We start from the raw sequence: 144,179 nt of genomic DNA, 5'->3' as shown, positions 1-144,179 counted from the left end.
TGGAGCCCTAGTGATGCAGTGGTTAAGAGTTCACCTGTTATCCAAATCCATAAGTTGCTCCTTGGAAACCCTGTGGGGATTCTACTCTGTCCTATAGCGTTACTATGAGTTGGAATCCACTCAACGGCAACCGGTTAGATGAGTTTCATTCAGACATGAGTTACAGTGCTGTTGGATGTGAGTTCAATGTTAATGAATCAACAATGTATATTAAATAAGAAGTCTTTAAACAGAAACACACGTGCAACAAGGTTATATATTGATCGGATGATGAAAACATTGTGACCAGAGGCTCACAGCTACCTAATCCTGTACTTCTCCTTTATCAGTGGTTCAGTACTTGCTAATTTAGTGTTCATGATGACTTTATAGGAAATAACTTCTGCGAATAATGAGACTTAACTACACTAAATCAGGAGGACATTTTTGAAACAAATATTTTTCGTGTGCTTATTTCTATAGCTAAGTATTTTTTTGGTTGTTTTGGTCAATATTGATACACATGTTTTCAGGTCTCAATGTGTACCCAGAGGGGCTTAACAGAGTGTTTTTCCAAGGGGAGGGGAGACATTTTTTTCCCCCTAAGAGACTTCCTCGGTAGGCTGATAAAAAAAAATGCAGTTCCCCCAGTCAGATTTTTAATTGTTTTGTCTTGGGAGATGCCCCCATTGTTCATTGGAATGATTCAGTTAAAAGTGAACAGCTGGTCTGAAGGCAAGTTCTTCCACTAAAGTTCAGGAGCATTGTCATAAAATGCCAGTCCGTCACTGTGCAAGTCCATGTTTAGGCACTCAGGCCAGCTGGAAGTCAAATGTTGACAGTTCTGACTATGTAGTCCCCTTAAGGCCTTGCCTGCTGCTGGGACTTTTTATCACAGACTATTTCATTCCTGCTTGTTTTATGTTTTTAGTTGGGAACAAAGTATTTTTTGTCATTGTTGTCAGTTGCCATCGAGTCGGTCCCATCCTCATAGGAAGCTGATACATATTGGAGCAAAACGCTGCTCAGTCCTGTGCCATCCTCATCATGATCAGCTGTGGATAGGGCCTTGTGATCCATAGGATTTTCACTGACTGGTTTTAAGAAGTAGATCTCCAGGCCTTTCTTCCTAGCCCATTGTCGTCTGGAAGCTATACCATTCAGGATCCTGTTCAGCATCCTAGCAACACTTGAGCCTCCACTAACAGATGGGTGGTGGCTGCATGCGAAGTGCATCAGTTAAGAATTGAAATTGGGTCTCCCATTCAGAAGATGAAAATTCCACCACTGAGCCAAGAGTGCCCCCATAGCAAAGGAGTCCACAGAGAGATTACACATGACTGACCGCCCCTATAGGTGACTCCACATATTCCAGGAACCATTCTGGAAACTGGTTTCTGACTTTGTGATCCTAACCATTGTAATATGTATGGTGAGAAACATTCATTACCTTCAGAAATGCAGGATTACCAGTAAACCCCAGCATAGCTAAGGAAAGAAAAATTGTAAACTCTTCCAGAAAGCATTTCTCCTTTAACTCGAAGGAGTGAAATTAAACTTGGGGCAGGGTCACATCCCTAAATCCATGAGTATGAGGGGTTAAAGTGTTCATAAAATTACCCCCTACATCTTTGAAGGGAGCAGGGAACATGCCCCCACCATTCATTCCCCATTGGAGAGTGAGACTTTGGCTCTCAAGAGAATGACCCTCCCCACATTCCCTGCCCCTCGCTACAAGCCAGCTCTGAGCCAAGTTCCTGTCACCAGACAAGTCCTCCCATTCCAGTCCCAGGGTTCCTTTTAGCCTTGACCACAGTTCAGTCTGCAAAAAAGCTATGTCTAATGACCCGTCTAAAATCCTGGTGGTGTAGTGGTTAAGAGCTACAGCTGCTAAACAAAAAGGTCGGCAGTTCGAATCTACCAGGGGCTCCTTGGAAACCCTAGGAGATGGTTCTACTCTGTCCTATAGGGTTGCCATGAGTCAGAATTGACTTGACAGCAATGGGTTTGGTTTTTGGTTTTTTAATGACCCGTCACTGTCCGAGAATGCCTCATAATTTGCCTTTGCGAAGACTGCTTTGGTTAAGAATGGACCTTAAGATATTGATAGACAAACTTCACAGTGAAATGGGAGACAGAGTCATTTTGTGGCTACAGGAAGTTTGTACTGGTGATGTAAATGAGAGCAGTTCCTACAGTCCATGTCTATGTAGAAGTCATGCAGTGGGGAATTCACCTCTGCAGACCAACTGATTCTTGAATGGCCTGTTACAAGGGTAAGAGAAAGAAAAGGCATGATTAAAGGGTCATTGTTTTTTTTGGGGCCATTGAGTTGGCTCTGACTCATAGCCACCCTGTGTACAACAGAATGAAATACTACCTGGTCCTGGGCTATCCTCACAATCATTGCTATGCTTGAGCCCGTTGTTGTGTCCACTGTGTCAGTCCACCTTATTGAAGGTCTTCCTCTTTTTTTGCTGACCCTCTACCTTACCAAGCATGATGTCCTTCTCCAGGGACTGGTCCTTCTTGACAACATGCCCAAAGTATGTGAGAAGAAGGCTCGCCATCCTCTCTTCTAAGGAGCATTCTGGCTGTAATTCTTCCAAGAGATACAAGGGTAGAAAGGCTCAAGGTGAAAAACTGCAGTCTGCATTGAAATGTAACTGGGATCATGACCCACCTTGGCAGATTATTTTATTTTTCTAAAAGGGAATTTATATTGTACAGACTCAGAAAATTACTGTTTTTCTGCAGAGATGTGTGAATTCTTGTCCAAAACCAGGGGTAGAAACCCAGCTTCAGCTGCAAGTTCTTGGGGGCACTCTTTTGGATCATGGGGAAGACCCCTTAGAAGGATCTGGAACATATTGTCTAAGTGCAACCTAGATTGACTGAATCACAGGAATGATATTGAAAGTGAAGAATGCAGGCTTTGAGAAATGTGCTGAGAGTTATTTTTTCCTAAGAGATCTTGCCAGGGCTGGGGTGACACCCCAGAAGTGTGGTCAGGGATGGCCTTTTTCCCTGAAGGACATAGAGTATCCTCCCCTCAGCCATGCTGGGCAGAAGCCAATTCTGGAGCCAAAAATGCGGATTCTGGGTAGTTCAAAGAGCTTGCTTTCTCGGGTGAATTAGTGCCAAACTCTGAGGAGGCGGAGCAGGTCCAAGACCTCTTCTTGGGAGGAGGTGATTGGTACCCGCAACATGGTGCAGGCTGGGCCCAATGGGTGGCTTTGTGGCAAGTACTGCTGCAAAGACCTTGAGCCTGTTTTTCTGGGAGCAGCCCTGCTGCATCCAGCTCTGCTGTGCTGGATGGTGTTTCCTCATGTCACCCCAAAGTCTTCAGCAAGTTCTCATAGAGTGAGACCCCCATTGCAGCCATCCTTGTGGGGGAATATAGGCAAGTGTGCACCCGAGCTTGCAGCAAAGCAGGAGAGGAGAACACTTGCCCTAGAGAGCCTCCCCTAGTGAGAGAAGGGGTGAAGTGAGGGAGGCAGTGGGCTGAGGGGCAGCAGGGAAGGCTTTAGAGGGCAATAACATTTCCTGGAGCTTTCTAGACTCACCTGGGAGGGCACACCGGGCTAAAAGTGGGACTTCCCTTCTTGAGTCTGAGAAAACTTATGGCCATTGGCTATGGAAATTAAATGTGATTTTATTACTAAGTCATAAGCTGGTAAGTTTCACAGCATCTGAACCACACAGAAAGGCCGTTGTTTTGTTCTCTGCCTTTTGAAGGCTCTTCCTCCTCTTCTCTGCTGTTGCAGTTCCAAATACTAGCCCTTCTGAGGTGTTTCCTGTTTCTAAGTTGGAGACAGACCCTCCTCTTGGTAGATGTCTCTATCATATAGATCACGTAACCATCTCCAGGATAGTCTACCTGATAGTGGAAATGGCTTTGGTCTCCAAGAGTTTCTGAAGTGCAGGATTGCATTTTACAAGTTTACACTCGTAGAGATGTTTTACCAAATATCTTGCACAAAATAAATGCTTAATATGTGTTTATTCTATCACTTGTCTATCAGTTTTTTCTATCATGGTGACTTGCAATTTCTGTGATCCTGGAAGCTATGCCACCAGCATAGAGTGGAAGGTACTCAAAATACACAGTGGATGCAACAATGGACTCAAGCACATCAATGATTGTGAAGGTGGTGCAGGACCGGGCAACATTTTATTCTGTTTTACATGGTGTCTCCATGAGCTAGAGCTCACTCAGTGGTAACTAACAGCAATGTGTGTTTATTAAATAAATAGTAGTTCTTGAAAGGCTGGCGGTTCTAACCCACCCAGAGAAGCCTCTGAAGATAGGCCTGATGATTTGCTTCTGAAAAGTCACAACCTTGGAAACACTTTCGAGCAGTTTACTCTGCACACATGGGGTTGCCACGGGTTGGAATCAACAACAACAACGTGAAAATAGTTATTCCCATGGTAATATAAACTGAGGGTAGTTAGTCCTTTTTAACTTTGTTTTTAGGAACAAGATCTGTTTTCAGCAGACTCATTGATGTTTCTGGTCCCCATTATTTTTCCTTTAAAAAAATTAATTTGCCTTTTTTTTAATAGAATAATTGATAGTTACATTAATTTGTCCCAGATCATCACCGGAGTTTGGAAATTAAGAGAAGACTAACCTAAGGTATCGTTTTTTGTGCTCATTGCAACAATGTTCCATGTTGGTTTTTGAACATTGAACCCAAGTTGCTTTTACGTAATTGAGCTTGTAACATAATCAATGGATATCCCTGAATGATTTTAGAATATCAGTCTATGTTGTTGTTGTTAGGTTCTGTTGAGTCAGTTCTGATTCATAGTGACTTTCTGTACAACAGAATGAAACACTATCTGGTTCTGTGCCATCCTTACAGTTGTTGTTATGCTTGAGCCCATTGTCGCGGCCAGTGTGTCAGTTCATCTTGTTGAGGGTCTTCCTCTTTTTCGCTGACCCCCTATTTTACCAGCATGGTGTCTTGCTCCAGAGACTGGTCCCTCCTGATACCATGTCCAAAGTATGTGAGATGTAGTCTCACCATCCTTGCTTTTAAGGAACATTCTGGTTATACTTTCTCCAAGACAGATTCGTTCCTTCTTTTGGCAGTCCATGATATATTCAGTATTCTTCACCAATACCACAATTCCAAGGAGTCAATTCTTCTTCAGTCTTCCTTAGTCATCATCCAGCTTTTGCATGCCTAGGAGAATATTGAAAACATCGTTGCTTGGGTCAGCTCACCCTAGTCTTCAAGGTGATATCTTTGCTTTTCAACTTTTTAAGGAGGTCTTTTGAAGTGTATTTGGCTAGGGCAATGTGTCTTTTGATTTCTCACCTGCTGCTTCCATGGGTCTTGATTGTGGATCCAAGTAAAATGAAATCCTTGACAACTTCAATCTTTTCTCTGTTTATTGTGATGTTGCTTATTGGTTCAGATGTGAGGATTTTTTTTTTTTTTTTTTATGTTGAGGTGTAATCCATACTGACCAAAGGCTGTGGTCTTTGATCTTCATCAATAAGTGCTTCAAGTCCTCTTCGCTTTCAGAGCTTTCAGCAAGTAACGTTGTGTCATGGCATATTGCAGGTTGTTAATGAATCTTCCTCCAATTCTTCTTCATATAGTCCAGCTTCTCTGCTTATCTGCTCAGCATATAGCTTGAATCAGTATGGTTAAACTATACAATGCTTACACACACCTTTTCTGATCTGAAACCATGAAATATCCCCTTGTTCTATTCAAACGACTGCCTCTTGGTCTATGTACAGGTTCCTCATGAGCACAATTAAGTGTTCTGGAATTCCCATTCTTTGAAATGTTATCCGTAATTTGTTAGGATCCACACAGTCGATTGCCTTTGCTTAGCCAATAAAACACAAGTAAACATCTTTCTGTTATTCTCTGTTTTCAGCCAGGATCCATCTGACATCAACAATGATATCCCTCATTCCATGTCCTTTTCTGAATCTGGCTTGGATTTCTGGCAGTTTCCTGTCAATATACTGCTGCGGCTGTTTTTGAATGATCTTCAACAACATTTTACTTACATGTGATATTAAATGATATTGTTTGTCAATTCAAGACTCCAAGAATTGACAGAATACAATTGAGAAGTTTCAACAAATGGATATAGCTCTGGAAGTGCTCATTTGTCTTTTTCAAGAAAACTTGAAAGACCAGCTACCTGGACAACTGACTGCAAGAGATCCATATTTATGCCTATTCCAAAGAAAGGTGATCCAACCAAATGCGGAAATTATTGAACAAAATCATTAATATCACACAAAAGTAAAATTTTGCTGACGATCTCACAGTTTAGGGCCTAGAAATCTGAATTCAGGGCATTGACTCTAGGGGAAGGCTCTCTCTCCCTTTGGGCTCTGGGGAAAGGTCCTTGTCTCTTTTCAGCTTTTGTTCCTCATCTCTTTGGCTATCTTCATGTGATATGCTATCTATTTTCTCCCATCCATGCTTCCTTGGCTCTGTGCCTAATCTACTCCTTTTATATCTCAAAACTGATTGATTTACGACAACCATACACTGATATGGCTTCATTAACATAACAAAGTAACACCTATACTGGGTAGAATTCCAACACATATTTGGGCAGGGGGCATAATTCAACCCATAATAAACATCCTCATGGGCAGAAGCACCCCTCTCCCTGGAGACCCACACCAATGCAGAGCATCAACTTTGTGCTACTCAGAACAGCCAGCGTGTTAGAAAGGAACTTGTCCTAATATCAATTTACTTACTAACGTGGCTTTACCTACTGAGATCCTAACAGTGAGAGCCTCATTATTGAGCCCTTTCCTTAAGGAAATTGGAAAATGCCAACCGTTTCCCTTAGGTTATCAAAGATTTCCTGGAATTGTTCGTTTTGGAAGATGATCCATTTTAGTTAGTAAATGACTTTGGAAAGAATCATGAGAAAATGGTGCCCATGAAAGTTGTAACTATTAATTAAACCAAAACTTCTGATTGTTAGGATAGGGGAGTGGTCTGTGTGGGCTCATTACCCAGAATTTTGGAATCCCTTAAATTCAGTATGCCAAGATGGTGCTCCAATCAATCAAAAAAGATTACCAATTGATTAATTTATCAGAGTGTGAATCAACTCAGTGGCAACAGGCTTGGTTTTGTTTGTCTTGAGGAGTATTTTAGTGATTTTTGGATTCAGTTCTTTAGAAGATTTTAACCTTTTCATTTATTTTTGTTTTCAAAATGGTAGATTACTATTATCTGTAAATGTTTGTCATTTTTCATTTTATCTCAATAACGGCTCAATGAGTATTCCCTAGAAGACAGGTACTGTTAGATATGCTGGTGATAACAAAACGAAGGGGGTAGATCTCTGCTCTCCAAGCTGCATCAGATCTTCATTTTAAGCTACACATCATTTTCAAAATGCCCATTTGTTTATGCATTAATTTATTTGTCCATTTTTACTGTGATGCTCCAACATCTTTAGTGGCATCCAGGCTCCTCAATGCAAGCCCTCCAAGCCTGCCACAAGACCCTAAAAACAGGCTGTCTGCTCATGTCCACTCAAGCACCTGTCTTGGGCAGCGTTTAACTTCCCTGACTCTCATCCATCTCTCAAAGTGAGCACAGTTACACACACCAGATATGTGTGTTGGAAGGGGGACCCAACACAGTACATGTTAAGAAAATCTTTGCTGCTTTCCTCAAATTCCCCTTCTGGGCCTTAGCTCACAGCTCTCCCTTTATAGGAGGGAAAATCCTCATCCAAAGAATCACCCTGAATCCTACGCATTGTTACCTCCTGTGCTTCTCTCTCTCTAGCTGTCTTAATTCTTCCATTAGAGAGTGTCATGGATCACTCACCATGTGCAGAGCATTGTGTTAGGTACAACTTGTGCATCCATGAGCCACACAGGTTCTATTTCCAAGGGGTTTCCCATGTAATAAAAGGGGATAGAAATGTAAATAAGTAAGTTCAATACTGTGTGATTGTCTCCATATTAGAGCTATGTGCTGGGTACATCTAGAATCACAGAAGAGAAAATGATTGATTCTTCTGGACATGTGAGGTCAGGGAAGACGCTGCACAGAGAGTAATGGAGGAGTTGCGTCTTCAAGGATAACCCTGCTCCAAAGACATTTGAGTATTCCCTAGAATACGTCCAAAGACAGGGCATGTGGAGAAAGGCATGTCCAGATGAGAGGTGATCCAGGTGCTGAGCAACGTAGCATCTTTGGAGGCTGAGTGGCTTATCGCTGCAACATAGGGGAGGCAGGTGCACCGCAGAAGGGCAGGACTCCCAAGTAAGCATGGTCTCTCCTTTAAATACTCCCCAGAGAGGTTCTGAGGCTTGGGTATTTAGTTTATTCAGTTTAACTGACTTATGTAATATGGTTCTAAATGCTTCTTAGGCATCAGATGAAATTGTTATCAGGTACTTTTCCAATTCTTTAAACCAAATCAGGAAAAAATAAAATAAAATCTATTACTTGGAATTGTGTTACCTAAAGACAAAGTTTGCTTGACATTGTTTTTTTTTTTAACTTCATTCAATGTACATTCATTGGAGTATCAAGTTTGACCCTGCAAGTGGGTTCCAACTCATAGCGACCCTATGTACAACAGAATGAAACACTTCCAGGTCCTGTGCCAACCCCACAATTATTGCTATGTTTGAGCCTGTTGTTGCAGCCACTGTACCAACACATCTTCTTGAGGGTCTTCCTCTTTTTCACTGACCCTCTAATTTATCTCCACTCTAGGAGCTGGTCCCTCCTGATAACATGTCCAAAGTACTTGAGATGAAGTCTCATCATCCTTGATTCTAAGGGACATTCTGGCTTTACTTTTTCCAAGACGGATTTGTTCATTCTTCTGACAGTCTTTCTGGCAGCCCAGGGTATATTCGATATTCGTTTCCAATACTGTAACTCAAAGACGTCAATTCTTCTTCAGTCTTCCTTATTCCTTGTCCAGCTTTTGCATGCATGTGAGGTAATTGAAAATACCATGGTGTTGATCAGGTGCACCTTAAAGGTATAGTAACACAGTAAAAACTACTTTACTTTTTAAATAATTTATTTTATTTTTTATTGTTGAGAATATACACAGCAAAGACATACATCAGCTTCAGTTTCTACATGTACAATTCAGTGACATTGATCACACAATTCTTCAAATAGTGCAACCATTCTCACCACTTTTTTCTGAGTTTTTCCTCCCCAATTAACATAAACTCTTTGTTCCCACCTATTCGTTAGAGTTGCTGTTGTCAATTTGCTCCCACATAGATATTTCTTTAAAAAGCATAATGCTCAAGGCAGGCATTCTTGACAGTTATGCTTTTTATTGCTTGATTTTTGGAAGACCTTAGCGAGTATTCTTGTTTTAAGGTTTAAAGATTATCTTAGGGCAATAGTTTCGAGGGTTCATCCAGACTCCAATGCTCCAAGAAATCTGGATTCCATGGGAATTTGAAAATCTGGGTTCCATGAGAATTTGAAAATCTGGATTCCCTGAGAATTTGAAATTCTGTTCTTAATTTCCCCCCTTTTGATCTCTTTTATAGAATCTTTGATCAAAATGTTTAGTAATGGTAGCCAGGCCCCTTCAGTTCTTGTGATCTCATGGCAAAGAAGGCAGTTGTTCATGGAGGCAATTAACCGCATATTTCATTTTCTCCTCCTATTCGTAAAAACTGCTTATGTGCAACCAAACACCTCATGGGATTGGATTCCTTGGTTTGGATGTTTAAGTTCATGGTTTCATGGGACAGCCCGGTTAATTGGTTCAATAACTCATTTAGTGCTTCTGTTGTATATCCTAGTTCATTCTGTAGCTCCTGAGGTCTTAAAAGCTTGTAAGCGGCCACCCAAGTCACAATGGGTCTCTATTCACCTGGAGCAACAGAGGAAGAAGAGGAGTCAGAAATAGGTGGAGAAAACTGAATCTGTGTCTAATTGCCAGTGTGAACAACTGCCTCTTTTGCCATGTGGCTAAATACTACTTTTGACATCTTATGGAATCTGACATTTAAGTCTTAAACCCACATTTTCAATACACTGTTTTATCAACCTTGAGTGGCACATATTTTAGAAGCAAAAGCATGACATTCTTAAGACTTTTTCATGCTTCCATTTGGAGTCACATCAACATGTTGCCCCAGTCCTGGGAAGGTGTGTCCCACATTGGTGTGGACAGGTCTCGGGTGCTTTCTCTGTTTTGTGAAGCCGATACAGACTTCTGACCTCATGGCTGAGCACAAGGTAGAAACAGAAAAGGTGGAAGGGGCTCCTTCCATTCCGTCTTCCCTCTCCTCTCCCTCCTTCACCCCTCCCTTTTATTTCCCAAACAAGCTAAGAGTTTTTATAATTCATCACCTGGCTGACAGATGAGTTCTGCTGGAGAATATTAGAAAATGTCTCAAATCTCATATATATGCTAATGGTATGCCGAGACTGGTCGGTGGTATGCTGGAGTTTTTAATCTGTCTTGGCCAGTGTGGAAAGTGGAGGAGACAAGTCACTGCGCTCGACAATTTATGATCAAACGACTGAATTGTAAAGGAAGAAGGACATGCAGAAAGGGAGAGTAATTTTCAGATTTAACAGCGTTGTTACTACAAATAAAGAAATCTTGATTTTGACTGTACTCGACTTTAAATGAGTTTCCTGTGCCCTGTGCTGAATTTTTCATTTTCAGATTCGTATAAAGTGCCCTGCTTAGATACAAGTGACAGAAAAGGAAACGATTGCATATGGAAATCAAATGTGTATAATAAAGCCATCTTCTGTTTATTAAATAAACACATGTAGATTACTTCTGTGGAGGATGCACTGATAATTCTTCATTGTGTTTCCCTTTTTTTGCAAGTCACAAAGAGTCTTATTTAACAACCAAGAACGGTGAGGTGGAAGCTCTCTGTTCATTACCTTCCCACTACCCAGGGGGTTCGGGCTCTGGGATTTATAGCTAACTCCTTCCTCTGGCTTTCTGGTCCCTGCTTCCTCTGTGTTATTTCAGTATATCATCATGAGCACCACAGTAATTTTGGAGGATGTATCATTAAGTTGTGTTTTGCTAATATTGGTCAACAGGGAAGGGGTGGGACATGATTCTAAAAAGCCAGTAGTGTGAAGCAAAGCCTCAGGGTGGTATCTCCACTTTTTTAGAAAGGCAGTGATCAGAAAAGTTTATGTCCAGTGATACCTGGGATCCTCAAGGTGGGTCTGTTCTGGGTTCCTCTTTGGGCCAGGGGCTGGCCAAGGAGGTACCACCATAATTGAAGGCGGGGTGGTAAGGGCCATACCTGGAGAGTGTGCTGTGGATTCAGCTTTCAGTTAAGAAGGAAACCCCTTACACTGGAATCTTAGATGACCTGTGTGGTATCCTCCAATGACATGGCATGGAACATCTATTGTGTTGGTATCTTACTTGGTTTGTGAATCCTTTGAGTGGTACAAACTAGAATGAAGGCACCATTAAAAAGAACACCTTCATGAAGCAGCTGGTGGTGGTCACAGCACAAAATTAACAGCCCAGCAATGTGACGATGAGATGTCACAGGTCGTCTTGACCAATGCCAGAATCTGTGTCATTGCAAAGGGTGGGAGAGAGTGCAATTTGGCTGCAAAATCAGAAAAAGAAGGTCTTTTGGAGAATTGAAGAATTGAGCTGACACTGAAGAAGGGAAAGCAGTGCGTTAGTACAAGTTCTTTGCTCTTCTTAGAGATTCCGTGTTAGTAAAAAAGTGCTGACTTCCTGTATTCCTGGATTGTCTAAATGACATTTTTCTAGAAGTTCTAAGCTTCCTGGAAATCAGTTTACAGATCAGTGCCAAAAGGGGGCATGAAAAGCCCAAGGTCTTTCGATGTTCTTCAAGTCACAATATGAATCTAAATTCCCAAGTGTATAAAGGGAGTAATAGAAAGAAATTTTCGTTCTTTTTGGATTGTTACAAGCTCTAATTTTTTAAAAATTTATTTATTTGCTTACTTTATTTTTCTTTCATATCCAGAACCTACACTACCTAGATTTTATTTTAAAAATTTGATAAAGAAAACATAGTTATATATTTAAATATTTATAGACATCATAATCTCTTCTGCTATAACAAGTTTAGCCCCAGGAGTCCCTGGGTGGCTCAGACGGTTAAGCACTGGACTGCCGATGGAAAGTTGGCTGTTCAAATACATGCAGAGGTATCTCCTGGTGATCTGCTTCTGAAAGTTCATAGCCTTGAAAACCCTACGAAGCACAGTTTTGCTCTGCACCCTTAGGGTCACCATGAGTCAGAATCAACTCTGCAGCAACTAGTATGTATAAATATATTTTTAGTCCTAGATTAAATTTGTATGATAACATGGCTCTCAAGGTCCTCAACCTTCCCCATGGGGACAGTTGGCAATGTACAAGGACATGAAGACAGTTGCCTTCCATGTTGGAGATTAGGTTTGATTTCCAGCCAAGGCACATCACGCACGGCCAACCAACATCCCGCCTGTGGAGGCCTGGGTATGGCTATCAGGGCTTCGAACTGGTTCATTCTGGTTTGTAGCCCCGGTGCGAATTTGCATTCCCATCCCAGATACACCTTTTAACAAGGTCCCCAGGTGATTCTTAAGTATAATATATTTTGAGGATCACTGCTCTACTAGAGATTCCCAGAACTGGTCCCTAACCAGCAGGATTACCATTACCTGGGATCTTGTTAGAAATGCAAATTCTCAGCAGGCATTCAAACCCCAAGGAACCAGTCTGAAGCACTGCCCTGAGTACATAAAACTGAGAAACCAAACCCATAACCATGGAATCGCTCCTAACTCATAGCAACCCTACAAGACAGAGTAAAATTGCCCCATAGGGTTTCCAACAGTGGGTGGTGGATTTGAACTGCCAGTCTTTTGGTTAGCAGCTGAGCTCTTAACCACTACACCACCAGGGCTCCATAGCTGCTCCCCCCTCCCTTTCTTTTCGTTACCTTCCTGTTAACCTGGGGTATTGCAGAGGTGAGTGGGTAGGTAGGCTGTGCCTCCTTAGGTCTAGCCACTGGCTGAGCATCTGATCACAATCTGCCCACATACATTTGACCTTTCCAACCCCTCTTCATCTGTGTCCTTCTCTCAATGTTTCCCTTGATGGGAGACTTGTGGAGTCAGGTCTCAACACCCTGAAAAATGGCCTTAGCTTCCATTTCTCCAAATCACTAGAGCCAAAGAACATCACAGAAAACCTGAAAATGTTGTTGCCAAGAACTTCTGCACCTTGACTGTGCTCTCATTAAATTTGCATGGACCATTTTTTCTCTATTAGCAAAGTGATTCTTCCAAGAATCCAGAACTGAACCTTCTTTATAAGGTTGCTGTAGTGAAGGAATGTCAACAACAGGCCTGGGTACGGAAAAGCCACTCCCCCACTGTCTTAGTTGCCTAGTGCTGCTGTAACAGCAATACCATAAGTGAGTGACTTTAACAGCCAGAAATTTATCTTCTCTCAGGAGGGTAGAATCCAAATGTAGGGCGCAGGCTCTAGGGAGAGACTTTCTGTCTCTGTTGGCCCAGGGAAGGTCCTTGTCTCTTTTCAGCTTCTGTTCCTGGGTTCCTTGGTGATCTTCATGTGTTGTATATCTTCCCCTCCATTTGTGCTTGCTTCTCTGTGCCTCACCTGCTCTTTTTAATATCTCAAAGGTGATTAGGTTAAAACATACCCTACACTGATATGGTCTCATTAACATAACAAAGAAAGTCCTAATCTCAAGCACTTGTCTGATAAAAAGGTCTGCTGTTTGAGCCCATCAGCTCTTTGGAAGAAAGACTGGTGAGCTGCTTCCATAAAGATTATGGCCTAGAATAGCCTACAGGGCAGATGACTCTGTCCTGTAGGGTCATTGTGAGTCAGAATCAATTGAACAGCAGGGTTTGTTTTTTAAAATAGGGGTTAGGATTTACAATACATAATTTTTGGGAACACAATTCAATCTGCAACATTGAACCGTAAACACCCAGAAGGAACTGGAGTCCTCTTTTAGGCACATGTAATCACACACTAAAACCAATCCAAACCTGTTGCTATGGAGTTGATTCTGATTCTTGGTGATATCATATTTGTCAGAGTAGAACTGCGTTCCATAGGGGTTTCAATGACTGTAATCTTACAGAGGGGAGCTATGGAGACGCAGTGGTTAAGCACTCAGCTGCTAACCAAAGGTTGGCCGTTTGAACTGCCACCAGCCACTCCTCAGAAGAAAGATGTGGCAGTCTGCTTCTGTAAAGATTACAGCCTTGGAAACCCTATTGGACAGTTCTACTCTGTCCTGTAGGGTTAATATGAGTTGAATTGGTTCAACAGCATTGGGTTTGGTTTGTTTAATCTTACAGAAGTGTAGGTTGCCAGGCTTTTCTTCCATGATGCCACTGGCTGGATTCAAATCACCATCTTGCCATTTGTAGTGGAGTGCAAACCCTTTGTGCCACCCAAGGAACCTGATCACACACTACTAAATCCATTGCTTTTCCTTTCTTTCCTACCATTGATTAATCTTCATGTAGGGCTGTGAAGCTCACAGGCAGTGGGAGTGAGTTATGGTCTGCCAGAAGAAAAACCATTGAAATTTTGGAGGCCACTGGATGAAAGCAGTTGGTTTATAGACACAAAATTACCCCTCCCACCCTGGCCTGTAGCACCAATGAAGGGCCTCCCTTCATTGCTCTGCACACAGCATTTCCAAACCACACCCCTGGGCACCCAAGAGAAGAGTCACTGCTCTCTGCTCCTCGCTGAGGTGGCCCCACCATTTCTTCTATTGCTATCTCTCAGCCCCTTGTCCTTCTGACACGTCCGAACTCCTTGCTGAACTGTGGGACGAATCAGTTCCCAGTGAGGGGAGGAGCCTCTCCTGTGGTATACGTATGCAGGACTATGAAAATATTTTCAATAATATATTATGGTCACAGGCAATTCTGTTTCAAACCAATATAAGCCATTCTGATCATTCACATTTATTAGGGTTATGGAGGCATGCACTTTGGCCTCTGAGAGTTGGCGGTAGGGGAACCTAGCGGTCTCCTCTCCAACATCATTAGTATTAAGTGGAATGTTTCAATAAAAGTAAGCTCCAGTCAGAATTCAGCCACTACCCTAATGCTGATTAGCAAATAGGCACCGAAACAATCATACAAAGTCGTATACCCATTCTGGCAAACTCAAAGGAGCCCCTTAAGAAACCCCAGCAAGCACCTTGAATGGAAGCCTTGCTCGAGGCAGAGACAGTGGTCAGAACGCAGCTCACTCCCCAGCTGGACTGGGCGACTGGATCCTCTGTTGATATTTGCACAGAAGAATGGACAAAACCAGGACTATTTCCCATACTTTAACCCCAGCTGAATGGTATAGGCTGCTGTGCTCATTGAGTTCTCACGTCCTGTTCAAAGGAGGGCAGAGCTACCGGAATGATTCTCTGGCCAGGCCACATGTCTTTAACACCACTCATTTTACCAGTGAAAACAACCTTCAGACCAACAGGTAAATACACTAATAACAAAGCTTCTTATGAGGATCTGAGGTAAGGTGGGTCCTTGTGCTCTAGTTGCTTCCTCTGCACTGTGAACTTCTGCCAGTGTCCTCAACCCTGGCTGCACACCAGAACCAACTGGAACTTTCTACAAGTTCAGAAACCTGGATCCACGTCCAGGAATTCTCAGGTAATTGGTCCAACTGAGGCCTGGACTTCTGTCCATGTATTACCAGTATGTTTCTAAGTCTGAAAGGGGCTACCTGACTTGGCCCTTTCAGGAATAACTCACTGGACCTGTCACGGTGTGTAGGTTAGAAATGTCACACCTGTATCACTGAGCGTTACAGGTGGTGTTGATAAAAGCAGTTGCACAGTGGCTGTTACAATCGGAGTATGGTTGTTGGGACGGGACCCCAGAAATTGGAACCAGAGGATTGTACCAGATCGTAAAATAATCTGTGCTTTGTAATTCAATTACTTTGATTTCCATTCTTGGATTTACCAGAGTTTGCCCTTCCACAGTTTTTTTTTTTTCCCTTTAAAGTCTGATTTTTTTTTTTTTTTTTTTTACTGAAGTAAGAGGTCTGGCATTCTGCTTCTGTAAAGATTATCACCAAGAAAACCCAAAGGAGCAGTTCTACTCTGGGTCTACATGGAGTTACCTTGAGTCAGAACTGACTTGATGGCAACAGGTTTGTTTCGTTTTATGTTTATTTGTTTTGTTTTTTGGGAAGAGAGGAAAGCCCCTGCTTGATACAGTGTTGTAAAGTGGTAGTTGTCCCTCCTCCTAACACAGTTTGGAAAATGAAAACAGATTTTCCCACTGGGCTGGTTCCATGTCCCATGTGAATTGCCATTTTCTTCGATGGGGTGGCTGCTGTGTGGCCAGTGCATCAGGGTCTCACAGGAGAAGCCACAGAAGGTGGGACACTTCTGAACCACTGCTTGAGGGGCTGAGATGCGTTGGGTTAAATGTTATTGACTTTAGAGCAGCAGGGTTATTTCTTGGCAGCAAGATGGAGCTTCAAGCTAGTTCCCATTGAATTAATTTTTGTGTTCAGTGTTTGAGGTTCAGATGGGAATAATTGGCTGAGGAAGGATGCTTTGCATTCTCGCCATGTAATGAAGCTGGAGACAGGCATCCCTCATCTCTCTGGGGGCAGGTTTGATTGTGGGGTCTTTGTGTGGTTACCAGGAGACCATTTTGACTCTCTGCCCATAGCAGCAGTAGGCAAGGTAGCAGATGAGCAGGTGGGCAGCGTGTTTGTGATCTCTAGCTGTTTGTTGCTGTAGGTGAGAAGGCAGGCTTGCTGAAACCTCAAGCAGGAGTGGTTTTCCTCCTTTGGCTCCCAGTAATGAGAGCCAGAGCCTTCGGGTTTGTAACATGAGCTTCTGGGGAGAGATCAGACCCAACGCATCATGAAATTCCACTCTTCAAACCCTGCAACCCTCCTCGGTCTGCAGCGTACCAGCGTTATCTGCATGGTATGTGTCAAAGGAGCAAGCTCATTCAACCCTTCAGTTCTTGTTTATTCATTGTTTGCTTTTTCTATACTAGGTGTTGCTTGTAGTGCAAGTATTCTCCCTCCTTTGTGTGCAAACTTACCTCACATTAAATGGGGATTCAGGAATTGGGAGGAAGGCCTCATAGGGACCAGAAATCCCTGGGTGGTGTAAATAGCTAAATGCGCTCAGGTACTAATCAAGAGGTTGGAGGTTCAAGTTTACCCAGAGGTGCCTTGTAGAGAGGCCTGGCAATCTACTTCCAAAAAATCAATCATTAAAAACCCAAGAAGCATAGTTCTACTCTGACACACCTGGGGTGACCATGAATTGCAGTAAACTCAAAGGCAAGTGGTTGCTGGTTCTTAGTGGTCAACCCTTAACTAAGCTCAGGGGATACAGAACTACCCGGCTATCAAGAAAACAGCCGATGGTGGAACATGGTGGTAAATACTACAGTTAATAGTTTTGTGACTATAATACAATCTGCCTCACAAGGGTGTTGGGAGAATAAAATGAGCTAATGTGCATGAAAGTTCTTCCCCCTGGAGGGATGGACGATGTTAATTGCCATCATTGTTAGTAAAGTGTCTACCATTGATAATAAGTGTTTCCTTCTACAATGTGTCTGCTTTCTAACCAAGTTCAAAACACCAAGTTCGCAACTTAGTAGAAAGCCAAATAAAACTTTACAAAGTATGTTCATTTGCTTATCCATGCAACAACCACTTCAAAAGATGCACTGAGCTAGTTGTTTAGGTATTGATGGTCTCTTAATTGAAAATGGAGTAATATCTCTAAAGGAGAGGCCTTCCCAGGTATAAGTCTGATGTGATACCACTATTTTTGTGCCCTGAATTTTAAATCAACCATCCCCTTGCTGGTGCATAACTCAGTTTCTTGTTATTTGTTGCATCAAGTTGGCCCCAACTCATGGTGACCCCACATACAATGGAACAAAGTATCCCCAAGTTCTTCTCCATCTTCACAATCATTGGTGTGCTTGGGTCCATCGCTGGGGCCACTTGTATTTTGGGTGCCTTCCAACCTGTAGGCTCATCTTTCATCACCATATCAATGTTCTGTTGTGATTCACAGGGTTTTCTTTAGCCAATTTTTAGAAGTAGATTACCAGGCCTTTCTTCCTAGTCTTGAAGCACTGAGGTAAACTGTCCACCATGGGTGACCCTGCTGGTATTTGAAATACTAGTGGCATAGCTTCCAGCATCACAACAACACTCAAACCACCACAGTACCATGGACTGATAGACTGGTAGTGGTGATATGAAATCATAGGAAGGCAAGCCTTCTCAGCAAGGGCAGTGGGGCAGGGGAGAGAGGAGAATTCATGTTACACCCTCCACAATATACTAATGAAAGGCCCAAGTAAGCTCTTGACAGGTGTCTTGTTGAGATGATGAAAATAAAACCAGGGAAATATCAAAGTAGGAGACACAAAGTTACGTGCCTGAAGTCTGGGCTCGAGGGAATAGACTGCCACGCTGGTGCACTATTTCCTAAATGGCTAGAGGAGGAGGGTTAGCAGATGTGTTGCTCACTCAGGCTTTCAGTGTCCATAAATCTTGTTCATTTTGGTAACTGTGTTTTCTGGAACTTTCATTCACTGTAAATGTCTACTTGTACACCTCTTTTGCTGTTTTTTTCTTCTTCCCAGTTATTCCCTAAACATTCCTGCAGTTAACCTTGCCCTCCTCACCCAGGTCCCTTCATTTTTATGAAAATCAGGTGAAGATACTTCTAGCAACCCGCCCCCAAACAAACAAGAATACAAAACAAAAAATGAATTTTGGCTTCAAGAATAAAAAAAAAAACAAAAACAAAGCAAATGGGAATTAGCGGTACACTAACCTTCCTGCTTTCTGAATGTCCATATGCCTGAGTGCTGCCTCACATAGATGAGGAAAGAGAAACTCCAATGAAATACTTAAGTCCCCCCAATACTTGTCCCTGTCCCCTAACCTTGGATTTGGAGCGGAAGCCAAAGGTCCTGCTGCCAAAATGAAAGAGGGTGACATCTAGTGATTGTCACTTCGAACTGTAGACACACGTTTCCTGGGCCCCAGAACTAGAGATTCACTAACTTACTCAGTCAACAGATGCTGTTCCAGGACCTTGAACCTAGAGAAATAAACAATTATTTCATATTTGTCATTACTAATCCCTTAGACTAGAGATTTTCAAGTGTTTCAGAAAGAAACTTTGAGCTTATGGATGAACCAACCCCCCACCCAGTCTCTGACCCAGAATTTGAATCTTGGTTGTAGACTTCCCATTGGGCTGTGGGCCCATTCCTCTCTGGACTCCACCAGTGGCATAAAGCTCACAAACTCCTAAATCAGTTCATTCCCATTTCACAGAATCTCGTGGAGGCTGGTAAGCATCTTAGAGATCATTTAATATAACACCCTCATTTTACACGTGGGGAGACTGAAGAATAGAAAGGAATAGAGATTTAAGAACGCTCAGACAGTGAATTGGTGGCTAAATGATACTGAACCTGAGTTCTACTTCCTGTTAAGTCACAGTTCTTTCTTCTAGAGGTATTTACTAGAATTTCCATTTCTTTTCTTTCCTTCCTTCCTTTTTTCCTCTCTCCCTCCTTTCTTTCTTCTCTCAAAAATTTTTTCTCCCTGCCCATTTTATGTACCAGATACCATGTGGAATGAACATGAGCCATCCTAGGGGTTTGGGAGCTGACGTTCTTGCGGGAAACAATTAACAGGCAGTTACAGCGTCTTGCAAAAAAAGAAGGCAGGCAGTAAGGAAGGTGGAATAATCACCATTACACACGTGGTGAGTAGGGAAAGTACCCAACATAAACTGGTTGAAACAAGCAAACATAAAAGAATGAATTTGCTCATATCCTGGAAAATCCAGGATAGTGGATCCATGGACCCTTTTTCTCCATCTCTCAGCTCTGCCTCTGTCTTTGTGTCAGCCACTTTCTCTTCCACTGAGGTTGACTCCCTGCAAGGGGAAGAGTGAGTGCTACCCTGGGTATGCATGCCTCCAGACAGCTCTAAGCTGCCATTATCCCACCAACTGACCTAGAGGAATCAGAGCTCATCTCTTCTGAATATGCATATCAAATCCCTGGAAAGGACCAGCAAAACCTGGCTGGTGTTACAGGTTTATACCCAGTTAAGACTGCAGAAGGAGTTTCAAGATGGGTCTTGGTCATCGCTCATCTCTGCAGTCAGGAGGAATGGATGCTGTGCCTGGCAGTCCTACCAGAGCACCATGGATGGAATGGAGAGGGCAAGTTCATTGGAAGTGAGGATTCTGGGTAAATGCAAAGACTGATCCAGTCTGGACATCATCAGATACTTCCCAGACTAAAGTCCAATCCAAGGCCTGAATGAGTTTGATTCAGTCAAGGGAAATGGTTGAGAACTACAACCAGGAAATCAGAAAGGACTGATGACACAGAACATTTTGAACATCGAGAGGGGTCTAGTAGAACTGGCACACTCAGCCAAAGCTATCGGTTTCCTAGTGTAAAATAAAATACTTACAATTGATAACTCCAGAGTCTTTCTCTTCTAAATTTATATGTTTTATACTAAAACCCATACCAGACCTGTTGCTATCGAGTTGATACCAACTCAAAGCAGCCCTATAGGACAGAGTAGAACTTCCCCATAGGGTTTCCAAGGCTGTAATCTTTACAGAAGCAGATTGCCACATCTTTTTCCTGAGGAGCAGTTGGTGGGTTTGAACTGTTGACCTTTTGTTTAGAAGACAAGGGCTTAACTGCTGTGCCACCAGGCTCCTTATATTTTGTAGGGGAACACTAAAAATAGGCAACAACTGTTCCTATATCCAGAAAGAAGATAGAAGTGGACATGTGCTTATTTTCTTACCTATAGGCAAGACTCTTCTGATCTCTCTGGAGAACGTGCTAAAACACTGACTTAATAACACTAGCTTCACATCAATTCATTTGGACTGACATATTGTAAATATAATCAGCATGCGAGTATAACTGCACTCCTCAAAGCAACTCCAAAAGGAAACATCCAAACGGGTTGACCCCCACATCCCTGGACCTCCTCACACATTTGGTTTGAAGATGCTCTCCAAGGTCCTGCTCTCTCTCCAAGACCTCAATTACTGTTAAGCTAATGCCGTTTGCCCAGAGTAAAATGGTTGCCAGCAGTTAAAGTCAATATTTGCCCAGCACTAGAATATGCAATGGCTGACACGCACCCTCTATTTAAGAGGCAAATGGCAAACGAATAATTTTGAGTGGGTGAAGATGGAAGCAGTCACTTTTCTCTGATCCACATTTGCTTGAGAGCTTGGCAAGTTCAAGATGTATATTCTGAGTTCTAACTTCCTAGATTAAATGTTGTCATTTTAAATCAAATGTAAGCAAAACCTATGTAATATGCCTGACATATATTTATTACAATGTTTTTTAGAAACAATTTCCATCCTGATATGACATTGCCTGACTTATTATTAGAGTTAAGAAAAATGGAGACAAGAGGATCAAGATTAGATTTTTCAGAAATGGAACTACAAAATGAATGGTGCATTATAGGAATATTAGAAAAATAATAGAATTTAAACTATTAGACAGATAGATGTCAATTTATACATGCTGGCTAGTTTGTTTCTCTTTTAATACTCCCCTTATCAAAACTGTAAAGCTGGGGTCTTACAGACAGTTATTTTTAGCACATTTGTATGGGAAGCTTTGTTACACTGTGGTGGCTTGCATGTTGCTGTGATGCTGGAAGCCATGCCACCAGTATTTCAAATACCAGCAGAGTCGCCCATGGTGAATGGATTTCTGCAGTTCCCAGACTAGGAAGAAGAATCTGATGATCTATCTCTTAAAAACTGACAAGTGAAAACCTTATAAATACCTGTGGAACATTGTCTGATGTAGTGCCTGAAGATGAGCCCTTCAGGTTGGAGAGCACTCAAAATATGACTGGGGAAAATCTGCCTCAAAGAAGAGTCACCTTAATGATGTGGGTGGAGTAAAACTTTTGGGACTTTAATTTATTGATGGACCATGACTCAAAATGAGAAGAAACAGCTGCAAACATCCATTAATAGCCAGAACTGGAATGTAAGAAGTATGAATCTAGGAAAGTTGGAAGTGGCCAAAAATGAAATGGAATGCAAAAACATCAATATCCTAGGCATTAATGAGCTGAAATGGAATGGTACTGGCCATTTTGAATCAGACCATCACATGGTCTACTGTGCCAGAATGACAAATTGAACAGGAATTGCATAGCATTCATTGTCAAAAAATCATTTCAATATCTATCTTGAAGTACAACGCTGTCAGTGATAGGGTAATGTCCATACACCTACAAGGAAGACCATTTAATAAGACTATTATTCAAATTTTGTGCACCTACCACTAATGCCAAAGATGAAGAAATTGAAGATTTTTACCAACTTCTGCAGTCTGAAATTGATCAAACAAGCAATCAAGATGAATAGATAATTACTGGTGATTAGAATGCAAAAGTTGGAAACAAAGAATTGGTAGTTGGAAAATATGGCCCTGGTGATAGAAACAACACTAGAGATTGAAGGATAGGTTTTTGCAAGACCAATGACTTTTTCATTGCAAATATTTTTTTTTCAATAACATAAATGATGGCTATATACATGGACCTCTCCTGATGCAAAGCACAGGAATCAAATTGATTACATCTGTGGAAAGAAACAACTGAGACTCTCAATAACATCAGTTAGAGTAAAATCAGGGGCCAACTGCAGACATTAATTACCCATATGCAAGTTCAAGTTGAAGCTGAAGAAAATTAAAACTAGACCGTGAGAACCAAAGTGCAACCTTGAGTATATCTCACCTGAATTTAGAGGTCATCTCAAAAATGGTTTTGATAAGTTGAACCCTGATGACTGAAGACCAGACAAGTTGTGGGATGACATCAAGGACATAGTATATGAAGAAAGCAAAAGGTCATCAAAAAGACAAGAAAGAAAGAAAAGACCTAAATGGAGGTCAGAAGAGACTCTGAAACTTGCTCTTGAACATAGAATAGCTAAAGCTAGTGGAAGAGATGATGAAGTAAAAGAGCTAAACAGAAGATTTCAAAGGGCTGCTTGAGAAGACAAAGTAAAATATAATGAAATGTGCAAAGACCTGTAGTTAGAAAACCAAAAAGGAAAAACACAGCAGCATTTCTCGAGATAAGAGAACTGAAGAAAGAAAAATCAAGCCTTGAGTTGCAATATTGAAAGATTCTACAGGGAAAACATTAATCGACACAGGAAGAATCAAAAGCCCATGGAAGGAATACACAGTCACTGTACCAAAAAAATTGGCCGAAGTTCAGCCGTTTCAGGAGGTAGCATATGACCAAGAACCGATGTTACTGAAGGAAGTAGTCCAAGCTGCACTAAAGGTATTGGTGAAAAACAAGGCTCCAGGAATTGACAGGATACCAACTGAAATGTTTCAACAAAAGGATACAGCACTGAAAGGTCTCACTCGTCTAGACCAAGAAATTTGGAGGAGAGCTACCTGGCCAACCGACTGGTAGAGATCCATATTTGCGTCCATTTCAAACAAAGGTGGTCCAACAGATGAGGAAATTACTGAATAAGGTCATTAATGTAATCATCAAGTAAAATTTTACTGAATATAATTTGGAAATGGTTGCAACAGTACATCAGCAGGGAACTGCCAGAAATTCAAGCTGGATTCAGATGAGGGCATGGAATAAGGGATATCATTGCTGATGTCAGATGGATCCTAATAAAGAATACCAGACAGATGTTTACCTGTGTTTTATTGACTAGGCAAAAGCATTCAACTATGTAGATAATAACACATTTTGAATACCATTGTGAAGAATGAAAATTCCAGAACACTTACTTGTGCTTGTGCCAAACCTGTATATAGATCAGGAAGCAGCCGTTCAAACAGAATAAGAGGATGCTGTGTGGTTGAAAATCAGGAAAATTGTGTATCAGTGTTGTACCCTTTCACAGTATTTATTCAATCTCCATGCTGAGCAAATAACCCAAGAACCTAGAAACATGAAAAAGAATGTGGCATCAGGATTGGGGGATGCTAATTAATAACCTGCAATATGCACATGGCACAAGCTTACTTGTTGAAAGTGAAGAGTACTTGAAGCACTTACTGATGAAGACTAAAGATTACAACCTTCAATATGGATTACACATCAACATAAAAAAACAAAAATTCCTCAAAACTGGACCAATAAGCAACATCATGATAAATGAAGAAAATATTGAAGTTGTCGAGGATTTCATTTTACTTGATTCCACAATCAACACCCTGGAAACAGTGGTCAAGAAATGAAAGGAAGTATTGCATTGGGCCAATTTGCAGCAAGAGACCTCTTTAAAATGTTCAAAAGCAAATATGCTATTTTGAGGACTAAGGTGTGCCTGAAAAGCCTTGGTATTCTCAATTGCCTCATGTACATGGCAGAGCTGGACAATGAATAAGGAAGAATGAAGAATTGATGCCTTTGAATTATGGTGTTGGCAAGGAATACTAAATATACCATGGACTGCCAGAATAGCGAACAAATCTGTCTTCGAAGAAGTACAGCCAGTATGCCCTGTAGAAGCAAGGATGGCAAGCTTTTTCTCGTATACTTTGGACATGTAATCAGGAGGGACCAGTCACTGGAGAAGGATATCATGGTTGCTAAAGTAGCAGCCAGTGACAAGAGGAAGGCCTGTAATGAGATGGGTTCACACAGTGGCTACAACAATGATCTCAGACAGCAAGTGCTGTGAGGATGGTGCAGGGCTGTGTATTGTTTTGTTCTATTGTACACAGGGTTGCTGTGAGTTGGAACTGACTGGATGGTACTAACAGCAACAGGAAAAGGGGACAATTTGGAAGTGTCGTGTATCTTTTTTATTATTTATTCTTACTTTTCTAACTTGAAAAAATAGAAATAGAATAAAATCAGAGGGCGATACAGTACACAACCATGAGTTTTCCAGCATAAATAAGCAAATGTAAACATTTGCAGTGGGCTTTTAGAACTCATATACGGAAGTGAAACATTACAGATGGACAGATACCCTGGTTCTCCCCAGTGCCTCTGCTCTCCAATCCCCCTTTGGCAGCACTCCCTTGGATAGAGTGTGTGTAGAGTCATATACTCAAGCTTTTATCATACACATGTTAAAAGTACATGCATGCTTTTACTCTGCATATATATTATTGGTTTTTACAATTTGTATACTTCAACACAAATATGTTCCGGTGTTCACTTTTTCTTCAACTTTGATGAAGCATAAAGAACAAAAGAAAATACTCAAATACTTTTAGCAATCCTCATACTGGTGAACTTTAGGGAGGTTTCTAATTTTTGATCTGACAATAGTGGGATGGAGACCACCATTGATAGGATTCCTTGTAGACAAGAGGAAGAGTTTCCCTTGGGGGAATTACCTGAACTTGGAAATGCTGAGTCAAAGGATGGGCACTGCTGGGATCTTGTTACAGACTGAATCGTGTTCTCCCAAAATATGTGTTGTAAATCTTAACTCCAACACCTGTGGATGTAACACCATTTAGGAACAGGGTTTTCTTGATTATGTTAATAAGGTCATAGCAGTATAGGCTGTGTTTTAAGTTAATCGCTTTTGAGATGTAAAAGGAGCAAATTAGTCACAGAAGCAAGCAAGCACAGATGGGGGAAGATAGCTGCCATGCTACATGAAGACCACCAGGGAATCGAGGAACAGAAGCTGAAAAGAGAGTTCCCCCAGAACAGACTGAGAGAGAAAGCCTCCCCTAGAGCCAGCACCCTGAATTCAGACTTTTAGCTTCCTAAACTGTGAGAAAATAAATTTTGGTTCATTAATGCAATGCACCTACAGTATTTCTGTTACAGTAGCACTAAATAACTAAGATAGTACCCCACCTGCAACAACCACCCACAGCAATTTAAAAGCCCCCTCCCGTTTTCCCACATTCTCACCCACATTGGGTTGCCAAACTTGTAAGTTGTTTATCCATTAAAAAAAATTATCAGGGTTCAAATAGCAATTTGTTTGTAAAATGATTTCTTTTGATTTCCGCTAACATTCAGTGTGTTTTCCTGTTTGGGGCTATGTTATTTACACTTTCCTTATTCATTTGTAGAGAACTCTTTATATACTCTGGGTATTAATCAGTTTTTCTATTATCTATAATGTAAACAGCTTCTCCTAGGATATCACTTCTTTGTTTACCTGCGTTTTATTTATTTATTTATTTAAATTGTGATCTAGATGAAAGTTGACATAGCAAATCAGTTTCTTATTAAAGAGTTAACGCACAAATTGTTTTGTGACATTGGCTACCAACCCACAATGTGTCAATACTCTCCCCTCCTCCACCCCAGGTTCCTTGTTTTCATTTGTACAGTCTTCCTGTCTCTTCCTGCCTTCTCGTCTTTACTTTTGGGGTGATGTGCCCATTAGCCTTCTATACATGATTGAACTATGAAGCAAGCATGTCCCTCAGGTGTGTTATTGTTGGCCGTATGTTGTTGTTAGGTGCCATCGAGTTGATTCTGACTGGTAGGCACCCCATGTATAACAGAATGAAACGCTGCAGTCCTGCACCACCTTCACAGTCGTTGCAATGTGTGAGTCCACTGTGGCAGCCACTGTGTCAATCCATCTGGCTGGGGGTCTTCCTCTTTTTTACTGAACCTCTACTTTAGCGAGAATGACGTCCTTCTTCAGGGACTGGTCCCTCCTGATAACATGTCCAAAGTAAGTGAGACGAAGTCTTGCCACCCTTGCTTCTAAGGAGCATTCTGGGTGTATCTTTTCCAAGACAGATTTGTTCCTTCTCCTGGTAGTCCATAGCATATTCAATATTATTTGTCAACACCATAATTCAAAGGCATCAATTCTTCTTCTGTCTTCCTTATTCACCGTCCAGCTTTCAAGTGACTATGAGGTGATTGAAAACACCATGGCTTAGGTCAGGAGCACCTTAGTCCTTAAAGAGACATCTCTACTTTCAACACTTCAAAGTGATCTCTTGCAGCAGTTTTGGACAATGCAATGCATCCTCTGATTTCTTGACTGCTACTACCATGGGCGCTGATTGTGAATCCAAGCAAAATGAAATCCTTGACAGCTTCAATCTTTTCTCTGTTTATCGTGATGTTACTTATTGGTCCTGTCGTGAAGATTTTTGTTTTCCCTCTGTTAAGTTTTAACCCATACTGAAGGCTGTGATCTTTGATCTTCATCAATAAGTGCTTCAAGTCCTCTTCACTTTCAGCAAGCAAGGTTGTGTCATGTACATCTCACAGGTTGTTAATGATTTTTCTTCCAATCCTGATGCCACATTCTTCTTCATGTAGTACAGCTTCCCAGATTATTTGCTCAGCGTACAGATTGAATAAGCATGATGAAGTAATACAACCCTGAAGCACAGCTTCCCTTACTTTCAACCACACAGTATCCCCTTGTTTTGTTCAAATGACTGCCTCTTTGACTAAGCACAGGTTCCTCATTAGCACAATTAAATGTTCTGGAATTTCCATTCTTCACAACGTTATACATAACATGTTATGATCCACACAGTCGAATGCCTTTGCATAGTCAATAAAACACAAGTAAACATCTTTCTGGTATTCTCTGCTTTTAGCCATGATCCACCTGACACCAGCAATGATATCCCTTGTTCCACATCCATTTCTGAACCTGGCTTGAATTTCTGGCAGTTCTCTATTGATGTACTGTTGTACCCACTTTTGAACGATCTTCTGAAAAATTTTACTTGCATGTAATATTGATATTGTTCAGTAATTTCTGAATTCTGTTGAATCTCCTTTATTTGGAATGGGTACAAATATGGATCTCTTCCAGTTGATTGGTTAGGTAGCTGTCTTCCAAATTTCTTGGCATAGACAAGTGAGCACTTCCAGTACTGCATCCGTTTGTTGAAACATCTCAAATGGTATTCTGTCAATGCCTGGCTCCAGGAATTGTTGGCCCTATAGACCTGTCTAATCTTTGGCCAAAGGGTGAGCCTCAGGAATGACTTCAGTATTGAGTTAAAAGGATACCTGGGGATGATACTCTGGAGGTTTCTCCAGTCCCTGTCAGACCAGCAAAACTTTTTTTTTTTTTGTGAATTTGAATTTTGTTCTACATTTGTCTCCTACTGTGTTGTCCAGGACGCTCTATTGTGATCCTTGCCAGAGCAGTCCATGGTGGTAACTGGGCACCATCTAGTTATTCTGGGCTCAGTCTGGTGGAGGTTGTGGTACTTGTGGTCCATTAGTCCTCTGGACTAATATTTCCTTTGTGTCTTTGGAGTTCTTCATTCTCCTTTGCTCCAGCCACAATGGGACCAGTAGATGTATCTTAGATGGCCACTCGCAGGGTTTTAAGACTCCAGTCACTACTCACCACAGTTGGATGTATAGCATTTTCTTTATAGATTATATTATGCCAATTGAGCTAGATGTCCCCCAAGACCATGACCCCCATCGTTTAGCTTAGTAGCTTGGTCTCTTACGGAGTTTGGATGTGTCTGTGAAGATTTAAAATTTTTGTTTAAATGTGTCTTACATAATTGTGAAGTTTTAAAATTTAAAGAAGTCAATTTTATCCTTCTTTTCCTTCCCTATATTTGTAGTTTGCATTTTGTTTGAGAAATCGTTCATTAATACCTTCATTTTTTCTCCACATTTGGTTTAAATCTATCTGGCATATGTGCTTGTGTACAGTGTAATGTAGAGATATAATTTTACTTAATTTTTCATATGAAGGGATTTTTTTAATTGACCATCTGTTCCTCATTGTTTTACAACATTTTCTCTAATTTTTAACAATATTTTAAAAATATTATTGTATCTATTTATGGACTCCCCCCATTCATTAACATATTTCCTTCTAAGCACCAATATTGTTGTTTTTAGATGCCATGGAGTCAGCTCTGACTCATAGTGAATCTTTGTACAACAGAATGAAACACTGCCCTGTCCCGTGTCATCTTCATAATCATTGCTATGTTGGAGCCCAATGTTGCAGCCACCTGTGTCAGTCTATCTAGTTGGGGTCCTCTTTTTTGCTGGCCCTCTACCTAGCATGATGTCCTTCTCCCTCTTGATAGCATGCCGATAAGTGAATCACTATAAATTTAAAATAAGTTTTGATGGCTGATAGTGAAAATTTTTCACTCTTGTGCTTTTCCTTTAAAAAAATTCTTTGACTATTCTTTTATCTTTCTTTTTTTATTTGAAATTTGAAATTAGGTTTTGAATTTCTACTTGTTTATCCTTTCTTTTCTTTAGTTTGTTGACTTGCATTAGATTGAAAGCCAGATTTAGGGACCACCGGGCATCTCAAGGTATCCTTAGATGGTTCAAATAGTTAACACAGTTGGCTGCTAAGCGGAAGTTTGGTGGTTTGAATCCACCCAGAGACACCTCAGAATAAAGGCCTAGAGATCTGCTTCTGAAAGATCAGCCATTGAAAACATTACAGAACACACTTATACTCTGACTCTGGGGTGGCTGTGAGTCCGAGTCTGGCAGTTTTGTTTTTTTAATTTAAATTAATTAATTTATTTTGCATTTCAGTTGTGTTGACTCCTCCATTTCGTGCACCTTGTATATCTAGCTATTTGTTGTTGCCTTTTTTAGTTCTTCAACAACGTTGTTTACATTTCTCCACAGTGGTGCTTTATATATTTTGTTACTTTACTCTGATACATTATAGTTTTAGATTTTCTCTTAGTTATCTAGTGCTGCTATAACATAAATACCATAAGTCTGAGCCAGTGATTAAAACAATAGACTGTAAAAAAAGGCTTATCATTGTTGCTGCTGTTAGGTGCCATCTAGTCGGTTCCAACTCATAGCAACCGTATAGGACATAGTAGAACTGTCCATAGGGTTTTCTAGGTTGTAATCTTTACTGGAGGAGATCTCCAGGTCTTTCTCCCACAGAGCCGCTGGTGGGTTCTAATCTTTGATCTTTCAGCTAGCAGCCGAACACTTAACCATTGCACACTAAGTTTCCTTGGCTTACCAGCAAGTTCTCACAAACAAATTCACTCCCAAATTCATCCTTTTCTTTTGTGTCTCCTCCTCACCTGTGCCCCCCATTTTTATGAACCTCTCATAACTACACAGCTAGACAAATGCTTTTCTGAAGTTAACAAAACACTTAAAAATGTCCAACACCTCAGGAAAGGGAGGACAGTAGCTCCTCTAAGAAACTATTTAGGTGACTCAATACAGTGGTTTACTGAGCTTTCTGATTAGTCTTCATTCCCATTCTAGGTGAAAAGCTTTCTCAACCACCCTAAAAAACCACCTTAATGTGTAGTATTTCCTTATTTTCTTTGCTACTTAGCAATGATGCTCAGATAGCTCATGGTTCTATCCTCAGTAATTACTCAAAGGATACCTGATACAGAACAGGCTGATACAGTCTGAAGCTGGAGCACAGAAGGAAGTAGGTAATTCCTGAAATATGTGAGAACCTTGCAAGGTAATTCTAAGATCCCCCATTTTTTTTTTTTTTTAAGAATAATTGCCTAGTTAGTAGCATTAATAGGGGTGACAAGTAATGAAAATCTGGCAGGTGTAGTTTATAAATGGCGGCTCAGTTCTGGAAACATCGAATGGTACTCTGGTGTTCTTCTCCCTCTACAGACTCCAAGCATATCACAACTTCAGTTTGAGCCTGGTCAATAAAGTTATCATGTAATTATCATCAACTGGTCTTTAATTATTAATTGTCACCTCTAGGGCTATCTGTGGACTGAGCTCTGTATTTCATCTGAAAAAGGAGCCCAGATTTGACAGATGGGAGGGAAGGGCAGAGAAAATAATCAGTGCCACTATGAATAATTGAGCTTTAATAATTTTGGCTGCATTTAGAAATCATTTCCCACACTTGTTACATGACCAAAGTGCCTGAAGCTGAAAAGTTGATCAGACTCATCTCATACTTGGTGGAACTCTGCAGCCTGAATGAGAGCACTGTGTAGATTTTCTGGAAGGAAGCTCATGAAGAAGGGGTCCAGGTGAGGAGTGTTTGGGTGACCACTGTCCCCCAGTGGGCTATTAGACACACAGTCCCGCTCAATAGGAAGTCCTTCCTACGCTAGGATTGTGAGTGAGCCGAGGACAGGGCTGTTAGTTTTAGATCTGTTCTATCATTTATTCTTTTAACTCTAAGAAAGTATTTATTCGTTACGGAACGATGCAACAAGAAGAGTAAATACCCTCCTTCCTTCTTTCGCCTCTTTAGGAGTGACTGCTGTTAATAGTTTCCTTAGTACATGTCCACATATTTTCTATGTATACATTAAAAAGCAAAGATACCAGGTTAAGGACTAAGATCCACCTGACCCAAGCTGTGGTGTTTTCAATAGTCTCATATGCATGCAAAAGCTGAACAATGAATAAAGAATACTGAAGTAGAATTGACGGCTTCGAACTGTGGTATTGGTGAAGAATATTGAATATGCCATGGACTGCCAGAAGAATGAACAAGTCTGTCTTGGAAGAAGTACAGCCAGACTGCTCCTTAGAAGCAAGGATGGCAAGACTTCATCTCACATACTTTGTACATGTTGTCAGGAGGGATCAGTCCCTGGAGAAGGACAACATGCATGGTAAAGTAGAGGGTCAGTAAAAAAGAGGAAGACCCTCAGTGAGGTAGATTGACACAGTGGCTGCGACAATGGGCTCAACAATAACAATTGTGAGGATGGCTTCAGGACTGGGCAGTGTTTCATTCTGTTGTACATAGAGTCACTATGCGTTGGAACCTGCTCAACAGCGCCTAATAACAACAGCAGCAACACAAAAATATAGCTTCACGTGATCTGTATTTCTACCTATCCACCTATCCATCCATGGTAGGCTGAGGAATGACTCAACCCAAAATATCTTCCCCAAATCTCTGGAGCTTGTGAATGCTACCACGTTTGGAAAACAGGTCTTTGCCGATGAGATTAAGTATGTTGAAATGAGATAATCACGGATTATCCAAGTGGGCCCTAAATCCAATGACTAGTGCTCTAAGAAAGCAGAGGGAGATTTGAGTCAGATAGAAGAGAAGGCACATACAGAATAGGTGGTCATGTGAAGACAGAGATTGGAGTGATGTGGCCACAAGTTCAGGAATGCCAACAGCCACCAGAATGTGGAAGAGGCAAGAAAGGGCTCTATGGCCATCTTAATTTTAGACTTCTTGTCTCTGTAACTGTGAGATAATAAATTTCAGTTGTTTTAATCCATCTAGTTTGTAGTGATTTGTGAATACAACCCTTGGAAATTAATGTATCTTCCATCCTCTTTTAATGTACAACTGGGTTACATTACATATGCTGTTGTTGGGTCATGGTATTGAGTAGATTCAGACTCATAGCTACCCTGTGTGACAGAGTAGAATTGCCCCATAGGGTTTTCTTGGTTGTAACCTTTATGGGGACAGATCATTAGGTTTTTCTCCCACAGAGTTGCTGGGTGGGTTCAAACCACCAACATTTGGTTAGCAGCTGAGAACTTAACCATTGAGCAACAGAGCCTCTTCCCATTACATGTGCTATTCCACCTTTGTTTTTCTATGGAACAATGGATCTTGGAGGGAGATGTTTCTGGAGCTGTACCTCATTTTCCTGATGGTCTCACAGTATTCCCAGCCTCTAATTGCAGCCATTCAGAGTGACTCCGTTTTGTCCCATCACACATGTCCCTGTACTCCTGTGCCTGTGCAAGTAGGCTGGTGGAATAAGCACATGAGCGTGTGATTGCTAGGTTGAAGGGCACGAGCTATATAAGTTTTGATGATGAATACTGTCAAACTGTCTTTCAAAACTCTGCTCTAGAACATCCTATGACAAGCAGGGTATCGGAGTCTCTGCTTTCTATTACCTGTGTCAACCAGGAGTAGGGTGGGGGAGGTATTAAAAACACAATTGCCAATTTGAAATGTAAGAAAATGTTATAGCATCAGTTTGCATTTCTTTTCAAATATTCCCTTTCTATTTCTTATTTTTCTGAACTGCTGGTTTTTCTTGAGTCACTCATTCTCATTAATTTGTAAGAGATCCTTTTTGCAACATATGTTGTAAATATGCTTCCCAGTTTTTAACTTGCCACTTGACTTTGTTTATGGGATTTTTAGCTCTGAAGAACTTTTTTCACTATGGTGGAGTCAAAATTAACAGTTTCTTGTTTATTTTGTTATACTTATGAACTCCTTCTCTAATGAAACATTAGTTGTTTCAATTACCTGTGATTTTGTTCTAACATTTTTTAATTAGTATACAGGTAAATCCTTGACTTCCGACATGTGTGAGTTTTGGCGAATCACACCACCGTACATTTTTTTTTTTTGGTACATCTTATCATTAGTAGTATGTACTACAGAAAATATTGTAGCACGTAATTTGCTGATGTTATCATACTCAGATGCTCACGCACAGATGTTTCCAACCCCCAAAGACAAATAAAGGTGGGATTTATAAAAATGGTGATAATAAAAGGAAATAATAATGAAAACTAAAAAAAAAAAAAGGAAGTATTCTACTTCAAAACTGACTTATGATGGAGTTGTTGGAACGGAACCCTGTTGTAAGTCAGGGACTGTTGTTTGTTGTTGTTAAATGCCATTTGGTTGATTCTGACTCATAGGGACCCTATGTACAACAGAACAAAACACTGCCAAATCCTGTGCCATCCTCACAATTATTGCCACTGTGTCAGTCCATCTCGTTGAAGGTCTTCCTCATTTTTGATGGCCAGCTACTTTACTAAGCATGATGTCATTCTCCAGGGACTGATCTCTCCTGATAACATGTCCATTGTTAGGGACTACCTGTACTTAAATTGATGCTCTACCAGGAATTTCTTTTGTTGTAAGGCATAAGGTAAATTTCCTAGCTTTATCTTAACTAATTAGCTAGCTGATTGCCTCAATGACATTTAAAAAATAATCTTTGACTCAGTGATTTGAAATGCTTCTTTTATCATAATAAATGGGGAAAATTAAATTGTCAAAGATTTTAGTTTACTTGGATCCTCAATCAGCACCTATGGAAGCAGCAGTCCAGAAATCAAAGTATGTATTGCATTGGGCAAATCTGCTGCAAAAGACCTCTTTAAAAAGCAAAGATGTCACTTTGAGGACCAACGTGTGCTTGACCCAAGCCATGGTATTTTCAATTGCCTCATATGCGTGCCAAAACTGGGCAATGAATAAGGAAGATGGAAGAAGTATTGATGCATTTGAATTATGGTTTTGGCGAATAGTACTGAATATACCATGGACTGCCAGAAGAACAAAGAAAAATGTCTCGGAAGAAGTGCAGCCAGAATGCTCCTTAGAAGCAAGAATGGCGAGGCTATGTCTCACATAACTTGGACATGTTATCTGGAGGGACGGGTCCCTGGAGAAGGACATAATGCTTGGGAAAGTAGAGAGTTAGTGAAAATGATGAAGACACTTAACAAGATGGACTGACTCACTGGTTGTGATAATGGGCTCAAACATAGCAACGATTGTGAGGATGGCAGGGGACAGGGCAGGGTTTCGTTCTGTTGAACATAGGGTCACTATGAGTAGGAACAAACTCGACAGCACCAAACAAGGAAAACAACTTTAATGATATAGTTTTGCATTTTATTTCATTTCTGGTTTGCATATTTTTTTTTATTGTTCTACATATTTTTTTTTATTGTTCTACAGGCTGATTTCTCTCCTGTATTGCATAGTTTCCCCCACGTGTCTGTCAGTTTGTCATACTGTGGGGGCTTGCGTGTTGCTGTGATGCTGGAAGCTATGCCACCGGTATTCAGATACCAGCAGGGTCACCCATGGAGGACAGGTTTCAGCTGAGCTTCTACACTAAGACAGACTAGGAAGAAGGACCTGGCAGTCTACTTCCGAAAAGCATTAGCCAGTGAAAACCTTATGAATAGCAGTGGAACATTGTCTGATATAGTGCTGGAAGATGAAACCCCCAGGTTGGAAGGCACTCAAAAGATGACTGGGGAAGAGCTGCCTCCTCAAAGTAGAGTCGACCTTAACGACGTGGATGGAGTAAAGCTTTTGGGACCTTCATTCACTGATGTGGCATGACTCAAAATGAGAAGAAACAGCTGCAGACATCCATTAATAATCAGAACCTGGAATGTACGAAGTATGAATCTAAGAAAATTGGAAATAGTAAAAAATGAAATGGAATGCATAAACATAAATGTCCTAGGTATTAGTGAAATAAAACAGGCTGGTATTGGCCTTTTTGAATCGGACAATCATATAGTCTACTATGCTGGGAATGACAACTTGAAGAGGAATGGTGTTGCATTCATTGTCTAAAAGAATGTTTCAAGATGTGTACTGAAATACAACACTGTCAGTGATAGGATAATATCCATATGCCTACAAGGAAGACCAGTTAATACGGCTATTATTCAAATTTACGCACCAACCACCAGGGACAAAGATGAAGAAATTGAAGATTTTTATCAGCTGCTGCAGTCTGAAATTGATCGAACATGCAATCATGATGCATTGATAATTACTGGTGATTGGAATGTAAAAGTTGGAAACAAAGAAGAAGGATCAGTAGTTGGAGAATGTGGCGTTGGTGATAGAAATGATGCCAGAGATTGAATGATAGAATTTTGCAAGACCAATGACTTCGCTGCAAATACCTTCTTTCATCAACATAAACGGGGACTAAACACATGGACCTTGCCAGGCGGAACACACAGAAATCAAATTGACTACATCTGTGGAAAGAGATGATGGAAAAGCTCAGTATCATCAGTCAGGACAAGGGCAGGGGCCAACTGTGGAACAGACCATCAATTGCTCATATGCAAGTTCATTGTGAAACTGAAGAAAATCAGAGCAAGTCCACGAGAGCCAAAATATGCCCGTGAGTACATCCCACCTGAATTTAGAGACCATCTGAAGAATAGTTTTGATGCATTGAACTCTAATGACCGAAGACCAGATGAGCTGTGGAATGACATCAAGGACATCATCCATGAAGGAAGCAAGAGGTCATTGAAAAGACAGGAAAAAAGGAAAAGACCAAGACGGATGTCAGAGGAGACTCTGAAACTTGCTCTCAAACATCAAGCAGCTAAAAGAAAAATTGGTAAAGTAAAAGAACTGAACAGAAGATTTCAAAAGGCTTCTCGAGAAGACAAAGTAAAGTATTACAATGACATGTGCAAAGAGCTGGAGATGGAAAACCAAAAGGGAAGAACACGCTCAGCGTTTCTCAAGCTGAAATAACTGAAGAAAAAACTCAAGACTCAAGTTGCAATTGTGAAGGATTCTATGTGGAAAATATTAAACGATGCAGGAAGCATCAAAAGAAGATGGAAGAAATACACAGAATCAGTATACCTAAAAGAATTAGTCGATGTTCAGCCATTTCGAGAGGTGGCATTTGATCAGGAACCAATGGTACTGAAGGAAGAAGTCCAAACTGCCTTGAAGGCATTGACGAAAAACAAGGCTCCAGGAATTGATGGAATATCGTTTGAGATGTTTCAACAAACAGGTGCAGCGCTGGAGGTACTCACTTATCTATGCCAAGAAATATGGAAGAGAGCTTCCCGGCCAACTGACTGGAAGAGATCCATATTTATGCCTATTCCCAAGAAAAGTGATCCAACCAAATGTGGAAACTATAGAACAATATCATTAATGTCACACACAAGAAAAATTTTGCTGAAGATCATTCAAAAGCGACTTCAGCAGTATACTGACGGGGAACTGCCAGGAATTCAGGCTGGTTTCAGAAGAAGACGTGGAACCAGGGATATCATTGCTGATGTCAGATGGATCCTGGCTGAAAGCAGAGAATACCAGAAGGATGTTTACCTGTGTTTTATTGACTAAGCAAAAGCATTTGACTGTGCGGATCATAACAAATTATGGATAACATTGTGAAGAATGGGAATTCCAGAACACTTAATCGTGGTCGTGAGAGATCTTTACATAGATCAAGAAAGAGGCAGTTGTTCGGAGAGAACTAGGGGATACTGATTGGTTTAAAGTCAGGAAAGGTGTGCATCAAGGTTGTATCCTTTCACCATACCTATTCAATCTGTATGCTGAGCAAGTAATACGAGAAGGTGGACTATATGAAGAAGAACGGGGCATCAGGATTGGAGGAAGACTCATTAACAACCTGCGTTATGCAGATGACATAACCTTGCTTGCTGAAAGTGAAGACGACTTGAAGCACTTACTAACGAAGATCAAAGATCATAGCCTTTTTTTATGTTGCACCTCAACATAAAGAAAACAAAAATCCTCACAAATGGACCAATGAGCAACATCATGACAAGTGGAGAAAAGATTGAAGTTGTCAAGGATTTCATTTTACTTGGATCCACAATCAACAGCCATGGTAACAGCAGTCAAGAAACCAAAAGGTGCATTGCATTGGGTAAATCTGCTCCAAAGGACCTCTTTAAAGTGTTTACAATATATTTCAATGACTAGTAAGTGTGCTCCCCTGAATTATTCTTTATTCAAAACTTTTCTGGCTAGTTCCGAATGTCATATTTATAGGAGAATTTTAGAGTTGTTATGTCATGTTCCTTTAGCTCTCTACCTGCTACCAAACGTAGAAGATCCTATCCATTCTCCACACAGACAAGTTTTTGTTTCAAGTTTACACCATATGACTCTGCTTGTAAACCCACTCATAGATTTCCATTGCAACTGAATCAAATTCCCATCCCATACCTTGAACGGTAAGCCCTCCATGATCTGCCCTACCTATTGCTCTGGCCTCTTCCCTGCCCTCTAGCCACACAAACCTGCCAGCCTCCTTTCTACCTCTGGGCCACTGCAATGGCTGTTCCCTCAGCCTGGAATGTCCTTGCCCTAGATGTCCTTCCCATTAAGTTCTCAGCTCAGATTTGCAGGGGATTTCCCTGATACCCACTGACCTGCTGTCTGAGTTCTTGGGGCTACATCGTGTTCATCTGCTTAGCTGGTTATTATCTGACTCCCCACAACGAGGACACCTCCACAGTACAACCAGATTCCGCCCCCCCACCACACACACTACACGACTCTCAGTATTTGCTGACTGACTGAATGAATGTACATTCTTCACAGCTTTTGTTCCTCTATTTTCTTATTCCCTGGTTTGTATTTTACGGTTGCATCTAATTACCAGTTTTACTGAGGTTTTAGATGCTTCCTTGTTAGTGGTCTCCACTACTGTTCATAAGTGATTTTGTTGAGTTTAATTTAATTTCCTTTTCACACCCCGGCTTTCCACAGTGAAACCCATAGAAGGCTGGGAATTAAAACTCAGTCATTTGTAAAGCCCATGAGCTCATGAGGAAACACCTCAATTCTGTTATCAGCCAGGGCAAGCTGATCACATCTGACCCGAGGTCAAAGGGCAGGTCAGAGATGAGAGGATACAGGGTGAGCCTAGGAGAAAGGCAAGATTTTGTGGAGCCTGTGAAGGTCTAAGGAAGAGATGCGAACAGCCTGCTTTTAATGAGCAGATGGGGTGGCTTGATGGTATCTGAGCCCTGTACAACAGACCACTCCATCATGAATTTTTTTCCCCTGAATCACCACAAGTAAAGACTTTTTTCCTTGATTAATTAACAAATTAATGGGCTTGATTAAACACCCACTATTTTATTTTGTAAAAGATTAAAAGGGTATAACTACAGCTTTCTACCTCCAATGTGCACATGGAAAGGTTGCAACTCACTCTCTGCCCCTATAATTAAATGTCCATGAAACTCATTTTATAATTTCATAATATATACTGTACGTGTAATTGCTTCTCCTTGGTATAAGCCAAATAATAGCATAAAGCCCCACAAAGCATTGGATGCCAGTAAAAATGAAAACATAAGACTATTTGGTGAAATCTTTCAGTGTGGTTGACCTGGTAGTGACACTTCTCCTTTGATGGTATTGCATTTGTCTTGAACATGTGTGTATATGGAGCCCTGGTGGTACAGTGGTTAAGAGCTATGACTGCTAACCAAATGGTCGGCAATTCGAATCTACCAGCCACTCCTTGGAAACCCAATGGGGCAGTTCTACTCTGCCCTCTAGGGTTGTTATGAGTCAGAACTGACTTGATGGCAACAGGTTTGGTTTGGGTTTTTGGTATAAGAGTGTGTGCGTGTGTATGTGTGTGTCAGTTTGTGTGACCAAATGTAAGAGTGTGTGTAACTGTGTGTGTGAAACAAGGCTGAGATTTGGAGTGGGAAGTGACTGGTTTTTTACCTCGGTCAATGGTTCCCAAATGTGAGCATCAGCATCACCTGGAGGGCTGGTGAAGGCCCAGATGCCTGGCCCCATCCCTAGAGGTTCCAAGTCAACAGGGTCCAGGTGGGGCCCGAGTGTGCATTTCTAATAAGTTCCCAGATGAGGGTGCTATTGCTGGTTGGAGGCCCACACTTAGAGAACCAAGGATCTAGGTGAGGCCTTAGTTTTTGTTTTTGATCCATGAAGTGGGAGATGATGGCCCCCACCCTGCTCCTCTCAGAGGCTGTTAGACGGATCACTTAGTTGTTGGGTGAGATCTTAGGAAGCTGAAAGTGCTGTATGACGGTTTCCATACTGGGACCTGCTTGTTAAAGTACTCACAGCAGATGGGTAAACTCACCGAGCAAAACAGGTGCTCGGGTTTTAAATATTTATACTTTGAAGGTTACATATTCTCAGCCCCACACACACTCTTTAGGGTCCCTCTCCGTTGCTCGCCCTGTCCCCCCCAATCCTGTTCTTGGTGGGTCCAGTTACACTTAGAAACCTTAAAGCATATTGTCAGAAGAGCAGAGAGTTAAATGGGGGTTGCACCTGCTCCCCACTCTGCACACATTCATAAGCACTCACACTTGTGCACACACTTATATACTCACTCCCTCTCTTGTGCACACAACTCATATACTCACTCCCTCATGCACACACACTCATATACTCACTCTCTCTCTCATGCACACACACTTATATACTCACTCCCTCTCTCGTGCACACACACTCATATACTCACTCCCTCTCTCCTGCACACGCACTCATATACTTACTCCCTCTCTCATGCACACACACTTATATACTCACTCCCTCTCTCGTGCACACACACTCATATACTCACTCCCTCTCTCTCAAGCACACACACTCATATACTCACTCCCTCTCTCGTGCACACACACTCATATACTCACTCCCTCTCTTGTGCACACACACTCATATACTCACTCCCTCTCTCGTGCACGCACACTCATTTACTCACTCCCTCTCTCTTGTGCACACACATTCATATACTCACTCCCTCTCTCACGCACACACACTCATATACTCAAACCCTCTCTCTTGTGCACACAGTCATATACTCACTCCCTCTCTCTTGAGCACACACACTCATATACTCACTCCCTCTCTCGTGCACACACACTCACACACATGCTCACACACTCATACACACAGTCATATTTGCACGCCTGCACATGTATCGCCTACACACACATCACCTGCACACACAGGCACACTCATCCTCATGCACACATATCCATACAGTCTCACACATGCATGCACGTATATACACACATGCACACATATGCATGGCTTCTCTTTCACTTTTAGTGCCACGTTGCTCAGCAAAAACTCCTCAGGTCAGGGAGCCACCAGATACAAGGGTGGAGCACATTCCTTCATTCATTTCCCACAGAAGCTCTGACTGGGTGCCCCGCCCCTACTAGCTAAAGATCCAGAAATGATTAAGACAATCAGATCCCCAAAATGCATAAAGATAAAAGGCTTCCTAGAAGGTCAGTGGAGGGTGGCTAAGGGGGCTGTATCTGTAACACGGTTTGCTGGATAAGTGAATATTTGCAGAAAGAAAAAAGGGTGGGAACATGGTCCAGGGAGATGTGGAGGGGACCGCAGGTTTTGAGCTGTAAAAGAACACAGGGTTTGGGGGGTACTGTGAGCAGTGCAGAGTTGGCAGTGTTTCTTGAGGTACCCGTGCAGTCAGAGGTACCTGTAAAATGGGAAGATTGTGAATGAATGATGTTGTATGCAAATTAGAGTTTGTATTTTGTCCTCTTATTAACTGGGAACTAATTATTCACTAATGGGAGATTTTAACCATGGGATAGAGTACTCAGACATGCATCTTAGATAGATAATAATAATGGTAACAAGGGCAATAACTGATGTTTATTCACATTCCTGGTATTTGCCAATGTATGCTTGGCAATTGGCAAGAGGTTTGCATGCTCTAGCATAACAGCTCTGAGGTCAAGTTCCTCCATTAACCCCACATTACAGAAGGCGAAATAGAGGCACAGAGACACTCAGGTTGCTTGGCCATGGCCTACTAGCCAGCGAATAGCCGAGCTGGGACTCAATCCAGGACATACTTTCCCTAGGGCTCATGTTTTTAATATTTTGTGCTGGGATGGCCTGACGGGGCATTTCCCACAAAAGCCCTGGCTGTGGCAATAGGGTTGGTGAGTGACGACAAGTGCTGAAATGAGGTGGCAGAGAAGGAAAGAAGGGATTGGATCTAAGTAGCATCTTTGAGGAAAATCAGTAGGATGCAGAAGCCTGTCTATAGTTACGGACTTGTAAATATTCCTGAGAGATTTTTGTTATTATTAGCTGCTGTCCAGTTGGCTCCATGCCCAATGAAACAAAATACACTGCCCAGTCCTGCCCCAGCCCCACGATCAGTTATAGATCAGACTGGTGTGACTCATTGGGTGTTGTTTGGAAGTAGATAACCAGGCCTTTCTTTCTACTCTGTCTTAGTCGAGAAGCTCCACTGAAACCTGTTCAATGTCATAACAATATGAAAGTCAACACTAACAGATGGAACCTGGACATAAGGGGCATTGCCTGGAAATCTCACCTGGGCCTCCGCATGGAAGACAAGAATTCCACCACTGAACCACCAATGTCCCATGTTCCTGTGGTTAAAAAAAAAAAAGAAAAAAGAAAACCTCATTGTTGTCAAGCTATTCGGACTCATGACTGTTGATAGCCCCATATGTTACAGAGTAGAGCTGCTCCACAGGGTTTTCCTGGCTCTGATCTTTACGGAAGCAGATCTCCAGGGCTTTCTTTCATGGTGGGGTCGAACTGCCAGCCTTTAGGTTAACAGCCTCACAAGCTGTTTGCACCACCCAGAGACCATGTTTGTGTGCCAGTTTTTCTAGGAAGATAAAGTAACAAAATTAATAAGCAGTAAAACCTAACCGTGTTCACTTCTAGCTCAAGAAGAGAGAATGAGGCAACCGTGGTATGCGGAAACAGGGGCTCCATTCATCCTGGGTTGATCTATAGCCAAGGCATTACTGGCCTTCAGCACCCAGCGCCTTCCTTGACACAAAACTGGACAGTCAAGCACATTCAAACTCGAACTTTTTTTCTTTTAATACAGATTTGTTGTGCTCTTTTTTCCTTAGTTCAGGGAGACGCAAGATTGTAAAAACAGTTTTGTGCGTGCCCTAATGTGGATAGTTTTCACTGAGCATGATAGAATCATTTTCCTGATTGTCAGTTGTCCAGTTTCTGAGCTATTTCCCATCTGCATAAATTGCTTAATACTCACTGAGGTTGGACCTGTGACCTGGGAGCTTTGTGCAAGATTAATGGGGAAGAAAATGGGAATGAGCAATGGGGTGGGCAGTTCCCTGGAGCCGGCTTTTATCGGACCCTCCACCCATTTCTTACAATTATGGTTTCATCAGTTTCTGAAGCTACAGATCCTGCAAAAGACTTTCCCGTGCCTTCTCCATGTCCTTCCTCATGCCCACCTCATCTATCCAAGGGCAATCCACAGAAATTACCACCCTCCCTGAGCTTCTTATTGACATGCTATGGGACATAATTACACGTCGTTACATTGTTTCAAACACAATTGCCGAGACTTCTCAGAATCACTGTTCTGCAGATGTGAGGGTAATGGAAGCCGTCTGTTTCATGTATGCCTATCTTTTTCACTTTCTTCTGGACAATGAAAAATTTATGTTTTCTCTTTGCAAAAAAAAAAAAATCATGTTTGAAATAAGTAAAAGTAACTTAGCAGGCGATATAAAAAACAAGGAAGAAATATCTCTGGGCTGTCTTCTTTATATTTTCTTGTCACAGATAACTATGTAAAAAATCTGTGTCCCTAAACTTTCTTTTTATATATATTTTATTTTTATTGTGCTTTAAGTAAAAGTTTACAAATCAAGTCAGTCTCTCATACAAAAATTTGTATACACCTTGCTATGTACTCCTAGTTGCTCTCCCCCTAAAGAGACAGCACACTCCTTCTCACCAGCTTGTGTTCTCCATGTCCATTCAGCCAGCTTCTGTCCCCTTCTGCCATCTCATCTGCCCTCATGACAGGAGCTGCCCACATAGTCTCATGTGTCCACTTAAGCCAAGAAGCTCATTCCTCACCAGTCTCATTTTCTACCCCATAGTCCAGTCCAATCCCTGTCTGAAGAGTTGGCTTTGGGAATGGCTCCAGTCCTGGGCTGACAGAAGGTCTGGGGACCATGACCTCCAGGATCCCTCTAGTCTCAGTCAGACCATCAAGGCTGGTCCTTTCACAAGAATCTGAGATCTGCATCCCACTGGCCCCCAAACTTCTTAAACCTCAAATAGGCATAGCCTGGGGGAAACATTTATTTTGCATGCCTGGAAAGTCTCCCCCTTCCCAGAAGTGCTGGCAGCCGCTCCGTGGGCCAGCAGAGCCTTGGGAAGCAGAGGATGGGATGCCCAGGCTCCCACCTGCCTTCCTGCAGTGCCTGTCTGCCCTAGATTCACCCTGCATCCCCTGCCAGCCACAGCATCCATTTTTTCCCACTGCTGCCACTTACGCCTGTGTGACTCTATCATATAGCCATTTGTCTCGAAGTCTTGTGTGAAATAATTTGAACTGCCAAATCCTGAAATGAATAGGTTTTGTTAACACAAAAGGCTAAGGAACTGCTTGGAAATTTTAAAGAGCTCCCCGTCCCCAAGTTTTAACGGATCATATTGTTCTGCTTCCAGGCATTCTTCTGTCCCCGTCACTTGGCCTCGGTGGGTGGAGGATGATGGATGGGCTGGCGGCTAGAGGCAGAGAGAAAGGAACGCTGGGCCTGGGTCTGGGAATTGGCTAAGTACTTCTGGGCACTTCGACCTCATCATCACGCACAGCTAGCTGGCCTCCTTGATTTATAAACTGGGGTGATGATTAATGATCTTTTAAGTGGACAAGGCAGGCCAAAGCCTCACAAATCGGGCCACTCAGACATGACTACCACTTGTAGCAGAAGAATAACAGCCTTTGCATGTAGGTAATTGAGACAGCTCCTGAGCAGAAGACATCAATCAGCTCAGAGTCCACCCATTTTTGACACCAGTCCTTCTGACCAAGGCTCCCCTGGTCAGCATTGGCAGCAAGGCGTAAAGAAAGTGGGGCATGTGGGAGGGAGGGAAGTGTCTCTTTTGCAAAATCAGGGGCAGTTTCAGGAGTGTGTCAGAAGCTCTGGACAGGGCTGAAGACAGTTGGTCAGGCCCTGCTCCTTTTCAAGAACCTCTTTTCTTGCTGCAACTTGAGTCTCATGCAGTGGACTTGGTGATCTAGGCAATTTGCCCACGATTTAGTCTTGCATTGCCACTCCCAAAGCTGCTGTGGGGACCTTGGTCAGTGGTTAAAGAGCTATGACTGAGCTGCTTCCATGAGAGCACTGGCCCCACTGTCCTTCTGGGCTGGAGGTGAAGTAACTGTAAAAAAAACCCAAAAAACTGTACAAGACAATTTAAATCAGAAGAAACCAGGGCAGGAAGGACTGGGCACAAAACAAGTAAGGGCTTTCCCCTTTGTGCCAAGTTCCACCTCATCTAGAACTCCCTCCCCTGGCTTCCCAGCCAGCAGCCCCTCCCCTAGGCAGTAAAGCAGAGACACCTCTGTGGGGACTGGAGAGGGGCCGGCGCTGCTGATTGAGTGGGCGGCTGAAGTCTGTAGTGTCTCGGGAAACTCCCCGCCTGGTGATTACGGTATTTGTCAAGTTAATGATTCTAATTGCAGTCAGCGCTGCTGAGGACTCATAAATAAACCTGGGCACGGGGGTACTGCAGCCGTAGGTGTGCCGTGAGCACGTCAATAGTGGAAAACCAACTTCTGCTCAGAAAAGAGTTCTCACGTCTCCCAAGAGGGGATTCCAAAATAATTTCAATCTGTTCTGAACTCCAGGGAAAACCTCAGTGTGTGTAAAGGAGGAAGGAGTGGAAGAGAAATCTCAGAGACAGACCCTGGGAGCACCAGTTATAATGAACTGAGCCCTTTGCTCTGAGGTGTGTACTATCTTCCTCAAATGCCATTTGCAAGGAAAGAAGGTGCAACGAATGCATTACCCTGTAGCTCAGGATATCAGTGGATAATTCCTGGGGCCGCCTTTTGAGGATTTCTGCAAAATACAAAGGTGAAACCTTCAAAGCACGCTTTGTGAAGGAAGAGGTTGGGAGGGTGGGTTACGAACATCAGCACAGAATTTAACACTGAAGAAACAGGCTGATGGAGACCTCGGGAAAAATATTAATTATGCAAATGTATTTCCTGTGAAGTAGAAGTGAGTAAACACAAAGCTCTCTGCCCACATATGATATTGCTCCTTTTCCCAAGCAGAGATATATTTTTGGTTCTGTTTCCGGTTTTCAAAGACAAGAGGATAGACTACCAATTCAGAATAATGCTTTATTTGTGGCTCACAAATTAGACAACAGGTGGTTCAACAGGCTGCTAAGTGATAAGCATCTTACTTTACTTCAATTACAAAACCTTTAATCCTGATTGCCCAGGCATATGTAGGAAGGGCCGACATTGCATGTCAGCAGTGGCTGTCACTGGTAATAGACTTGCTTATTCTTTCTCTTCAATTATGGTTTTGGATACAGTTTCTGTTTTCTTTGAGTTTCCTGTTTTTCTTTTTTTTTAATTAAAAAACATGTATTAATATTTTAATAGAAAGCTTAGCTTAAATACTCAGTGACTTTCACATAGTGCCTTTAGAAGAAAGGAAAGGGTTTGAAAGACAAAAGCAACATGTTGGCTGCATTTGGCTCTGCTCTTTGAAACTACCCTTGGTTTTCAAAAGAATTCAAAGATTCGTCTACTTAGTAAGCCATTTACCCTAAGGTTTTCATTCATCTTCTTTTTACTTTTAGAAACAATGGAAAGAGTCCGTTTTGGCACATCCTCACCGTGTAAACTCAGCAAATTACTCAGTCTTTCTAGGCTAAGAATAACAATAACTAGCATTTCTGTAGCTCTTGGCACATGCCAGGCACTGTTCTAAGCCCTATTGCACATAATATTGCATTAATCCTCATGACAGCCCCATGAGAGAGGCACTATTCTTACAGAGGAGGAAGCTGAAGCCCAGAGGGGGCAAGCAACTTGCTCAGGATTGCACAGCTATCAAGGGCAATGGCAGGATTCAGTGCCAGGCAGTCTGGCTCCATAAACGAATTAATGTGGCTCTACCGCAAGGGTTGTTGTAAGAATCGACTAAGAAAACTATGAGACTGTGCCAGACCCAATATTTTTTGGCTCCTTTCCTTTTTTCCTTTGCTTACAGAAAATCAGATAGTTGTTATTAGTTGCCACTGAGTCGATTTCAAACAGATGTGTGTGGAGTAGAACTGTACTCTGTAGAGTTTTCAAGGATGCAACCATTTGGGGGCAGATTGCCAGGCCCGTCTTCCAAGGTGTTTCTGGGTGGATTTGAACTGCTAATCTTTTGGCTAGCAGTTGAGTGCTTAACTGTTTATGCCACCAGGCATTCAGGTAGCCCCCTTAACCTAAGTTAAACTAGACAACAAGTGGTTCAAAAGGCTAAGTGGTAAATCATTTGCTCTGGCGATATTTGTCTCATCAGTTCTTAACAGTGTACCATTTTGGACTCACCTATTATTATTATTATTTTTTTATTATAGTTCAAATTCCTTTCCTCTGTGAATTGTAGTTTTTCAAACCACTGAATTCTCCGTTGCTCTCTTCTGAACAAAATGATCTAAAGATTATTGATTTTTTAACCTGTGATGTTGTAACACTTTATAATTAGCAGTAAGCTAAACTATTATACATTATCTGTTTATGTTGCTGGCTCAAGTTGGCTTTCTAAAGGCAAGTTCAAAAAATAACAAACCTGGATTTACGAAGGGCCCCTAGGACAAATCTGAATTTTCCTCATCATTCATAAATCACTCCCATCTGAAACCATTTCTTTCAGCCTATTTGCAGCTATCAAATTGTAGACTTATTTGCTGTACCTAATGGGAAAAAGAAAACCAACTCGTCAACATTTGGAGAACAAAGGCTGTATTTATAGCAACAGTGTTGTACAACATAAAATAGTTCAGGGTAATTGACTTTTTGGGTGGGATTATTTTTGGAGAGAAAGCGACATTTATCTAGATCCCACATCTGCAGCAGATACTGTGTGCTCGCAGAAACTGCTGAAGCACCCTTGAAAAGTTTATTTTGCTATGGGTTGTTTCATCTTCAAGCAGTTGTAGTATTGATTTCTCTCAGTGGATTAATTATTAGAGGCAGTTGCAGACTTCCCCGAGATGGACGGAAGGAAAAACGATGTTTTCATTTTCAATGGAGCCTGTTGGCAATTGTGCTTGGGTTTCTCCTGAGCCCCAGAGTCAACTGAATTAGAAGACCATGTCATGGAAGAACTGTGCATGAAATTATTCATCTTATCTGTGCTTGTGAAGGCTTGGCATGGTCTGGGGACTCTGGAAAAAGGGCTTCACATGGTTTTCTGCTACTATTTGTAGAAGGAACATTCAGCCCTAGGGGAAGGAAAAAAAAAAAAAAAGAGAGAGAAATTATGGAATAGCCTAGACATGGAAGCCTGGGTTATTTATAGTGCAGCCGACTTTCTGACACGTGGAAGATTTAGATGGCTTGGTGAGACAGAGAGCTATTACACCAAAGCATTATGGCATCTTCTCCGCGAGAGCGCATTTAAAGAGCCATCAAGAAGCACCAGGATGGTTAACAGTCCTTTGAGGTTCACTTCTATGTACCCTGAGAATCCAGATGGTTAAAGCGAGCAAAGTACTTAAAATCCATCTTGGCACTTGTTCTTATAAATTCTCTGTGCTACATAATAGTAACAACAATACTTTATGCTTGAGTATCAGCCTTCACTTTTCAAAGTGTCAAGGAGTTTCTCCTCTCATTTTATCCACAGAACACCTCTGAGCAGTAGATAGGGCAGGGTTATTGATTTCTGTGATGATGCCACCTTTAAAAAACTCTTTGGGGGAAAAGAAGGTTGGGTTTTCAGGCGAGTCACTATTTTTTTTTTAATTTATTCTGGTGTTAATGGAGCTGAGATTCATTTTGCATGACACCGTTATCCTATAGAGAATTTAAATAGAACTTTCAGGATTTTTAAAGTTATTATAATCTTTATTTTGTTCTTAGTATAAGTTAATAAGGCAACAGTAAACATGTTGTCAAACAGAAATCAGCTAAAAGATGGTACATCAGGATATAACGACTATTGTCGTTGAGTTGACTTGGACTCATAGCAACCCTGTAGGACAGAGTAGAGCTGCCCCATAAGGTTTCCAAGGCTGTAATCTATATGGAAGAAGACTGCCACATCTTTCTACTGTGGAGCGACTGGTGAATTTGAATCACCCACCTTTCGATTAGCAGCCAACCACCTAACCACTGTGCAACCAGGGCTCCCACTAGTATATTCCACTGCATGGACACACACACACACACACACACATACGTAGAGAGAGAGAGAGACTGACAGATTTTTATGGAACTGGTTCATGTGATTGTAGGTGCTGACAGACCTGAAATCTGTAGGACAGCTGGCAGGCTGGAAACTGAGGCAGGATTTCCGCGTTGCAGTCTTGAGGCAGAATTTCTTCTTTCTGGGAAGCCTCAGTTTTTGTTCTTAAGGTCTTTGAACTGATTGGATGAGGCCCAGCTCTGTTATAGAGGCTAATCTTCTTTATTTAAAGCCACCTGACTCTAAATGTTAATTACATCTATAAAATGCCTTCATAGAAACATTCAGTGTCCCGTCAAACAACGAGGTGGCACAGCCTGGTCAAGTGGGCAAGTGAGAGGAGAGAGACATGGTCTCTGTCAAGTAGTTGTGAGGGACTGTGCCACTCTTGCAGTTAGGATTCTTATGCAGTCCCTGGCCCATCCGTCTCTGTGCCAGCAGCATACTGACAGGATTATTGTAACTTTAAAACTGTGTACTGTCCCAAAGTCTTTTAAAGTTTTAAAAAGCAAAGATGTCACTTTGATGACTGAGGTGCACCTGACTCAAGCCATGACCTTTTCAGTGGTCTCATCTGCATGTCAAAGATGGACAATGAAAATGGGAAACGAAAAAAGAACTGATGCTTTGGATTTGTGGTGTTGGCAAAGGATATTGAATATACCTCGGCCTGCTAGAAGAATGAACAAATCAGTCTTAGAAGAAAGACAACCGAATGCTCCTTAAAAGTGAAGACGGTGAGACTCGGATGATTTGTTTAGTACATGTCATCAGGAAAGTTCAATCGCTAGAAAAAGACATGTTTGGTCGAGGGTCAATAAAAATGAGGGAAACACTCAATGAGATGGATTGAAACAATGGCTGCAACAATGGGCTCAAACACATCAATGATCATGAAGATGGCCTGGGACCAAGCAAAGTTTCATTCTGTTATACATGTCACCATGAGTCAGAGCTGTCTGGACAACAACTGACAACAGGGTTGCAGAGAAGGTCTTCAGTATTCTTCCCAGCATTTCCTGCTATTTCTGCACGTCTATCCTTTTTTTTTATCCTTCCAGGTGGATTTTAAAATCAATTTATGAGATTATTTAAAAGTACCCTGTGGTATTTTGATTTGAAATGGCTTGCCTTTCTAAATTAATTTAGAACCCAATGACATTTAGGCAGATTCTGTTTGCTCTCAGTCCTTCTCTCTTCTGCAGTGATGCAGACACTGGTGGGCTTTCTCTTACCCAGCAAAGCAGGGGCATAGCACCCGACATCGTCAGTACAAATTGTAGGCAATAAACAAACATTTTCTTCTTTGGGGTTAAAAAAGAACAACTAGGTAACATTACCTACATTTAAACCTGGGCTAAATCAGCACTAGTTTTAAGATTCAGAATACAAAAGTGTCTTTGTCAGGCACCCACTGTGGGCCAGGTGCAGGGAAGGCAGAGTGAGCAAAACCTACCAGCCTCCCGACTCAAGGAGTCCCGGCTTGGGGGTTTTACAAGAAACAAAAGATTCCTGGACACTGATTCGAAATACTTGCTTTGGTAGTAAGAACTACTTCTCCAGATGTTGACTTGTATTCCTTATTTCCCTGTTTGTTTTCACTTCTTCTATTCTAGCTGAAATTTAGCTTCTGGGCAACACAGAAGAATACCCTAACAATCTCTCCTGTGACTGATCCTTGGGTGTACATAAAGCTAGAGTCATTTTCACACTCTTTCCGAGATGGGTTTAAGTGAACTTCACAGAGGGTAAGTGACTTTAAGTAAAATCAAAGCGCTAGCATTGAAACTCATTCACCATTCCTCAAACCTTTGGTCAGCACAAAGGACAAGAGCTGGCCACAAGCAAGGTCTAAGAAACATACGACAAAGTCAGGTTGTGAAACTCATGCCCAAATATTCTAATTCGGTAGGTCTGGAAAGCTGCCTAAAAGTCTGAAGTTCAAACACATCCCCTCAGGGGATTTGAGTGCAGGTGATGGATGGGCAAATCTTTGAGAGAGGAGCTCCTGCTCTGTGCATTTTTGTTCAGCTGATGGCTCACACCTTCCTAGTTTTGCAGAAAAGAGCAAACATCCTCATCTCATAAGGAAAGTTCTCTCTACTTTGCAGTCAGCTGCCTCATTCATGCTTTCTGCCCACCCAAGGAGGAAGGGCTCAGACACCACTGGCTATCCCAGAGTCATGTGGTCCATCGACTTTATCTGTATCTGGGAGACCCAACGCTGATGGCACAGCCAGGACCACTGTTTTTCCTCTCAGCACCCACCCTGGGATGAGGCCACCTCCCTCTCTATCCCACTAGTCCTAGCAGAGAAAGAGGGTGAAGGGGAGGAAAGGTGTTGTTGCAAGCAAAGCTGGCCGCACCCCGAGGTTAGGGTAAAACCCAGTTACCCTTTGAGTCGACTCTGACTCATGGCGACCCTACACTGGGTCAGAGCAGAACTGTGATCCACAGGCTGATCAAACAGCCGGTTTTTCAGAAGTAGATCACAAGGCCTTTCTTCTGAGGTGCATCTGGGTGGACTCGAACCTTCACCCTCTAGGTTAGCAGCCAAAGCATTAATCTTTTGCACCACCCAAGGACTCTAGAGAGCCTAGAGGTTAGGGAGTGATGCTGAAAGCTTAATGTGTATCAGAATCTTCGGAGGGAGCTTAAACCCCAGATTGCTGGGCCCACCCCCTCTAGAGTTCTAGATTCATCAGGTACGGGTGGCGTCCAAGAATTTGCATTTCTTTCAGATACTCAGGTAATGCTGTTCTGGGGACAACACTTTGAGAATCACTACTTAGGGGATTTGTTTCTTTCTTGCTGTTTATCAGTTGCCATGAGTCAATTCTGACTCAAGGCGATTCCATGTCTGTCAGAGTAGAACTGTGCTACGAAGGGTTCTCAATGGCCGACTTTTTGGAAGCGAATCACCAGGCCTTTCTTCCGAGGTGCCTCTGGGTGAACCTGAACTCCCAACCTTTTTGTTAGTGGCCGAGTGTGTTAACTGTGCCAGCAATGGACTCTCTCTTTGTTAATCATATTTAAGATACCACTTGATTAACCTTTCCTGAAGCTTTCTTATACTATTTAAAAACAATGAAGCTTTGTTTCTAATACAGCTTTAAAATAAACTTTTAAATCTCTTCAGAAAAAGCGTTTCCATCTGTTAATTAATTTTTAAACATTATTTGAACTGATACATAGAATTTACTTCTTTCTTGACCATTTTCTTTGGACAGCAAGGAGTGGCACTGCTACTTGCGACTTAAGCCACTTAAACTGATTCTGAGGAACAGAAAGGAAGAAAGCTCAACACTGTAAAGGTTACAGATGCTAAGTAATGTGAAAATCTATCCATCTTTCTTCTTTGTTCCTTGGAACAAGTAAATGAACTGGGCAGGGAATTAAAGACATATCGAATTCCATGCTCTGGCTCGCATCCAAGAGTGAGCTGGTTCTGCCTGAACAAGCCGAAATGGCTTGTGGAGTAACGGAGGCCTTTTGAACACACTCGTATTGCAGATGGAATTCTGGATAAAAAAAGTGAGTCAAAACATCAATGGCCAATTTATCATTTGATCATTAGCTGGGAAAGAGCCTGATTTATTTTTAAGTTGGTGCCTGTCATTTCCCTTAATCATAATTACCATGATTTGTGACACATACATCCTATGATTTATTGGAAAGTAAATTCATTTCAAATAAATGAATTTGAATGTGAATGGAATACAGCCTTTAAGTGAATGATTTAAATAATCTGTTATACAGAGAGCGTGTATGGCTATGTAACGACAACTAACAAGCATCTGATAGGAGAGTGGGAGTGGAGATTACAGAAAGCCTTTCAAGCTGTTCCAAGCAGGTTGAAGATAAGAATCCAGTTTTCTCATTTGAACTTTGGAGTCTGAAGAACATGTCTCTGGAGCCCAGGAAGAGGAGAGTTCCTGGTTTCTGGATTCCCAAACTCATGTTTCCCATATACTTCTGCCCTGTTCGGGTGAACGACCTTGGTGGTGTCAGGAGTGCTTTGCTCCGCTGGTGTCCACACCCCAATCAGCACTCAGGATTCTGAGGATTAACCCATCGGTGTATGTTTCACATCTCAAGGAGATGGCAAATGCCTTGTAGCCACTCACAATAGCCCCAACTTTGCCCATTCCTCAGTCGTCATCCATTCCATGCATAGCGTCCAGCCCTGCTTCCAGGTCAGCTGACGGCGTCTGTGGCTGGGCCACCTGCAGGGGAGGTGCCTTCTTGGAAGGATTTGGGGGATACAGAAAGCCTCTCCCACCCCTGCCCCAGCCCACAGGCTGTTCCTGACATTAGGCTTTATTTTCAAGGGCCCTGGAATATTTTCAGCTTCCTTAGATTCCTTATTACAGGGCATTGGTGGTTCGGTGGTAGAACTCTCATCTTCCGTGGAAGAGACCCAGGATGGCTTTCCTGCCAACATACCTCATGCACAGGCACCACTTGTTCACCAGCTGAGTCTCGTGTGTTGCCGTGATGCTCAACTGGCTTCAGAGGAGCTTCCAGGCTGAGATGGACCAGGAGGAAAGGCCTGCTGATATACTTCCAAAAATCAGCCAGTGAAAACCCTACGGACCACAGCGGTCTGATCCCATTATGTAAGGGGTTGCAGAGAGCTGAAGGCCAACTCGTTGGCAGCTAACAACAATGACAAAATTTCTTATTAAAATACAAAGGCTTGTGGAGCGAGGGACACCCAGTGGTCATTGGTTTTCTGACTATACCTGACAGGGGTCATGAGCACACCCAGGACAGGAAAGGTGCAGGACTGAGGAGTGCACCCAGAAACCAAGGACAAGAATCAAGACTGAGAAGACTGCTGGATATAAAGATCACACCCTGATACTTTTTATTTTCTGCAAAAAATGCAGGCATTCACAATTCCGTTTATCCCCCTCCCTCATCTCTGTATCTCTCATTGCTACTTCAGGGCCCAGCCCCATGGGAAATCTTTTGCATGAGGAAGATCAAGAAAGAGGCAGGTCAGCTCAGGCTTATATTCCATCCAAGTGGCTCCTTATTGTTGTACATTGACTTGGGCAAATTGAATTCCTTGACAGTTACTGTTGATGTTAGTGGCCATCAAGTTGGCACCATTTATGGTGACCTTACACATAACAGAATGGAACCTCGCCCAGTCTTGCACTGTCTTCACAATGGTTGATACGCTTAAGTTCATTGTTGTGGCTACTGTGTCAATCCACCTCACTGAGGGTTTCCCTCATTTTTCCTGACCCTCTACTTTTCCAACTGTGCTGCCCTTTTCTAGTGATTGGTCTTTCCTGATGGCACATCCAAAGTAAGGGAGTTGTTACCTTGCCATCCTTGCTTCTAAGGAGCATTCTGGTTGCGTTTCTTCTAAGACCGATTTGTTCATTCTTCTGGCAGTCCACGGTGTATTCGATATTCTTTGCCAGCACCACAATTCAGATGCACTGTTTCCGTGCATTGGAATGGAATTATTCCTCTGGAGTTTCTCATCGTCACTCTAATTCCTCCACGCCTATGTCCCCTTCTGAATTTACATTGGCTCCACGAAGAGGGAGGATTCAGAATCATCAGAGCTTGAATCCACAGTAAGTAATGGATATCATAGTATATTGATTGCTTTACTGACCCCAGTTCTTCATCCCTGCTGGTATCCATGCCCTCTTCAGGGCTCTTCCACTAGACTGAAGCATGTGGATTACTTGACCAAGGAGACGGTGGCAAATGTGACATAAGCAGAGGCTTGACTGTGCTGGCATGTTTCTGATGGCCGCAAGTTTCTGCCATCCACACATGCCTGGGCTGGCCTGCTGGGAGATGATAGACAAGATGGAGCCAGGTCCTGGACCTCCCAGCCGACTCCCAAGTCCAAGAGCCCAGACAGGGTCTGCAGAGCTGCCCCCTCACCCTGCTTCTGACCACAGGTGCCTAAGGGAGTACAGTCAAGATCAGCCAAGCTCAGCAACTCTGTCCCTCAAGCTCCGGAGTTGAAGGGCTATTCTTGCGGCATGAACCTCAGGTTTGTGGCTGTTTGCTATGTGGGGTCATTGGGCCAAAAGATACTTTTTATAGAAAATAACCATTAAAATTCACTTGTTAAGCCAGAAGAGGCTTAGTTATCGTGAATGGGTCTTCATAAAATTATATTAATCAACCACCAGGCATCCATTCAACAATTTATCCAAAAGTATTTGTTACACACCGTATGCCAAGTACAGTGCAAAGCACACTGCAGACTTGGGGTCAGAGCCATATCTCCACACACTAGCTTAGGACAGATTTAAAGAAAATCAAAGCTACCAAACAGCAAATTATCACAGATGAAAGTCACACACACACACGCACACACATAAAAACATAAAATGAGAATTGTTTGCAATTAGGATTTGAAGAATTTTGAAAACCATAAAGTGATAAAGCAATAACTAAACAGCTGCTGTATATTATCTGCGAGGTTTACAAAAAAAAAAATGTGTTTATAGAAGATGTCTGTATCCACAATTCCATGATTTCTGGGTCTCAAGTCTACTGGGAAGCCAGGAGTGACCTGACCCTAGGGGTCAAAAAATGCAGAATAAAGCTGGGATATCTGCCTTGAGACTTTAATGTTATAATGTCGACTCAAACAGATGTGGTCACATTTTCTAAGAACTTTATGAAGGCAAGAGAGGTGGGGTGGATAAACACAACATGCAGAAAAAATTTACATAGCAAGCACTTGTGTTCATTCTAGAAAAATGCCTGCGTAGGGGTGGGAGTGGGGCAGGAAGCGTTAGGCAGTTACTCTGTCCTGGTTTTATTAATGGCTTCCTTGCACTTTCATTAAATCAGGATGTTTTAATAGTCACTTGTGAATTCAATATTTTGTCACCAATTATAGGATACAAATCACTGGCTTATGACAATCACTTAAGGCTTAGTGATGATCTGCCCTGGAATTAGACTTCTGGGTCTTATCACTGTTTGTGAGGGATAAGGAGACTGCTGAGGAACAGAGAAACATCCAGAAGCAATTTACAGCCAATCTTCCAGGAGAATTTGTATCTCTCTTGTAAACCAGCCTGCTCATGACCATAACTCACATTAAATTCGCAGTTTTCTTTGAAGCCTACAGAGTTTTCCACTGGCCTCCTGTGAAGATGGGGTCAACCTGCTCTGCTGGTGTGATTTGTGTCTACCACCAAGCAGCCTAATGGATGACTAATTAACCAGAGTACGTTTCTCTTAATGGAGTGTTGATTTGACACAGGTCATGTCTCTACTTTCTTGGCCACGTTTTACAGGAAAAGAAGTAACGGGCTCTTTTCACTCAGCTCTCACCCTGAAGTCTGGTGCCTGGTGAAAGGTGTTTTTCAGCCAAATGAAATAAAATTGTGTTTTCAGTGACTGGAATTCTCTCTACATGTCAAATTTTCTTGTATTCAAATTCCGTTTAGCCCTGGATGCTTAAGGTATGGGTTCTCCCATGAGGCATGGAACTCCTCTCTCTGAGATTTTTCAGTGGAAAAATAACAGCTACCTCCCACACCGAGCTTTCGGGGTGAATAAATGATGAAACCAACTTGACAAAAACATTCCAGAATGGTAAATGTATGGAACCCATTACCACAAGAAGCCCAAAGAGATTCTCATACCCCGGCCCTGATTCCTCTCAAATTAATGTACATTTACATGGTATTTGGGATGTAAAACAAATAAGATATGATTGTTTTAGAGCCAATCAGAAGCGACCCTTTAATTCTTCCCTAAAAAAAAAGTCAGGTTCCACTATTTCAAGAAATTGAGAAAAGAATCATGACAGTGTTTATATTTAAAGCTTGGAAGAGCTTTATGTTTATTAATTTATTTATCTCTCAGAGCTCCTGGATGGTATGGTCAGTATTATTGCTCCTCTTTACAGTTGGGGAACTAAGGCAGAGAGAGGTTCAGTGAATTTCCCAGGATCACACAGCTCCAAGTGGCAGTGTCTTGAGATGACCTTAACTTCTCCTTTGGCACAATTCCACCCTTCCATCTTGACTTTCCTTCTTGCCTGGTTTACAAGTCTCCTGAACACTGCAAGTTTCCTCTCTGTCCTAGGAGTATGCTTGGCCTTTCGAGCCTGTTCTTTTCTTTAAACCCTATTTTAGTTTCTTATGGCAAAAAAACAAATTACCACAAACCAGTGATTTAAAGCAATGCAAATTTATTCTCCCACAGTTCTGGAGGCCAGAAGTCTGAAATCAAGATGTTGAGAGAGTTACACTTCTCTGAGGGCTCTAGGGAAGGATCTTCCTCACCTCCTCCAGTTTCTACTGGTTCTTGGCATTCCTTGGCTTGTGGCCGCATCACTCCAATCTCTGTTTCTGTGGTCATGTTGCCTCCTTTTTTTCTCTTTGTCATTTATAAAGCCCCTTGTCATTGTACTTAGGTCCCACCTGGGTAGTCCAAGATGATCTCATCTTAAGATTCTTAACTTAATCTGTAAAGGCTCTTTTCCCTAGGATTTCTGGGTCCTCAGTGGGTCAGTGAGGGAGGTTTCTTGGGGCAGAAGCTCACTACCATCCTCATTAGTGGGTTCTCTTTTTTCACTTTTTATTTTTGAAATAATTTCACACTTAAAGAAAAATTGCAAGAATAGCAATAAGAACTTCCATATGCCCTACACCCAGATTCTCAATATTTAACATTCTGACACATTTTCTTTATCATTCTGTTTGTTTCCATGTGTGTGCACAGGTGTGTGTTTATATAATTTTTTTACAAGTGATTTGAACGTTCATTGCTGACACCATACCTCCTAACACTTCAGTAGTATTTCCTAATAACAAAGATTGTGGGATCTTTCTTGGTCCCAAGTGACTGGGTCTGCTCAGAAGTTCTTTTCTACCACAGCTCCTACTGTTCTTTATAAATCTATGAAGATGGACAAGCTTTTAAAATGTCCAATGCAAGTATATCTTCCATAGTTCAATGCAATTATCATCATGATTATAACAGCACTTCCTTCGGTAGAGAAATAAGAGTCATCAAGAGTGTTTTCTACTCTAAAAAGCAAGGCCAGCAGTTCTTTGCTCCATACCAGCTTCCTCCCCCTTACCTCTACCTTCTCAGGGAGGGAAATTGTATTTTCTGCTCAGGGAGTGCTATACTCACCTCAGAGCTGCCTTCATTGTCCCTGCCACCAACCAAAGTCATAACCACATTTTGAATCAGTGTTAACAGATTCGATTTGGCCAAGGCATAAATATACAGTCAACATTGCCATTTGTCCCCAATGTGTCTCTCAGTTTGTTGTCCTGTGGGACCTTGCTTGTTGCTGTGATGCTGAAAGCTATACCACCGGTATTCAGATACCAGCAGGGTCACCCATGGAGGACAGGTTTCAGCTGAGCTTCCAGACTAAGACAGACTAGGAAGAAGGACCCAGCAGTCTACTTCTGAAAAGAATTAGCCAGTGAAAACCTTATGAATAGCAGCAGAACATTGTCTGATATAGTGCAGGAAGATGAGGCCCCCAGGTTGGCAGGCACTCAAAATATGACTGGGGAAGAGCTGCCTCCTCAAAGTAGAGTCGACCTTAATGTCATGGATGGAGTAAAGCTTTCGGGACCTTTATTTGCTGATGTGGCACGACTCAAAATGAGAAGAAACAGCTGCAAACATCCATTAATAATCGGAATCTGGTATGTAAGAAGTATGAATCTAGGAAAATTGGAAATTGTCAAAAATGAAATGGAACACATAAACATTGATATCCTAGGCATCAGTGAGCTGAAATGGACTGACATTGGCCATTTTGAATCAGACGATCTTATAGTCTACTATGCTGGGAATGACAACTTGAAGAGGGATGGTGTTGCATTCATAGTCAAAAAGAACATTCTTTTTTTTAATCCTGAAGTACAACGCTGTCAGTGATAGGATAATATCAATACGCTTACAAGGAAGACCAGTTAATACGACTATTATTCAAATTTATGCACCAACTACTAGGGACAAACACGAAGAAAAAGATTTTTATCAGGTGCTGCAGTCTGACCAAACGTGCAATCAAGATGCATTGATAATTACTGGTGATTGGAACGAGAAAGTTGGAAACAAAGAAGAAGGATCTGTAGTTGGAAAATATGGCCTTGGTGATGGAAAAAATGCCGGAGATCGAACGACAGAATTTTGCAAGACCAAGGACTTCTTCATTGCAAATACCTTCTTTCACCAACCTAAACAGTGACTATACACATGGACCTCACCAGATGGAACACACAGAAATCAAATCGACTACATCTGTAGAAAGAGATGATGGAAAAGCTCAATATCCTCAGAGAGAACAAGGCCAGGGGCAGACTGTGGAACAGACCACCAATTGCTCATATGCAAGTTCAAGCTGAAACAGAAGAAAACCAGAGAAAGTCCACGAGAGCCAAAATATGCCCCTGAGTACATTCCACCTGAATTTAGAGACCATCTGAAGAATAGATTTGACTCACTGAAAACTAGTGACTGAAGACCAGATGAATTGTGGAATGACATGAAGGACATAATACATGAAGAAAGGGAGAGGTCATTGAAAAGACAGAAAAGAAAGAAAAGACCAGGGCGGATGTCAGAGGAGACTCTGAAACTGCTCTTGAACATCAAGCAGCTAAAGCAAAAGGAAGAGTTGATGAAGTAAAAGAACTGAATGGAAGATTTCAAAGAGCAGCTTGAGAAGACAAAATAAAGTTTTATAATGACACGTGCAAGGAGCTGGAGATGGAAAATGAAAAGGGAAGAACACACTCAGCATTTCTCAAGCTGAAAGAGCTGAAGAAAAAATTCAAGCCTTGAGTTGCAATAGTGAAGGATTCTATGGGAAAATATTAAATGACGCAGGAACCATCAAAAGAAGATGGAAGGAATACACAGAGTCATTATACCAAAAAGAATTGGTTGATGTTCAACCATTTCAAGAGGTGGCATATGATCAGGAACCAATGGTACTGAAGGAAGAAGTCCAAGCTGTTCTGAAGGCATTGGCAAAAAACAAGGCTCCAGGAATTGATGGAATATCAATTGAGATGTTTCAACAAACAGATGTAGTGCTGGAGGCGCTCACTCATCTATGCCAAGAAATATGGAAGACAGCTTCCTGGCCAACTGACTGGAAGAGATCCATATTTACGTGTATTCCCAAGAAAGGTGATCCAACCAAATGTGGAAATATAGAACAATATCGTTAATATCACACACAAGCAAAATTTTGCTGAAGATCATTCAAAAACGGCTACAGCAGTATACTGACAGGGAACTGCCAGAAACTCAGGCCGGTTTCAGAAGAAGACGTGGAACCAGGGATATCATTGCTGATGTCAGATGGATCCTGGCTGAAAGCAGAGAATACCAGAAAGATGTTTACCTGTGTTTCATTGACTATGCAAAGGCATTCGACTGTGCGTATGATAACATATTATGGATAGCATTGCAAAGAATGGGAATTCCAGAACACTTTATTGTGCTCATGAGGAACCTTTACATAGATCCAGAGGCAGTTTTGGGGACAGAACAAGAGGATACTGATTGGTTTAAAGTCAGGAAAGGTGTGCATCAGGGTTGTATTCCTTCACCATACCTCTTCAATCTGTAGGCTGAGCAGATAATCTGAGAAGGTGGACTACATGAAGAAGAATGGGGCATCAGGATTGGAGGAAGACTCATTAACAACCTGCGTTATGCAGATGACACAACCTTGCTTGCTGAAAGTGAAGACGACTTGAAGCACTTACTAATGAAGATCAAAGGCCACAGCCTTTTCTTTATGTTGCACCTCAACATAAAGAAAACAAAAATCCTCACAAGTGGACCAATGAGCAACGTCATGATAAACGGAGAAAAGGTTGAAGTTGTCAAGGATTTCATTTTACTTGGACTCATAATCAACAGCCATGGATGCAGCACTCAAGAAATCAAAAGATGCATTGCATTGGGTAAATCAGCTGCAAAGGACCTCTTTAAAGAGTTTAAAGTGAAAAGAGTTTAAAGTTTAAAACTTTCAAGTGTTGAAGAGCAAAGATGTCACCTTGAAGACTAAGGTGCGCCTGACCCAAGCCATGGTATTTTCAATCGCATCATATGCATGTGAAAGCTGAACAATGAATAAGGAAAACTGAAGAAGAATTGATGCCTTTGAATTGTGGTGTTGGCGAAGAATATTGAATATACCATGGACTGCCAAAAGAATGAACAAATCTGTCTTGGAAGAAGTTCAGCCAGAATGCTCCTTAGAGGCAAGGATAGCAAGACTGGGTCTTACACACTTTGGACATGTTGTCAGGAGGAATCAGTCCCTGGAGAAGGACATCTTGCTTGGCAGAGGACAGGGTCAGTGGAAAAAGGAAGACCCTCAATGTGGTGGATTGACACAGTGGCTGCAACAATGAGCTCAAGAATAACAACAATTGTAAGGATGGCTCAGGACTGGGCAGTGTTTCTTTCTGTTGTGCATAGGGTGGCTATGAGTCAGAACTGACTCGATGGCACCTAACAACAGGAACAGAGAATCCAGCCTAAGAGAACCATACTGGTATCACTTATTATTTCGCTTTGTGAACAAAGATTATTTGACAGCTACTTGAGAAAAAAAAAAACAACTAAATTTCCAGTGGCCTGGTGGTAGTTCGGGTGTGGAGGTTGTGGCAGTGTTAAGAAAAGGGAGTTGCTATAGGAATAGGGTAAGTGGCCCCATGTCTGCTCCTGTCTGCCTTGTGTGGCTTAAGTTCCTGTCAGGTTAGTAAGTCTCCAGAGACTGCAGACTGGAAGCCCTCAGACAGGTAAGATACCCCTACTTGCCATATATGAGAAATGGCCCAGCTTCCATTAGACACAGCTCTGCATCCTGGACCTTCTACTTTCTCTGTGTTTGACCTGAGGAAGCTCCAGAACCTCTATAAGACTCAGCTTTCCCAGCTGTACACCGAAGTATACCGTATAAGACTGTGAAGCTTAACTGGGATGGGCAACCTGGTAAAGTGCCTATTGCCAGGGGACCCTCTACCTGAACATCCATCCCCTTCTCCTCTGGCTAGTCAGGTGAATTTGAATGAAAAGAGTATACATACAAGCCTAAGGGTTTATGTGTTTTATTTGAACCTCAGGTTATTATTTTTTTCTTATAGTTATTGAGGTATACTTGACATACAATAGACTTTACATAAACCAAAAAACAAATCCATTGTCGTTGAGTCAACTCCAACTCACAATGACAACACACGACAAAGTAGAACTACCCCACAGGGTTTCCAAAGCTGTAGCTTTTGTAGAAGCAGACTGCCACGTCTTTCTCTCTCAGGGTGGCTGTTGGGCTTGAACCACTGACATTTCAGTTAGCAGACGAGCACTTTACGACTGTACCACCAGGACTCCTTAGACTGTGCATAATTAAATTTTATTACATTTTGATGAGTGTTGACATATGCCTTCACCTGTGAATCCAGAACGCTTAAGATAGCGAACTTATCCATCACTCCAAAAGTCCTTTTTGTAATCCCTCCCTGCTTCCTCTTTCTTGAAACTCCACTGTGGTCCTGGCAATCACTGATCTGCTTACTGTGACAAAAGAATAGTCTGTATTTTCTAGAGTTTTATAAAAATGGAAGTATAAAGTACATATCTTTTTTGTATACATTTATTTTTTTTCCCTCGTCTTAATTTTTTTTTTTGGGGGGGGAGGAGATTTCTCAATGTTGTAGCATGTTTCAATATTTTGTAACTTTTATTGCTAAATAGTATTCCATTGCACCATTTGTCTGTACTGTGGTGGCCTGCATGTTGCTGTGATGCTGGAAGCTGTGCCACCAGTATTTCAAATAACAGTATGGTCACATGGTGAACAAGTTTCAGTGGAGCTTCTAGACTAAGAAAGATTAGGAAGAAGGACCTGGAGATCTACTTCTAAGAAAATTGGCCACTGAAAACCTAATGAACAGCAGTACAATATTTTCTGATACAGTGGTGGAACATGAGCCCCTCAGGTTGGAAGGCACTCAAAATATGACTGGGGAAGACCTGCCTCCTTAAAGTAGAGTCGACCTTAACGATGTGTATGGAGTCAAGCTTTCAGAGCCTTCATTTACTGATGTGGCATGATTCAAACTGAGAAGAAACAGCTGTAAACATCCTTTAATAATCAAAACATGAAATATATGAAGTATGAATCTAGGAAAGTTAGAAAAGGTTAAAAATGAAATGGAGTGCATAAACATTGATATCCTAGGCATTAGTGAGCTGAAATGGACTGGTACTGGCCGTTTTGAATTGGACAATCATATGGTCAACTATGCCAGAAATGACAGGTTTGATGAGGAATGGCACAGCATTCATCATCAAAAAGAATATTTCAAGATCTTTCCTGAAGTACCACACTGTCAGTGATAGGATAATATCCATATGCCTATAAGGAAGATCAGTTAATATGATTATTATTCAAATTTATGCACTAAGGCCAAAGATGAATCAATTGAAGGTTTTTACCAATTTTTGCAGTCTAAAATTGATCAAACCAAGAATCAAGATGCACCGACACTGACTGGTAATTAGAATGCAAAAGTTGGAAACAAAGAAGAAGGATTGGTAGTTGGAAAACATGGCCTTGGTGATAGAAATGATATTGTAGATCACATGATAAAATTTAGCCATACCAATGAATTATTCATTGCAAATATCTTTTTTTCAACAACATAAATGGCAGCTAAACACATGGCTGTGCCAGATGCAACATTCAGGAATCAAATAGAACACATCTGTGGCATGAACTGATGGAGAAGCTCAATATCATCAGTCTGTAGAGGAGGTCATCATTTGCTTACCTACAAGTACAAAATGAAGCTGAAGAAAATTGAAACGAGTCCATGAGAGCCAAAGTATGACCTTAAGTATATCCCACTTGAATTTAGAGACTGTTTCAAGAATAGATGTGATGTATTGAACACTAATGACTGAAGACCAGGTGAGTTGTGGGATGATATCAAGGACATTATATACGAAGAAAGCAAAAGGTCATTAAATAGACAGGAAAGAAAGAAAAGATCAAAATGAATGTCAGAAGAGACTCTAAAACTTACCCTTTAATGTGGAGTAGCTAAAATGAACATAAGAGCAGCTTTAGAAGAAAAAGTAAAGTATTATGATGAAATTTGCAAAGATCTCGAGTTTGAGAACCAAAAGGAAAGAACATGCTTGACATTTCTCAGACTGAAAGAACTGAAGAAGAAATTTCAGGTTTCAAGTTGCAATATTGAAAGATTCTGTGGGCAAAATATTGAGCAACCCAGGAAACATCAAAGGAAGATGGAAGGAATACACAGAGTCACTTTACCAAAAAGAATTGGTCGATATTTAAACATTTCAGGAGGTGGCGTATGATGAACAGCCAATGGTATTGAAGGAAGAAGTTCAAGCTGCCCTGAAGGTGTTGATGAAAAACACGGATCCAAGAATTGAAGCGTTATCAACTGAAGTGTTTCAACAAGCCTGTGCAAAACTGGAAACACTCAATTGTCTATGCCAAGAAATTTGGAAGGCAGCTACCTGGCCAACCAACTGGAAGAGATCCATATTTGTGCCCATTCCAATGAAAGATGATCCAACAAAATGGATAAATTCTTGAACAATATCACACGCAAGTAAAATTTTGCTGAAGGTAATTAAAAAACAGTTGCAGTGGTATATCAACAAGGAACTGCAAGAAATTTAAGCTAGATTCAGAAAAGGACATGGAATGAAGATATCATTACTGATATCAGATGGATTTTGGCTTGAGGTGGAAAATACCAGAAAGATGTTAACCTGTGTTTTACTGACTATGCAAAGACATTCCACTGTGTGGATCAAAACGAATTATGGATAATTACTGCAAAGAATGGGAATTACAGAACACTTAATTGGTCTCATGTGCAACCTGTACATAGACCAAGAAGCAGTTGTTTGAAAAGAACAAGGTGATACTGCTTGGTTGAAAATCAGGAAAAATTTGTGTCAGGGTTGTATCCTTTCACCATACTTATTCAATCTGTATAGTGAGCAAATAACCCAAGAAGCCGGACTATATGAAGAAGAATGGGGCATCAGGATTGGAGGAAGATTCGTAATCAACCTGTGACATGTGGATGACACAACTCTGATTGCTGAAAGTGAAGCGGACTTGAAGCACTTACTGATGAAGATCGAAGACTACAGCCTTCAGTGTGGATTACACCTCAACATGAGGAAAACAAAAATCCTCACAACTGGACCATGATAACAGGTGGAGAAAGTATCAGTTTTTTCAGCAATTTCATTTTACTTGGATCCACAATCAAAACACATGGAAACAGCAGTCAAGAAATCAAAGGATGTATTGCATTGCACAAATCTGCTGCAAAAGACCTCTTTAAAGTGTTAAAAACCAAAGGTGTCACTTTGAAAACTAAGGTGGGTCTGACTCCACCGTCGTATTTTCAATCGCCTCATACACATGTGAAAGCTGGACAAGCTTTGGAAACACTTCCTTCAAGTATTTTCTTTAATTTGCAAATTTTTTTTTCAGATTTTTGTTGGTGGTGGTGGTGTTACTGATTTCTAATTTAATTTCTCTCTGGTCAGAGAACATATTTTATATGATTTAAATTCTTTTAAATTATTGATATTTGTTTTATGTCCCAAAATATGGTCTCTCCTCGGAAGTATTTTATAGGCTCTTGAAAAGAATGAGTATCTGCTGTGCTATCTGAATGTCAGGTGAAATAGGTTCATAGAACTTTCTAACTCTTCTCTCTATCCTTACTGATTTTCTGTCTACTTGTTCTAACAATTATTTATGGAGGGGTATTAAAATCTCTTACCATAACTGAGTATTTTTCTAGAACTAGAAGAACTTCTTTATTTTCTTCAGCTTGTGTTTCAAGCATTCTGAAGCTCTATTATTATCTGCATAAATGCTTACAATTGTGGCTTCTTGATAAAGTGAAATCTTTGTTACTAGAACTGATCTTTTTTATCCTTGGTAATAGTCTTTACTACAAAATCTATTTTGTCTGATATTAACATGGACAGTCCAGCTTTACTTTGGTTCTTGTAGGTGTAGTATGTTTTCCATTCTTTATATTTAAAGTGGGTTCTTGAGGCAGCATTTTGGGTCTTGATTTTTTTTTTTTAATTCCAATATGACAATCTCTGTCCTTCGATTAGGATATTTAAAATGTTTATATTTTATATGATTATTGATGTGGTTGGATTTTAACCTACCTACTTGCTATTTGGAGCCCTGGTGGTACAGTGGTTAGACCATGTCTGTTAACCAAAATGCTGGAAGTTCAAATACATCACCTACTCCTTGGAAACCCTATGGGATGGCTCTACTCAGTCCTATAGGATCATTGTAGAGTCAAAATCAACTGGATGGCAATGGGTTTGTCTTTTTTTTTTTTACTTGCTATTTGTTTTGCATTCTCTTTTTATCTTTTCCGACCTTGTTTCAGATTGAGTATTTATAATTCTACTTTTTGTCCTTTGTTGGATTATTATCTATAACTCTTTGCCCAGTTATTTTTAGTGGCTTATTTAGGGATTATAGCACGAAGATTTATCATTGTTTACCTTCAAGTAATATTGCATTACTTCATGTACAGCATAAGAGTCTTGTTAGAGCGTACTTCCAATTCCCCCCAGGCCCTTGTGCCTTTGTTGCCATGCATAGTATGTCTGCATATGTCATGAACCCCACAATACACTACTGTTTTCTTTAAACAGTCCATAATTTTAAAAAGGTTATTTTTAAAGAAGAGCCATTTATATTTACCCACTTATTCACCTTTATTTATTTTAAATTGCCATCTGGTGTCATTTTTCTTCCCAAAAGCCTTGATTTAATATTTATTTTAATGCAGGTCTCCTGGCTATGAATTCTTTTAGCATTTGTATGCCTGAAATAAATAAATACATAATGAATGAAGGAATAAATAAAATACTTTGTTTTACCTTCAATTTTGAAAGTTATTTTGTGTTGGGTATAAAATTATAGGTTACTTTTTTTTTTTTTAGGACTTTATAGATGGTGCTTCACTGTCTTCTGGCTTGAATTTTTTTGAATTAGAAATATGCTTATCTTTGTTTATTATGTATCTCTTTGTCTGGCTAATTTTAAGATATTTTTCTTAATCACTGGTTTAAAGCAATTGGCTTACAATATACCCTGGGTTATTTTTCTTTATGTTACTCATACTGGAGATATATTAAGCCTTGGGTCTGTAGGTTTATGTTTTATATGAAACTTGAGAATATTCCAGGCCGTTAACTTCTTCAAATATGTTTTCTCCCCCTACCTTTGGGGTTTCCAATTACACATCCAGGCAGTCCCCAGGTTATGAATGTCTGACTTGTACAACACCTGTAGTTATGAATCAGCCCCCATAAAGCCTATTATATTAAAAATTTGAAGTACATACAATGGTTTATAATAACAAATGGGCACTACATTGGGACGTGCATCAAAAAATTATTATTAGTGTCATTATTACATTAAAGATGCTTACATGTGTCTGGAAGTGTTTTTTTTTAAATCTTTTTTTGTGCATAGAAAGGTACACTGTTGTTGTTAGGTGCTGTCGAGTCGGTTCCGACTCTTAGCGACCCGATGCACAACAGAACGAAACACTGCCTGGTCCTGCGCCATCCTTACAATCGTTATGCTTGAGCTCATTGTTGCAGCTACTGTGTCAATCCACCTCACAGAGGGTCTTCCTCTTTTCCTCTGACCCTGTCTTCTGCCAAGGATGATGTCCTTCTCCAGGGACTGATCCCTCCTGACAACATGTCCAAAGTAGGTAAGCTGCAGTTTTGCTGTCCTTGCTTCTGAGGAGCATTCTGGTTGTACTTCTTCCAAGACAGATTTGTTCGTTCTTCTGGCAGTCCATGGTATATTCAATATCCTTCGCCAACACCACAATTCAAAGGTGTCAATTCTTCTTCGGTCTTCCATATTCACCGTCTAACTTTCACATGCATATGATGCAATTGAAAAAAACATGGCTGGGGTCAGGTGCCCCTTAGTCTTCAAGGGGACATCTTTGCTCTTCAACACTTTAAAGAGGTCCTTTGCAGCAGATTTACCCAATGCAATGCATCTTTTGATTTCTTGACTGCTGCTTCTATGGTTGTTGATTGTGGATCCAATAAAATGAAATCCTTGACAACTTCAATCTTTTCTCCGTTTATCATGATGTCGCTCACTGGTCCACTTGTGAGGATTTTTGTTTTCTTTAAAAAAAAAAAAAATTTATTTTTATGTTGAGGTGCAATCCATACTGAAGGCTGTGGTCTTTGATCTTCATTAGTAAGTGCTTCAAGTCCTCTTCACTTTCAGCAAGCAAAGTTGTGTCATCTGCATAATGCAGGTTGTTAATGAGTCTTCCTCCAATCCTGATGGCCCGTTCTTCTTCATATAATCCAGCTTCTCGTATTATTTTTTCAGCATACAGATTAAATAGGTATGGTGAAAGAATACAACCCTGACGTACACCTTTCCTGACTTTAAACCAATCAGTATCCTCTGTTCTGTCCCCAAAACTGCCTCTGGATCTATGTAAAGGTTCCTCATGAGCACAATTAAGTGTTCTGGAATTCCCATTCTTCGCAATGTTATCCATAATTTGTTATGCTCCACACAGTTGAATGCCCTTGCATAGTCAATAAAACACAGGTAAACATCCTTCTGGTATTCTCTGCTTTCAGCCAGGGTCCATCTGACATTTAGCAGTGATATCCCTTGTTCGACGTCCTCTCCTGAAACTGGCCTGAATTTCTGGCAGTTCCCTGTCGATATACTGCTGCAGCTGTTATTGACTGATCTTCAGAAAAATTTTGCCTGCATGTGATATTAATGATATTGTTCTATAATTTCCACATTTGGTTGGATCACCTTTCTTGGGAATAGGCATAAATATGGATATCTTCCAGTCAGTTGGACAGGAAGCTGTCTTCCATATTTCATGGCATAGAAGAGTGAGCACCTCCAGCACTGCGTCTGTTTGTTGAAACATCTCAGTTGATATTCCATCAATTCCTGGAGCCTCATTTTTTGCCAATCCCTTCAGAGCAACTTGGACTTCCTCCTTCAGTACCATTGGTTCCTGATCATATGCTACCTCTTGAAATGGTTGAACTTCAACTAATTCTTTTAGGTATAATGACTCTGTGTATTCCTTCCATCTTCTTTTGATGGTTCCTGCATCATTTAATATTTTCCCCATAGAATCCTTCACTATTGCAACTCGAGGCTTGAATTTTTTCTTCAGTTCTTTCAGCTTGAGAAACACTGAGTGCGTTCTTCCCTTTTGGTTTTCCATCTCCAGATCTTTGCACATGTCATTATAATACTTTACTTTGTCTTCTCCAGAGGCCTTTTGAAATCTTCCATTCAGTTCTTTTACTTTATCAGTTCTTCCTTTTGCTTTAGCTGCTCGACGTTCGAGAACAAGTTTCAGAGTCTCCTCTGACACGCATTTTGGTCTTTTCTTTCTTTCCTGTCTTTTCAGTGACCTCTTGCCTTCCTAATAGATGATGTCCTTGATCTCATTCCACAACTCCTCTGGCCTTTGGTCACTAGCATTCAATGAATCAAATCCGTTCTTCAGATGGTCTTTAGATTCAGGTGGGATGTACTCAAGGTCATATTTTGGATCTCGTGGACTTGCTCTGATTTTCTTCAGTTTCAGCTTGAACTCACATATGAGCAATTGACGATCTGTTCCACAGTCGGTGCCTGGCCTTGTCCTGACTGATGATCGTCTCTTTCCACAGATGTAGTAATTTGATTTCTGTGTGTACCATCTAGTTGGTGAGGTCCATGTGTATAGTCGCCGTTTATTTTGGCAAAAGAAGATATTTGCAATGAAGAAGTCATTGTTCTTGCAAAATTCAATCTCTGGCATTGTTCCTTTCACCAAGTCCCTATTTTCCAACTACCGATCCTTTTTGTTTGTTTCAAACTTCCGCGTTCCAATCACCAATAATTATCAATGCTTCTTGATTGCATGTTTGATCAATTTCAGACTGCAGCACCTGATAAAAATCTTCTAGTCCTTCATCTTTCACCCTAGTGGCTGGTGCATAATTTCAATAATAGCCGTATTAACTGGTCTTCCTTGTATGCGTATGGATATTATCCTCTCACTTTCTGCACTGTTTCTCTCTCCCCCATCGCTTAGGCTGATTCCTTAATTTTGCCTTTGATGCTCAGCATTTTTAGCCTACCATCTATATAATCTTTTTTTTTTGGGTCTTTGTTGTAAGAGGGCTCAGTGGAGGCTTCTGGCTTGTTTGCCATTTCACCCCACCTCCTACACCAAACTTCTTGATATTGAAAACAAAATATTTGAAATAAAAAATATACTGCATGAAATAACATCAAATAATTCAATATAGAAGTAAAGATTAGTTAACTTGAAGAAATAGTAACAAAAAGTATCCAAAATTAAATTAAGCACGTAGAAAAAAGGCTGAATAGAACATTAATGAGTTGTGGGGAGACTTTGAGCAGCTATGTATATACAAGCTGTCACCAGATTACAAACTTGTTCATTTCCTAAGTCTGTCTTTAAGTCAAATTTGTACATGAGTTGTAACAGTTAGGTACATTTCTAATGTCAGTTATTGTAATGTTAGTTTTATACATACTATATAGAATATATATATATATTTTTTTATATAGAAAGGTACACTATATACTATTTAGAAAGTGCCAGCAGCCCAACCTGCTGGTGTGATAGCTGCAGGACTGGCGGTGCAATTTAGGACGCAGCTGCTTCAGTGAAAGGAGGAAAGCACAGGGCACAGCCCTAACACCCTGGGGCAATCTCAGCGGGGACCCAGCCAGTGCACACAGGCTACACACACCTCTGGAATCTGAGATAAAACAGTGGTCTCGACACAAGATAAGTGATCTTGTTTAATTTACCACGTAGACCTAATACCTCCTTCTTTTGAAAGAACTCTCTCCTATCTATCTAATCCCTCTCCCCTCTGTCCCACCTGACTTCATTAACAGTTGATTTCCCTGGGTCTGAGATAGAACCTGTTGTGTTTCCTTAGCCATTCTCCTGGTCTGGAAGAAGGAACAAATTAACAAACAGGGGAAAAATAACCTACAGACTCCCCTTATCTGAAAGCTCAGAGCAGAAGTGGCTCCAATCCGGGCATAAGTGATCCACAGACTTTGTCTTTCACCCCTATGTGTAACCCGGTGGCTATAATATTGCAAGGGCAAATCTGTTTGAGGTCTGACTGTAACTGTGCACTGGAGAGGCAAGTTCGGAGGTCTGATTCTACTCTGCCAATTAAACAGGGCCTTCAACTACCCACAGCAGGGACCCGAGGACTGGAGGCTCCATGCACACCACCCACAGCAGGGACCCGAGGACTGGAGGCTCCATGCACACCACCTAGCCACCCACAAAAGGATAGTTTTTGGTCCTTACAGGTATAAGCATTGGGTGCCTAAGGTACAGCTGCAGATCCTACCCACCAGAGCACTCTAAAGAACAGACATGCTTGTTCCTCACTGCTGCTTAGGGGAAGGCTGTCAACTCTCTGCCTTCCTCAGAGTGTGACCCCCTGCCACTAACAGAAACCTGTGCATACACCCATCACCACTGCTCTTCTAAGATAGTAGGTGAGAGCCTACACCACACACTAGGTGACTGGCTATCAGAACACCTGAGCTGAATCTATACAAGAATAGTGGATGGACTGCTAGGCTCAGAACAGCTCTAGCCATCTGGTAACAGGACATTAGTGCTTCAAAGGCTCCAATAATCAAGTTAGTTCACTCTAGTAGCCTATTTGGCTATATTGAAACAAAACAAAGCAAGAAACTAGGACACAGTGAGCAAACATTAAATAAATTAATACAATAACTTATAGGTGGCTAAGAGACAACAGTCGATATCAAATCACATAAAGAAGCAGACCATGATTGTTTCAACAAAGTCCAAAAACAGAAAATCAAGGACTCTCCAGGATGAAGATGTATTCCTGGAATTACCAGATGTAGAATATGAAAGATTAATATACAGAATCCTTTGAGACATCAGGAATGACAGCAGGAATGAGATCAGACAACAAACAGAAAAAGCCAAGACACACAGATAAAGCAGTTGAAGAAATTTAAAAGATTATTCAAGAAAATAATGAAAAATTTAACAAATTGCAAGAATCCTTGAAGAGACAGCATTCAGAAATTCAGAAGATTAACAATAAAATACAGAATTAGGGAACTCAATAGAAAGTCAGAGGAGCAGAATTGAGGAACTGGAGGGCAGAACTTGAGACTGAAGATAAATAACTTGGCACCAATATATTTGAAGAAAAATCAGATAAAAGAATTAAAAAAAATTGAAACCCTAAGAATCATGTGGGACTCTATCAAGAAGAATAACTTGAGAGTGATTGGAATACCAAAACAGGGAGGGATAACAGAAAATACAGAGAGAGTTGTTGAAGATTTGTTGGCAGAAAAGTTCCCTGACATCATGAAAGATGAAAGGATATCTATTCAAGATGCTCATCTAACCCCATACAAGGTAGATCCCAAAAGAAAGTCACCAAGACGTACTATCACTAAACTTGCCAAAACCAAAGATAAAGAGAGAATTTTAAGATAGCCAGGTATAAGCAAAAAGTCACCTACAAAGGCGAACCCATAAGTTTGGACTTCTCAGCAGAAACCATGCAGGCAAGAAGGCAATGGGATGACATATATAAAGCATTGAAGGAGAAAAACTGCCAGCCAAGAATCATATATCCAGCAAAAATGTCTCTCAAATATGCAGGCAAAATTAAGACATTTACAGATATATAAAAGTTTAGAGAATTTGCAAAAACAAAATCAAAACTATAAGAAATGCTAAAGGGAATTCTCTGGATAGAAAATCAATAATACCAGATATCAACCCAACACTAGAACACAGAACAGAGCAGCCAGATATCAACTCAGATAGGGAAATCATAAAAATGAATGAAGATTAAAAAAAAAAAGCTCAAAACAAGGGATCAGTGCTGTCATTTTGTAAAAGATGACAATAATCAATAAAGTGGGACTAAATAAAGTAGGCATAGAGCTTTCACATGGAGAGGAAATCAAGGTGATATAGAGAGATACGAGTTAGGTTTAAACGTAGAAAAATAGGGATAAATATCAAGATAACCACAAAGAAGACTAATAATCCTACACTTCAAAATAAAATACAAGATAAAAATAAAGACTCAGCAAAAACAAATTCAACCACAATGAAAAAGAGGAACACAAAATTTACAGAGAAAAAACTTCTCAGCACAAAAAAGTGGAAAAATGAAACTGTCAACAACACGCAAAAAAGGCATCAAAATGACAGTGCTAAACTAATACCTATCTACAATCATGCTGAATGTAAATGGACTAAATGCACCAATAAAGAGACAAAGAGTTGCAGAATGGATTAAAAAAACACGATCCAGCTATATGCTGCCTACAAGAGACACACCTTAGACTTAAAGACACAAACTAAAATTCAAAGAATGGAAAAAAATATAGAGCAAACAATAATCAAAAAAGAGCAGGAGTGGCTATACTAATTTCTGACAAAACAGACTTTGAATTTAAATCTACCACAAAAGATGAGGAAGGACACTATATAATGATTAAAGAGACAATATACCAGGAGGAGTTAACCATATTAAACATATATGCACCCAATGACAGGGCTGCAAAATACATAAAACAAACTCTAACAGAATTGGAAAGTGAGATAGACAGCTCCACAATTATAGTAAGAGACTTCAACCACTTTTGATGAAGGACAGGACCTCCAGAAAGAAGCTCAATAAAGACATGGTAGATCTAAATGCCACAATCAACCAACTTGACCTTATAGACATATGAAGAACACCCCACCCAACAGCAGCCAAGTATACATTCTTTTCTAGTGCACTTGGAACATTCTCTAGAATAGACCACATATCATAAAGCAAGCCTTAACAGAATCCAAAACATCAAAATATTACAAAGCATCTTCTCTGGCTGTAAGGTTATAAAAGTAGAAGTCAATAACAGAAAAAACAGGGAAAAGAAATCAAACACTTGGAAACTGAACAATACCCTGCTCAAAAATGACTGGGTTATAGAAGACATCAAGGATGGAATAAAGAAATTCATAGAATCCATTGAGAATGAAAACACTTCCTATTAGAACCTTTGAAACACAGCACGAGGTCAATTTGCATCAATAAATGCACACATCCAAAAAGAAGAAAGGGCCAAAATCAAAGAATTATCCCTACAACTTGAACAAATAGAGAGCAACAAAAGAGACCTTCAGGCAGCAGAAGAAAGCAAATAATAAAAATTAGAGCAGAATTAAATGAAATAGAAAACAAAAAGACAATAGAAAGAGTTAACAAGACCAAAGCTGGTTCTTTGAAAAGATTAATAAAATCGATAAACCACTGTCCAGACTGACAAAAGAAAAACAGAACACGAAGTAAATAACTCAAATAAGAAATGAGATGGGCGATATCACAACAGACCCAACTGAAATTAAAAGAATCATAACAGAGTACTATGAAAACTTGTACTCTAACAAATTTGAAAACCTAGAGGAAATGGACAAATTTCTAGAAACATAGTACCTACCTAAACTAACACAAACAGAGAAAGAACAACTAAATAATACCTATAACAAGAGAAGAGATTGAAAAAGAAATCAAAAAACTCCCAAGGAAGAAAAGCCCTGGCCCTAACGGCTTCATTGGAGCATTCTACCAAACATTCAGAGAAGAATTAACACCACTACTACCAAAGGTATTTTAGAGCATAGAAAAGGATGGAATACTCTCAAACTCATTCTACGAAACCAACATAACACTGATACCAAAACCAGGTAAAGACTCCACAAAAAAAGAAAATTACAGGCCAATATCCCTCATGAACTTAGAAGCAAAAATCCTCAACAAAATTCTAGTTAATAGAATTCAACAACGTATTAAAAAAATAATTCACCATGACCAAGTGGGATTCATACCAGGTATGCAGGGATGGTTCAACATTAGAAAAACAATCAATGTACACCATCGCAAAAATAAAAGACAAGAACTACATGACCTTATCAATTGATGCGGAGAAAGCATTCGACAAAGTGCAACATGCATTACGATAAAAACTCTCGGCAAAATAGGAATAGAAGGACAATTCCTAAACATCATAAAAGGCATTTATACAAAACCAACAGCCAACATCATCCTAAATGGAGAGAGATTGAAACCATTCCCAATGAAAACAGGAACCAGACAAGGATGCCCTTTATCACCACACTTATTCAACATTGTGATGGAGGTCCTAGCCAGAGCTATAAGCTAGATAAAGAAATAATGGGGAATCCAAATGGGCAAAGAAGAAGTAAAAGCATCTCTGTTTGCAGATGACATGATTTAATACACAGAGAAACCTAAGGAATCCTCCAGAAAACTACTGAAACTAATAGAAGAGTTCAGTAGAGTATCAGGATACAAGAAAAACATACATAAATCAGTTGTATTCCTCTACATTAATAGAGTGATGAAGAGGAAATCAACAAACCGGTACCATTTACAAGAGCCCGTAAGAAGATAAAGTACTTAGGAATAAATCTAACTAGAGACGTAAAAGACCTATACAAAGAAAACTACAAGACACTACTGCAAGAAACCAAAAGAGACCTTCGTAAGTGGAAAAACATACCTTGCTCATTAATAGGAAGACTCAACAATGTAAAAATGTGTATTCTGCCCAAAGTGATTTATAGATACAATGCAATCCTGATCCAAGTACCGGTGACAGTTTTAATGAAATGGAGAAACAAAACATCAGCTTCGTATGGAAGGGGAAGAGGCCCTGAGTAAGTAAAGCATTACTGAAAAAGAAGAACAATGTGGGAGGCCTCACACTACCTGACTTTAGAACATATTATTATGCCATGGTAGTCAAAACAGCCTGGTGCTGGTACAACAATGGATACATAGACCAATGGAACAGAATTGAGAATCCAGACATAAATCCATCCACATATGAGCAATTGATATTTGACAAAGGCCCAAAGCCTGTTAAATGGGGAAAAGACAGTCTCTTTAACAAATGGTGCTGTCATAACTGGATGGTGCTGTCATAACTGGATATAAATCTGTAAAAAAATGAAACAATACCCATACCTCACACCATGCACAAAAATGAGCTCAAAATGGATCAAAGATCTAAATATAAAATCTAAAACAATAAAGTTCATGGAAGAAAAAGTAGGAACAATGCTAGAAGCCCTAATACATGGCATAAATAGTACACAAAACATTACTAGAACTGCAAAAACAGCAAAAGAAATTTGATAACTGGGAGCTCCTAAAAGTCAAACACCTATGCTCATCCAAAGACTTCACCAAAAGAGTAAAAAGACTACCTACAGACTGGGAAAAAGTTTTTAGCTATGACATTTCTGATCAGTGCCTGATCTCTAAAATCTACATGATACTGTGAAAACTCAACAACAAAAAGACAAATACCCCAATTAAAAAAATGGGCAAGGGATATGAACAGGCACTTCACCAAAGAAGACCTTCAGGTAGCTACGAGGTACATGAGGAAATGCTCAAGATCCTTAGCCATTAGAGAAATGCAAATCCACCTCACTCCAACAAGGCTGGCATTAATCCAAAAAACACAGAATAATAAAAGTTGAGAGATTGTGGAGAGACTGGAACACTTATACACGGCTGGTGGGAATGTAAAATAGTACAGCCACTTTGGAAATCTATTTGGCGCTTCCTTAAAAAAAAAACTAGAAATAGAACTACCTTATGATCCAGCAATCCCACTCCTTGGAATATATCCTGGAGAAATAAGAGCCTTTATGCGAATAGATATGTGCACAACCACATTCATTGCAGCACTGTTTACAATAGCAAAAAGATGGAAGCAACCAAGGTGCCCATCAACAGATGTATGGATAAATAAATTATGGCATATTCACACAATGGAACACTATGCATTGATAAAGAACAACAATGAATCTGTGAAACATTTTATAACATGGAGGAACCTGGAAGGCATTATGCTGAGTGAAATTAGTCAGTTGCAAAAGGACAAATATTGTATGAGATCACTATTATAAGAACTCAAGAAATACTTTAAACAGAGAAGAAAATATTCTTTGATGGTTATTAGAGGGGGGAGGAAGAGAGGGAGGGAGGGGGGATTCGCTAATTAGATAGTAGACGAAACCTAATTTAGGTGAAGGGATGGACAACGCATAATACGTGAGAGGTCAGCAAAACTGGACTAAACCAGAAGCAAAGAAGTTTCCTGAATAAACCGAATGCTTCCAAGGCCAGAGTAGCAGAGGCAGATGTTTGGAGACCATGGTTTCAGGGGACATCTAGGTCAATTGGCATAATAAAAACTGTTAAGAAAACATTCTGCATCCCATTTTGGAGAGTGGTGTCTGGGGTCTTAAAAGCTAGCAAGTGGCCATGTAAGATGCAACAACTGATCTCAACCCCCCTGGAGCAAAGGAGAATGAAGAACGCCAAAGACGCAAGGCAAATATTAGCACAAGAGTCAGACTAGACCACGTAAATCAAAAACTGCATCACCCTGAGACCAGAAGTTCTAGATGGTGTCCAGCTACGACTGATGACTGCCGTGACAGGGAGCACAACAGAGAATCCCTGAAGGAGCAGGAGAGCAGTGGGATAAAAAATGCAGACCCTAAATTCTGGTAAAAAGATCAGACTTAATGGCCTGACTGAGACCAGAGGGACCCCGGAGGTCATGGTCCCCAGACCTTCTGTTAGCCCAAGACAGGAACCACTCTCGAGGCCAACTCTTCAGACAGGGATTGGACTGGATTACAAGACAGAAAATGATACTGGCGAGGAGTGGGCTTCTGGGATCAAGTAGACACATGAGACCATCTGGGCATCTCCTGTCTGGAGGGGAGATGTGATGGCCCAGGGGAATAGAAGCTGGCTGAATGGACATGGAAACACAAGGTGGAGAGAAGGAATGTGTTGTCTTGTTAGGGGGAGAGCAACTAGGAGTATATAGCAATGTGTATATAAGGTTTTTTATGAGAGACTGACTTGATTTGTAAACATTCATTTAAAGCACAATAAAAGTTAAAAAAAAAAAAGAAGTTTGGGTGTAGGTCTATTTTTTATATCTTCCATGTCTCTTCTTAAAATCTTTGTTTCCCTCTACTTTATAAAAAATATGGATTACAATAATAATTGCTTTAATGTCCTTGCCTACTAGCGAAGCCCTTGTTGTTGTTATTTCTAGGTCTGTTTCTATTTTTATTCTTCTCATCTTTGTGGTTCATGTTCTTCTGCTTCTTGGCCTCCATGGTAATTTTTTAACTGCATGTCAGGCTTTGTGAATTTTGCCTTGGGTACTGGATATTTCTGAACTTTTATAAACACTTGAGCTTTATCTTCTGAATTTCTTGGGCACGGTTTGAAACTTCCAAGGCTTACTTTTTTAAGCTTTGTTGTATGGCACTAGAGCACTCTTTAGGCTCAGCTGATTTTGCCCCACTGCTGAGGAAATGCACTTCTGATTATCTCCTCGTTGCCCCATGAATTACACCTTGTTCTTTATTCTGGTTGGTGGAAGTACAGACCATTCCTGCCCTTGTATGTGCTCTCTTGATTTTTCTCTGATCACAGACAATTTTCTTATTGCAAGCACTGATCAATACTCAGGTAAATATTCAGGAGGGCCAGGCGTCCTTTGCAAATCTCTAGAGCTCTCTGGGCAGATTTTCTCTCTCTAGCACACTTCCCTGTAGGTTCTAACTGACTTGAGCTCCACAAACTCCCAATTCAGCTTTCTCAGCTCTGGGAATACACTGGAGTTTGCCTTGGTTTCCCTTCTTCCACTGCCACTTTGAAACTCTCTCCAGCAGTAACCTGGGGGCAAGCTAAGGGCTCACCTGGTTTCTTTCCTCTATCTCAGGGATAGCTGACCTTTGGCACCTGATGTCCAATGTCTGCAAACTGCCATTTAATATATTTTATCATGGGTCTATAAAAGATAGGAAGATCCCCAGCAAGATGGATTGACACAGTGGCAGCACCAATGGGCTTGAACATAGAAACGATTGTGAGGATGGTGCAGAACCAGGCAGTGTTTCATTCTGTAGTATAGAGGGTCTCTATGATTCAGAACTGGCCCAACAGGACCTAACAAATCATTTTTTAGTTATATTAGGTGTGTTGCTGTGACGCTGGAAGCTATGGCACTGGTATTCAGATACCAGCAGGGTCATCCATGGAGGACAGGTTTCAGCTGAGCTTCCAGACTAAGACAGACTAGGAAGAAGGACCCAGCAGTCTACTTCTGAAAAGCATTAGCCAGTGAAAACTTTATGAATAGCAGCGGAACAGTGTCTGATATAGTGCTGGAAGATGAGCCCCCCAGGTTGGAAAGCACTGAAAAGATGACCAGGGAAGAGCTGCCTCCTCAAAGTAGAATCGACCTTAATGACGTGGATGGAGTAAAGCTTTCCGGACCTTCATTTACTGATGTGGCATGACTCAAAATGAGAAGAAACAGCTACAAACATCCATTAATAATCAGAACATGGAATGTACGAAGTATGAATCTAGGAAAATTGGAAATTATCAAAAACGAAATGGAACACATAAACATCAATATGCTGGGCATTAGTGAGCTGAAATGGACAGATATTAGCCATTTTGAATTGGACAATCATATAGTCTACTATGTTGGGAATGAAAACTTGAAGAGGAGTGATGTTACATTCTTCATCAAAAAGAACGTTTCAAGATCTATCCTGAACTGCAACGCTGGCAGTGATAGGGTAATATCCATACGCCTACAAGGAAGACCAGTTAATACGACTATTATTCAAATTCATGCACCAACCACTAGGGCCAAAGTTGAAGAAGTAGAAGATTTTTATCAGCTGCTGCAGTCTGAAATTGATCAAACATGCAATCAAGATGCTTTGATAATTACTGGTGATTGGAATGCAAAAGTTGGAAACAAAGAAGAATCAGTAGCTGGAAAATATGGCCTTGGTGATAGAAACAAGGCCAGAGATCGAATGATAGAATTTTGCAAGACCAACGACTTCTTCATTGCAAATAGCTTCTTTCACCAACATAAACGGTGACTATACACATTGAACTCTCCAGATGGAACACACTGAAATCAAATTGACTACATCTGTGGAAAGAGATGATGGAAAAGCTCAATATCATTAGTCAGGACAGGGCCAGGTGCCAACTGTGGAACAGACCATCAATTGCTCATATGCAAGTTCAAGCTGAAAATGAAGAAAATCAGAGCAAGTCCACGAGAACCAAAATATGACCTTGAGTATATCCCACCTGAATTTAGAGACCATAGGAAGAATAGCTTTGATGCATCAAACACTAGTGACCGAAGACCAGATGGGTTGTGGAATGACATCAAGGACATCATCCATGAAGAAAGCAAGAGGTGACTGAAAGGACAGGAAAGAAAGAAAAGACCAAGATGGATGTCAGAGAAGACTCTGAAACTTGCTCTTGAGCGTCGAGCAGCTAAAGCAAAAGGAAGAATTTGTGAAGTAAAAGAACTGAACAGAAGATTTCAAAGGCCTCTGGAGAAGACAAAGTAAAATATTATAATGACATGTGCAAAGATCTGGAGATGGAAAACCAAAAGAGAAGAACACATTCGGAGTTTCTCAAGCTGAAAGAACTGAAGAAAAAATTCAAGCCTCGAATTGCAATAGTGAAGGATTCTATGGGGAAAATATTAAATGACACAGGAAGCATCAAAAGAAGATGGAAGGAATACACAGAGTCATTATACCAAAAAGAATTAGTCATTGTCCAACCATTTCCAAAGGTGGCATATGATCAGGAACCAATGGTACTGAAGGAAGAAGTCCAAGCTGCTCTGAAGGCAGTGGCGAAAAACAAGGCTACGGGAATTGATGGAATATCAATTGAGATGTTTCTACAAACAGATGCAGCACTGGAGGTGCTCACTCATCTATGCCAAGAAATATGGAAGACAGCTTCCTGGACAACTGATTGGAAGATATCCATATTTATGCCTATTCCCAAGAAAGGTGACCCAACAGAATGTGGAAATTACAGAACAATATCATTAATATCACACACAAGCAAAATTTTGCTGAAGATCACCCAAAAATGGCTGCAGCAGTATATCGACAGGGAACTGCCAGAAATTCAGGCCAGTTTCAGAAGAGGATGTGGAACCAAGGATATCATTGCTGATGTCAGAGGGATCCTGGCTGAAAACAGGGAACATCAGAAGAATGTTTACCTGTTTTATTGATTATGCAAAGGCATTTGACTGTGTGGATCATAACAAACTAAGGATAACATTGTGAAGAATGCAAATTCCACTTAAATTGTGCTCATGAGGAACCTTTACATAGATCAAGAGGCAGTTGTTTGGACAGAACAAGGGGATACTGATTGGTTTAAAGTCAGGAAAGGTGTGCGTCAGGGTTCTGTTCTTTCACCATAGCTATTCAATCTGTATGCTGAGCAAATAATCTGAGAAGCTGGACTATATGAAGAAGAACGGTACATCAGGATTGGAGGAAGACTCATTAACAACCTGCGTTATGCAGATGACATAATCTTGCTTGCTGAAAGTGAAGGGGACTTGAAGCACTTACTAATGAAGATCAAAGACCACGGCCTTTTCTTTATGTTGCACCTCAACATAAAGAAAACAAAAATCCTCACAACTGGACCAATGAGCAACATCATGATTAATGGAGAAAAGACTGGAGTTGTGAAGGATTTCATTTTATTTGGATCCACAATCAACAACCATGGAAGCAGCAGTCAAGAAATCAAAAGACACATTGCATTGGGCAAATCTGTTGCAAAGGACTTCTCCAAACTGTTGAAGAGCAAAGATGTCACCCTGAAGACTAAGGTGTGCCTGACCCAAGCCATGGTATTTTCAATCACATCATATGCATGTGAAAGCTGGACAATGAATAAGGAAGACCAAAGAAGAGTTGACGCCTTTGAATTGTGGTGTTGGCGAAGAATATTGAATGTACCATGGACTGCCAAAAGAACGAACAAATCTGTCTTAGAAGAAGTACAGCCAGCATGGTCCTTAGAGGCAAGGATAGGGAGACTGTGTCTTATATACTTTGGATACGTTGTCAGGAGGGATCAGTCCCTGGATAAGGACATCATGCTTGGCAGAGTACAGGGTCAGCGGAAAAGAAGAAGACCCTCAACGAGGTGGATTGACATAGTGGCTGCAACAATGAGCTCAAGCATAACAATTTTAAGGATGGCACAGGACTGGGCAGTGTTTCGTTCTGTTGTGCATCTGGTTGCTATGAGTCGGAACCAACTTGACTGCACCGAACAACAGCAAGAGGTGGAAGAGTAAATAAACCCCACCCCTTTGCTCCATCTTGGCCAGAAGCAGAAATCCAGGTTACGTTTTGAAAGTTATCTAAGTCAACTACCTACATTAACAGGTCAAATCATTGAATTCATGTGTTTTATTAATATATATTGGGAATCAACAATGTGCAAGACATCTTTACTGGTGCAGGGGATACAGCAAGGGCCCAAACATACAAAATCCCTTCCCATGTGGAGCTTATAGTCTATCAGGTGTAGACTGACAATAAACAAGTAAGCAAAGTGAATAATATGCTGTAGAAGAAAAGGTCAACAATAAGTCAAAGACAAAGATGAGACGATAAGATGTCAGGGAAACTAGAATACTGGAAATGAAACAAACTGAACACAAAGGGAATGTTGATGCATTGTAATAAGTATAACTAATTTCACTGAACAATTTGTATGGAGATTTTCAAATGAGAACATAACTTCAAAAACTCAATAAAATATTATTAAAAAAAATTCTGCAGAAGAAAATAACTCTGGGTGGTCAGGATTTGGAATTTCTGGTTTATGTGAATTTTAGAATATGGTGACATTGGATCAAATACCCTTAGTGGAGATGTGGGAAGAGATCCGGGGAAAGAGAGTTCCAAGCAGAGAAGGTAGCGTGTGAATATCATTGCTTAATACTCCAGAAATCCTGAGAAATAAATAGAAAAATACACTATAGATTGGCAAAACAAAGGTTTGGAGTAGCGTAAGGATATTCTTGGACCCTGTTAATAGTCTGCATCAGCTTTAAGAATAAAATCCTACTCTCCAGTTCTTTGGGTCCAGCACTAGAGTGATTGTTAGACATAGTCTAGAATAATCTTCCTGCCACTGTCTCTAGACAGGAAGACTGCAGTGGATTAGAATGAAGAGACAAGCTCAAGAGATGATCTATTTTGACAGCAGTCCTGCTATAGAAATAGAGGGGAAAACTACTGTATCTGACAGATGTGTCTAGAATAGCTTTGGCCACTCATGCTTCCCCTCCTCTCTGCAGGTTACGTATGACTGAAGTGAGGAGGATGATGTGTGTGTTGGTGACTGAGAATATCTGAGTGGTAACTTAATCAATCCATAACCTCCATCTGTTATTGACACTATTTCTGTTTCAATGAAATGGAGATTTAGTGGATAGACGAAGATTCTGCAGAGTCCTGGAGCAGTTTCTATAACCTTTAAAACTTAGTCACTTCAGCTATAAAATAGAAATAAAAATGTTACCTACCTCACAGGGTTTTAGGAGAATTAAAGAAGTTAATGCATGCTAAACCTTTAGAAATATGCTTGGTATACAGTAAATATACATACGGTGAGATGATATTAGCTATCATCACTGCCTTAGTCACCTAGCACTGCTGTAACGGAATACCCCAAGAGGATGGATTTAACAAAGAGAAGTTTATTTTCTCACAGTAAAGTAGTCTAAAAGTCCAAATTCAGGGTATCAGCTCCAGGGGAAGGTTTTTTGTCTCTGTCAGCATTCTCATCAATGTTCCCTTGGACTAGGAGCTTCTTTGCACAGGGACCCCTGGTCCAAAGGATGCACTCTGCTCCCAGCATTGCTTTCTTGGTGGTATGAGGTCCCCAACTCTCTGCTTGTTTCACTTTCCTTTTTATCTCTTGAGAGTTAAAAGACGGTATAGGCCACACCCCAGGGAAACTCCCTTTACATTGGATCAGGGAGGTGACTTGAGTAAGGATGGTGTTACAATCCCACCCTAATCTTCTTAACATAAAATTACAATCACAAAATAAAGAACAACCACACAATGCTGGGAATCATGGTTTAACCAAGTTGACACATAAATTTTGGGAAACATAATTCAATCGATGACAATTACCAACAACATCATCATCATCCCTGTCACCACCACCATCACCATCATCACTGTCACCAGCATCATTACCATCATTTACTTATTCCTGAAAAGATTATCTTCCCACTCCAGAAAATTTCAACACACTGATGACCATCAACAGAAGGGCCGTTGAGGTACATGAGCTTTCATTCAATGGGGCAATGAGAACGTTACAAGCTGAATGCCAAGTCAATCTTTCCATTCCGAAGAATGGGAAATAAAAACAAACAACAACACCTTGATTTCAGGCTCCAGGAAATGTCTTCTTCCTTCAGACAGTACAAGTTACACACTACCCCCTACTGTTTCCAATTCCACCCTTGAATTCATAGCTGAAAGTGATTCCACCAGTACCAGAGTGGAATGAATTTCAATTTCCATCATTTTATCGGCATGACAAGGTATACAAGAATTGCCGATGTTAATACATCAAATCCTGGTGGCTCAGAAGCGATTGTACAGTATGTGTCTCTATGTCTCATTACCATCTTTCTAAGTCAGTGTCAAACTCGACCTACTTTAAGGTGTTCCTGCCAAATTTTAGGCTTATTTCAATTTCATATAGCTCTTCTTACATCTTCTTTGACAGGGTTTCTTCACCATTTTCAAAAATTGGGGAAGAATATTGTCTACATTTTTGCTTCTTGTAAAGAGGAGTAAAAACCATTTTCTGTCCAACTTAGTGCTTTCTTATGACAATTTCTGAGTTGGATTCCAACTACATTTTCTGGTTAGTGAGATATAAGGCATCTGAGGTAAGCCTGGATTATTTTTTCAAATGTTATGTCTGTCAGGTCAAAATTTGGATGTTTAGAATTAGTCAGGGTTTTTGGTCAAGTATTAAATACTTAGGAAATACAATTTATGCAATTTAGTAGTTACACAGGAACCTTTCTACCAATTTTGTTCACCATCCAATCTTGAGATAAAATTATTGGTGTTGGGATGTGACAGTGTAGCCAACAATTCAATAACACCTTTGGGAATTAACATCATAGCATCAAGGAGCATTGCATGATCATTTTTTTTTATTTCCCTTCATGAGTTTCTGCACCGGTGTACTGCCATGATTAAGTGGGACTCAAACAGGTTGCTTTGTATAGTAATAAAGTAGTATTTTCTTAAGATCTCATCTCTTTTTACCTTATTTTTTTTTTTAACACAACCAAGGACTTTGTAGCATTTCAATTTTTTTTCTATATTTCATAACCCCCTTTAAATCCTTCTCCTTGGATCCCCACATCAGTCCTTCTACACAGGAGATAGATATCAGCCATATAATTTCCCTGTGCCAAAGATTAGAAAATTTAATGTTCCCTGGGCAGTGCAAATGGTTAACACTTGGCTACTATCTGAAAATTTGAAGGCTTGAGTCCACACAAGTGCTTTGGAAAAAAGGTCTGGCAGTCTAATTCCAAAAAATCAGCCACTGAATAAACTATGAAGCACAATTCTACTCTGAAACACATGGGGTCACCACATACTGGAATCGACTCAACAGCAACTTGTAAGTGGTATCCTGACTCAATTCTAGTATCTTTAGTCTTACACTAATATGTTATATTTCTGGAATATTGAGGCTTTTCTGATAACCCCAAACCCAGTGCCATCGAGTCAATTCTGACTCATAGCGACCCTATAGATAGTACCTAAAAAAAAAAAAAAGTTGGCTAGATTTTTAAAGTTTTTTTTTTGTTTGTTTTTTAAGCATTTGTTATATTGCAGTGCAGGTAGCCTGCAAACCACATCATGTACATTGAGATGCTCAGTTTACAACTTTGCAGCCTAGTGGTGTTTTCTCTAATTTACAGATGAGGAAACTGAGGCTCAGATATTAAACAGCTTGTCCAAATCATGCAACTACAATTGAGTCCTACCAGCATTAACCCAAAACCCACTGCTGTCGAGTCGATTCCAACTCATAGCTACCCTATAGGACAGAGTTGAACTGCCCCATAGAGTTTCTGAGGAGCGCCTAGAGGATTCAAACTGCCAATCTCTTGGTTAGCAGGCATAGCGCTTAACATTAGCCTGACTGTTTCATCACCCCTGGGCTGAGCCACGGGACTGGTAGACGCAGTTCACATAGGAGAAGGAACTAAATTATGTTAGTTCCAGGAGAGTATCCTCATCCTTGGGAATTATTTCTGGGAACACTCTTGTGTGCTTACATGAAAAGTGTCTGTTCCAATGGAGTAAAAACTTCAGTCCACCTTCTGGCAATATCCTTTATTATCAGACCTCTCCACTATTTCGATCCATGTGGTTAGTCCTGCATACATAGTTGAATAATTTCAGGTTAACAGATAGTAGAATATTATGATTTATATTTGTTAGATTACATAAAGACTATATTACTCAATAACTAATCTAAAACTTCCAAATGATTTCAGGGTTGGACTTGTTAGATCAGAGTTTTGTTAGTTAACTTCTCATGTGAAATAAAAGAAATGGCAAATAATGGTAAATAATTTTTCCCAAAATCAGTGCAGAGTTTTAGGGTATGTTGTTGTGGTTAGGTACCATTGAGTTGGTTCCAATTCACAGCGACCCTATGTACAATAGAATGAAACACTGCTTGGTCCTGCACTGTGCTTGCAATCATTGTTATGCTTGAGTCCATTGTTACAGCCACTGTGTCAATCCATCTTCTTGAGGGTGATCCTCTCTTTCACTGACCTTCTACTTTACCAACTATAATGTCCTTCTCCAGGAACTGGTCCCTCCTGATAACATGTCCAAAGTCTGTAAGACAAAGCCTCACCATCCTTGCTTCTAAGGAGCATTCTGGCTGTACTTCCTCCAAGACAGATTTGTTTGATCTTCTGGCAGTTAATGGTATACTCAATATTCTTCACCAGCACCATAATTCAAGGCATCAATTATTCTTCAGTCTTCCTTATTCACTGCTCAGTTTAGGGTATAGATTTAAGCATTGATTAACTTGAAGACCTTGATGATAATGATGATGATAAATTCAGGCCAGTTTCATAAGAGGACATGGAACCAGGGATATCATTGCTGATGTCAGATGGATCCTGGCTGAAAGCAGAGAATACCAGAAGGATGTTTACCTGTGTTTCATTGACTATGCAAAGGCATTTGACTGTGTGGATCATAACAAACTATGGATAACATTGCAGAAAATGGGAATCCCAGAACACTTAATTGTGCTTATGGGAACCTTTGCATAGATCAAGAGGCGGTTGTTCAGACAGGAAAGGTGTGCATCGAGGTTGTATTCTTTCACCATACCTATTCAATCTGTATGCTGAGCAAATAATCTGAGAAGATGGACTATATGAAGAAGAATGGGGCATCAGGATTGGAGGAAGATTCATTAACAACCTGCATTATGCAGATGACACAACCTTGCTTGCTGAAAGTGAAAAAGACTTGAAGCACTTACTAATGAAGATCAAAGGCCACAGCCTTTTCTTTATGTTGCACCTCAACATAAAGAAAACAAAAATCCTCACAAGTGGACCAATGAGCAACATCATGATAAATGGAGAAAAGATTGAAGTTGTCAAGGATTTCATTTTACTTGGATCCACAATCAACAGCCATAGAAGCAGCACTCAAGAAATCAAAAGATGCATTGCACTGGGTAAATCTGCTGCAAAGGACCTCTTTAAAGTGTTAAGAGCAAAGATGTCACCCTCAAGACTAAGGTACGCCTGACCCAAGCCATGGTACTTTCAGTCACATCATATGCATGTGAAAGTTGGACGGTGAATACGGAAGACCGAAGAAGAATTGACGCCTTTGAATTGTGGTGTTGGCGAAGAATATTGAATATACCATGGACTGCCAAAAGAATGAACAAATCTGTCTTAGAAGAAGTACAGCCAGCATGCTCCTTAGAGGCAAGGATGGCGAGACTGCATCTTACATACTTTGGACATGCTGTCAGGAGGGATCAGTCTCTGGAGAAGGACATCAGGCTTGGCAGAGGACAGGGTCAGCGGAAAAGAGGAAGACCTTCAACAAGGTGGATTGACACAATGAGCTGAAGCGTAACAATGATTGTAAGGATGGTGCAGGACTGGACAGTGTTTCGTTCTGTTGTGCATAGGGTTGCTATGAGTTGGAACTGACTCCATGGTACCTAACAATAACAACAACAACGATATTATCTACCCTTTAAAGTGGTAAAAAGCAAAGATGCCACTTTAAGTACTAAGGTGTGCCTGAGTCAAGCCCTGGTGTTTCCAATCACCTCATATGCTTGTTGAAACTGGACAATGGCAACTTTAAATTACTGTGTTGGTGAAGAATATTGAATATACCATGGACTGCCAGATGAACGAACAAGTCTGTCTTGGAAGAAGTACAGCCAGAACGCTCATTAGAAGTGAGGATGGCGAGACTTCATCTCATACTTTGGATGTATTATCAGGGGGGACCAGTCCCTGGGGAAGGACTGAAGTAACTTGTCCCAGTGAATACAGATAATGATGGCAGAGTGTCTGTATGTGAAACTTTCTCCTCTACAGGAAAGAATTCTATGACTCTGGGATAGGGCTTTGCTCTGCAGATAACAGGCTTAGGCACAAAAATCAAGAAGTATACATAAAAGATGATTTATTAGAGGAGCAATATGAACAGTGACCTCTCTGAAGGTGGGGGCTGCATGACACGATTAGAGAAAGTTTCCCCCAGCATCTGCCTCACTTAAGGACAGTGTTGCCTGAAATGGCAGCATTTTGTAAGACCTCAACTGCTCTACAGTTGGAGGGGTAGCACATGGGGTCAGGTAACATGTTACTCTATAGAAGGGTATGGTTAAGTTCTCACTGCTGACTGAAAGGTTGGCGGTTTGAACTCACTCAGTGGCTCTTAGGGAGAAAAACGTGCTGATCTGCTCCTGTAAAGGTTGGCGGTTTGAACTAGCCCAGTGGCTCTGAGGAGAAAAACATGCTGATCTGCTCCTGTAAGATTACAGCCTAGAAAACTCTGTGGAGCAGTTCTACTCTGTCACAGGGGGCCGCTATGCGTGGAACAACAACAAAATAACAACTAACAGCAACAACAATATAACAGGATACAGGGAGGAATTGGGGTGGAGCAGAGAGGCCTGTGTTGCTCTTGTAGGGTAGGGTACTCTGAGTTGCCAAAAATCAATGTGAGAACTGGGCATCTTGGCGTGGGGGTGAGATGGCTAAAGGAGGGTGGAGTGGAGATTGGAGAGGACCACCCACAGCTTCCCTGAATGGTCAGCCCCTATAGTACTCTGAGTGGCTTTGTTGAACTTCACATATCTGGCATTGAACTTTTGAAAAATTTCTACTACAGGATTGGTAAGAAAACATAAAGAGTGATTTTTTGCAACTGAAAACTTGTGGCTTAAATTTTTCTGAATTCAAAAATGACACTTTTCTGAAGCATGTTTTGTGGCATCACAAACACACCTGGGCGTGTTTTTATTTTAGGGACTTCACGTCTGCAACAGTTTACTAACATTCTACGTTTTAGTATTTTGTGATTGTGTCTCCGGTGGTTAAAATGCTTTGAGACAGGGCTTTATTTCAAATACATTTGCTTTTCCAAAGCCCAAAGGTGCCCAACTCACTGTTTGTGAAAGAAAATGGATAATGGAGCACTTTAGTTAATGTGAATATGATGAAATTTTAACTGCGGTTGATGGGCTCCAGTTAAGAACCAATCGCTGTCTCTTAATTCTCTGACGAATCTGAGAAAATGTGAAGTAAAACAGCACAAAAGATATTGGCACAGAAAAAGCCAATCGGAAGGGAAGGCTTTTGACTTATTAGATGCCAGATAGGATGGGCACAATGCAACATCTTGGACCTTATGAGCGTATGATACTTGTGTAATGAAGGTTATTTCTGGTCTGTATTCAATCATCATCCGATAGTGTGAGACTTGGATTGAAATACATATTAGTTATAGAAAGAATCCTTCTGTGGATTGACAATGAGACGTGTTTCAGTGGCAAGACAAATGGGTGAAGAATCGCAACAGGGATCCCTGCAACTCCCCACAGGGAGTCAACAGGTCCTGAGTGATTTCCTCTTGGGTGGGGCTCTCTAAAGATTGGAGGCTGGGATTCCATCAATAGCCTGAAGTTCTAACTAAAGACAAATTTACTTGAACATTTAAACCTTGGTAAAGCCAGTTGCCTTCCAGTCCTTTCTTACTCATGGTGACCCCATGTGGGTCTGAGAGGTGTGCTCCACAGGGTTTTCCATGGTTGATTTTACTGAAGGTAATTCAAAAATGGTGGCAGCAGTATATTGACAGAGAACTGCCAGAAATTCAGGCCAGTTTCAGAAGAGGATGTGGAACTAGGGATATCATTGCTGATGTCAGATGGATCCTGGCTGAAAGCAGAGAATACTGGAAGGATGTTTACTGTGTTTTATTGACTATGCAAAGGCATTTGACTCTGTGGATCATAACAAATTATGGATAACATTGCGAAGAATGGAATTCCAGAACACTTAATTGTGCTCATGAGGAGCCTGTATCATAGATCAAGAGGCAGTTTTTGGGACAGAACAAGGGGACACTGAGTGGTTTAAAGTCAGGAAAGGGGTACATCCCTCACCATGCCTGTTCAATCTGTATGCTGAGCAAATAATCTGAGAAGATGGACTATATGCAGAAGAATGGGGCATCAGGATTGGAGGAAGATTCATTAACAACCTGCATTATGCAGATGACACAACCTTGCTTGCTGAAAGTGAAAAGGACTTGAAGCACTTACTAATGAAGATCAAAGGCCACAGCCTTTTCTTTATGTTGCACCTCAACATAAAGAAAACAAAAATCCTCACAAGTGGACCAATGAGCAACATCATGATAAATGGAGAAAAGATTGAAGTTGTCAAGGATTTCATTTTACTTGGATCCACAATCAACAGCCATAGAAGCAGCACTCAAGAAATCAAAAGATGCATTGCATTGGGTAAATCTGCTGCAAAGGACCTCTTTAAAGTGTTAAGAGCAAAGATGTCACCCTGAAGACTAAGGTGCCCCTGACCCAAGCCATGGTATTTTCAATCACATCATATGCATGTGAAAGCTGGACAAGGAATAAGGAAGACTGAAGAAGAATTGACGCCTTTGAACTGTGATGTTGGGGAAGAATATTGAATACACCATGGACTACCAAAAGAATGAATAAATCTGTTTTGGAAGAAGTACAACCAGAATGCTCCTTAGAAGCAAGGATGGCGCAACTGTGTCTTACATACTTTGGACATATATAAGTCCCTGGAAGAAGGACATCATGCTTCGTAAAGTACAGGGTCAGGAGAAAAGAGGAAGACCTTCACCAAGATGGATTGACACAGTGGATGCAAAAATGGGCTCAAGCATAACAAAGATTGTAAGGGTGGCGCAGGACTGGGCAGTGCTTCGTTATGTTGTGCATAGGGTCACTCTGAGTCAGAACTAAATCAACGGTGCCTAACAACAAGAAAGACTGGGTGGGTTCAAATCGCCAACCTTTCCATTAATAGCCAGTCAGCTTAATCATTTGTGCCAACACAGGGCTTCTAGAAGTCTGAATTAGGGTGTGGCTCTAGGGGAGGTCCTTCTTTGCCAGTAGCCCAAGGAATTCCTTGGTGTTCCTTGGCATCTGCCTTCCCTTGTGTGTCTCTGTGTCTATTTTGCTCTTTTTATAACTCAAGGGACTAGGTTTAGGGCCCATCCTACTCTGGTATGACCTCATTAATATAACAAGAGAATATTCCTATTTCCAAACAGTATCGCATCCAGGTACGGGGTCAGGGTTTCAGCATATATTTTGGGAGACACGGTCTATAGCAATGGGGCCTTAAAAGAAAAGTGATCAATTATTCCAGAGTCTAATGCACTGTAGAAGCTCACCTGTGCATGGTGTTTTTTATTCATGTGAGAATTTCACAATCATTAACTCCCTTACTCCTGTAGTAACACGTCAGGGAAATGAAGCCCTCGTGGTGCAGCAGTTAAGAACTCACCTGCTAACCAAAATGCGAACAGTTCGAATCTACCAGCTGCTCCTTGGAAATCCTATAGGGCAGTTGTACTCTGTCCTATAGGGTCACTATGAGTTGGAATGGACTCGATGGTGAGTTTGTTTGGTTAATGTAAGTACCTGCATTTTAGAAATAAGACATCACAGCTTCATAAGGCCCAGCAGTTAGTGTTCAGTAGGTGCTGGGCCTGGGAGCCCAGAGCCTCCTGCCGGGTGGGCTCAGGGAGGACAGGCAGCCATCACTGCTTCCAGTCCCAGAGTCCTTGATCCTGAGCTTAGCAAATCACATACAAAAAAAAAAAGTTTTCTTTGAGTCTTCTCTGACTCATAGTGACCCCAAGTGTGTCCGAGTAGAACTGTGCTCCATAGAGTGTTCACTGGCCGATTTTTTGAAAGTAGATCACCAGGCTTTTCTTCTGAGGTACCTCTGGGTGGACTTGAACTACCAACCTTTTCTTTATCAGTCAAACTCATTAACTATTTGTACCACCCAAGGATTCCTAACACAACACAGCCCAGGTAAATTCCAACAGGGTCTTTATAAGTCTGAATCAACTCAGTGGCAGCGGGTCTGGTTTGGTTTCCATTACACTGATGACGAATAATGAGCTTAAGCAGAAGTGCATGTGGCAACTACCTCCTAAAGTCCTTGAACACTTTATCGGCGACTCCCCAGAGAACTGTAACTATTCTTAGCAAGATCAAGCTGCTGATGGGAGAACGAAGCATTTTAGGTCTAAGCTCATTACTTTGTCTTCCGTGCTCCATTTTATTGTAGCATTGTGTGAGCAGCTCACACCTTGCAGCTGTCTTCAAGTCCCCGCTCTCACTCTGGGACACGGGCAATGCTTTCCCACGGTAACAGACACGGCCCTGTCAATTAAGCATCACTTTCAATTTCCCTGTTTATAATCCTGTGGCTACTAAACATCAATAATTCCTGCCCTCTTTCCTTGTCACTGGAAGATTGATGGTGCACGTCATCTCTCATATGAAGACATTTAAATGAAAATCACACTTCTGTCTGCCTCCCATTTTCCTGCCGAGCAGGAGACGTAACTCTATTAAATCAAATTATACGTGACTTTTAAAACTTCCCTTTACAGCATCCAATTGAAAATCTAAATCCTATCATAATACATTGCCTTTTTATGAGTAAATTGACTTTACTTGCTCCCTTGGGGGTTTCCAACCTCCTTTTCCATTTTAAGGGGGAAAATGCTGACCCTCCCCACAGCACAGGGTGTGTGACTGAGTTGCAAGACTGAGCCTGGTAGGCAGGGGAGTCCGGGCCACTGTTGGTGCTAGATGTGAAGGAGACCCAGGTTTGATTCCCAGACAATGCACCTCGTGCACAACCACCACCCATCTGTCAGCAGAAGCTTCCTTGTTGCTTTGATGCTGAACAGGTTTCAGTGGAGCTTCCAGACTAAGACTAAGAAGAGAAGTCTGGTGATCTGAAAATCAACCAGTGATCCCAGTGGTTTGATCAGCAACAGATCATGTGGATGGCTCAGGACTGGGCAGCATTTTGCTCTGTTGTGTGTGGGGTTGCCAGGATTCCGGGCCAACTCAACTCAATGGCTGCTAACAACAACAATGCAAGTCAGCAGCTCACTTCTCATCGTTGCAACCTAGGACACAGGCACCATGGGCCTCTTGCTAAATGCAGAGACCAATTCAGTGGGTCTTGGGTGGGTTCCAAGGCTCTGTCTCTCATTAACTCCATGTGATGTTGATGCTGCTGGTTCCAGGCAGGGAGGGCCTAGTGTGGGAGTGGTTGTCTGTAGGGTAAAGTGAGCCCCAGGGCAATTGACGGGCAGGTTTCAGAGGAGCCTGTCCTCTGCAGAAGCTCTGCGGCTAACAGGAAGGGCAGGTGAAGCAAGAGGAAAGAACGTCCTGGGAGGGGTTCCCAGGATGGCAGTGTGACCCCCAAGGAAACCCAGGAGATTTGCATGACAGGCCACATGCACCAACTTCCTCCCTTCCATCCCCAGTCACAGGCCTGAGATAGCTCACCCCTCCAGGAATGCCATGGAATCGACCCATTCTAGGATGATTATGGAAGGTGTCGTTGGTGACTGTGTGCATGACTTTCAAGTGCAGAATAACAAGCTGGAGGACTTGGTAGAGGCACCAGGGGCATCTTCATCTTGCTTCCTTCTTAAAAGAGGATGGATGAATCTGGAGAAGGGTACTATTCTGATGACTTTTATCTCCCATGTGCCAGGAGCTCCCACATGGAGTTCATTTCGTGTAATCATTGCAGGACCTCATCCTAGTGGAGAAGGAGGGGAAGGATCCAATGATGGCCGTGGTGATGGATGTGTCTGCATGTGCTTGTGTATGTGTATGCGTGCACACACACACGTGTCTGCCTGTCTGTCTGTCCACTGATCTCTCTATGTATCCACCTATATATTCTTTTCTGGGCAAAATACTGAACTACCCAGGAAGCATCAAAAGAAGATGGAAGGAATACACTGTACCAAAAAGAACTGGTCAATGTTCAACCATTTTAGAAGGTAGTGTATGATCAAAACCAATGGTACTGGAGGAGGAGATCCAAGCTACACTGAAGGCATTGGCCAAAAACAAAGCTCCAGAAATTGAAGGAATATCAGTTGAGACATTTCAACAACTGGATGCAGTGCTGGAAGTGCTTACTCATCTATGCCAAGAAATTTGGAAGACAACTACCTGACCAACTGACTGGAAGAGATACATGTTTATGCCTATTCCCAAGAAAAGTGATCCAGCTGAATGAGGAAATTATTGAACAATATCATTAATACCACACGAAAATAAAATTCTGCTGAAGAGAACTTAAAAGCTGTTGCACCAGTATATCAACAGGGAACTACCAGAAATTCAAGCTGGATACAGAAGAGGGTATGGAATGAGGGTTATCATTGCTGATGTCACATGAATTGTGGCTGAAAGCAGAGAACACCAGAAGGATGTTTACCTGTGTTTTATTGACTGTACAAAGGCATTCGACTGTATGGAACAGAAAATATGGATAACATTTCAAAAAATGGGAATTCCAGAGCACTAATCGTGCTAAGGTGCGCCTGATCCAAGCCATGGTATTTTCAATCACTTCATATGCATGTGAAAGCTGGACAATGAAAAAGGAAGACCAAAGAAGAGTTGACGCCTTTGAATTGTGGTGTTGGCAAAGAATATTGAATATACCATGGACTGCCAATAGAACGAACAAATCTGTCTTGGAAAAAGTGTGGCCAGAATGCTCCTTAGAGGCAAGGATGGCGAGACTGCACCTTTCATACTTTGGACATGCTGTCAGGAGGGATCAGTCCCTGGAGAAAGACGTCATGCTTGGCAGAGTACAGGGTCAGCGGAAAAGAGGAAGACCCTCAATGAGGTGGATTGCCACAGTGGCTGCAACAATGAGCTCAAGCATAACAACGATTGCAAGGATGGCACAGTACCGGGCAGTGTTTCATTCTGTTGTGCATAGGGTCGCTATGAGTCGGAACCGACTGGACGGCACCTAACAACACAACAACAAATTGTGCTCATGAGTCGTTCGAACAGAATAGAGGAATACTGTGTGGTTTAAAGTCAGGAAAGATATGTGGCAGGGTTGTATCCTTTCACCATACTTTTTCAGTCTGTATACTGAGCAAATAATCCTCTCAAGTGGACCAATAAGAAAAATCATGATAAACAGAGAAATGACTAAAGTTGTCAAGGATTTCATTTTACTTGGATCCACAATCGACACCCATAGAAGCAGCAGTCAAAAAATCAAAGGACACTTTGCAATGGGCAAAACTGCTGCAAAAGTTGTTTTTAAAGTATTAAAAAGCAAAGATGTCACTTTAAGGACTAAGGTGTGCCTAACCCAAGCCATGATAATTCAGTCTCCTCACATGCATGAGAAAACTGGGCAATAAATAAGGAAGATGAATAAGGAAGACTGAAGAAGAATTGATGCCTTTGAGTTAGAGCTTCCAGTACTGCATCTGTTTGTCAAAACATCTCAGTAGGTGTTCCATTGATTCCTGGAGACTTGCTTTTTGTCAACACCTTCAGTGCACCTTGGACTTCTTCCTTTATTACCATCGGTTCCTGATCATAGGTCACCTCCTCAAAAGTCTGAACAGCTACCAGTTCTTTTTGGTATAATGACTCTGTGTATTCCTTCCATCTTCTTTTGACGCTTCCGGCATCATTTAATATTTTCCCCGTAGAATCCTTCACTATTGCAACTTGAGGTTTGAGTTTTTTCTTCAGTTCTTTGAGCTGGAGAAATGCCGAGCGTGTTCTTCCCTTTTGGTTTTCTACCTCCAGGTCTTTGCACATGTCATTCTAATACTTTACTTTGTTTTCTCAAGCCACCCTTTGAAATCTTCTGTTCAGCTCTTTTTCTTCATCATTTCATCCTTTCACCTTAGCGACTTGACGTTCAAAAGCAAGTTTCAAAGTCTCTTCTGACATCCATTTTGGTCTTTCTTTCCTGTCTTTTTAACGACCTTTTGCTTTCATCATTATGACGTCCTTGATATCATTCTACAACTCATCTGGTCTTCGGTCATTAGTGTTCAGTGCATTGAATCTATTCTTGAGATGGTCTGTAAATTCAGGTGAGATATTCTCAAGGTCATGTTTTGGCTCTCATGGACTTGTTCAAATTTTCTTCAGTTTCAACTTTAACCTGCATATGAGCAACTGATGAGCTGTTCCACAGTAGTCCCCTGGTCTTGTTCTGACTGATGATATTGAGCTTTTCCATCATCTCTTTCCAAAGATGTAGTCAATTTGATTCCTGTTTATTCCATCTGGTGAGGTTCCTGTGTATTCCATCTGGTGAGGTCCATGTGTACAGTCACCATTTATGTTGGTGAAAAGGTTATTTGCAATGAAGAAGTTGTTGGTCTTGCAAAACTCTATCGTTCGATCTCTGGCATTATTCCTGTCATCAAGGTCATATTTTCCAACTACTGATCCTTCTTCTTTGTCTCCAACTTTCACATTCCAATCACCAGTAATTATCAATATATCCTTATTGCATGTTTCATCAATTCCAGGCTGCAGAAGTTGCTAAAAATCTTCAATTTCTTCATCTTTATCCTTAGCTGTTGGTGTGTAAATTTGAATAATAGTCACATTAACTGGTCTTCCTTGTAGGTGTATGAATATTACCCTATCATTGACAGTGTGGTACTTCAGGATAGATCTGGAAATGTTGTTTTTGATAATGAATGCAACATTATTCCGCTTCAAGGTGTAGTTCCTGGCATAGTAGACCATAAAGTAGACCATATGATTGTCCAATTCAAAATGGCCAATACCAGTCCATTTCAGCTCACTAATGCCTAGGATATCAATGTTTATGTGTTCCATTTCATTTTTGACAATTTCCAATTTTCCTAGGTTCATACTTTCTACATTCCAGGTTCTGATTATTAATGGATGTTTGCAGCTGTTTTTTCTCATTTTGCATTGTGCCACATCAGCAAATCATGGTCCCAAAAGCTTTACTCCATCCATGTCATTGAGGTTGACTCTGCTTTGAGGAGGCAGCTCTTGCCTGGTCATCTTTTGAGTGTCTTCCAACCTGGGGGGCTCATCTTCCAACACCATATCAGACAATGTTGTGCTGCTATTCATAAGGTTTTCACTGGCTAACGCTTTTCAGAAGTAGACTGCCAGGTCCTTCTTCCTAGTCTGTCTTAGTCTGGAAGCTCAGCTGGAACCTGTCCTCCTTGGGTGACCCTGCTGGTTTCTGAATACTGGTGGCGTAGCTTCCGGTATCATAACAACACAAGACCCCTATAGTATGACAAACTGACAGAAGTGTGGGGGTCATACCTATCCGAATGTCTAAAATCTGAAACAGCACACCACCAAATGCTGGCAAGGATGTGGAACAATAGAAACTCCTGTTCATTGCTGGGGAGGGTGGTTTAAATACAAAATGGTACGGCCACTTTGAAAGACAGTCTGGCAGTTTCTTATAAAGCTGAACATTGGCTTCCCATAGGATCCAGCAATCTGGCCCCTAGGTATGAAATGAGTCGAAAAGTCATGTCACACAAAAATACGCACACAAATGTTTATAGCAGTGCTATTCATAATTGCCCAAAATTGGAAGAAAACAAGATGCCCTTCAAAGGTGAATGGATAAAGAATGTATGGCACAGCCATACCATAAGAAGAAATGAACCATCAAGTCATGGAAAGACATGGAGGAAACTTAAATGCATATTGCTAAGGGAAGAATGTCAGTCTGAAAAGGCTGCATACTGTATGATTCCAACTATACGACATTCTAGAAAATGAAAAACTTGTAGTGACAGTGACGGATCAGCAGTTTCCAGGGATTTAGGCGAGAGTGGGGCTGGATGAAAATGTGGAGCACAGGAGATTTTTAGGGCAGTAAAACTATTCTGCATGATGCTGTAATGGTGGACACATGGCATTACGCATTTGTCAAAGCCATAGAACTTACAACACAATGGGTGAGCCCTAATGTAAACTATGGATTTCAGTTAATAATAATGTATCAATATTGGTTCAACAAGTGTAACAAATGGTCCACAGTAACGCAAAATGTTAACAACAGTGGTGAATGTGCAGGAAGCAGGTGGCGGGGGGGGGTGGGGTACGGGAACTCTCTGTACTTTTTGCTTAATTTTTCTGTATTTCTAAAACTGTCCTAAAAAATAGAGTCTATTAATTTTTTTTTAAACCTCCCAAGCTGATCATCAAATACATAAAACCAGTTGCTGTTGAGTTGATTCTGACTCAGGGCAACCTCATGTGTTTAGAGTAGAACTGCTCCATAGGGTTTCCAAGGCTCTGAACTTTGGGAAACAGATCACCAAGACTTTCTTCAGAGGCACCTCTAGATGGATTGCAGCTGCCAACCTTTATGTTAGTAGTCAAGCACTTAAGACTTGCACCACCCAGGGACTCCAGATCAAATGCATTAAAAAAACCCACTGCCATCAAGTCGATTCTGGCTCATAGCTACCTGCAGGATAGAGTAGAACAATCCCATATGGTTCCCAAGCTGTAATCTTCATGGAAACACACTGCCACATCTTTCTCCCATGGGGCGGCTGGTGGGTTGTAACCACTGACCTTTCAGCTGGCAGCCAAAGCCTTAACTACTATGTCACCAGGGCTCCTAGATCAAATGCATAGGACATATACATTTTTTTTGTATTGAAAAACATCTCTTTCTACTCACTTACTAAATTATTATTCTAATTCATTGTTAATTTGCATTATTTGAGAGCTAAGGCAGTTTTAGGAGCCCTGGTGGTACACAGGAGCTCTAGTGGTACAGTGGTCAAGTGTTTTGCTCCTAACCAAAAGGTCAGCAGTTCGAATCCATCAGCTCCTCCTTGGAAACCCTATGGGGCAGTTCTACTCTGTCCTATAGCATTGCCATGAGTAGGAATTAACTCGACAGCAATGAGTTTGGTTGGTTTTGGTGGCAAGGTGGTTAAAGTTCTCTGCTGCTAACCAAAAGGTTGGCCGTTTGAACAAACCAGCTGCTCCACTGGAGAAAGTTGTGTCAGTCTGCTTCGGTAAAGATTTATAGCCTTGGAAACCCTGTGGGGCAATTCTACTCTGTCCTGTAGGGTCACTAGAGTTGGAATCAATTCAATGGCAGGGGATTTTTAAAGCAGTTTGGGTCAAAGTGAAATCATGCAAGCCCTTCCGTCTTGCCCTGACAATGTCGGGCAGCATCCTCATGAACCTGTCCCCTTAAGCTCCCACAGCTGAGTGCACGGAAGGCTGACGGGCTCCATGCCTCTCTGCCCAGCATCTCTCTATTCAGCAGCAGCTTTCTTCTCCCCTCTATTTATAGAGGTCAAATGTTTTAGATCAAAAAGTGTGACTTTTGGTACAAAGCCATCCTGAACAATTTGGGCTCAGGATTCCTGACCCTGATATTTCATGGAGCCCCAGCTCCCTTTCAGCCAGGCTTCCACTGGCTGCTTCTTTGACATGCTTCACTAACCCTAATAGCTCCCTATTACCAGCTACAATTTAGCATCTGAGCCAGGAGCTGGATGAGCAAAGGGGAGAAAAGAGTGTAAATTATATGGAGTAGCGGGGAACAAAGGTTTTATTTCTCCTGAGCACAACCCTTTGATAGGAAAACGGGGCAGACAAATGTGTTGCTAATTTAATTAAGTAGTATGAGATTTCAGAGTCTACAGATGCCATTTAGAACAGGATTAATCAAGAGCAGGTGACAAAAATGAATAGTCACACATAATGTTAGCATTTTTAACAATCCGACACAGTCCAGTAGAATCGAGTGCTCTTTCACAACAGAACACAGTTTTGCTTGCTAATCCAAATCTACCTACTTCCCCTCCTTACAATACTCAGCTTGTTCTCAGGAGGCAGAAACCCTTTCCTTCTTGTTTTGTTTTTGGTTGTTTACCGTAATCAAGGCATCCAGAGTTAAAGGAAAAAGAAACTAGTTCATCTGCGCGATCTTTGTTTTGCCTTCTTTGTCACCATACTCTCTCCAAGAAAGAAGAGGCGCCATTGTGGAGTCTCAGAGGCCCTTTTGGGTCATCTTTATTCTGCACATCCATGTTAAATATCATACATATTTCAACTCAGCTCCATGGCTGAAGATATGGATGCAGGCACCAAATCATTGTTGAGCATCTCCTACGTTCTCAGAGTCCCTGGGTGGTACAAATGGCTAATGCGTTTGGCTGCTAAATGAAACATCAAAGATTTGAGTTTACACAATGGTGCCTTGGAAGAAAAGTCTGGCAATCTGCTCCTGAAAAATCAACCATTGAAAACCCCGTGGAGAGCACTACTCTGACACCCAAGGGGTTGCCCGTGGGTCAGAATCAACACAAAGGCAGCTGGTTTACTATGGGCTTAGGTACTAGTTAAGGAGACCGCCCTTCACTCTGCTGGCTGGGAGAACTAGGGGGAGACTGACTACCTTAAACAAACATACAAGCAGATATCTGGGAGCTGTTTAACAGGCTTTGCACGTAGTAAAAGCTAACAAGTATTTTATAAACTGAACTGAAAAGTCTTCTGATGATGGCACCCAGAGGGGACCAGAAACCTGCTCTGTCTGCAGAAGGTGCGTCTTCTGAGTTCCACACTTCCTGTACTCCTCATATAACCACACGTGACAATGAAGCCACCCTTGACATGGGAAAAGGCATGACCCAGAATTAGAATACTCAGGATTAGATATCCCAAGTCTACTTAGTGATGTGAATATGTACCTGGCAGGTGAGTCATTCCTATTTAAATGAATAGGTCTAAAATGCTTGAGAGTACTCAAAACATGGTTGTTGGTCTCTGAAGAGTTCAAATAGTATTCTCTAAATTCTAATTATAGCATTAATTCTTTTACTTCACATTCCTTAGAGGTGGCAGAAAAGGTATATTTTAGTTCAGGTTGCCATCCATCTTATCAGAAATTCTGAATCAGTAGAGAGTAAGTTAGTGAATTGTTGCTAACCAGGTGATTTTTAATATTTTTTACTGGGAATCACGAGGTGGACGTTTGTATTTCTCTGTACCTGATTTTCAGCACATGTTGCTTCTCCTTCAAATGATTCTTCCCTATAGTCAAAAAATTTGAAATAAAGCAATTTCTGAACTGAGTTGTTGTTATGCTGTCGGGTGCCATCCAGTTGGTTCTGACTCATAGCAACCCTATGTATAACAGAAAGAAAGAGTGCCTGGTCCCGCACCATCCACACAATTGTTGTTATGCTTAAGCCATTCTATATTGTAGAGGTCAATAATGTTTTCCTGGGGATACACTTGAAACAGGTGAATATTTATTAAAAAGTATTCAGAGATCGCCCCAACGTATCTGTTAGTTTGTCCTACTGTGGGAGCTTGCATGTTGCTGTGATGCTGGAAGCTATGCCACTGGTATTCAGATACCAGCAGGGTCACCCATGAAGGACAGGTTTTAGCTGAGCTTCCAGATTAAGACAGACGAGGGAGAAGGATCCGGCAGTCTACTTCTGAAAAGAATTAGCCAGTGGAAACCTTATGAATAGCATTGGGACATTGTCTGATATCGTGCTGGAAGATGAGCCTTCCAGGTTGGAAGGCACTCAAAAGACTACTGGGAAAGAGTGGCCTCCTTAAAGTGGAGTGGACCTTAATGACGTGGATGGAGTAAAGCTTCCAGGACCTTCATTTCCTGATGTGGCATGATTTAAAAAGAGAAGAAACTGCTACAAACATCCATTAATAATTGGAACCTGGAATGTAAGAAGTATGAATTTAGGAAAACTGAAAATAATCAAAAATGAAAGGGAACACATAAACATTGATATCCCAGGCATTAGTGAGTTGAAATGGACTGCTATTGGCCATTGTGAATCAGTCAGTCGAATACTCTACTATGCTGGGAATGACAACTTGAAGGGGAATGGTGTTGCATCCATTGTCAAAAAGAACATTTCAAGATCTATCCTGAAGTACAAAGTTGTCAGTGATAGGATAATAACCATAAGCCTACGAAGAAGACCGGTTAATACGACTATTATTCAAATTTACACACCAGCCACTAAGGTCAAAGATGAAGAAATTGAAGATTTTTATCAGTTGCTGTAGTCTGAAACTGATCAAACATGCAATCAGGATGCATCGATAATTATTGGTGATTAGAATGAGAAAGTTGGAAACAAAGAAGAAAGAGCAGTTGGAAAATATGGCCTTGGTGATAGAAACAATGCCGGAGTTTGAATGATAGAATTTTGCAAGACCAATAGCTTCTTCATTGCAAATACCGTCTTTCACCAACATAAACGGTGACTACACACATGGACTTCACCAGATAGAATGCACAGGAATCAAATCTACTACATCTGAGGAAAGAGATGATGGAAAAGCTCAATATCATCAGTCAGAACAAGGCCAGGGGCCGACTGTGGAACAGACCATCAATTGCTCATATGCACGTTCAAGCTGAAACTGAAGAAAATTAAAACAAGTCCACGAGAGCCAAAATATGACCTTGAGTATATCCCACCTGAATTTAGTAACAATCTCAAGATTAGATTTGGTGTGTTGAACACTAGGGCCAGAAGACTAGACGAGTTGTTGAAGGACATTATACATGAAGAAAGGGAGAGGTCATTGAAAGACAAGAAAGAAAGGAAAGACCAAGATGGATGTCAGAGGAGACTCTGAAACTTGCTAATGAATGTTGAGCAGCTAAAGCAAAAAGAAGAATTGATGAAGTAAAAGAACTGAACAGAAGATTTCAAAAGGTGGCTTGAGAAGACAAAGTAAAGTATTAAATGACATGTGCAAAAATCTGGAGATGGAAAACCAAAAGGAAAGAACATGCTCGGCGTTTCTCAAACTGAAAGACTGAAAGAAAAATTCAAGCCTCCAGCTGCAATAGTGAAGGATTCTATGGGGAAAATATTAAATGATGCAGGAAGCATCAAAAGAAGATGGAGTGAATACATAGAGTCATTATACCAAAAATAATTAGTCAATGTTCAACCATTTCAAGAGGTAGCATATGACCAGAAACTAGTGATACTGAAGGAAGAGGTCCAAGCTGCCCTGAAGGCATTGGCAAAAAACAAGGCTCCAGGAATCGATGGAATATCAATTGAGGTGTTTCAACAAACAGATGCAGCACCGGAGGTGTTCACTCATCTATGCCAAGAAGTATGAAAGACAGCTTCCTGGCCAACTGACTGGAAGAGATCCATATTTATGACTAGTCCCAAGAAAGGTGATCCAACTGAATGTGGAAATTATAGAACAATATCGTTGATATCACACGCAAGCAAAATTTTGCTGAAGATCATTCAATAACAGCTGCAGCAGTATATCGACAGGGAACTGCCAGAAATTCAGGCCAGGTTCAGAAGAGGACGTGGAACCAGGGATATCATTGCTGAAGTCAGATGGATCCTGGCTGAAAGCACAGAATACCAGAAGGTTGCTTACTTGTGTTTTATTGGCTATGAAAAGGTATTCGACTGTGTGGGTCATAACAAATTATGGATAACATTGCAAAGAATGGAAATTCCAGAAGATTTAATTGTGTTCCTGAGGAATCTGTACATAGATTAATAGGCAATTGTTCGGGAAGAACAAGGGGATACTGACTGGTTTAAAGTCAGGAAAGGTGTGTGTCAGGGTTGTATCCTTTCACCACACCTATTCAATCTGTATGCTGAGCAAATAATCTGAGAAGCTGGACTATATGAAGAAGAATGGGGCATCAGGTTTGGAGGAAGATTCTTTAACAAGCTGCGTTATGCAGATGACACAACCTTGCTTGCTGAAAGTGAAGAGGACTTGAAGCACTTACTGATGAAGATCAGAGACCACAGCCTCCATTATGGATCGCACTTCAACATAAAGAAAACAAAAATCCTCACAACTGGACCAATGAACAACATCATAACAAATGGAGAAAAGATTGAAGCTGTCAAGGATTTCATTTTACTTGGATCCACAATCAACAGCCATGGAAGCAGCATTGTTTAAGGAATTAAACAATGCATTGCACTGGGCAAATCTGCTACAAAGGTCCTCTTTAAAGAGTTGAAAAATAAAGATGTCACCTCGAAGACTAAGGTACACATGACCCAAGCCATGGTATTTTCAATTGCATCATATACATGTGAAAGCTGGACAATGAATAAGAAAGACTGAAGAAGAACTGAAGCCTTTGAATTGTGGTGTGGGAGAGGAATACTGAGTATACCATGGACTGCCAAAAGAAAAAAAATCTGTCTTGGAAGATGTACAACCAGAATGCTCCTTAGAAGCAAGGATGGTGAGACTGCGTCTTACATACTTTGGACATGTTGTCAGGAGGGATCAATCCCTGGAGAAGGACATCAGGCTTGGCAAAGTACAGGGTCAGCAGAAAAGAGGAAGACCCTCCAGGAGGTGGTTTGACACTGTGGCTGCAACAATGAGCTCAAGCATAACAATGATTGTAAGGATGGTGCAGGACTGGGCAGTGTTTCCTTCTGCTGTGCATGGGGTTGCTATTCGGCGGAACCGACACTACGGCACCTAACAACAACAACAACATCATTCAGAGATTGTCTACTGATTTCAAATAAGGATTTGATTCCTCTCCCCTCAATACTGCGAATAATTAGAAGCTGGTTAAGTTATCATCCTAACTATTAAGAAAACAATGATATCCTAAAGTTTATTTCGTTATTAGAGTAAGCTTACCCTTTTATTTGAAAGTCTAAGTTGATTTTCAGAGAAGGAGAAGAGGAATCTTTTAAGGAAGAAGTCTTTTTGGTGACACCCAAAGTGTCACAGAAAACCTGTTCACAAGTTAAGCCTTTCTAGGACCAAAAATAAAAATTAAAAAAAACCCACTGCCGTTGAGTCGATTCCAAAAATATCCCTGGGTATTTGAGGATGTGAATCCCACAAACACACTCAATGGTGCACCTTGCAGTGGTTTGGGAGGCAGCTCTCCCTGGTTCATTATTTCACTGTTTGCTCCGGATGCAATGGCAGAGACTAGTTTGTTCTCAGGAAAATAGAAGCAGGCTCAATGGGTGTCAGCTTACTGCAGGGATGACCAAGAATGGCCTTTTCTCTTTTATTCACTGTGAGCAAAAGGACTGTGTGCGCAGCCAGCCCCGTGTGGGTGTGGCCACAGTGGTGAGAGGCTGGACAGGGCTCCAGGCAGGATGGTAATGCACACAGGTAAAGAAGATGAAGGCCAAGAAATCTTTATCTGGTCCCCAAACAGTGACTTCTCCCTTGTCCAGGCTTCCCTAAATCTGGTAGAATTCTGACTTGATGCCCGTGTATCCCATACATTGGTAGAGGAAGGGCAGGCATGACCTAACTTTCTTTGAAAGAGAATAGAAATAGTGGCAGTGAAATGATAGAACTTGAATTTTACTTGTAATGTTCCATAGTGAAATAGGTATGTATGTGGGTTTTAACTGTGATAAATCTATCTGTAACAAATTGTTTCCCTTTTCAAAATTCTTCACATGTACAATTCAATGATGTTAGTTATGTTCACCATGTTGTTTAACAATTACCATTATCTATATCCAAATTTTCCCATCACCCTTAACGAAAGCTCAGTGTCCCCTAAGCACTGAGCTCCCCCGTCCCCCTCCCTCCCACCTGCCCCTAGTAACCACTAATAAACTTTAGTCTTTATACACTTGCCTACCTTAGGCATTCATATAAGTGGGATCAACCAAAATTTGTCCTTTTGCAACTCATTTACTTTACTCAGCATAATGGTTTAGTATCTAAAATACATATTTTTAAAACTCCTACAACTTAACAACAAAAAGATAAACAACCTAATCAAAAAATGGACAAAGGACTTGAACAGACATTTCAACAAAGAAGAATTCAAATAGCCAACAAGGATGAGAATACATGCTCAATGTTATTTGTCATTAGAGAGAAGGAATAGATGTTTTATTAGAAGAACGTATTCGTTTTGAAGCCAATTTCCACGTGTAGTGAGCATTTTCAAGGTTTCAATTCTGTATCATCAGCATCAGTTGGTTTTAAAAGCAAAGTCAATGTTGTTGTGATTCTTAGATTTCCAGGCTGGGAAGTATCTTGAGGTGATCTGGCCCATTTTAAGGAGGAGGCAAGTAAAATACAGAAATATTCAGGAGCTTGACCAGGACACAGCATTCTGGGTCACAGCTGGACTGGAGCCCCATGCCCTGAGCTGGGGTTCCATCTCTCTTCTCCCCCAATATCTCCCAAGCTTCAGCCCCAGCACTGCTTTGCTGTATCTATGCATCAACTGTCCTCCTAATTACATTGTGTTTCCTTATGACACTTATAAATCAACTTCCATTTTAAAATTTAGACTCGTCCTAACCCACCCAGCAACTCTATGGGAGAAAGACCTGGTGATCTGCTCCCATAAAGGTTATAGCCAAGAAAACCCAATAGGAAACTATCTGTCACATGGAGTTACCATGAGTTGGAATTGACTGGATAACACCCAACAATAACAACAAAAGTCATAATATCTATGCAATTACAGTTCTGATGTGTTGGTTGCCTTTCCAAATACACATTAAAATAAATATACAACTACCAGGTTGAAACCTTTCTGCCCTATGTCACCTACAATCATCTCTCATATCAGAGGGGTCCACACAGGCCACACACACTCTAGGACATTTCTGCACCACACCATGGAACCAATACTAAAGATGTTAGGTCAAAACATGGCCTAGCTGGTCTGGCTGCAGAGTCACTACACTTATTCACTAAAAACTAGAATTTCTGCCTCCCAAACCTCTGGGAGTTCTACCACTGGGTATGCTTGTGAGCTTTCTGTCCTCAAGTGCCCCGGGAATCTTTTGGCCCTACCAGGCTTAGCTACGTAAATCTCGTGAACAGGTTTAATGTGACACTTTTTGGTGTTGTCTTCAAGGATGTCTCAGCACATGGCACAGCCTCCCTGCTCCCTGGCATCTCTTCCTGGTGTTCTCTTCGATCGTTTCTAAACTTCTAGTAGAACTTACCACGTCCTGAATGCCTCTCCTAGGTGATCCTACTTAACTTTCCCACAATTTGATGGTATGCACACCATTTCATCCCTATTTGCAGTTGGCAAAACTGAGGCTTGAGAAGGTTAAGTAGTCTATGTGAAGTCACATAGCTGAGTTAGTGACAGTGGTAATTTGGGCATTTTAGCCCAGCTAGGTGGCTGCAGAGACTCCACTGGTAGTCTTTAAAGGAAACGTAGACTAGTAGGTTAGACACAGCCCCGGGTGGAACTCAGAGTTCAGATTGGGACATACTGGGCACACTGTTTCCTAACTGACAGCAGAGTAAGACAAGGAGAATGTTTAGACTCACCTAGCTAAAGTCGGTTTTCTCATGCTTAGGGCATGGTGGAGAGCAGACATGTGTACCAGTCCCCATGGGGTCTCTCCTGCACTGCCACAGGAGCCAGCAGTAGCCAGTGCAGGCGAGCTGCCCTCCCCGAATAACCACTGCTTCGTCATTGTCTAGACTGAACATCATGAGGGTCAAGGACAGGGTCTTTGAGATTTCAGGTGTGCCCGCAAATGGCCCCCAAAACTCTGTCTTTTTTCTTTCCAGTTGTCTTGGGCTCCCAAGCCATCTGCCCTAACTGAAGACACTTGTCAGTAACTGTACAACTAAACAAAATGTAACGAGCAGCTGAAGAGACACTAAGGACACATTGTCAGCTGGTTTGAGCAGTTTTGCTCCTGTTTTCAAGGACCAGGGTTCATATTTTCGAACCACCTTTTGAGTTCCTGTCCCTAATCACTGTAATCAGACCACACATTTATTATTCTTAGGTACTATTTCATTTAATTCCAGACCTGCTTTCTTTGCATTCTTTTTGGGTTGGCAACACTAGGGAGCAGAGGGGAAGCCCTGAGTTCAGATGCCATCCTCACATCTTACCTGACACAGAAATTAAGTGGTCATCAGCCTTGTGACTTCAGTTTCTTTACCTGGTGGAGAAGTGCTTGAGTGAATGTGGCAGAAATGGATATTCAGGGACAACAAGCATGCTTAGGGCAAGACCCTCCCAGGTGCTAGGGCTCACTCTTTCTCAAACGATGGTCTATTTTTTCCCCTTCACCCTAGTTTCCTTTTTCCAGGAGGAATTGCCATGAGGTATGAGAATCCCTGGGGCCCTGATGGCACAATGGTTAAGAGCTTGGCTGCTAACCCAAAGGTTGGCAGTTCAAATACACCAGCTCCTCCTTGGAAGCACTATGGGGCAGTTCTACTCTGTCCTATAGGGTTGCTATGAGTCAGAACCAACTTGACAGCAATGGGTTTGGTTTGATTTTTATGAGAATCACTGGCCCTGGTGGAGCAATGGTTAAGCGCTTGGCTACTAAACAAAAGGTTGACGGTTCAAACCCACCAGCTGCTTCCATAAAGATTCATAATGTTGGAAACCCTGTGGGCAGTTCTACCCTGTCCTAGAGGGTTGTTATGAGTTGAAATTGTCAGCAATGTTTTTTTTTTTTGGTGGTGGTGGGGTTATGAGAATCAATGGAGTCCCTGGGTTAATGTACCAATGGCAGTTTGAGTCTTCCCAGAGGCAGCTTGGATGAAAGGCCTAGTGATCTATCTCCAAAAAATTAGTCACCGAAAACCCCATGGAGTACAGTTCCACCTGACACACATGGGTCACCATGAGTTGGAGCTGACTCAATGGCACTTTTTTTTTTTTTAATTGAAATCACTAGAGAAAGATGTTGAGGACTTTTTAAAAAAAGTAAACTCTGGGACAGTCACAACTATTGCAGATGTTTCTCCAAATTTTAAGACTTAAATTTTAAAACCTGGCAGTTTTTCATTTTTTTAAAATACAACTTAGAATCACTTTTTATACCCATCTTATGACTGAGCTTATAATTATAATCAAGCCCACAAAAGTTTGCATTCATTTAAACCAATATTTGCTAGCCATTTTGTTTCAAAATGATCAGTTGTTTTATTTCAACTTAAATGAGAGCTAGTATAGATTGGTTTAAGGATGCGTCAGGGTATCAGGTACAGATTCAGAAGAGCAATAACGTTACTTTTCCCACCACCAAGTATTCAGCCTGACTCAGGACCCTCTGCCCATCTTTCCGATAAGATACCTGTAGAAAGGACTCAGGGCTTACAGTGGTGGGGATGAGCTCTCGCTGGTAAATAGATAGCAGGCTGCTGGGTGATTTTCTGGAGCCCTGGGGTCTACACATACCCTCAGGGTAGAGCTGGGGGTTCTTGATCTTTCTTCCCTGATGACACAGTCCAGTTGTACTGGGGAGCAGGCTGCCAGCATACCCTCTCTGGAGCTTTGCTGCAGCCCAGTGTTGCTGCAGGGATGGCTTCTCCTCCACTCAGCCTGACCGGGGCAGGGGTGGGCATTGTCAGGGTGTACTTAAGGAATTAAGTCTAATTTTACATTGATGAGCAAAGACAATACACTAGATTAGATCGACCTGCCTCTTTTGGATTTGTTTTGGGGAAATCCAATCTCTCCTTTGCAAAATATTTGAAATAGAAACTATTTTAATATACTTTCTATGGCTTTGTTTTGAAATGTTTCAAATTTGAAAGGTCCGTAGATTCTTGATTTGATAGACAAAGAGAAGAATGATAAGAATCAGCATGCAAGTGACTTTAATAAAGCAAATATAATATTTTAAAACACATAGAATAGCGAGGTCCAAAATATTTTCATAGCTAGATACAATGTAAGTGTATGTTTAATCTCTTTAAGGATTATTATTTGAAGCCTTTATTAAAGTGGCTTTATATTATAATTCATTGCAAGACCAGATACTAAATATTCAATCTCATCTGTAGTTTGGGATTATTAAAATGTCCCCTCCCTTTTATTGTCATAAAAACAAATCTGAGAGTTGCCTAAACTGCCCCTTGGAGAAAAGGGAAGGGGAAGGAAAGGGGAGATTCAATATGGTCTTAAAAACAAAAACAAACAAAAAAACCCAAACCCATTGCCACTGAGTCAATTTTGACTCACAGCAACCCTGTAGGACAAGGTAGAACTGCCCCACAGGGTTTCGAAGGCTGTAATCTTTACAGAAGCAGACTGCCACATCTTTCTTCCGTGGAGCAGCAGTGGATTTGAACTGTTGACCTTTTGGTTAGCAAAGGAGAGCTCAACCACTGCGCCACTGGGGCTCCTTAATATGGTTCTTCGAAGGAGTCCAATCAAAAACACAAGGAGAGGTAAAAGACCATTAGCACTAGAGAAAGGTAATTAATTATAAATGCATTCAAACAGGGAATCTATTATAGGTAGCCCTGTAAAATACAAAGGGAGAAATATAGATTCTTGAAAAAAAATACAGAGTGTTAATGCTGGAGGGCAAGAATGAATAAGAATTTTTTTTCTTATTAAACTAATATACCATTTGATTAAAAAGTGAGCTATGTAAGCTTTAACAAGAATGGTGAAGTTGGTAAAAAATATTCTTGAATTAGCTGAGTTAATATGCTTTTTTTCAAAATAATTCAACAGGAAAAGACTGAAGGAAAGTGGATGTTTATGGAGCTGCAGGATCTCATGAAGGCAGGTGAGCAGGAGCACGTTGGAGGATCCTGGAAAATGGGGCTCTCAAGTGGGCAGGTCTGGATGATATACTCCACCAGGTACCAGGTCTGGTACCAACAACCAAGGCTCCTAATGACCCCAGAGTTTCTCAGGAAGCAAATTCTAAAAATTAAAAACAAAATTTCAGACACAAAAACATATTTACCATACCCACCTTGTTAAAAAAAAAAGATTACCAGGTATTAAAAAAGCAATAAATAAGGAAGGAATAAAAGGATTCCTAAATGTGCAAACTCTCAATGCTAATTGTAGGCCCAAATTCCAGTGCCTATGACAATTAAAAAAAATGAAGACAGCAGGAGGTTACATATATATATATGTATATATAAAAATACATGTATATTTTCTTGACTTTGACAAGAGCTTTATTTATTTATTTATTTTCTCTTAGTGCATTTTTTTTTTCACTTTTTGTTTGTGTGCACAAATGAAAATTATTGAGAAATGTATTTATTTATACCTTGTCTGATATCCAAATCAGAGCTTGAGGCAACTGACAAGCATGCCTATACCGTGATAAGGTAAAAACTACCAAAGATGAAGGAAAAAGCAGCAGCTTAGGGGTGGACCAGAGCATGGACACGGGCTTCTTACAACCAAATCCAAGAGGGAAATGAGATTAGTTACAAGATTCGCCATCCCAGGGGCCTCTAGGAAAAGGCATTAAAGGATTCTTGGCAATAGAGAAGTAGCCCTTCAGTGGGCACGATGAGATCACCACGTTCTCAAAAACAGCTGAAAGGTGCTACGCTAGGTATTTCTTATGCATTCAATCCAGAATAGACACTCCGAGCTCCTACCATGAGCCAGGCACTGTTTGGGGAGCTAGGAGTAAAGAAACAGAAAGGAAAGCCCTGCCTCGTGGAGTTTACCTTTCCATGAGTGAGCCAGAAAACGGATGCACATGTAAGTGGATGTTCTAGTGTGCTTAGCAACACACACAAACGAGAAGGAATAAAGCAGGCTGTCGTTGTTGTAGTTGCTGTTGGGTTGTCTCCAAGCCATCGCAACCCCAGCTCATAGTGACCCCATGTAAAACAGAATGAAATGTTTCCTGATCCTGCCCCATCTTCATGATTATTAGTATACCCAAGTCCATTGTTGCAGCCACTGTGTACTTTGAGTGCCATCCAACGTAGGGGGTCATCTTCCAGCACTACACTGTACACCGTTTTGTTGTGATCCATAGGGTTTTCATCGGCTAATTTTGAAAAGTAGATTGCCAAGCCTTCCTTGCTAGTCTGCAAACCCCTGTGAAACATGTCCACCATGGATGACCCAACTGTTATTTGAAATACTGATGACATAACTTTCAGCATCACAGCAACACTCAAGCCAACACAGTGTGACAAATTGACAAACTAATAGACAGGTAGGGGAAAGCAGGGGGAGGGGATAGAAAATTATGTTAGAGGGCAGGAATGCACATTTTTGAAGTAGCTTTAAAGAGAAGTTTGACAGCTGGGTCTCTGGAGGAAGTTGTGCCAGACACAAGGATACCCAGGTGTGAAGACCCAGAAGGCAGCAGTGAGGAGGCTGGTATGGCCAATGTGAAAGGACGGAGGAGAGACTTTCAAAGATGAAGTCAGAGAGTGGGGTGGTCTTTGAGCATTGGAGGGACCCGGCAGCCCTTGGAATATTTTGAGCCCGGAGGGATGTGCCATGACATACTACAAAGGGTTGAGAATAGTCCTTAGGGGCCAGGGTGGGAGCAGGGAGGCCCAGAGGAGTCCTGTGCTTGAATTCAAGGGTTAGACAATGGTGTCTTAGAATAAAGTGTGTCTTGGAGTAGAGCACTGGCAAGGGATATAGCAAGAAATGGCTGAATTCTGGACGTTGTTTCTTTTTTGACGTTTGGAATGGAAGATTTTGAGTACTCAACAGAAGCTCGATTTATGACTGTTTGCTGCAGGAGCTCAGGGAAGGTAAGGCAAGTCAAGGTCTAGCTTGGAGAGGACTTTACTGTTGCTTACTGTTATTCACCCAGCTTGAATCCTGGTTTGTCAGAAACTCTTGAAGAGGCTTTCCTAGTTTGGGATCTTTAGTGCCTCTGAAATAAATAAAAAATAAGTAAAATAAGGTGAAAAGGGAAAAAGTCACACAAATCAGGTTAAAAGTCAACCTGCCTTCCAGTATCATGCCCCCCCCCGTTTTTTCCCCCCCAAATGGGAAAATGAGACCAATAGAAAGGTGCCAGCTGGAATTGGAGCCCATCCTGTGGCTGGATTTAGCCCTGGGGCTGGTACATATGATGGCTACAGCTGTTCTCCCATGAGAAAGGATCCTACCACTGTGTCCATGGAAAATGAGCAAGGTGTCTGTGAGAGGAATCTGTAAAATGCTTGTGGACCACCTCCACTTGTAACCATAGAGGTTGGAAGATTTGGTAATTGTCATGGCGCTCTGTCTGGTGTGTCGACGGTGGTCTTATTAACCCATGTGGCGTTACAGAAACAGCCATGATTTCCCTGAGTGCATGGATACGTTGTGGTTGGAACATTCATGCAGATAAAATGGGAATTTAACAATGTCTCGGGGTGAATGCTTGTTGTCCTTTTTTCTAAGTGTGTCACATGATCTCGCTGTGTGACATCGCAAATCTCCACCCTGGCTTTGTTGGCCCTCTATGCATGAATAATTTTCCCAGTGCTTGTTTTTAGCAGGGCCAGAGAAAGAGTGCATTACCAGTGCCCAATCTCTTGTTGTCTTCTGTCAGCATTCTGTTGGTCTGAGCTGGCTTACAACAGTGTAAAGACACCAGTGGCATGTGTTATAATATATGAGGCATTGTCCCCCTGAAGCACACACGAAAGAAAGAACATTGTTCTACGAGGGAGCAATTCATCGGGTTTTTCCCAGAGACTCTTGGGTCAAGTTTTTATAGGCCTATTTGATTTTCAAATTCTCTTTTTACCCTCTTCCCTCTCGGCAAGCATAGTGTCCAAACTTGTCTACATTCACTTCCCATGTTTTGTGGATGGTAGATGTCCTTTAAAAAGAGTGTCTCAAATAAGTCTTTATTCTTGTTTTGTTGGCTCTTATTCTGTGTTTTCATGAACTCTGGCCCCAGCCATGGCAACTGCAAGAAAAATGTTAACAGTGATTGACAGGATTAGAAAGGCCTCAGTCCCTATCCGCATTTCAAACACTTTGGGAACAATGGTGTTTGGTGTGATTGAATTAATGAGATACCCTGGGCTGTCAAAAGAGCATACATACTTTACATAAACCTGATTATCTTTGCATGGCAGAAATGGAAAAAAAAATACAGGAAAGAGCCAGTGCTGGGCTTTCACTCCTACCTCCAAAGGAGCTTTGCAGGGCGGGCCTGGCTCCAGTGAGGGGCCTCTCAGCTGGCCGGCTGCCTCCGCCCCCTCGCCCTCCCGCCTGCTAGCATACATCAGCCATGGTCTTTAACAAGTCTATTCAGGAAACCAGGCTCCGAAACAACCCTCTTTTCACAACTCAGCACCTCTGTGTTTTTTCTCTTTTCCCTGGGAGCCATTGTGCAACGTGAACTGAGCATACATTTCAACAATTAGGCCTGGCTGGCTGTACTGCCCTCTCCTCGCCCTGAAAAGTGACATCGGTCATGACTATAACGCACTTTTAAAGACCTGGCCCAGCTGGTGCCGTCTTTAAACACTGGATGACGACAGCAGGGACCCTGCTGACCAGAGAAGGTAGAGTCCGCTCTGTCCATGTTCTGAAATCATGCTGGTTCCTTAAAGCTTCTGCTGCAATGTCTTGGTTTTATTGAAGGGATCAAGATCCTCATCCCTAGTTTAGTTTTTACAGAGAGAGTAGCTACTGTTTCTGTTCAAGGAGACAGCTCTTTGAGAGAGAGTTCATTTATGCAAAAACTAACTGCACCAGGTATTGAAATGGAAAGTTCAGGGTGGAAACTCTTCAGGGGACAGGAGAGTGAACAAGTCTGCCTCATCATTTACAGATCGTGTTCAGGATAATTACCGGCACAACCAGTGGAGATTCACTTGAGGGCTGTGCCTTGATTTTAGAGTGGGTCCTGCAGCTCTTCAAACTATGCTTACACTTATTAGAATAAAGGAACCCTGGTGGTGCAATGGTTAAGAACTTGGCTGCTAACCAAAAGGTTGGCAGTTCAAATCCACCAGCTGCTCCTTGGAAACCCTATGGCACATTTCTACTCTGTTCTACAGGGTGGCTATGAGTTGGAACTGACTCGATAGCACGTAACAACAACAACATTAGAATAAAAGCATGTCCTAAATAATAACAACAAAATAAAGTAAAATAAACAAGCAAAAAGCACGTCTTATGCCCAATCCTCTGCCGACATTTCCAGCATTCTCCCGGCCCTCCTCTGGTAGTTGCCAATGTGATTCAGAATCAGGGAAAATAAAATCATCAAGGAACCACAAACTTGGAAACAACTGTCCTTCTTTTTCTCTAACAAATTATGTATGCTGTGGAATAGAATGAGCAGGCGTCTGAAATTGGACCTGCTTCTCGAAAACTGATGAAAATTTCAGCCCTACCTGCCCATGTACCTATTGGTGGCATTTCCAACTGAAGATCAAAGAATATAAACAAGTTTCTGCTCTCACAAATTTCAGAGACAGTTTTGTGGTCAGTGCTCATAATTTATTCCAAGTCCAAGGATGTAAAAAGGAAGGAAGGATGGAGGGGTAGATGGAAGAAGGGAAGGGAGGGAGAGAGGGAAGGAATGATAGAAGGAAGGAAGAAAGGATGGATAGAGGGAGAGACGGGGAGAGGAGGAAGACATGGAAATCGAACAAGAGTAGGTATAATCTGGGCAGTGTGGAGAGGCCTCATCTTTCCCAAGAGAAGCTTGTCTGCTGCTGGAATACTGGTCTCCAAATATGGGCTGCTTAGCCGTAGCCACCAAGGGAGGGTTAGCTCCCAGCACAGCTTTGAAGAAATACGTTTTTCAGTTTCCACATAAGCCCCTGTGTGTGAAACGCCCGTCCCCACTTCTATTCAAAGTCTAAGAACAGATTAGAAATGCTTAATTTATCCTGGGCCAGACGGCTGCTCACAGTTCCGATGTGGGCTCCTGGCTCGGCCAGCAGATGTCTCTGTCTCACACACAGGCTTGGGCACCAGCCACCATCTTCCCATTGGCAGCAGAACTCCCATGCCACCCAAGCTGCTGGAGGGGATGGAGGGAGATATATGCCTGTTCTTTCCTGCCCAGAAGAGAGGCCAAAGCAGGACTTGAGAATATTTCCAGAGAAATCAAATTGTCCCTACTTTAAAAAGCTATTTAGAAAGTCCTCTGGTTTTAGAGAAGTTGGGACCAAGGCCCGGTCCCAAATTCATCTTTAAACTCTTCCCCTTCTCTCTGGGGCCAGAGAATCTGGAATTTTCACATGGAATTGCCTGTCAGGAAAACAGTAAAATTACAAGAGCAGTGGCAAGAGAAATCGATATTCATTGGATTTTATGTCCGTGTGTTTATCTGGTTGGCAAAGTTATACTCAACACAGGTATAAATGGAACTACGCATGTTATTTGTCTGTGACTTAATCTGTTAGACATCTTTTAATTTTACAGGAAAGGGGTGTCTTTCTCATTGTAAATAATAAAATAATTTGATAGTGGAAATTAAAAAAAACAGAGTTGGTATGGTATTTAAATTCTACTTTGAAATTTCACACTTTTACAAGATAAAATAGACATCTGACTTTATTTTGACGTCTTTATTATGTTTTGAGACAGGCTTTCTGAAAATTACATCATTTTATTAAGGTCTCAAGATATTGTCACTAATTAGCAGTATAGATCCGTAAATTAGAAGCTTGGTAAACAAAGTTTTATTAGTGCATTATGCAATTTCTTTAAGTTAAAGTTATTTTAGATACTTTTATTTTATTTTTTTTAGGTATTTGGGTACCTTGAAACATGTCTGACTCATAGTAAAGCCTCAAAAATTACTGCTAATGGTGTTATTGAAACAATGAGTTTTCTGAAACGGGAACAAAAAATGTGCTGGAAATGAAAGCTTTTTATCAAGCAGAGCTCTATTAGGGTTTATAACTCGGGCTAAAGTTCACAGAGTGATTTCAAGTAATCTCATTTTAATGTTAGGTTCCATTGAGTTTTGCCCAATCTTGCACCATCCTCACGATCTTTGTTATGCTTCAGCCCCCAGTGTCAATCCATCTCATTGAGGGACTTCCTCATTTTCGCTCACCCTCTACTTTACCAAGCATGATGTCCTCCAGGGACTGGTCCCTTCAATGACATGTCCAAAGTATGTGAGAGGGAGTCTTGCCGTCCTCGTTTCTAAGGAGCATTCTGGCTGTACTTCTTCCAAGACAGATTGGTTTGTTCTTTTGGCTGTCCATGGTATATCCATGGTCTATTCAATATTCTTTGCCAATACAACAACTCAAACGTATCAATTTTTGTTCCATCTTCTTTATTCACTGTCCAGCTGTCACATGCTTTTGAGGAGATTAAAAACACCATGGCTTGGGTCAGGCACACCTTAGTCCTTAAAGTGACATCTTTGCTTTTTAACACTTTTGAAGAAGTCCTTTGAAGCAGATTTTCCCAATGCAATGTGTCCTTTGATTTCTTGACTATGGCTTCCATGGGTGTTGATTGTTGATCCAAGTAAAATGAAACTCTTGACAACTTCAATCTTTTCTCCATTTATCATGATATTGCTATTTTGGCCCAGTTGTGAGGATTTTTGTTTTCGTTATGTTGAGGTGTAATCCATACTGAAGTTTGTAGTCTTTGATCTTCATCAGCAAGTGCTTCAAGTCCTCTTCACTTTCATTCAGCAAGCAAGGTTGTGTCATCTGCATAATGCAGGTTGTTAATGAGTCTTCCTCCAATCCCGATGCCCTATTCTTCCCAGAGTCCAGCTTCTCGGATTATTTGCTCAGCATACCAAAAACTAAAACCAAACCCATGACCGTTGAGTCAATTCCGACTCATAGCGACCCTATAGGACAGAGTAGAACTGCTTTATAGAGTTTCCAAGGTGTGCCTGGTGGATTCAAACTGTCAGCCTCTTGGTTAGCAGCTGTGGCACTTAACCACTAAGACATACAGATTGAATAAATATGGTGAAATATGATAAAATAGTATTAGTTACTAATTTAATCTTTAACAAAGGCTTTGAGATGGCTCATTTCTACGGGATTTTTTGGCTTCTTTTTAGATGAGGTGGAAACTGAGCACAAGTAATTTCCAGCAGACACATGGAAGGCTTTAGGAGGAAGGGAAACTGCATTTGAACTCAGATCTCTTGAGATTCCATTGTCATTGCTGAATTCCCTACATCGAAGTCACAGTACTATTTATATATTGCTGGTTCTTCTTGTCTTCCCAGGCTTCCTTGTGTTACTTTTTTTTTAAAGAAAAAGTTTTTGATGACCATACCAAAACCCATTGCTATGAAGTTGATTTCGACTCATAGTGACCTTATAGGACAGAGGAGAACTGCTCCATAGGATTTTCAAGGCTGTAATCTTTACAGAAGCAGACTGCCATGTCCTTCTCCCACAGAGCCACTGGTGGGTTCGAACTGCTGACCTTTCAGTTAGTAGGCAAGTGCTTAGCCTTGATGACTGTGTTGCTGTTGTTGTTAGGTGCCATCAAGTTTGTTCTGACTCATAGTGACCCTGTGTACAACAAGGTGAAATACTGCCCGGTCCAGTGCCATCCTCACAACCATTACTATGTTCAAGCCCATTGTTGTAGCCACTGTGTTAATCCATCTTGTTGAGGATCTTCCTTTTTTTTTTGCTGACCCTCTACTCTACCAAGGATGATGTCCTTCTCCAGGGACTGGTAGAACCTTTTAATTAGATATTTCAAAGACTTTTGTGACCAAGATTTCAACTCCCTTGAAGCTAAAATAAAGGGACTAAAAATCTAAAGCTTCATTTCTTGGTGCAAAGGAGGAAGGCTTCCTTCTGTTCTGGATCTTCAGTCTGTCAGTCCAGAGGTCCCTGCCCTTGTCATATTGCTCTCTGTGCCCTGAAAGGTGGCCTGAATAGGCTACTTAAATGAGCCTCTTTGCCCTCTGGTTTCAGGGCAAGTTCTGCCAGTTAGGAGCCCGAGAGAGTTTGGAGAGTGGGAGGAGAGAGAGGACAGGGTGATCATCCCCACAGCCACCTTACTGAAGGGTTGCAGGCTGGTTGTAATCTGAAGCTGAAGGTCAAGGCACCTGTCAAGTGGGCCAGCTGTCTCACTCTCTCTCTCTGAACTGGTCATGATGCTCCTTCTTCTGCCTCCAGACCTGCAGTGCAAGCAGAGCCCTGCTGGCCTTGGCTCCAAGACGCACTAGCTATACTTTGTGGTTTCCTACACCCTGACCAACTTTCGTAACTAGCTCCTCTTAAAAAAAATACTCTTCTACCCAAGCGAAGAATACTACCTGCCTTCCCTGAGAGCATTATCTGATATGCCTTCCCTCCCATGGTCCAGCTTAGTCCTCACTGAGAGTCCCTGCAGAGGTGGTCCCAGAACTGATAGAGTTGGCTAGGTTCGGGCTTGCCTTGGAGTAACAGGAAGGTGGATCTAGAAGGGTGTCATCACTGTCTCACCACATCAGTGTCTGTTCCCTGGCTGTGCTGTTCTCAATGGCGGGATGCAATGTCACCCCCTTCACCCTGCCCTCCTTCCTGGAGCTGCACTTTTCTGTGTCTCAATTTACACTTAAACACTCAGAGCACAGACAAATCACTTGGAGGCCACACTGTCCCTTTTCCCAGGCCCAGCTTAGATTCTGCGACAGACATTGGGACCAAGAAGAGGAGTGGGTACAGATTGTCCATGGCGAATTATAAATACCAGCAGGGTCACCCATGCTAAACAGGTTTCATTGGAGCTTCCAGACTAGGACGGACTAGGAAGAAGGGCCTGTTGATCTATTTCCAAAAATTAACCAATGAAAATCCAATGGATCACAACAGAATATTGTCTGATTCTGTTTCGGTTATTAACAAACAAACAAAAAAACGCTTTTTAGTGAAAGTCTAAAACAAAAGAAAAACCTAGGTTGGAAGGCACTCAAAATACATAGTAGCCACGACAATGGACTTGAACATACCAACAATTGTGAAGATGACTCAGGATCTGGCAATGGTTTGCTCTGTTATACGTGGGGTCTCCATGAGTTGGAGTCAACTCGATGACAACTAAAAACAACTACAACAGGAGGCGAGAGGCAAAGGTTAACCTAAAACTGTGCCCTGGGCAAAGACCCAGAAATCAGTGGGCTGGTCGAGATGCTTTTGAAGCGAGACAAGTAAGGCCGAGCAAGCTGATTCAGGAGGTAGCTCCCTGCAGGCAGGGAGGCCACTGGCCCCTTACCATCAGGCTGAAGCTCTCTGCCTGTCATGCTTTAATATTTTGGTGGCCACAGGAAGATTAAGTTGAAAAACAGTTCACAGAAAACCCACTGAGTTTCAGAGTTAACCGTTAGGGGAGGCTGCATTGCTTAGTTAGGTGGGCCAGACATGAAATGTGAGCATCGTTGTCTCTTTCTGCAAACAGATAGCACCAGGTGATCCCATCCCAAAGTAGCTCTACTCAGAACGGACGTTCTTCACCACTGATGGTTTTCCAACTTGGGTGTGGTATGCTTGAGGTCTTTCTCTTGGCGTGGGCACAGCATGGCTTAGATACCCTGACCTCACTGGGTAACACTCCCTGTCACAGTGTTTCAAAGGTCCTGCTCTCTGACAAGTTCATGGCATATGGGAAAATGTATAAAAGAAAATACATCCAATGACAAAAAAAAAAAAAAGGGACTCCAAAGAAAGGTCAAGACACACACTTGCTGAAGATCAGTTACCCATCTTCTCACTTGATAAAAATTATACTTCTGCCCTGAGAGTGGTATTACGTAAAAAGGTTAGAGACAGCAAGATGGAGACGGGCAGGCAGACCACCCAGCCAGCCAACTCTCCCTTTCTTTTTGGTGTTGATGGACACGCTGTGGTGTCTGCAGCAGTACAACAAGCTGAGACTGATGGGCACCCTGGATGGGAAGGTCCCAACCATTCATCAAGATGCTTTCATCTGTACCTTCACCTGTCTGATCGTCCACAGGGGCTGCCAAGGTATTGTCACCACTGGACAGAACAAGTGGGACTGGAAAGCAATTGCAATTTCTCTCTTGAAATAAGTAAGGTACATCCAAGTTACATATATTTATTGTTGTGGCAAGAATAGCCCCTGGTTTAAAAACAACTGGCTATTTTAGGCAAACTTAATTGCTTCTTGCCTTTTGTTATGCAGGAAACACTTTACTGTTGATTAGTTATGTGTATACACTACAGGACACTACAGGAGTGTATAAAACCAAAATCAAACCCACTGCCATCCAGTTGATCCTGACTCATAGTGACCTTATAGGACAGAGTATAACTACCCCATAGAGTTTCCAAGGAGTGGCTGGTGGGTTCAAATTTCTGACCTTTTGGGTAACAGCTGTAGCTCTTAACCACTGAGCCATCTGGAATATATACACACACACACACACACACACACACACACACACACATAGCCTACACCTATAGCACAGATTTAAAACTAGTTGATGATTACAGAGGCCACTTACAGGTTTTTCTTTTGGTTTAGACTTTCACTAAAAAGTATGTTAGTTTTCATAAATCAAACACTTCCCTGTGATTGGCATATTGAAATAGCTCAAGGATCCTGCAGCCCAAAGGAACCTCATACTAATGGCTGGAAAAAAAAAAAAAAAAAAAGAATGAATCCCTTTCAGCAGCTACCTTCATTCTTCTTTCAGAAGCTCATAGCTTTCGTTTTAGGTCTGTTTTTCCCCTTGGGGAGTGTGAGCTGAAAATGAATTTCTTTCCAACCTTGTTTTGGGAAGAATATTCTTTGAACCATAGACTGAGTATTCTGGAGTCTCTGGGAATGTACTGATAAATACAATTATGACTTCCATAACTCAGAGAAGGGAATCTGGGGTTAGTACAATGCCAGGACAAAGCATGTTTGCCTCGATGGCAAAGTTTATGGAGATGAATGTACACTGAGGCCAACTGCCACAGGCTGGTGCAGGTTAATGCAGGTGTGTGGCAGCGGTCAGCCACCTGACAAGGCTCTTTATCTTTGAGGAGCATAAATAGTCCTTGCTATGACTTAAATTGTGCTCCCCCAAACTGTGATTTGGAGTTCTGACCTTGGGAATAGGGCTTTCTAGGTTATGTTTACAAGGCCATATTAGTGTAGGGTGTGTCCTAAATACAGTCACTTCTGACTGATGTGAACAGCAGCATAGATGGAAATAGAGAGGCCCTGGTGGCACTGTGGGTAAAGGGTTTTGCTGCTAACTGAAAGGTCGGTGGTTCAAACTCACCAGCCACTCTGTGGAAGAAAGATGTGACAGTTTGCTTTCATAAAGATTACAGCCTTGGGAGCTATATGAGGCAGTTCTGCTCTGTCCTATCGGGTGGCTAAGAGATAGAATCAACTCAATGACAATGGGTTTAGATAGAAATAAGCAAGTAAGCATAAACTGGAGAAGATGGAAGCACTCATGAGATCACCAGGAAACCGAGGAACGCTGGGGCTAGGGAAGCTGAGACAAGGTTCTTCCCCCAGAGATGACAGGGAGAGAGCCTTCCCCTAGAGCTGGTGCTGTGAATTTGCCCTTCCAGCCTCCTAAACTGTAAGAAAATAAACTTCTGTTCTTTAAAGCCACCCATTGTGGTATTTCTGTTACAGCAGCACTAGGAAATTGAGACTTTTTTCTTAACCCCCTCACCTCTAGCGAGAGTTAAGTGCACTAACATCATGCCTTTCGTCAGCATTAGGAACACTCAGCCCACTTGTGAGCCCCCACTGTTCAGCTTAACCAGCCTTTGTCTAAGGATGCAGGTGGGGCAGACAAGCATTACCCGCACCATGTTTTCTCCTGGCCCATCTGAGTAGGAGTGCAAAACAAGAACTCCAGTTTTGACTCACAGGACCTGTGAAGACATTGAAGATTCCTGCCTGGTGGGATCCCAGCGTCGACCTGTGAACTCATGGTCTCTAGGTGTTTTTAAATAAAGCCCACGTTCAATTTCAAAAAAGTCTTTCTTATAATACCTGGAAGCTCCCCTTTCTCAGTCTCTGTATATTAAACCAAAGCAATTCAGCGCACTGACTGACTGGGAGTAGAGGAATGGAAAACGGGGCAAGGAAGGGGTTAAGCAGCTGCGTTGTCTGCAATTTCTCAATCAGCCTCGGGAAGCCTCAGGTCAACTTTGCTCATAAAACTCTGCACAAATATTTCTTTTTCTATCAGAGGAATTCTAATTCTGCACACAGGCCGGGGCCACTCAGATTATTACACATTATTAAAAATTAATTTAAAAAAATGGTCTGGTTCTTGCAATGCACTGTAGAGATGCGTGTCCAAGTTGGAAATTACAGCAGTAGCAAAAAAAAAAAAAAATGAGAGAAGAAAATCTCTACATTGTGCTAGCAAAATCAACCCTGGAAAATGACTCCTTTTGTTTTGACAATCGGTCATCACTGGTTTTAGTTATCCTTTCTTTTCCGTAATAACTTCCAGTTATTACGACTGATCTTAAAATACAACAATGGCAAACACTTTTAATCCATTGCTCTGCTCCCTGCGTTTGTCTGAGCTTGTCCAAGGAGTTTAGGGTCCATATGTTGCAGGTCAGATAATCTCTCATATTTGACTGGGTGACAAAGTTTGCAGAGATCTGTGTGGACACATTGTGGTGTGAAAAGTTCCATAGAGCTCATAGATGCTTATTCTACGTTTTCTCCTGTGTACATCTATGGTCTGTGTTGATAAAACATAGGTCCTATCAAGTCCTGACACTCAGCTTTGGAGAAAACAATCAACAAATATTACTTGGTCATTTTTTCTCTGCTAAAATATGGAAGTACAATACATTCTAATGAATGGTGCTGTTTATTTTGAACGTATGTATGTGTGTGTGCCTGTACATGTATTTGATATTCTCATCACTGCTGACTTAAAGGAATACATGATTTGGTCCCAGTTAAACTCAATAAGAAATAGGTTCTATGCTGTACCTAAAACTTCCGGGGATATAAGACATGATATTTAATATGATAAGAGCTGTCATTATTGGACACTCCTTTGTGGTGTAAATGGTTAAGTGCTCAGTTGCTATCCAAAAGGTTAATGGTTTGAGTCCACCCAGAGGTTCCTCAAAAGAAGACCTGGAAACCTACTTCCAAACAATCAGCTACTGAAAACCCTACAGAGTACAGTTCTACTCTGACAAACATTGAGTCTCCATAAATCAGAATTGACTCAATGACAACAGATTTTGACTGGTACTATTACTGCATAGCCTTCTCTGTATCAGGTCCACCACATATTGTATCAAATTAAATCCTCTCAATCACCCTATAGGTCAATGGGAGGTAAATATACTGTCCAAAGTTACTGAGAATCACTTAAAATTACTAAGCACTGGTTCAGCTCCCAAACCAGTTATTTGATTCCTGAAGCCCAGCTCCAACCATGGCACTCACTGCCCCTCCTTGGGGTAAGAATCTGACTTTTCTAACTCCCCCCATTGCGCTTTCCCCCCAGGAGAGCAGAGAACACCTCCAGGCTGGGCTTTTCCCCAGGTTTGGTGATACTGACCCCATCATTTCTGGTTGGCAGCCGGTTAGTTGAGAAGGGAGCAGGCACATAATTAAGAAAAGGATTTGAGTAGGGGCCTATAGAGACTGGTGGGAGGGGATGGTCACCATCACCAAAACAACCGTTCTTCCTGAGGCATCACTGTTTTTACAGGTGTGTATCTTAGAAAGCGAATCTCTAGTGTTTCTGCGAGCAGGCAGTGAAGTAGGCAAAACTAAGTTTGTAAACCAAAACAAAAATCATTCTGTTAATTGGGTTACAAAACACAAATCATCACCCTCAAATTTTAGTTACAAAAATGGAAACACAGAAATTAATAATCGTCTTCATCATGGTCATTTGTTATATGAATTTTCAATAACGTTAGCCTTCATTTGCCCCCAGAAATGGTTATTGACTCATCTACTCATCAATATGATCAAGCCAACTTATTTTCTCACCACCCAGACTTACCTCTGGGGCTGCATTGTTTCACTCTGTGGTACCCAGTTCCTTTCTGTCATCAAACTTTTAGTCTGAAAAGACACATTCTTTATCTTTATGGACTAGGAATTATAAGTTAGACAGGTGTGAGCGGGTTATGTTGTCTTTAACAGGGTGGTGGCCATATCTAGCTTTATCATTTATGAAGAAAATGACAGGCTCTGCAATAAACTTCCAGAGAGAGAAATGGGGTAATATTTTCTTGAACTTTTATTTCTGCAGGTGAACAGTCACAATCATATTACTGTCCTTAACCTCTACAATACTGAACGTTAGTGATTTTTCCAAGAATACTTCCTCCCAACTAAAAATAAATAGGTAAATTGAAATATAAGAGCTGTTTTGAGGCCCTATGCAGAACGAGTCCTGGTATGTATCTGGTGGAGATTCTTCCAGCACCTGCTAGGCAGGCCACAGCTGGGCAGGGCCTTCCCAGCATTTCTACTACTGTTTGACTTTACCAGCTGTACTTCCTATCCTGGGCCCTCTGAATAAGGTCTTTTTTGCTGAGGTTACTGAGACAGGTAAATAGGAGTTTACCTGTATTTTATTGACTATGCAAAGGCAGTTGGCTGTGTGGATCATAACAATTATGGATAACACTGCAAAGAATATGAGTTGTAGAACACTTAATTGTGCTCATGAGGAACCTGAACATAGATCAAGAGGTAGTTGTTGGGACAGAACAAGGGGATACTGTGGTTTAAAGTGTGGAAAAGTGAACATCAGCATTGTACCCTTCCACCATACCTATTCAATCTGCATGCTGAGCAAATAATCCAAGAAGCTGGACTATATGAAGAAGAATGGGGCATCAGGATTGGAGGAAGACTCATTAAAAACCTGCATTATGCAGATGACACAACCTTGCTTGCTGAATGTGAACACGACTTGAAGCACTTACTAATGAAGATCAAAGACCACAGCCTTCAGTATGGATTGCACCTTAACATAAAGAAGACAAAAATACTCTCAACTGGACCAATAAGAAACATGATAAATGGAGAAAAGATTGAAGTTGTCAAGGATTTCATTTTACTTGGATCCACAATCAACGCCAATGGAAGCAGCAGTCAAGAAATCAACAGATGCATTTCATTGGGCAAATCTGCCGCAAAGGATCTCTTTAAAGTGCTGAAAGGCAAAGACGTCACCTTGAAAACTAAGGTGCACCTGACCCAAGATGTGGTATTTTCAATCACATCATATGGATGAGAAAGCTGGACATTGAATAAGGAAGATTGAAGAATTGATGCCTTTGAACTGTAGTGTTGGTGAAGAATATTGAATATACCACAGATATACCACGGACTGCCAAAAGAACAAACAAATCTATCTTGGAAGAAGTACAACCAGAATGCTCCTTAGAAGCAAGGATGGCGAGACTGTGTCTTACATACATATCCAAATGTGTCTTACATACTTTGGATATGTGGTCCAGCAGGGATCAATCCCTGGAGAATGACATCATGCTTAGCAAAGTACAGGGTCAGTGGAAAAGAGGAAGGTTCAGTGAGGTGGATTGACACAGTGGCTATAAAAATAGGCTAAAGCATAACAACAATTGTGAGCATGGCGCAGAACCAGGCGGTGTTTGGTTCTGTGCTACATAGAGTGGAGTATGAGTTAGAACTGACTCAGTGGCACCTAACAACAACAGCAACAACAACTGAGACCCTGTATAGGGTGGCTCTTAGAAAACTCACCGGCATGGGTCAGCCCCTGGGCACCTGTGACTCCCAAAGACTCAAGAAGAGAACTCCAAGAGATTTCCTTTCATTTCTTCCTGACTCGTCTGGGAAGTCCAGCATCTGAGATTGCCTTCTTTCCTTCTCCTGGCATACCACGGTACAAGGTGTAGAATCCCTTTGCAGTAAACAATTTGGCCTTTGATCCTGGTTCCTGAGACCCTAACCATATCTGAGGTCAATGCTTGAGGGCTGACCAGAAAAGAGGGGCCACCTAAGTGTCTGATGCTGACTAAGCCTCAGGAGGCATGAGGTAATCTGTCACAGCCACATGGTAAGGACAATAAAGGTCTTGGAAGACGGAGCCTCGGTGGAGCTTCCTGGGTGGTGAGAGTAAGCATTTGCTCTGGGCGGGGGGGAGGTTAACATACCCCCTGAGGACATGGAAGCTCTGTGCCAGACTCCTCTCAGATATCACCCTATGTGTTTGCATCCTTTTATCTGATAGATTAAAGATAGCCCTTTCCCTGGAGTTTGTGAGTCATGCCAATGAATTATTGAATGTAAGAAACAGAGACAGGGCCAGAACCCACTGAACTACTAGCCCTGGGTAAATGGGATGATAGACAGAAGGGGCTGCTCTCCATTGACCTAGCCCTGGGTAAATGGGGATGACAGAAAAAGGGCTGCATGGAGCAGCTGGTGTCTGGACTGACCAGGGAAGGGAAGCTGAGATTTATATAGGACAAAGTCTATATGTGAAGTTTTATTCCCAACTACACATTTGACATCAAAAGTGGGTGATCTCAGTTTCCCTGGGCTGATTTTGGTACAAACATGGTCAAAGCAAAAATGTACATTTTAGCTGTGTCTTAACCTTTTCTAAGGATCACATACTTACAAAGGTCACTGTTGATAAAATACCAACAAGTACCCTTGGCTTTGAGCTATATAATCACTGCCTCATATCACTTTACCATGGTTTTGAAGCTTTCTTCAGTTCTTCAAGAGTTAAGTTACATTAGGAATCCTGTGGTCTGGGAGCTTCTCATGGTTGTATTTTTTTATTTTATTTTATTTTTAATGACATCTTATGATAGGCCAGTGTCTCAGTGTGTGAGTGCATGTGTGTGTGTGTGTGTGTGTGTGTGTAAGTGTGTATGAAGTCTAGTGAGGGGGACACAAGAATTTTAGATGGGAAATGGGAGATGAAATAGTACTTACAAGCAATTTTCCAGGCAATTTTCACAGTACCGAGTGTCTGATGTCTACCCATCCTTTCATCCATCCACCCATCCACCCACCCACCCACCCACCCACCCACCCATCCATCCAACCATCCACCCACCCACCCACCCACCCACCCATCCATCCATCCATCCATCCATCCATCCATCCATCCATCCATCCATCCATCCACCCATCCACCCTTCCACCCACCCACCCTTCCACCCACCCATCCATCCACCCACCCATCCACCCAATGAATATTTATAGAATAGCTGTTATAAACCACTGTGTTCCATAACTGGGATGTATAGATGAACAAACGCCACATTTCATCTCTCTGGCCATGATCCATTATCCCAAGGGACAAGAGTTTCAAAATGCTGAAGTCCAGGACCTTATTCCTCACCTGGCATCTGTGTATATTTCAAGTTAAGGTTTCACACACTGGAGGACAACAGGAAGGGATAAGTTTGAGATGGTAGCTGTGCAGACAACTGCATGATAGCTGATAATTAGGGATAGCCACCATCATTGTATTGGGCTTTCTTCTTCTGAAACATCAATCAATTGTTTTTCTCCTACTTTCCAATTCATGTTAATTTTCTGAATGTTTTATAACTTTTTATCTGTAAGTTGACTTTCCTATAATCTTTGATATATTAACAAGCACTACCCAAAAGTGAAAGAATGATCTAATTTTTGAGTTTGAATTTTTTATCCCCCTTCTGAGGGGAAATGTTTAAAGTGTAAGACCAAGTATATTTACATGAAGATAAATCTTTGAAAGGGATGGAATTTGTATCAATCTTAGCAGGTAGAAAACTCACAGGTCTGGGAAAGTCCTTAGAGAGCCTTTCTATGTAGCATTAGCAGCTCACCACCATTTGTCTTTGCTCCTGTGAATATCTAAGCTCTGAGTCCATTTCTAAGTGGTTTAATTTCCATGCTCAGCCAATTGCACTTGTCCCAGACTGATGGAGGCTACTGTAAGGGAAGCAGAAGTAATTGTATGGTGACTAAGCCCTAGGTACATGTGGGGACAGTGGTGATTCAATGGTCGAATTCTCACCTTCCATGTGGGAGACCCAAATTCAGTTTATGGCCAAAGAACCTCATATATAGCTACCACCCATATGTCAGTGGAGGCTTGTGTGTTGCTATGATACTGAACAGGGTTCCACAGAGCTTCCAGACTAAGAAGAACTAGAAAGAAAGACCAGAAAAAAAGGCTTGATGACCTACTTCCAAAAAACCAGCCAATGGATCACAATGATCTGATCCACAACTGATCATGGAGGGTGGTACGGGACTGGTGTTCCATTCCATTTGTACATGAGGTCACCATGAGTCAGGAGCCAACTCAACAGCAGCTAACAACAATGACAACATGAGGAAATCGAGAATAAGCCACTTGTCATTGCTTTAGCATTCATAGCAATCTACGAGGCTCCATCTGTTATGTGGTCCCCTCATGTTATATAACACTGCTCCATGAGGAACTGGTTGCTCATCCACCACTATCATCCCTTTTACTGACCCATTCCTGCCAGGAAGATAAAGAAAGGCAGCCCATAGTTTTCTTAATAAGCTTTTATAAGAAAGATTAGTACTGAACTCATGATGATATATCCCCTCATAGGGAAACCCAAAAGGGTTCCCAGTTCCCTCTTCGTCTCCCGGCCTCATTCCAGCAGAGGCTCCTTGAGATGTTGGGGGATCTGCCCAGTGCTTTTCTCCTTAGGGTAAGGCCTCACAGTTGCCATCAAGTCGATTCAGACTCATGTTGATCCAATGTGTTATAGGGTGGAACTGCTCCATAGAGTTTCCTTGGCTGTAATCTTAACAGAAGCAGATTGCCAGAATTTTCTTGCGTGGTGCCGCTATAGAGATTCAAACCATCAACTGTCAACCTTTAGGTAAGCCATTGAGCTCAAACAGTTTGAGCTCACCTAAGCACCTTACTAAAAGTGTATCAATATCAAACTTTTAAGCATGGGAGCCTTTTCCGATGATATGTTCAAACCAAGTTATCTTTGTCCTCTTTGGCAGGGGCAGATTGAGCAGTAAGCAAGGTATGCATTGGTTTACATTAAGCAAGGTACAAATGGGCGTACTTGTGTTTACTTACTATAGTCCACAGTTTTATGTAGGTTTTACATATCTCCGATGTGGTGAATAACAGGTGAAATTGTATACTATAGTAAGTAAAAAAAAAAAAACACACACACACACACAAGTAAACCCGGGTCTACCTTGCTTATTGGGTAATCTGCCCTTCTCTTTGGGAATCTAAGTGTCCCAGTTCCCAATAACATGGGTGTTTACAGTGGTGGCCTCTGAAAATGAATTGCTTTCACACTCGTTGGGGCTTTTAACGACTGCAAAGTTTGGCATTGTGGACGTGCAAGCTTCGGAACACTAACCCAGCAGGTCCTCTTCCAGTAGCATGTATTGCCCAAGACAGCCTGTTCTTCCTCAGCATCCTCTCTTCAGGGGCTTCCTTCTCAGTGGAAGGATGCCTCTCGGTTGCATGTGCATACTAGTGCAAGCTCTAGTAACCCCTCCTGCTGCCCTCCTTACCTGGCGCTTCTGGAATACACTCCGTGTCTCAGTGCCTGTTGCTGGGTTCAACAGACCAGGACTTGGCACCAGGCAGCTACTGGTTAATTCTCAGCAGTTGCTGGAAGAAAGCAAACCATCCAGGTGCTGGTTTGTAAAATGAATTTCCAATGTGTAGCTCACAGACACTCATTGACTGAGGTGAATAAATAAAAATAGCCTTGACGTTTATTGTTGTAGGAGTAATTATGATTCGCAGGCCAGCCTTGTGAGGGGCTGAATGTCTCGTTTGTGGCTTGCATGAGCAGACCCGTTAACTCAGTGCTCTTTTCACTGGAGCAGTAGTACTCATTGAGGACTGATCAATATTTCATCTATACGGCGTCTTGACTGTGGGTGTCTGGACCCATTGTGCGTCTGCTGATAACGACTTCTTTATTCAAGCCAGCTTGTAGGAACAAGACAATAAAGAAAAGGGAAAAGAATTATAGCATATGCTCATGAAGGTATCGTAAAGGTTATAAGAAAACAAGAGGAAAGCTAAAGGATGGGCGGGGAGGGGAATTGGAGAAGAAAGTGCAGAGGTTTCTGAAGTGATAAGAAAATAGGGTGGACTTATTCACTGGTTTCTCTGAACATACTAAAAATCTAAATAAGCTTCAGTACATCTTTTGAAACTCATTCTTTTGCAAACCATTGATTTTTATTAACCTTTGAAAGTTTGTAGACAACTACTTTTCCTATATTGTGAATAATTTAAGTGTCTTCCTATAGGTAAGAACTCACTACACTTCTCCATTCTCCTCCCCGCCCCAGCCTCTGTTTCTTTGTTGGTGGTAGTGGTGTTAGCTGCCCTCAGGTTGGCTTTGACTCATGGTGGCCTCATACTCAATGGAATGAAACGCTGCCCAGTCCTGCGTCATCCCCATTGGTTGTGTATTGGACCATAGTGATCCACTGTGATCACTGAGCACAACGCCCTCCTGATTCATCCATGTTGTGAATTTCTGCCCTTATTTTCTTCTATAACCCAATAGTTTTTGAGCAAGGTGTTCAGTTTCCATGTGTTTGATTTTTTTTTTTCCCTTGCTTTTTCTGTTATTGATTTTTAATTTTATGGCTTCATGGTCAGAAAAGATACTTTGTAATATTTCTATGTTTTGGATTCTGTTAAGGCTTGCTTTACGGCCTACTAAGGTGTCTATTCTGGAGATTGTTCTATGTTCATTGGAAAAAAAAGTGTACTCGACTGCTGTTGGATGGAGTTTCTTGTGTATGTCAGTGAGGTCAGGTTGGTTGATTGTGACATTTAGATTTCCCCTGTCTGAATTCTAACAGTCTGATTTCAGAGTCCAGGATTTTACAAGCCAGCCATACTGCCTGTAAGATCAATACCTGCATCATTCCTAAGTTCTTCTTTGTTTGTGCACATGATTACTTTATGGTGCTGGGGTCTTTACTGCCTTTAAAGACTGCTGTCTCCTGGGGAATGGGCCCTGGGAGAGGAAGACAGAGATGAACTCTCAGTTGGAGTCTGGGAGGCTCATCACATCAGGGCTCTCAACTCTTCACCAGTGAGCTGAAACTGGAACTATGGTCCCCATGAAGTAGCAGTAGTAGCTTAAATGATCCACAGTTTTATTAAGAAACCAGTGTTTTTGTTTTGCTTTGGCCCATGATATAGAGAAACATTGTTGTTGTTAGGTGCCGTCGAGTCAGTTCTGACTCATAGCAACCCTATGCACAGCAAATAAAACAGTGCCTGGTCCTGGTCCATCCTCACAATTGTTGCTATGCTTAAGCCCATTGTTGCAGCCACTGTGTCAATCCATCTTGTTGAGGATCTTCCTCTTTGTTGCTGACCCTCTACTTTACCAAGCATGATGTCCTTCCCCAGGGACTGATCCCTCCATGACAACATGTCCAAAGTATGTGAGACACAGTCTCGCCATTCTTGCTTCTAAGGAGCACTCTGGTCATACTTCTTCCAAGGCAGAGTTGTTCCTTCTTTTGGCAGTCCATGTTATATTCAATATTCTTTACCAACACCACAATTCAAAGGCATTAATTCTTCTTCAGAAACACTGGTGGCGTAGTGGTTAAGAGCTACCACTGCTAACTGAAGGGTCAGCAGTTTGAATTCTCACAGCGCTCCTTGGAAACTCTATGGGGCAATTCTACTCTGTCCTATAGGGTCTCTATGAGTTGGAATCAACTCGATGGCACTGGGTTTCTGGGTTTAATTCTTCTTTGGTCTTCCTTATTCATTACCCAGCTTTTGCATGCATATGAGGTGATCGAAAACACTGTGGCTTAGGTCAGGCGCACCTTAGTCCTCAAGGTGACATCTTTGCGTTTTAACACTTCAAAGGGATCTCTTGCAAGCATTCTGCACCCCACTTTGGAGAGCAGCATCTGGGGTCTTAAACTCTAGCAAGTGGCCATCTAAGAAGCATCAGTTGGTCTCAACCCACCTGGAGCAAAGGAGAATGAAGAGCACCGAAGACACAAGGTAATTATGAGCCCAAGAGACAGAAAGGGCCACATAAATCAGAGGCTAGATCAGCCTGAGATCAGAATCCATTGGCTACAACCAATGACTGCCCCGACAGGGAACACAACAGAGAACCCCTGAGGGAAGAGGAGAGCAGTGGGATGCAGGCCTCAAATTCTCATAAAAAGTCCAGACTTAATGGTCTGACTGAGACTAGAAGGACTCCAGAGGTCATAGTCCCCAGACCTTCTGTTAGCCCAAGACAGGAACCATTCCCAAAGCCAGCTCTTCAGACAGGGATTGGACTGGACTATAGGATATAAAATGATACTATTGAGAAGTGAGCTTCTTGGATCAAGTAGACGCATAAGACTATGTGGGCAGCTCCTGTCTGGGGAGGGGGAGATGAGAAGGCAGAGGGGGACAGAAAGTGGCTGAATGGACACGGAAACAGAGGATGGGGTGAAGGAGTGTGTTGTCTCATTGGGGGAGAACAACTAGGAGTATATAGCAAGGTGTTTATAAATTTTTGTATAAGAGACTGATTTGAATTATAAATTTTCACTTAAAACACAACAAAAAACTAAAAAAAGAAAAAATAAATAAAGAGATCTCTTGCAGCTGATTTGCCCAGTGCAATACGTCTTTTGATTTATTGGCTTCGCTTCCGTGAGCATGGATTGTGGATTCAAGTAAAACGAAATCCTTGACAACCTCAATCTTTTCTCTGATTATCGTGATGTTGCTCATTGGCCCAGTTGTTGAGGACTTTTGTTTTCTTTATGTCGAAGTGTAATCCATACTGAAGGCTGTGGTATCTCATCTTCATCAGTAAGTGCTTCATGCCGTCTTCACTTTCAGCAAGGAAACCTGTGTCATCTGCTTAATGCAGGTTGTTAATAAGTCTTCCTCCAATCCTGATGCCCCATTCTTCTTCATATAGTCCAGCTTCTTGGATTATTTTCTCAGCATACAGATCATATAGATATGGTGAAATGATACAATCCTGACACAAACATTTCCTGACCTTAAACTATGCAGTATCCTCTTCTTCCGTTTGAACGACTTCCTCTTGATTCAAGTACAGATTCCTCATAAGCACAATTAACTGTTCTGGAATTCCCATTCTCCACAATGTTATCCATAATTTGTTATAATTCACACAGTTGAATGCCTTTTCGTAGTCAATAAAACACAGGGAAACATCTTTCTGACATCGGGATGTTATCCCTGGTTCCACATCCTCTTCTAAATCTGACTTGAATTTCTGGCAGTTGCCTGTTGATATACTGCTGCAGCTGCTTTTGAATGATCTTCAGCAAAATTTTGCTTTCATGTGATATTAATGATATTGTTCGATAATTTCTGTGTTCAGTTGGATCATCTTTCTTGGGAATAGGCATAAATATGGATCTCTTCCAGTAAGTTCACCAGCTAGCTGTCTTCCAAATTTCTTGGCATAGAGGACTGCACACTTCCAGCACTGCATCCATTTGTTGAAACATCACAATTGGTATTCTGCCAATTCCCGGAGCATTGTTTTTCTCTAATGTCTTCAGTGCAGCTTGGACTTCTTCCTTCATACCCTGGGTTCCTGATCATATGTTACCTCCTCAAATCGGCACTGGATTTGGGTTGGGAAGTGGTTGAGTGTCGACCAATTTGTTTTGGTATAACAGCTCTGTGTATTCCTTCCATTGTATTTGATGCTTCCTGCAATGTTTAATATTTTCCCTGGAGAATTCTTCAGTACTGAAACTCAAGGTTTCAATTTTTTCTTCAGTTCTTTCAGCTTGAGAAATGCTGAGCATGTTCTTCCCTTTTGGTTTTCTATCTCCAGGTCTTTGCACATGTCAGCATAATACTTTACTTCATCCTCTCAAGCTGCCCTTTGAAATCTTCGGTTCAGCTCTTTTACTTCATCATTTTTTCTTTTTGCTTTACCTACTCAGTATTCAAGATCAAGTTTCAGAGTCTCTTCTGACATCCGTTTTGGTCTTTTCTTTCTCTCCTGTCTTTTTAATGACCTCTTGCATTCTTCAAGTATGATGTCCTGGATACCATTCCACAATTTGTCTGGTCTTGGGTTATTAGTGTTCAACACGTCAAATCTATTCTTGAAATGGTCTCTAAATTCAGGTGGGATATACTCAAGGTTGTACTTTGGCTCTCGTGGACTTGTTCTGATTTTCTTCAGTTTCAGCTTGAACTTGCATATGAGTAATTGATGGTCTGATCTACAGTCGGCCCCGGCCTTGTTTTAACTGATGATGTTGAACTTTCCCATTGTCTCTTTCCATAGACTTAGTCGATTTGATTCCTGATGAGAGGTCCATGGGTCACCATTTATGTTGGTGACAAATGTATTTGAAATGAAGCAGTCATTAGTCTTGCAAAATTCAGTCATGTGATCTCTGGCACCGTTTCTATCACTAAGGCCATATTTTCCAACTACCAGTCCTTCTTCTGTGTTTCCAACTTTTGCATTCAATCACCAGTAATTATCAGTATATCTGATTGCATTTTTGATCAATTTTGAGCTGCAGAAGTTGGTAAAAATCTTTGATTTCTTCATCTTTGGCCTTAGTGGTTGGTGCATAAATTTGAATAATAGTAGTATTAACTGGCCTTCCTTGTAGGTGTATGGATTTTGTCCTATCACTGACAGCTTGTACTTCAGAATAGATCTTGAAATGTTCTTTTTGAGGATGTATGCAACCCCTTTCCTCTTCAAGTTGTCATTCCTAGCAGTAGACTATATGATTGTCCAATTCAAAATGGCCAATATCAGTCCATTTCAGCTCACTAATGCCTAGGATATCTATCTTTATGTGTTCCATTTCATTTTTGACTATTTCCAATTTTCCTAGATTCATACTTCATAATTCCAGGTTCTGACTATTAATGGACGTTTGCACCTGTTTCTCTATTTTGAGTCATGCCACATCAACAAATGAAGGTTCCGAAAGCTTCATTCCATCCACGTCATTAAGGTTGACTCTACTTTGAGGAGGCAGCTCTTCTCCAATCGTATTTTGAGTGCCTTCCACCCTAAGGGGCTCATCTTCTGGTACTATAGCAGACAATGTTCCACTGCTAGTGACGAGGTTTTCACTGGCTAATTTTTTTTCTCCCAACTATTATAGTTTAATTTATTGGCTTCCATATTTTGGTTTATTTTCACAATTAATTGAACATTTTGCAAATTCAGTGAGAAACTGAGTTCAGAACGTTTAAAAATTACACTTCCCTATTAATTTTATGGATCCCTGGTCATGGCTCAGTGGTTACGTGCTATGGCGAGCTACAGTTACTAACAAACTGCTGCCAGTTCAAATCCACCAGCTGCTCCCTGGAAACTCTATGAGACAGTTCTACTCTGTCCCATAGGATTGCTATGAATCTGAATCAACTTGAAGGCAACAGGTTTTTTATTAATTTTAGTACATATAGGAAATGTGAAGAAAATCCTCAGTATAAAAATTCACTGGCTAATTCTTTTCAGAAGTAGACCACCAGGTCCTCCTTCATAGCCTGTCTTAGTCTGGAAGCTCAGCTGAAACCTGACTGCCATGGGTGACCCTGCTGGTATTTGAATACTGGTGGCATAACTCCCAGCATCACAGCAACACACAAGCCCCCACAGTATAAGAAAGTGACAGACACATGGGGGACGTAGAGTACACAGCAGCTGTCAAAACACTGAAATGCACCTGGAAGACATTTTCTCCTTCTCCCCTCCAAATACTTGATGTAGTTCATTGATACAATGCATTCCAGATCAATGCCTCCGGTGAATTTGAAAAAAAATAGTATAGTCATTCCCTCTCCATATCACAAACCCGTGCATTTCTGCTAAGCTCATTTATCCAGGCAATGTTTAGCAGGCCTAGATGAAGATGGTCTCCATGTCACCAGGCAGCATTGTTGCTTTTGCCCAAGGAGCAGCCTGTGGTGAGGAATACAGGTGGTCCTCAAATTATGACACAGTTCTATTTAGTGGACTCCATTGTAAGTCAATTCTGTCATGAGTCAAATGACTCTTTTTTTTTTTTTTTTTTTAAGATTTCCTTATTATTGTCTTTTATTGCCAGTATGTTTACACAACTGTCCTGGATTGAATTATGTCCCCCCAAAAATGTGTGTATCAGTTTGGTTGGGCCATAATTCCCAGTATTGTGTAGTTTTCCTATACGTTGTAAATCCTGCCTCTATGATGTTAATAAGGGAGGATGAGTAGCAGTTGTGTTAGTGAGGCAGGGCTCAATCTACAAGATTGGATAGTGCCCTGAGGCAATCTCTTGAGATATAAAAGAGAGAAGTGAGCAGAGAGAGAGCGGGACTTCATACCACCAAAAAACAGTGCCTGGAGCAGAGCACATCCTTTAGACCTGGGGTTCCTGTGTGGAGAAACTCCTAGTTTTGGGCAACATTGATGAGAGGGTCGACAGAGAAAGCCTTCACTTGGAGCTGACTCCCTGAATTTGTACTTCTAGCCTACTAGATTGTGAGGAAATTATTCTATCTTTGTTAAGGCCATCCACTTGTGGTATTTCTGTTATAGCAGCACTAGATGACTAAGACAACATCCAATCTTTATTTGTCTTAGGGGGTTGGAACCATTACATATGAGCTTATAGATACATTTAATACACAATACGTACATACAAAATATACAAATCATAAAAATTTACTCCAAAGACAAAGAAGAGTTGGACAACATTGATTATTTTGTCAGTTGTGGTAGTAACTCTAACAATAATAACTTTTGTCAGTTTCCTTAATAACTATAATAATAACAAACATCTGTCATTTTGTCCTACTGTGGAGACTTGCATGTTGCAGTGATCCTGGAAGCTATGCCACTGGTTTTGAAATACCAGCAGGGTCACCCACGGCAGACAGGTTTCAGCTGAGCTTCCAGACTAAGATAGACTAGGAAGAAGGGCCTGGTTGGTGGTCTACTTCCAAAAAAAAAGTCAGTCAGTGGAATGTTATGCATGGCAGTGTAACATTGTCATATATAGTGCTGGAAGATGAGCCCCTCAGGTTGGAAGGCACTCAAAAGACCACTGGGAAAGAGCTGCCTCCTCAAAGTGGAGTTGACCTTAATTATGTGAGTGGAGTCACGCTTTCAGGACCTTCATTTACTGATGTGGCATGACAAAAAAAGAGAAAAAACAGCTGCAAACATCCATTACTAATCAGAATGTGGAATGTAAGAAGTATGACTCTAGGAAAATTGGAACACATAAACGTCGATATCCTAGGTGTTAGTGAGCTGAAATGGGCTGGTATTGGCCATTTTGAATCTGATAATAATATGGTCTACTACGTCAGGAATGACAACTTGAAGAGGACTGGCATAGAATTCATTGTCAAAAAGAACATTTCAAGAACTATCCTGGAGTACAATGCTGTCAGTGATAGCGTAATATTCTTATGTCTACAAAAAAGACGAGCTAATATGACTATTATTCAAATTTTTACACCAAGCACTAAGGCCATAGATGAAGCAATTGAAGACTTTTACCAACTTCTGCAGTCTGAAATTAATCAAACATGGAATGAAGACACATTGGTAATTACTAACAATTGGAATGTGAAACTTGGAAATGAAGAAGGATTGCTAGTTGGAAAATATGGCCTTAGTCACAGAAATGATGCCAGAGATGCATCATAGAATTTTGCAAGACCAATGACTTTTTCATTGCAAATACCTTTTATAAATGACATAAGTGGCGACTATACACCCTGACCTGGCCAGATGGAATATATAGGAGTCAAACTGGCTACATCTGTGGGAAGAGATAATGGAAAAGCTCAATACCATCAATCAGAACAAGGCCAAGGCCAATTGTGGAACAGAGCCTCAATTTCTCATAAGCAAGTTCAAGTTGAAGCTGAAAAAAATTAGAATATGTCCAGGAGATCCAAAGTACGATCTCAAGTATACCCCACTTGAATTTAGAGACCATCTCAACAATGGATTTGACACATTGAACACTAATGACCCAAGACCAGACTAGTAGCATGACATCTAGGATATCATACAAGAAGAAAGCAAGAGGGCATTAAAAAGATAAGGGGAAACAAAAACAAAAACATAATGGATGTCAAAAGAGACTCTGAAACTTGTTTTTGAACTTCGAGTACCTAAAGGTAATGGAAGAATAATGAAGTAAATTAGCTGGACAGAAGATTTCAAAGGGTGGCTGGAGAAGAAAAAGTGAAGTATTAGAAAGAGATATGCGAAGACCTGGAGATAGAAAATCAAAAGGGAAGAACACACTAGGCATTTCTCAAGCTGAAAGAACAAGCTAACAACCACAACATGCAGCATATTGTTGGGGATATAAGCAGTCCAAGTGTTACATGTAGAGAAACTTGAACAGCTCATCTTCAAAGTAACAACTGATGCTTCTTGTGGTACGAAATGCTGAATAAGATCAAGCTATAGACTTTTTTATAGACTTGGTCTATGATGAAATTGGCTTCCGTGTTGTAAGAATGAAACTAGAGTCTTAACGCTGCAACATTGTATGTAGTGCATATTACTAAAGACGTCCAAAAACAGGGTGTTCCTATCTGTGATTTGTCATAACTCTAGTACTTTCTAATTCAGAGAGTGCCTGTAATTAAAAAAGAGCACTGGAGATAGGAAGGAGATAAGAGAGTGGAGTTGGGGGAAATGCAAAAGGCTAAATAATTAAGAAAAACAGTGCAACATAGGTGAATATTTACCAATTATGGAGTGATCCAGAACTTTCTACACATGAGAGAGATGGGAAAATACACACAGATTTGAATAAACTAAATTAGAAAATATCTGCACTTGTTATTAAAAACGAAGATCATCTATATGGAGAGATATTTTCAGCAAATGTGAGCTACACTGTATCTATAAATATATATTTAATATAAGGAGTTCTTATATATACACTTAGAACCAACAAAAAGCAATAAAAAATATGAGCCAAAAATCAATAGGCAATTGACAAAAATGTACAAAAATGCCAGAAATCATACCCTATCTGATTAGCAACTAAAACTGTTGCTACATAAATAGAATATTGTAGCTGACCCTTCAAAATGACGAAAGAGGGTTATACAACAAAGTCAGTTCTAACCAAGGATAGGTGAGCTGGACATTCTTATGCAATGCAGGTGGGGCTGTACCTTGGATGCACTTGTCTGGAGGGTAGCAATGAACAAGCTGAATAATATTAAATAATAATACTAAAATAGTTTGATCCACTGTCTCCAACTCTATGATTGTACCACAAAGAAATAAAAAGATAAGGACAGAGACTTATGCAGATTTTTCAAGTGTATTTTTAATAGAAAAAATAAGATAAAATAAAATTTCTGAAATATTGACAATAAATTGGCATTCTATGATTAATTATGGCTCAACCATATAATGTCATTTTCATAATAATCTTGAAGATTATCAACAACATGGGACAATAATAATAATGTGTAAATTACATTAAAACCATGCAGTATAATTTCAAAAATACTTTAAATATATAAATGGGACACATAGAAAATATCCAGGAAAGCAGTACAGTCAAGTGGTTCAGTGGAAGTTGTGAGAAGGAGTGGTTGATCTTTCAGCTGACAGCATGAGTTTCTACGTGGGTAGACCTAGAAAGTTTCTTAATCTCTAAATCTCAGTATCTCCATGTAAAATGGGAATTAAAAACAGCAACCGTCTCATAGAATTGTGGGGAAGGTTAAATGACCTGAGGGAGTAGGACAGGGGTCTGCAACCTTCTGTAACGCTCCAGACAGTAAATATTTTTTTGCTTTTTGGGTCTTTCTGTCTCTGTCATAACTACTCAGCTCTGCTTTTGTAAAGCCAAAACTGTTGTACACAATTTATGTAGACAAATGGGCATGGCTGTGTTCCAGTCAAACTTTATTTTTGGACTCAAATTTGAATTTCTTATGCTTTTGATGTGTCACGAAGTATTTTTCTTTTGAATTTTTTCCAACCCTTTAAAAATGTAAAAATCATTCTAAGCTTAGGGGCCTTACAAAAACAGGCCAAGTGCCAAATTTGGACCATGCCCCACGGTTTGCTGACCCTGGCTTAGGCTAGTGCCTGAAATTTATGTTAGTTACTAAAATGATTACTTTCATGGTTGTCTAATACTTAAAAAAAAAAAAAGGAGTAAAATATGTCATAAACATTGGTAACCTCTAATTATGGTTCATTTTTATTTTCTTCTTTACCTTTTTCTATATTTTCCAATGTTTCTAAATTAAAAATGCCATGGGCAATCATTTTATCATTTATAAAAATAAACTACAAGATTAATGTAGAACGAGAACAAAAAAACTCTGGGAGAAAAAGCAAAATAAGAGGGAGAAACCCATCATGATGAGACTGACGGAGCCTTCATTTTGACTGTACTGAGAGAAGTCTTAGCATGCATGGGAAAGAGCTCAGGGACTAAAAGCAAATACGGCAAGAGATGCAGCCAGGGAGCTGCACTTCCTTTGGTGGTTGAACAAAAAATATTTATTCTGCTAATGGGCCTTGGCACATGAATGTAGGAGGAGAGGGAGGCCCTTGGAACAAAGTTTTATGCTCTTAATAAAGTGTTGAAATTTGTGTTCACTAAGTAAGAGTATCATGGCTAGAAGACGTGTGCAGATGTATAAGAAAAGGAGAAGGAGGGTTTGAGATGAAAACGTGCTTTTTGTTTCTGATTTAAAAGGCTGAATTTCCTAATGTGGGGTCAGTCCAAAGCCTGACTTGTGAGTAACACATGCATTCAGTAAATATGATGGGTCTTGCACCCCTTCTGTTAAGAAATCTCCACAAACTACACTTTCAGTGGATCTCAGAGACATAGAGAACTTGCAGACTCCAAGAAGTTCACAAAGGCTACTCAAGGCAAAGGATGGCATCCAGCATTAAGGTCCCAGAAGTGGTGAGTGTCTATGCCAAGAAATCTGAAAGGCAATTACCTGGCCAACTGACTGGAAGAGATCCATATTTGTGCCCTTCCAAAGAAAGGCGATTGAAAAGAATGAGAAAATCATCAAAAATATCATTAATATCACAAGCAAATGAAATTCTGCTGAAGGTGATTCAAAAAAGCCTGCAGCGATACATCAAGAGGGACAGACAGAAATTCAAGAGAGATTCAGAAGAGGACATGGAACAATGAATATTGTTGTTGATATCACATGGATCTTGGCTGAAAGCAGAGAATATTGGAAGGATGTTTACCTGTGTTTTATTGGCTATGCAAAAGCATTCAACTGCATGGATCATAATAAATTATGGATAACATTACAAAGAATGGAAATTACGAAACACTAAATTGTGCTCATGTGAGACCAAGAGGCAGTTGTTCGAGCAGAACAAAGGGATACTCCTTGTTTTAAAATCAGGAAAGGTGTGACTCAGGGTTGTATGCTTTCACCATATTTGTTCACTGTGCATACTGAGTCAATGATCCAAGAAGTTGGATTATATCAGGGTTGGTTGCTTGCTGAAAGTGAAGAGGACTTGAAGCACTTACTGATGAAGACCAAAGGCCACAGCCTTCAGTATGGATTACACCTCAACATAAAAAAAAAAAAAGACAACAAAAATCCTCACATCTGGACCAATGAGCAACATCATGATAAATGGTGAAAATATTGACGTTGTCAAGGATTTCGTTTTACTCGGATCCACAATCAACAGCCATGGAAGCAGCAGGCAAGAAATCAAAAGACAAATTGCATTGGGCAAATCTGCTGCAAAAGACCTCTTTAAAGTGTTAAAAAGCAAAGATGTCACTTTGAGGACTAACATGCGCCTGACCAAAGCCATGATATTTTCAGGTGCCTCCTATGTATTTGAAAGCTGTACAATGAATAAGGAAGACTAAAGAAGGAAGTGATGCCTTTAAATTACAGTGAAGAATATAGAATATACTGTGGACTGCTAGAAGAACAAGCACATCTGACTTGGAAGAAGTACAGCCAGGATGCTCCTTAGAAGCAAGAATGGAGAGACTTTGTGTTATGTACTTTGGACATGTTATCAGGAGGAACCAGTTAATCTCTGGAGAAGGGCATCATGCCTGGTAAAGCAGAGGGTCATCGAAAAAGAGGAAATCCTCAAGGAGATGCGTTGACACTGTGGCTGCAACAACAGGCTCAAACATAGCAATCTTCGAGAGGATGGCGCAGGACTAGCCAGTTTTTCATTATGTTGTACATAGGAACCGACCCAATGGTACTTAAGAAATAACAACAGGAAGACAGAATTATGATATTTATATAAATATGGAGTTCATTTTGATATTTCCAGCTCAAATCAAAGACTTTGGAAACTTTTACTTGACATTTTCTCTAGTATATCTTTATCTCCTTTCTTTCACACTAAAAACCCCACTTCTCAGAGACACAGGGGATGAAAGAATTAGAATATCTCACAATTGCTCATTTATTTTGTTTCACTTTAAACATAAACTATCTCAGGACATCATTCCACCCACACGAATACTACTAATGAAGATTTTTTTTCTCTTCTGCCCCCCCTTTTGTAGTTATACTATATCTACAGTGTCTAAACATTTCAGCATGCTTAACCCTGATTTAACCTCTCTTAACCCTAATTTGTGGAGCCCTGGTGGCCCAGATGGAGTCCTGTTGGTGCAATGGTTAATAGCTTTGCTGTTAACCAGAAGGTTGGCAGTTGGAATCCACCAGCCACTCCTGGGGAACCCTAGGGGACAGTTCTACTCTGTCCTACAGGGTTGCTATGAGTTAGAAATGACTCGATGGCAACAGGTTTGGGTTTTTTCGGTTTGCTGGCCCAGCGGTTAAGTTTTTGGTTGTGAA

This window comes from Loxodonta africana, chromosome 2, assembly GCF_030014295.1.
Source record: "Loxodonta africana isolate mLoxAfr1 chromosome 2, mLoxAfr1.hap2, whole genome shotgun sequence".
In the NCBI taxonomy this organism is placed as follows: Eukaryota; Metazoa; Chordata; class Mammalia; order Proboscidea; family Elephantidae; genus Loxodonta; species Loxodonta africana.
This window is presented reverse-complemented; position numbering follows the sequence as displayed.